This window comes from Colius striatus, chromosome 9 (assembly GCF_028858725.1).
Source record: "Colius striatus isolate bColStr4 chromosome 9, bColStr4.1.hap1, whole genome shotgun sequence".
Classification (NCBI taxonomy): Eukaryota; Metazoa; Chordata; class Aves; order Coliiformes; family Coliidae; genus Colius; species Colius striatus.
The window spans coordinates 27259833-27404011 of NC_084767.1; the positions used below are offsets into that span (position 1 = coordinate 27259833).

Genomic DNA, 144179 nt, shown 5'->3' on the forward strand with positions numbered 1-144179 from the left:
GCATGTTTTGCCACTTTAAGTACCTATTTTCAACATTCACAGTCACGCACTATCTTCCACAGAAGTTAAAGAGCCACAAAAATTAAGGAACAGCTGGTGGTCCAGAAGAACAAATACCACAATGTTATTTAAGTGTGAAGCCATTACACAATAGTATCTACAGACAAGCCTCAACTGTGTACCCTCACCCTTTCCTTGGCTTACCTGATCTTTTAGCCCTCTACAGCACTCTACAGCATCTGGTACATCCAGTGATTTACAGTCACTTGCAAGTATGAACTGAGCCATGCTGAAGCTCTTCCCCTCCCCACCCCAAAAGTGATTTGGGGGATATTTTGGGAACTTTTGGACTTTCAGATCATAGTTCCTTATCACAGACACACTTTAGTTGTGGCAGAATAAAAATCATGCCCAGGAAATTAAGATAATTATCTTCCTCCAGTTCCCTGATGATCTTAGGAATGTTTAACTAAAGGACTTTTTTACAAGTTAAATAATGTGGTGACAATATTGACAACTAAATGTTTCAAGGTTGCTTTACTGCTCTACTCAACAGGCTTCCATAACTCAACTAACACCCAAGGAGAAACCTAGTGGCATTTTTGCAGAAAATATTTATAGCTTTTAAGCATGGCTATTTGGTTCTCCCTCCCCTAGCACTGGCTTTCATAAGATCCATAAAACTAATCTCCCAACAAGCTTTTCTCAGGCTAGGGTTTGGTTTTTTTCCCCACATTTACATACTGTCCATAAAACAGTGCTGCTTTTTTCCTCTCTCTAAAGCCACAGGCTTGCTTACTAAAATTGGAAATACAAATCCTTTTTAGCAGTATAGCTCACAAGCACCCACAAGTATTTGCCAGTTAAACTGGACAGGAATTAACTTGATCATTAACTTGCACAAGGAATTAACTTGCACATTTTACTTGCTCACTACGGACTAACTGAAGCCCATCCTCTGCTCCCAAGGCTGCCAGTCACCATGCAGGAATCATTAGAACAGAAGTTTAGGAAAAGGCATTTTTCGGTACCACAAGATATTTTATCAATACCTTTCCTTAGAGGGAAGGCAGCTTTGCATCTCAGATCCAATACTTTTTGCAAACTACTCACCCTCTCACAGCCCACAAAATTCAAACAGCATATATAGTGTTTTTTAAACGGCTTACAGTAGTTATCTCTGGAGAATTCCATTCTCCCACTTCACACTCTGGTCACTGAGAATTTAACAGCACATAGACCTAGAAGTTGAGGTCCAGGCACCCCAATGTTATGCCAGAGGCTGTTTCCTTACTTGCTGTCCTCTGTGCCCGTGATCTACCTACAAAATTACAATACTGATACACATCTCCTTTTTTGCTGCTTGGTTCTTCTGCCAGTAACTGGGATTTTGAGAAGCTCCAAGGTGATATTGGTTTGAAATGCTCAAGGATCCTTCTCAAGAGGCATCTGATACCTACTGCAACTGTGCTGTCAGCTCAGCCAACAAAATCCACAGGACAATGTTGCGTCTATTTCCATCAGCTGAACAGACATATGTAAAACCAAATGAGTGATTCCTCACTTCCCTTAGCAAATGATTGTGGCTACTTCCAACTGGTGCCTCTGCCACCATAGATCAGCCAGCAAATAGCATAACATAATAAAATTCAAATGACTATTAGTCCTGTCACTATAGCTTCCATCTGAACTTTTACTAGTGTAAGTTCACATATTTTCTTGGCATTCAAAGGAAAATCATGACAAAAATAATGGTGCAATTATTTCCCTAATAAAGTTACCTCTAAGGCAAGCGTCACGGGCTCAGTCCATTTTCTCAGCTGCTTTACAGACATGTGAAGTGCTTTGTTATCCAAAATAATAACCAGATTAATTGTTTCACTTACCTGACCTCCTTATAACACTAACCAGCACTGTTGACATCTTTCCCTTAGAAAAATGGAAATAAATTCATACAGGGCAGAGTATCTTCAGTGTTTAACAGGCATGAGAAGCATTTCCATCCAGTTCTCCAGACTGTTTTGGCAAACACACTCATACAAAGATGCTTTAAAGTTCCTCACTTTCAAGCGCTCTTTATAAATAAACGACCCTAAAATCAGAGAAGTTTGCATCACGTATCCAGTAGAAAATGGACAGCAGCTCAGTTGAAATTCTTAAATGCAATTCAGAAGTCTGTGAGAAACAACCTAGATTTAGTCCATCAAGTGCCAAATAACACTTCAGAGTTACAGATAATGCCTCTCCCAGCTTATCTGAGCACTCTTCGGTCACCCGTTTTAACTTCTGTCTTGTCTCACTTTTCACTCCTCTTCTGTATCACCACAATTAGCGCAAGACTAATTCACAGTGCACTCTCAGTTTTACTTCTTTCTTCTGTGTGCCTGTGCAAGGAATGGTTTCATTGCTGTTACTATCACTGCCTCACTATTATTAAAAATACTATAATTTAATTTGTATTTACAGATAACACTGCTCTTGTAAGTCTTCTGTTATATACACTGGCTACCCATTGAGCTTACCTCAAATGTAGACAAACTCAAAGGCAAATGACAAGGGCAGAGAGGGCAGAAGCAGAAGAGTTTGCAGGTAACCTACAATATCTTCCCCATCTTCCTGTTGCAGCCTGAAGTAGGCATTGACAAGATAATGAAATTACGCGGTTAGTCAACAATGAACTGGATTTACCAGCATCACATTCAGCTGCAATAGTTTTGCACTCACACAGGTGTTAATATTTTTTTTAATATTTACCTTCATTATTTGTGAGAAGGTTATTTCTTAAGTTTAGCATTATCAAGACAGTCTACACAAACTACCCAAAAGGCCTTGCTTTATGTTAAGCTCAAAGTACGCTTTTCATTCTGAGTTCAATACCAACATGTTCTACTACTGAGTTGTGTCAGACACACTGACACTATATCCAGTAAGCAGGTCATTTTGACCTCATAGTACTAGAAACAGCATGACTACTACCAAATTAGATATGGTTTTGGACACAGGTCAGTGGGGCATTTTGATTTCCTTATGTGTTAGTACAAATATTTAGACTTTATAACATGACAAATAGCACAAGCATGCGAGGAGTGGTCAATTCAAGTAAAGTAACTTTTCATTTCAGGGGATGATCAACTTTTATAACAAAAATGTTTCAAAAATTGTACTTAAAGAAGAAAACAGGCACAACTTTTGTATTTTTAACAACTGGTTATTTGACACAAAACTGTGGCCTTCATCTATAAAAACAAATCAAATGTGTGTAGCTGCAATTTAAATTACCTTGCTTTGCACGGCCAGACACATCAGTGCTTCAAGGCTAGTAAGCACAAGGACTGAAATTAAAGCAGTTTCCCTGTCTTGATTCAGTCCTTCATTTACCAGCAAAGTTTAGTAGTGAATACAACAGCAATAAATTACTTCTAGAGTATCCATAATGTATTTTGGAGTTAAAAGAAGCTTGATTTTGAATATAAAAATTATTTGATGACTATGTCTAAAAAAAAATCTTTTACTAATACAACAGAACTGTCTGGATCTATAAACCTAGCTTGGAGTTCAGTTCAGCTTGAGAGATTCACCTAAAGAATGTTACAGCATTAGTTCAGATATATGGGAACTTACAGAATTTATAATTGTTACTGGTAAGTAACTGACAATTAATTCTTGAATGAATCACAATGCTGAATCCCAGAACCAGGGAAACTTTTAACAAAAATAGAGTCTAAAGGCAAGGCCTATTTACTTATGGTTGAGAATTCTTGGATCTGGAATGAATAAGCTCTGAAGTAATACAAGCCCACGATGACCTGCTGAAGAAGGCTCATATCTTTCCTCAAATCACCGGTCTCATTTCAACATTTTCTGGGGAGAATGCCATTTTCCATTGCATCAAAACTAGTACACACTATGTGTCAGCTTGGTTACCAGTTCCTTGTCCTATCTAGAGAACAAATCGCTACAGCAAAAAAATCTGAACAGTACCCATTATTTTACAAAGTCATCTTGTGTCTTGTTGGATGTAATTTTTGAATTAAAAGAAAAACAGTTTTCTGGGCAACAACACAGGACATTCTTCTTCCATGCTCTCTCTCTGTCTCTCTCTCTCTTGCATGAGGCAGAGCCCTCCCACTGAGGGATCAAATTTGATCCAAACTGGCTCCATATGGGAGCATCTCAGCTGTTTGTACTTCATGCTCCAGGAATTACAAACACTTCTGGAAATGTACAAAAGGCCACCTGAGATGACTCAATAGACAATGTCAAAACTAGAACTTATAAAGTTGTGGACACGCTGTTGCCAGCTCCAGAAGAATTCCTTCTCTACCTTCTTCCCCAACGAACTCGGTGCTTATTAAGGTTTGTGTAGTGCATGGACGCAGGATGCTTTGCAGACTATGCTTGGTGTGCTCTGCCTTCCACAAGCAGGCTGAACCCTAAATAGCTTTGTGCTAGCTCAGCTGAAATCAGAAATAACAGAAATACAGCAAGGAAGAACAAAGCAAGGACATGCTTCCACCCCCACTAAAAACCCACTCCAAAACCTAAGCAACACGTGGACCAGTCCACATATTTCTTCCCCAATTTCCCCGTTCTTTGACTCGCTCTGAGTTCTGGCAGGAAGGTAGTTAAAAAGGCACCACCTCAGGCAGTTGTGTGCCAGAGAGCACAATCATGCAAGGGCTCACACAAAAAATACGGAGTCTAAAGGGCTCCTGATTAAATGTACCCTGACTGTGTCACAAATGGCTTCTTGCAGAGATGCCCCCACTCACTCATTACTCATTATCTCCTGTTGGAGATTACCATCTTCTAGGCATAGTGCTGTAATGCCTCAGGCAGTGGAAAGCTGACAGGGATCTGAAGTAAACAACCAAATACCCTTGCTTGGTACTTAAAAAGGATTAAAGACAAAATAAATTATTTCTTAAACTTGAGCTTTTCAAGAGCCAGTCGTGAAAATGGCATTATTTCACCACATTATTTTGCCACAAAAGGCTACATTACAATAAAAATCTTAATTAAAATCAGGACTTTTGAACATATCAGATTATAAATATTACAAAATAGAACTCTTCAGTCTCACATTTGACCTAAGTTCTTAATGAACAAACTAATGCATTATGGTACTAAATTATCAATTTAAAACCAGTTACATGGTTATAACATAAAATACGTAATTAGGAAAAATATAGACGTGATGTCTTACTTCCTTAGGACAATTTTCTTCCAGTACTTTTTTCCTCTGGACAGAGGACGCTATTGTAACTGAGGACACAACAGCTCTTTCATAATAGAAAAAGTTACCAGCCTGCACATAAGTTGCATCAAGAACAGGGGCTCTATACAATATCCAGAGCCTGTAGAGAAACACATAGCTTTTATATGCTGCGGATTAGAGAGCGCAACCATCTGGTCAGCTTTCAGGCTAAATAAGCCACTGCTATCCTGCATGCCAATTTGCACAACTGACAAAAAAAGGGCTATTATACATCTGTCTCAGTAATGTCTGATGTTACGGTTTTAGCAACACACTCTTGTTTTACTATTATTTCAAGCTTTATGCTTTAACAATACACTTATTTCTATGGGTACAACAGGCATTGCTACGTACTATATAAATGCTCTTCTAGCTTTATTATGTAAAATTAAGATTTATTTAAAGGATAATGGCACTAAACTGACATTTTATACATTGTTTTTAATTTCTTCTTCCAGCTTTTTACAAGATTTGGTATCGCACAAGCCAAAAGGTGAAGGATTAAAAGACATCTTCACGTAAAAGCTCTAAGGATTTATATTTAATGAACTGTGAGATGTAAATCAAAGCACAACAGCATAGTTTAAGCTTAAAATACTGGAATAACATTTATATTAAAAATAATTCACCTACAGATAATACAGTCTAGTGTTTATTTTATGTTATGGAAGGTACACTTGAATTTCAAAAATTTAAAACATATAAAAAGTGGTTAAGGGCTAACATTTTATCAACATGTGATAAATGTTTAAGAATGTTTATTATACAACAGGATACAATGGTAGTGTTAATGCCAACAGGGCACCACAGAAGTTAGTTTAAAAAAAATGTCCACTATGCTTTATACAAACAACACCACTTGCTGTTGTTTAAGAGTATCGGGAGAGGAGCGCTGTTGGAAGGATAAGCAGTCTTATAATATTTTTTTTATGTTAGATAGTGTCATAGTACATAGATTGGTGAATGTTTCAAAATAAAACTAAAAATGCTGTAATTACTTCACAGAAATGCACATCCAATATTTGTTTTCCATAAGAACAATAGGTACAAGATTATAACTCTCCCTATATGAAATAATTTACACACAGATGAAAGCTACACTATCTAAAATAATCACTAAATACATTTTTTTTCTTCTGGGAAATAAACAAGCAATTTTTGTTTGGCATGATCAATATCAAAAAACATATAGCAGAAGTAGTATTTTTTTTAAACATAACCAATGCTCTAAAGTAAAAAAAAAAAAAAAAAAGAAGAAATGAGGGAAAAAAAAAGACTTTCCATGAATGTGCAACCTAAAATTAACCAAGTTTATATTGTAGTACAACCATATTAAGAAACCACTGATCAGAAATACAACTTTATGGAAAAAGTTTATAATCCACAAAACTGTTCATCAGGCCATAAAGTAAAATAGCTCCACAGTTTACAGATAAAACTGAGGCCACATAGATGCGTGCTATGTCTTATCTCCATTAAGTAGATATTTAGGCAGAGGATGTGACACTTTGTTTGTAGACAGCATGGTATGCATTTCTCAGCAAGACATAAGGGAAACACGACTCCAAGAGATCCATTGTCAGGAATGGAGACTCCTGCACAATCTGAAAAACAGCAGAAACACAAGGTTTTGCAGGACACCATCTATTGCTTGCTGTTGCTGATCTATTTCATGGAGATACTTTCGGTCTGCATCACAGCAACACTCAAATTTTTAGAGCCAAAAGAAGTAATATGAAGTTTAAACATTGCTATAAATTTACCACTTGTCAAAGCTTTCACATACACACATATACAGAATCATATAGCATTTCTGCCACTTCCAAAAGATACAGAATACTGTATCCAAAAGATACAGTATTCCAAAAGATACAGAATACTGAAAGGAAAACCTCTTAGCAGAGACAATTTTCACACATGCACTTTGAACCTTCTTCAGTGTGAAATTTCCTTTTAATATTGTATATACTAAATGACTAATCAACATGATCTGAGCAATGTGATACAATGTTCTAGGCAGCAAAGGATGATGGTAATCAGGTTTCTGTGTGTTGGGAGAATTAAAAAAAATGAATTACTCTCTGACATTAGAATGCCAGGAAGAATGACCAAAAAAAAATTATTTTCATTCAATGAGCTGCATCAAACACGGTAACACCCAAAACTCTCATGTTGAATGATGCAACATGCAGCCTATTCTTTAAGTTAGTAACACATAAATCGGACAAAAGCTTACCATGTCTAGTAGTAGGTAAACAGATTCTCTGTTCCTTGTAGTTGTTTTGTCTGTCTCCTGGCCAATCTTCAGTAGACTAGATGATGCAAGCTACAAAAATGAGTATTTCAAAGCAATAAATAAAACAATGTAGGGATCAATGTGTGCTATTTCGCTATATACACACAAAACCTTTCTGAAGAAATCAATATCCTAGCCAACAGACATTGCAATGTACTAGTAATTACAAAGGTAAGTAAGGCCTGAACACACGAACCATAACAGGGCTTTAGCTTCAATAACTAACTTTTGTCTATTTCTAGGATTGTTTCATAAGCAATGTGTTTTTTTTAAACACAAAAAGGGATAGAACTGCAAAGAACTTTTGTCTGTACTAGTCAGTTGGCCACTTCAAAGTCTACTGGAATTAATGACATATCTTCCCATGCAATCAATATCTCAGGTCCTTTGTCCTTTCCAAAATGCATATAAACTTGCTGCATTTTGGTAAGATCTGAAGTGATTAAAGTTTTTACTGTTTGAAGTTAAATCCATTTTACAATGGAAAAATAAATCAAGTTTTACTTTCTTAACTGCATTTTTAATTGAAGAAATGTCATCCTAAACGTAAATGAGTAATATTTTATCAGACCACAAGAAGCCCTACAACACTAGTTTTAAAGGAGATTCTTGAAACTTGTAAGACATACTCAGGTATTTACCAGCTCTGGAGGGCAGAACATACTAGAGTACTTACTTTGCAGATGCATTTATAACCCATATTTCCATGCCATATAGAAATTAAAAAAGAAAAACATTCCGCTTTTCAAATTTTAGATATGCAATCTTAATTTCTGCCCTCACACCAAGCAATAGCTGTGTGCCTAAACCACATGTTTACTAGAAATGGATTTTAACTTAAAATATGAACTTTAAAATCTAAGTCAAGATTCCTCTTGAACAAAATCTGTCATTAATCAAGTTGTAATATAAAGTGAATTTGTACATTTCAAAATAATCTCAGCACATAGTCTTCAGTATTAAAGAACCTGCTATATTTTTCTGTATTTTATTAACTTTGACAGGAAAGGAGATCATCCCCAGCAGCACATTATCTTCTTAAGAGAAATGTTTTTCTTTCAGATCAACAGGAAATGATATACAAGAAGTGTTAGAAATGAAAGATTATCAAAATATCTGAACCACCAAGCCATGGTCTGTGCATTAAAAGCAGTGGTCTGAAATGAGCTCGTAAACAGTGAAAAAAAACGCAAACTTCATACCAGAAGTGTTTTTATCACAGGAAACTATACTGCTTTCCTTCACTTGTCAAATGTATGCAACTTGACACAACCATTTCTCTTTCGTCTTTTAGAGCCAGCAGTTGCATCACACAAGGTCAATGGCCAAAGGTTTCTCCTGTTCTACAAAATGGCCCAGGAACAGGCCATCCCCATGTGCCATAAAATGAGCCAGAGGCAAAGACCACCGGCCTGGCTGAGTAGGGAGATCTGGCTTAAAATCGGGGGAAAACAGAGAGTTCATGACCTCTGGAAGAAGAGGCAGACCACTCAAAATGAGTACAAGAATGTTGTAGGGAGATAACTAGAAAGTCAAAAGCCTAGCTAGAAGTCATCTTCTTTAACTGACCAAAATAAACTAAAGAGTCCAACACATCATTGGAAAAAGTCTGCTTGACAGAATCTTGATCTTATATAATTGCACATTTCTTTTTCCAGTCCTGGACCACATGATGCAAGAGATAGTATGTGCTAAAACACTAAAGATTATATGGCGGGGGAGGGAAGTTATGATTCTTGTACTGATTTGCTACTGTTACTTTCCAGCATGACTCACAACTGACTATTGCTAAAGAACTACTAGTAAATTTAATCTACATACAGATTTGTATTAACAATATGCCTTCCTCTCCTGTGCACCAAGGCCAGATTTATATGGAATCAGTTGCACTGCATTCCAAATTAATATTACATTTTCTATCTAAAAATACTTACTGAAGTCAATATATGTTAAGATACAAAGTTTAACCTGTTGCTAGACTTCAAAAAGGAGCTTACCCACACCTGATTTTCTCCTGATCAGAATCAACAATGTCTTATACAACAACTTACATTTCTCTGCAATCTGTAACTACAGGAAAATAAATAACAAGAACCACTGCATCAGAAGCAAGATTGCTACTGGAATGAATGCTGGGTTATCATTACTCATCCATACTAATCTGAATCTTTATAGCATGGCCACAGCAATATTGCTATTGAAATAAATGTTGGTTCATCAATACTCAGCCATAGCAATCTCAAGCTTTATAGTATACCCTTGTGGTGAAGATTATTCACGGTGACTGCTGCTGTAAAGGTAATACTTGCAATGACAAACACATTGATAATTTAGTGTCAGCACTGCACAAGCCAGGCTAAGTATAAGAAAGGATTGAGACGCATGAGGGGGTGAGAGTTCCCCTCTTCTTAGAGAAGCTGGCTCTAGAAAGGAAGTTATACATACGGCCAAAAATTCTTTAAGACGGTCTTCAATGCTTCCCTTGTGGATAGTAAACAAAGCTGCAGCAATCTGGTTGATAGCTTTAGCCAAGCAATGAATGTTGTTGCAATGCCCTAAACAAAAAACACATACAGATTACCTCAGCATCACATTTGAAGACCACAGTTTTCTTTGGAAAATACCAAAGAGTAAATGGACTTGTCACAATGAAAGACAAAACTTTTAGCATCTCACACAACAGGAGCAAAAGTACTCTTTCACACTGAACTTGGTATCAGGAAAGCCATCAGTACAGATCTCCCCTCTGAATACTGTAACAAATGCAATAACCTGACAAAGATCCCCATAGCATTTAGAAATATGGAAAAATAATTTACTGGAAGTTTATTTGGTTTCTGAAAAAATTGAGAATATTACCACTTGACTAGGCTAAAAAGACATGTGCAAGTAGGAGCTTTTTAAGCTAACTGGCTATTTTTCTGTTTAAAAGAACAAATCATCATGGCTAGACAACATTCTACCAAGAGATCTACAGGAACTCAAGAACAAAACTGTCAAATTGTGAACTACTGTACATACAACATCTTGATAGAATTCACTTGGGCTTCAGAGGCCTGAAAGATGATTAAATTACAACAGTTTTCAAAGAGAGCAGAAGAACTGCCCCTCAGTAAGCCTTGTATCTCTTCCAGGCAAATTAAGTCAAGCCCACCACTTGAAAACAAATTTAGTAAGACACACGAGCGAATATCTTGGGAAAGTGCCAGCATATAAAAAGGAAGAGGTCTTTGAAGGAGTAAGCAAGCATTCAAGCATGCAAACTGTTGATTCTTCACAATTTTGAGACCACTGCTGAACACTGAGCTCATTTTTTTATTCAGTCCTTTATTTTGACTTCAAGATCATGCTCAAATAGCGAGGTCAGCTAAACACCATCACTCCACATCAGAAAAAGTCTTTTTTTTAATAATGTATATTGTCACATAAAATTAGCCTGTCATTTTATTGCCAATGACAATATACATAAAATTAGCCTGTCATTTTATTGCCAGTTTTACTCCATATCATACTACCTATGTGTATCTCTTTACTTCTCTAGTCACCTCAATAACTTTACATGATATGAAAATTTTGTCACCTCACTCTTCAGTCCCCCTTGTGTGTGGTCTATGAATAAGCTGACGAGTAGGTCCCAGCAATGATCCCTGTGGATCTTCACCAGCAGGCCCCCCCAAACTCATACGCCTACTGTGTCTCCTATTTTTTAATTAAGTACTGCTGCATGAGTATGCTAGTCCAAAAAAAGAATATGATCATCACTTTCCTTGAACATCAATCAAGAACATCTGTTCTATTTAACTCTGCTGATGTAAATTTATATTTATTTTTAAGTGGCTTGATTTTTTTGAAGTGACTTTATTTTTATGTCTCAGAGACTGTAGAAAAAGCATCAGCAAGGGAATTCAGTTGATGAACTGTTGACTTCCAAGCTGCAGCAGGTTTCATATACTTAGAGAGGGCTTATATCTCTTGCAGACTAGTGATCTATTCTAGCCTTTAGATGACAAACTAGTCCCCTAGCCTGATATTTGACTAGCAGATCAGATTTCTTACTGGGAACACAAGTAAGGGTCTGCTAGATTATGAGCCTTTATCTGGAGCTGGTGGAAGAAACAGGCTTGATCTGAAAGTAGGGAGAGAGAATGCAGACATTGCTAAAGCCGTCCAAGGACTGTCTGTATTTGTGAGGTATGTCTTGCCAGAATAGAAAGCTGAAACTCCTTCAAATCTGTGACTTGTTGATAGATAAACTCGGGATTTGTCCTGGGAATTTACTTCATAAAAAGAAGCATTTATTAAGTTCTCATTCTGGAAACAGCATCTATATTAAGTGTCTGTAAATCCAGATGTTCTACAATAAGGGCAGAACACAAGAAAAAGTAGTGTTATGCAAGGAAAGCAGGACTGACAAGGTCTATTTTGGTTTTTTCAGTTATTTTTGTACAGTGAACACATTTTTCCTTTTGCCAGACTCCTTGCCTCTCAAGAAAAAAGTTCTCGCTTAGTGAAGAACTACATAATACAGAGGCCACATCTCACAAAAATCAATAGTAACTCCTAATACAGGTTTGAGTTCTAGATGTAACTTCTCTGCAGTCAGACTTTCATGAGATCTTATTAACTGTACTTTAAGAACCAACACACTTTAACCGGCTTTGAAACACACTTGGCTGACATCTTAAGCGTTACTGAATGTAAAGGAAATCACAGAAACTGGACTATTTAAGCTATGTGATATGAAACAGGCAGAAGACACAATTATCTGTTGTTTCAGACCTGCTAAGACACCAAGGACTAAGACAGTCCTCGAACTAGAAGAGAGTTTGAGGAAGGCAAATCTGCATAAGCTCTAGCCTGCTGAAGAATCTCTAGCTAGCCTGACTCATGTTCTTAGAAATAAATTTGCAGAGAGGTCAATGTGAAAATATAATTACTGTTAAAAACCTTTAGTACTGTCCCCTCAGCAAGTAGTTTTATTTTTTGAGTAGGTAAGATGTTTTCGAAGGAGAAACTGGTAGCAGAAAGTGCTTCCAGAGGGTTTCTTTTGCAAAACTATAAACAACTAATATTTATGAAATGTGGTCTTAAACACACATAAGCAAGTTCAGTTAGATTGAGTTAAGAGAACCAATCTGACTGGTTTTTAACAAGCAAGTTTCTATTTGTGCTCCTCACCAATCACATTTAATACTTCCCTGCTATTGCCTATATTCTGAGATTTTCATCCAGTCACTATGACTTTGAAAAAGCTCACAAAAAGCTGTAGAAATACTGTGAGAGTGCAGATAACGCGAACAACTCGGCAGGTTACAGATTGTTCTCCCCATCTCCCATTTTAAAATGAAACTAGGGTTAACAGATCCCAAAGAAAATGTTAATAAAGAGCATTTAAAACAAGTGTAGCTCTCTCAAAAAAAGGTGATTTGCATAATACACTAAGTAATGCAGAAGGCTTTTGGAATTTTTGGTCTTTTTCGGATAAGTTTTCAGATGTCAGTTTACAAACTCTTTGAGAGTTAAATTTTGAGTGTGTTAAAAATAATGCAACTGTAAAAAAAACAAACTAACCAAACAAAAAACTCCAACTATTTTGTCTCTAGTAAATGGATGCAGAATAAACATGGTCTTTTATGCGAGTCATGGGACACATCAGAAAGGAAATAGCTTCAACAGCTGAAAGGTGACTTTCGTGTACCTTGGAACGGTTTTGTTGGTCTATTTTTTCACTTAATCTTGTCAGAAAGAGAACTTTTTTTTTTTGGTAGATTACATGTACAGAATTTCCTTAAGGCAAACATTTACTTTTTTTAAGTAAGAAAGTCAAGCGATTGTAAAGAATGTAATTCGGTTCACAGCTTAACACCTTCCAGATTCTGTTTCTAAAATGTTATGCTTACTAATATGAACAGCAGATTAAATATAGAAAAGACTCTTTGTATGTGGGGCTCTAAGCCAATATAAAGATTACTAAAACAGCTATATACCTACATAAGTCTCACGCTAGTTCATGTCAAAAGTATGCTCTAGCAATTCAGTGTATCAGGATAAGATTGCTCCCTACAGAATCTAAGCTGTTTTTAACATTTCAAGTAGAAAACACATTTTTCATATAAAGTTAACTCAAACAGGAGTTACGTAAATGCTTGTTAATGTAACTTTTGGAAGATCTTCTGTGGATTAGAGTTAACTGATTTTAAAATTTTGTTCACTACAAAATGTAATTAAATATTTAAAGCAAACATATGCAAGAAACTACCAGGACTACGATGAAGAAAACATTCACAGACGATATTTAGTTGACATTACCTTCAATGGCGGGGCTATACTGAGACATCACATTACTAGCCAAAGTCGGCAAGGAGACTGCCACGAAGACCATGAGAAGGCAGGCAATTTTATACTCTTCTTCTGGACTAATATTTTCTAAAAACAAGACCAATGAAGTTCTTTAATTAAAGAAGTAATCTTAAAACATTTCCTTTCAACTGCAGGCAGTTTAGGATGTTTGGCCAAACTCAAATTTGAACTTAACAACAAATTCAATGTTTGTATTGTGAAAGCAGGAATATTACATCAGTCTTGCCAAAAGACACAGGAGGGAGCTTCAAAATGTCCATTTCTTTATCTACAAGAACAATATCAAGCTGCTGCCACCTCATCTTTTCTAACCATTTAGTTACTAAAACTTAAAATATGATGAGCAGACTACTATTTTTTTAATGCAGGTTTAAATCTCATCATTGCTCTGAGGTGAGCTGAGCTTCTCCTGCACTCTCCCTTTGGTAAAGAGCAGGTGGTGATGTGCACTCATCTCAAATCACAATAAAATCTTGTGGTTTCAGTAACAGCAGCATCACCATGCATTAGCATAAGATAATTTAAAAAAGTCGGTGAAATACAGTACTTGTATCTGTGAAAACTGAATTCCTAAAAGCAAAGTACTTCAAACTGCAGAGATTAGAATCAAAATACAAGATCATAACCAATCATGAAAATCTACAGAAATCCTGCCTTGTTCATCCAGCTTAAACATTTCACAGCTGCACCACAAGGAAAGGAATCCATTTTAAACACCATTTCAGACACTAGCTAAGATATACCTATGCATGTATACAGAAAATGTATATAAAACAAGTATATTAAAAAAAAAGTTAAGGTACACAAAGAAATTGGTTTTTATGCTTAAGTTCAAATATCAAAATATCCTTTGGAACTAGCTGTGTTTTCCTCTCCCAAAATAACTACTATTAAAACAAGAAAAGCTGACTTAAGTAACATTTAAAACATTCATGATCTTCTTACAACAGTACATACAGGGGAAAAAGAGCAAAAAAGTGCTCAGTAAGGAAGATGCGGAAAAGAGCTGAAGTCTGTTAAAAAGCACATTAGAGTCTCAACTCATCCCTTCAAACCTGCCAGAGTCAACAAAACTGAAAAGATAGTGATGCTTCAAAAGCAAGTAAGAGGAACATTCAGATATTTATTTTACCATGTTTCCCCTGTAAGCTCTGTGCTAACACACCAGTAACACAATGGTTAGAATTAAGTCCACTCAGCTGGCACTTGAGCTCCTAATACCTACTTACATGACACAGACGCATCACACAGCTGTACAGCAGAACTCATCACATTCATAGCTGTTTCGTAATAGTTCTGTATTCATAGTCTTTAAAATTATAGCAATTTTCAGCATTAGCTATTACACTCCTACAACATCTAATCTTTATTCTTTTCTAGGTCAACGAGTTAATTCATATGTGGTTGAAAAGATTCTCAAAGTAACACCTCTGTAGGCAGCAGGCACAAATAATTCATGTCCTTACGCCACTTATGGAGTTCAAAGGGATACAATGGACTCAATATACATAAGTCTCCTCCTAGCACTATGAACACTGCCACGAGTGTACTTATTTTTTTTCTCCCCTTATTTATTTTTACACTTCATTTTTAAGTTGGAATTTCTCACCTGATTTTTGGGAAGACAGTGCTACAACCAGGGCAGGATCAATCTCACAAGGCAATCCTGCAGCTGATGACAGTTCATATACATTCATTGCCACCTGAGAACCAGAAGATGTACGATTTTTTAAAAAGAAAACATTGAATGTTTTTGTGTAAATATGATAAAGCACAGTTTTGCTGTCATGTTTAAAATGTACAGATTAGAGTTTGGGGCAGTAAGGAATTTCAGAGACTAAAACAAGATAAATAGACTCTAGCTCTTTGTGTGTTTCTAACCTACATTGAACACCCAGGTCAGTACTTTGTGCACTAGATTATAATTTCTTTTTGTCAAGCCAAACAAAGCTTGTATACTTTTCTACATTACCTCCAAAGCAAACATCCTGTCTTCCGATTAGTTGTTTCTACATCTTTCTTTACTGTTTGAAAGAAACTAACATATCTCCTCTAAGAGATCTAAGTATCATCTAACATCTGCAAATATAGCATTTTTGCAGAAAAGTCACAATCTGGTGAAACATTACAGTAAGGTACAGAGTATACAACATGCAAGTTTCATACAGATACAGTGTCTGGTGGTTCCAAGTGTCAAGAGTTAGACTTCAAGTGCTCTTGGTGGAACTAAGAGCACCTTGAAATGTTTTCCATTTTCCAGTCTGTATCTTTTATTGCAATTAATATTCAAACACTTTTTCCCCAGTTAAAATTTTGATCAAAATGTCTGAATCTCAGTATCAGGTCAAAGTATCAACAAATCTCTGCAAAAGTAGGTTTATACTAAATACAAAGGATTGCAGGAAAAACTAGCAACGTGTCTTACTGACATTAATGTTTAAGAATTTTTATACTTTGTCCATTAATTCTCAGATACAGTCAGTCAGCAACAAAAAGGGGATATGGTGCAGAACTATCCTTATTCAAGTAGCCTGGCTACCCCAAGGCAAATTCTGACATGATAGGTTGTTTGCAAAGTGCTATGCTGCATTAAAAGAATTACACAGCACCTGGACAGAAGATGGCTTGCAACAAACTGATTAAGGAGCAACAGTGGAACAAATGCAAGCATGTTTCTAAAAGTCTGTATCAACACCATAACAATTTAATATAAAAATAACCAAATGAAAGGAGAATTGCCAGTCACTCCAAATCAAAAGTTTCAGAGATACTAAAATAGAAATAACACTACATAACAAGTACTTATTTCATCAACACCTTTAAAGCTATTTATGCTTTCCTTACTAAATTCAATACAAAGGAAATTACTCTGTTATTATGTCCTAAAATAGGCCAAATTCACTGTACAAAGCCTTATAAAGATCTATCTGTTGATTTGCCCTCATTTAATAAAAATTAAAATGCCTTATTATCCCAAAAGAAGCCTTTGTTGCCTACAACTGCACTGCTGTATGTGACAAGGGCAGGATAAAGCTCAAACAATGAGCTGCTGATTGTCCACAGTGCTTAATTGTTCACAGGCTCATAGCACAGTTCTGGCCCTTCCAACAAGATATTCTCAGGAAAAAGCTCTGGCAGCCTTGCAAAGCAGCACATGTCAAGGGTCCCAGTATTCCCAAATAGGCACTGTGGACAACGCTACACAGGTTTAGCTCCTTCTCTGTGCACAATCATCCCAACATTATCCAGGCAAACTGTGTTCTCTCAAACAAGCCTACATGGCATAACGCCCTACCACAAGACATGACATCTATGGATGGTATCATGCAAACATCAACATTGTGGACTCTACTGCAATGCTTAGAATTTATTTCAGACAACTCGAGCTAGAAAAAAACTCTATAGAAAACAGGTAAGTATAAAAATCATGTCAGAACTACAGCAGACCATGAGAAGGACAACAGCCAAGTGTTACATGAAGCAGAGGCAATTAGCGGTGCTACATGGCATGAGCCTGAGCACAGTACTCTGCATGGTTTTATTTAGCAGTAAGTACTTAACTGCAGTGACTGCAAATGACTTCAGTGATTTCTACAAGAAGCAAGTACCGTGCTTCCTCATATCTGCTAACAGAAATGAGTTCAGAGAAGATTCATGGAGATGTTTAAAATGATCTCTTATGATCAGCTTAAAAATATCAAGGGTAAAATACATTTTTCAATGGTTACTGTTGCAGCCTTTACCCTGCCCTAGTTTTCAGCACCCCTTTGATACCAGAGTAAGATGACTTCTGAAAAGATCAAGCAAAATAAACAATTCAGTTAGTTCCCTTCTCATCTCTTTCCTCAGGTTTAATAATGGCACATGAGGCTTTGGTGATCAATGACGTTCTCTGTAACTATATATAAGAATTTGAGAAAGGCTTGAGAAATTCAAAAGCAACTTGTGTAATTTTGATACAATCGTTATGATCAGCCAGTATCTTTGAGTTTAGTTTTCCCTAGCATTTCCACAGAACTCCTCTACTGTGGCATGAATTTCAGTGTTTTCTGGGATATCAAATTAGCACAGCTGGTTTATCAGCATTGCAAGTATCTAAGAACATGTGATGTTTTGAAGTGAAACAGCCTGCGTGTGAATTTCAGTAACTCATACTCTTCATGCAATCTCTGACTTACTTTCAGCAAGACTGCTGTGTCTTCTGAAATCATGAGGCCCATCATGATGGACTCTTAAAAGATTCATTGCAAGAACAGTTCAAAGGAGAGCAATTTTTTTTTTTTTTTAGTGAATATTCATACACAACAGAACTTAAGTTTTTTTTCCTCAAGAGTAAATGGTAAAACATGAACTTCCAGTTCAGGAATAACAACATATTCTGGCCACCAAACCCCATACACTTTTCTCGAGAGCAGAACTTCTACAACGGTTTCTGTAAAAGTGAATTAAGGGTTGCACTATGTACATCCCACTACACATTTTCTGCAAATCAAACTGCAACAATACCTTAAGAACCTTGCAAACCTTCATAGGCTACAAGCTGCAATAAGAGATTAAAAATCCAGCTAGGCTGCAACCACGATGCATACCTGTCCAGAAGCTGGGCGACATGTACCAAACAATGGGTTTGGGATGGAAGCATACTGTCACTCAGATGCAAGGCACCTTATTTAGGCTGCAATTTCTTTTTTTTTCAAGGATATCAGACAGTGGATTTACAAGAATTTTTAATCTAAGGTCAAAATCATACTTGTAACTATCACGTGCTCAGAGCTCCAACCACGTACAAGAATCCTTGAAACATTCAGTTTTACCAGTTATACTGATCACACTATGAAGCAGCTCAGTATTCCCCCCTTAATCACTTAGTCATGTTTTAACACTTGATAAAATTTTGTTCTTCTTTCTTTCCATGGAAGTTCTCAAATGTCATCACAGGCAGATAGAGACTTATGTTTAGGCTTATCCTATCCTTGTGATTACCCCGTGGTGCCTGAGGTCTTTTTTCACTCCCACAACCTTAGGAGGATGCATATGAACAACTACTTGGGTCTCTGCAGGGGGAAGAAAAGTCTGGTTTTAGTTTCTGGATTTTTCACACTAAGCCTGAAAGTCTCATCCCTTACATATTTTCAGTAAACTCCAAAAATTACTCAGTTACCCTTTGGGCCAAACATTACCTTCATGTCAGTCTCTCTTGGAATGTGATCTTTGAAGTCCTCAATAGAACTTACAAGGAAAGGAATGTGGTAGGATAAGACCTAGGAGACACAAGCACATACAAAATAAGAAAAAATACACCCCACGTTAATGATCAACTAGATACTGTGATTATTTTACTAGTCTCATTTTTTTACAGTTTTTATTTTGTGCATATGAATCTGTAGATTTAAGACATTAAAGCCTAGTAAACACAAAATCAAGCTGTTTGCAAAGTTAAATGAAAGATTTTAAAACATACTAAACACAGACAACATTGAAAGGCATGTTCAAACTAAAATCTCTATGTTTTAATGTAACATTTTTCTGAACAGTATTTAAAAAAAAGGTTTCTCTACCCCTAGTTTACAATTCCAAGTTCTTATAACTATTACCACTTCACCTACATGTCAGTCTTTTATGTTACCATTCCTAAATAGTGAAGCTTCAAATAATCTATCATTCCATTAAATACATTGAAAATTATTTATAACATATTCAGTTGTTTCTTACATCTCTAAGTGCTTCCTGTGCCAATGACCGAAAAGATAAGATAACACCAATAATTGTCATTCTCTTCAAAACACTGTCAACAGCTGAAAAGAAACAAGAACACTAGTGAGAAAGAAACTGTTGATGCTGAAAAGCCAAATTCTTAAAAAAAGACAAAAACACATTTATCAAGATACTGTAAAACAAGATACTGAAACAATGGCATTCCTTGAAAAGGTCAAAATAAACTGTGCTTAAGTAGGTTTTTATAGTTGAGTTGACAATGGAATGAACCCCATTAGACACAGCTGAAAACACTGTATGGATAACAGTAGTTTTGTCTTTTCTTGAGGCCAAAAAATGTCTCTTAAGCAATAATTTTTAACAATTATCATAAAGTTAATTGCATGTGAAAAAAAAAATCTTCCAAAGAATGCAATAATTTTCACTGTGATAGAATCAGATTAGAAATGTGTGTCAAAAAAGCCTGTTTTGTACTTTACAGATACAGCTAGGTGTTAAAATTCCTGAAAAGATGCTCAAAGCTCATCGCTACTATAGTGCCCATGCAGTAATTACTACTGAAATCAACTTTTGTCTGTAAAGACTGGAACATTTTGAAAAGATGCATCACTTTACTCAAGCTCACGTATGTTTTGTTACCTGTGTTTACTTAATGCAGAAAAAAAATATTTTTCTCATTTTCTTTATGAAGACAAAGATAAAAATACATTTTATAGTAGGACATTACTAGTTACTCACATGATAATCTTTTGAAAAGTGCTGCCATCTGGTCTGGCTTGTCAAAGCTGGTCCTCATTTGTGTTAGAACTTCAACATTCTCCACCACGAGTTTCTAGAAAGAAGAAGGGATTAAGGTCAGCTATGGAGTTCAGTATGCTAATAGGACAAACAAGTGGTTTAGGATATTTCAGTCTGGCAGAGAGGCAGCTAAACACATGGAATGCAGATTTATCCACTGCATTTTTAATGGAACTACAGTATCCGTATAGTCATCAGACGCTACTCTACACAACAGCCACCTCTGAATCACAAATCAGAGGATTAGATAAGCCTTGGAATATTATTTTTGAAATTCAGCAATGTGTCCCACTTCTTACAAGGGAATGGACCTCATTAAAACCAGAAAATAGTTCCTCATGCTATTCAGCTTTTTATAACAAAGGTATTCCTATCACTAGTTATGCTGTAAAGATTTAGAAATTTTGGAAAAAAAGAAAATGGAATGAAGAATGTAAGAGTCAGTGTTCAATCTTGGTGCAGTTTATTTGAAATAGTCTTCCATTATAACACAAAATAAACCCAAAGACTCAGCCTGAAACAGTTAAACTGAAGTGCAATGTTTTTCATGTCAGTTTGACCAAAAGAAAGACTGTGTCTGTTTCTAATTGGTAACAGTTCTCATAAATGCAACTTGTAGCATTAAGGTACATGTCATAACTTTCCTAAAATCACTCTCCAAACATATATCAGATCTAAATTTCAATTACAGAGACTGCATAATCACATCTATAAAATGTCAGATCCAAAAAAAGATTTCTTGCTAGATGAGGAACTTAGGTTGTTCCAAGTAGTATTTTAAGCTCTCTTCAAGCAAGAAACAGGCAGTTTGCTCTTACAAAAACTATTTTTGTAGTTGGAATGCAAAGTACTCTATTTTAGAAATGGAAAATATTAACAACTCTCTTTAGGTAGAGGACAACCAGCAGCTAAGAAAATTGAGGTATCTTGTCTGTTTCCAAACATTAGGTGAACAAAGTGTTTCCCTGATTTTGAAGAAGACTTAATTTAGTGCTCTGCATACTAAATTATATCAAGGTAGAAAAGTACTGAAAGATGGAAAATGAAAACAAGATGTTTTATTCTCAAGAGTAGTCTTCCAATGTGACTTTACTGTTTTTATTTTTCAAGTGGATGCAATCCAATCCATCTCTATTAACAGGCAGCGTAAACAAAAGGAGGGAGCAGGAAAAACTACTATTCATCTAACGTGTAGGCCACTATAAGCCTGGAATGTAGTTTAAGATATCATATAAAATCTAAGAACAGACGTACCAATAGGAACGTACTGCTAAGGATCTGAGCATATTTGACCTTTGATTGTCCTGCTAACTGCTTTAATGATTGTATTCCACTTCAGTCCACACTCAAAACTGAGCAAAACATAGCAACTAAAAGCATAGATATTAAATTTCAGAGTAAATATTCCTGTGACCACAGAGGAAGAAGAAACCAACACAACTTGCTCCTAGTCAAGTAGCCTGTGCAAGGCAGATCTGTCCCACAGTTTAGACCTCTCACATTCAACTACATTGTGTCATGGTCATGTTATTCAACAAGTTCAAGTCTGTCCATAATCCACCCAGACTTTGCCCTTTCATTCCTCCTCAGTAAGAAGGAAAGAAAAAAGCTAAACAAGATGTAGCCAACTATCATCTCCAAGAATGTGTGCACATATCCAGGCACACACATGCACAACATGTATTTCTATGCTAAAAGCCAAAGCAAGACTGATTTGCACCAAAATCAAGATGGGCAATTTTAAACCAACCAATGTATTGGAACTTGGCAGGTGTGTGGTATTTTAATTTAAATCCCTCAAAGCTCTCCAAAATGCAAGACTGAAGGCAAAAGCCCACGCACATTGTTACTGAGTCAAGCTTTTAACTTTACACAAAAATAACCAGCATATTAGTTTAAGATTTAAAAGGATCAGGCTGGAATACAGTTCAAATCATCATTTAAATGAGGCAAACTTCCTCTCCTCACTCATCTTAAAACTTGAGATATAAAACCAACACCTGGCCCCACTGTGGGAAGCAAAGCCAGCCTGTTGAACCCTATTCTTAAGAAATTCCTCATTTCATCCTCTCATTGCTTCCTTTCCCCAAACACAGATGTTCTCAGTGCTCACTTGCTAAGCCAACTGCATCTCAGCCAAAGAGAGGAACATTTTATTACTTTATTTTTTTCCTCCAAACATTTGGTCATGTGCATGTGGATCTACATTATGTCCTGCTTATCCTTTGCAGAATTAAAAAACAACAGATCTGAGATAACTTAAGGATGCTTGGAAAAAAACACAGAACTACCGTAGCAATCATGTTGATTTTGAGAAAGTGTGACATCTCCATGATGAGTGGACAAATACAGGAGCAACTAACAAACATTTGCCCAATGGCTTTGTGTTCTACTTGAAGTGTGATAGACATCACTTTGTGCATAGCCGGGATGGACAGAATTTAACCTTAAAAGCACAGCATTCTCACCTGGAAAGTCTCATCCTAAAACTCAAAAATTTGAATGGGCCTAAGGAATTGACTACCCTGTCTGGCCGGTCACTCAGGTCAGGGTTGCTGCACGCCTTTGTGGCAGCTGGGAAAGCATGAGCAGACCCTCTCCAAAGCTGTGATGTGGAATAAAAAGCTTTAAATCTCTTAAAACATCATAAATCCTACCAAGTCAACAGCACTGAAATTCATAATGTTTACAGAAAGAACCAGATCTTTGAAATTAACATGGCATATGTTAAAACTATACACTTTTAAATGCCTGGTATACTAACAATAATAAATTGTTGTTGAAGAAGAAAGTGAAAGTTCTTTAGATCTCTTAAGTACTCCTGTGCATTTTAAAAATCATAGCATGCATGAACAGTTACCAAAGGAAAAAAAAAATCCCTATTGTAACTAGTAGTTAAGTAAGTCGAAAGTGATGAGACGTAATAACAACTTGGAATTCATTTAGAAATGACAGTAAAAGAGTAAGTCATAGTAAAGGCAAATACATGCCAGTTACATTTTAATAGTATGACTATCCTGGGAAAGTAGTTCACATTATTAAACCTATTAAAACCTCTTTCCAGAAAGAATTAATTACATAGGTACCAAGTGCTTCCCCTGTAATTTTTTATTGTTCTGAATATACATGCAATTAGTTTCCCTGACATGCCCAGATTTCCAATTTGTTTTCAAGGCACCAACTTGGTCATTTGTGTTGCTGTAGTATTAGGCTTATTCATCAGAATATAGACATTTATAAACAAATGGATACTGTTCAGCCAGAGGGAAAAATGTATCTAAAACTGAGGAAAACTAACAAAAACCTGAAGTTTCCCATCCATGTGAACTCAACAACAGATGTGAATACACATGGTAAAGAAAGTAAGCCCTTACAGATGACTAAGATACATTCAAGATTTTCATGCTAGGTTTTGAGAATTAATAGACTTGTGTGCCTTGCAAGCACCTGGAGAGCATTTCTCTTCCCACTGAAGAACAAAGGAGACCTGACTTCTGTTAAGGTAGCTAACACAGAAATTAAAGAGAGTCTACATGAAGTCCTGCCCATTCAGCTGTTGAAGAATGTGGGATATACAAGTACTACACATGCAAATGTACTACAAAATGAGTAAAATTCACACCTTTAACAGTTTGTGTGACACAGTAATTTCAAAAAAAAGGCATGCAGAACCATAACTACTAAATATCCTGAAGGAATCTTAAACAAAACACTACCCGCCTTCCCACCCACCAGTTTCCCAAGGTTACCTTAAGCTCAGCAACCTGTGAAGAAATGTGCCACATCAGACTTTCACTTAGGAACTTCATGCCGTATGGTCCCAGAAGTTCAGAAAGGGCTCTCATTTCTGAGAAAGAAAACAAACTGTTCTACTTCAAAAATTCCTTCTCCAGTTACTTGATGTCCATTCTGTACCTAACAATGATGTTTTAACTGCAACAGTATTTTACAACAAAGTAGAATTTTTGATATGAGAACTTGTATCATAATTCAACTGAAACAGTAGTCACCAACACATCCTACACTCTGTAGCTTAAATGCAGCAACACTACTTTGAAGAAAAATAGGAAAAGCAAGCTCCCTCAAGACAGAGGCAACACAAATAAGAAGTAGTTTCAATACTACTGAAGGTTAGCAAATGCTGTTTATAACAAAACGCTTTGAGAGTTGCTACTATTTTAATTACTCAAGCATAGAAGAACTATATCTCACAAATATTCAGTAGAAACATCAAAGTTTACCTGATATATCAGAGTATTCCTCAGCATTAAATGTCAATTCATTTTCTGTAGGCAAATTCACAAATGCCTTCATAGCAGGAAAATAGGCTATGTGACCATTGCTGACTTGCCGCAGCAAAGTTTCTAAGTACCTTATCAAAAAGGGAAAAATTTTTAAATGAGAAGACACATGTTCATAGATGCTCTATACAGATGAAGTATATTTGTGCGACAAGAGACAGGAAAGCCTACAGACTAAAGTACTACTTTCATAGTTCTTCTGTGTATTGCTTTACATCTAACCCCTATAAAAGTAAATTTCACAACAGGCAAAGTCTTTTTCATAGGTATTGGGACAAGAAAACTTGTGAAGTCAAAAACTTAAGAACTCCACTTCTACTATTCCAGATTTTTCATTAAATATTAAAAACTCTTAACAAGTGTTCACATAATAACTTACCAATTTGTGTACAGACTGGTAATGGTTGGCTCCCCATGGCTGTCTAAATGCTGGGTTTGCTGAAGTAGAACATTGTTAAATACTCGTGTAATGTCGATCTGTACGTAATTTTCTATGGACTGCAGGACTGTCATATAGGCTCTTACACTGGTTAACAGCTCTGAGGGCTTTGCAATCTCTTGAGTTGCTTGATTATACATAGTCATTCCAACAATTGACCTTTTAGAAACAAAAAAGTTGGACACAAATAAATTGCATTAGTAAAACTAAAACCAGAGACAAATATGCAGCTATAAACATTATTTTATATTCAAAGCTCTTAATACTTCTCCAATCTGCAAGCATAAAACTCTAATCAATGCACATACTAAAGCAGCATTTTTAAAACAGTTCTAGATGCCAAAGACAATTGTATTTGTGGTTCCAGCAAAAGTTTCATGAGACTATAAAAATACTCACAGAGAATTTTTAAAAGAAAGCTTTTTCCTCCCATTTCTAAGGGCAATCTATAATGTGGAAGACTTATATTACAATTATTTTGGTAAATAAAGTCTTTCAAAATGTCAAACTTTTGGCAAATGCAAGACCACTGTTGTACTAAAGTGTCCAAAGCATATTAACTGAGGTAAAAATTCTTTATAATACTTTTAGTTTGAAGTATGTGTAAAAAAACCCATACAGCTATAATCAAGTACGAATTAAAAACATTCAAAGCAAAACTTCTGGCTTCTGTTGCTTTGTTCAAGTATTTAAAGGCATATCTGACTACCTTGTGACATTTGCTATGCCTACTGTATTTGCATAAATTTTTTAAGACAGAGACCATACATTTCATTTCTCTGCCTCAGCTCACATAGTATTAAAAAAAGTCTAAGTTGTCTTGAAAGATCTAATTTCTTACAATACAGACAGGTTTCCTAAAGCATGCAATTTTTTAAAAATTACATTTTAACCGATTTAAGTAACTTTTCAAGAAAATTATCAGAAGTTCTGCTTTAAACAGATACCTCTCAGCAATTAACTTCTAATTACATAAAAGCAAATATTCCTCTATCATTTGGTAAGTAAGCTTCAGTTACATTATTTTATTGTTCCCATAATTGTATATAATTTGATTATTATTTCATTATTATTATTTAATCCTATTTATTTACTTAAATATACACAAATGTATACAAATACATAACTTGTAAAAAAGTATTTACAAATGTATTAATGAAAACCAGATCTCTCTTTAGCTGACACAGTGACTTCTATATTTAATCAGTAAGTCAAGAAATTGCAGGATACACTTTTAATTAGTTCAAATTCTCACTATAAATAAAACCAAGCTTACAATAACAGATGTCTTATACATCAGCCTAGCTTTCAAGTTAGATCAGAACAGCACAACAGACTTGTAGATTTTCTTGTAACTTAAACAAACATGGACTTAGTATCTCACTGATACCAGGCCCTCAAGCAAACTGTTGTCAGGGTGTCCTTAAAGCAAACAAAGTCTTCGTAGTGAACAAGTAGTTGTAGTATTCATTTTAGGCTTATAACTGACTTGGAGATATGCTTTTGATTAGTATGTACTTTTCAAAGGCAGAACAAGAAGACCGGAAAAAGAAACTGGTGGACTACTACCTTTATCAGAGGTGAATGGAATCGAGTTTTTCTGGAGAATAATATCAGCTTAAGTAACATTTCTGTTGTGTAAATAAGGCTATTTCCTCAGCCTACTTCTAAGGCAGTCTCTCATATTAAAATCAATTAAAAATCATATTATTACAAGACCATGAGGCATAAGAAGCTCTAGTCCAATCATACATGGAACACAGCAAGTTAAACAGAAAACAAAAAACCTCCCAACAGTGAAACATTAACACTTATTTAAAAGGTAAACTGCAAGCCTCTGGAAGAAATGCTATTTAAGCATCTGAAAACTAATTATAAATTGAACATTTATTTTGTTTTGCTAACAAGTCTCATTTCTTTGATATGGCAAGAAAAAGGAATGCAGTCTCAAAGTCATTTGCATGTGCCTTTCCCAATCCACAAGCAAAATCATTTAAAAAATGACAAAAACAAACACAAGTTAAGACTAATGTTGGTCTAAGTTCATAAACCTCAAAATTACAGCTGACTTTTTATGAAGTCATTAAGTTATCCTCACTTTTACTTGCCACTTGTCTTACTTGAAAGAAGGAGCACTCTAGTGACCTACTACTATGTCCTGATGATTAAAACTTATTAAGTCTTTATTCTCTGCTTGAAATACATAATCAGCAATCCTTGGCATAAAATACAACTAAGATAGCTAGTTGTTTTAATATGAAGTCCTTTCCAGAAGCTGCCATTTGTTTATTTCTGCAAGTAACAATGGGATTTTCAAGGTAAGAACAGACATGGAGTATCAAATGGCAACATCTTTTATTTTAAAAAAAAAAAGAGAAAAGGTAATTCAAGTATATTCTCAGTTTGCTTTGTAAGCTCTTGAGTTTTAGATTTCCTTTCAGTAAGCTAGTTACAAACACATGAAACAGTCCAGCACTGTGCAAAAGAATGTGGGAAGACAGTCTTTATAAATGCCAAAGCAGGCTCACAGATTCCTATACAATACACAGGATTAAGAATGCAGGATCAGATTGTTAAATAGGTGACATGCATTTCAATAGATTGCTTTAAAATAGACACAATTTTTTGCACATGTAACTTCAGTGTTATTTTAGTCACAATTTGACTTGCAAGCTTCAATATACGCCTTTAAAAACCAGTTTTATGTAGTAAATATACAATATATTCAACATCAAATCCAAAAAAGTTGTTTATCAATACTTCTAACTTTACAGTATTTCTTACTTGGTAAAGCGAATTTCCAGGTGAGATGTTAAATATTCTCTTGGAGTAAATGTGTGTTCCCAAACCACCATGTTTGGTACATAATTGATTGAGAAGCAGAGCTCAGAAAGTGCAGTGTGCAGTTTGTCCAGGCTTTTAGAACAGACAACAAGAAATAGAGAAAAATATTCAGTGTAACATAACTATGTACTATCATGGAAAACATGCTGGATGGAGGATGCCTCGGGAAAAGGTACATCTCCAACTTTTCCTTTCATTAACTCATTCTGTTTTTAAGGCATTTAAAAAACAGTACTTAAGGTAAGAATACATCCTATAACTGCATACTGATTTGCATCACACACAATCATACAACAGGGGGAAAAAAAGAGTCTATTTTCCCCATCAAAAAGAACAGCCTGTAACAGTGTTTTTTACCCAAACTGAACTAAGCAATAAATGATTGCTACTAGTCAGTACTAGAAACTTAAGTATATTAGGAGAGAAAATCTTAAGCTACAAATAAGCTCTTCCACCTCAACGTTTCTAGTCTTCACAGTTCTGATGCTTCTTGTTGCAACTGAAGCAAATCCACTTCCCTTTTAGCAGTGTGCCTACTTTGGCACTCCCAGTCACAACACTAAACACTTATTGTTTCCTTTTCTTTGCTTCCTTCCTCTTTATATATTTACCACTCTACCATCTTGTATTCTGACCTTTCCTAACAATTACCTTCTCCTCCTCCTACCTCTTCCTCCCTTATCATCTCTTACACCACAAACTGCATGTGTTCATCTTTCCTGTGGGGTTTTTGGTTGTGTTACTGGTCTTATCAATTCTTCTACAGCCACTAACAAGGAAACCTTCCCCAGCTGGTATAGACATTGGAACCTCAACTCCAGTTGAAAGGCAGCAAATAGCCTTTCAGCAGCAAAAACTTCCAGCCCAGCCTGTACTTTATCTAGTTAATAGTGTTAAAAATTAACGTAGAATTGAAGATGCCATCCATTCCTTGGACTCACATCACCACAACAATTAATATGACTACACAGGAAACCTAGCTACAGCACAGGAATCCTTTCTGCTCAGCAAACAGCCAAGGGGATGAAATCAAGAGATACACATTCCTATTGCTCTATATAACAGAATTCAGTCTCTATACAAGGTACACAAGCATCATATGGTCGGAAACCACAAAGCTGTCATATTTACAGTCAGTTAAACTTACTCAAATAAATTAAGCAAGAATTCAATATGTAAAACATCCATGTTTTGACTTGGGATTCAAGGTGAAAGGCACAGAAGAGGTGGCTTACTTTGTCACAACCAATCTGTTTTTCCTCATGCTTTCTACTCCTGGTTTCTCCCTCTCAGGTTCTCCTTTCTTTCCAGTCTGTTTTTTTGACTTTTTGTTCACTGCTTGACTGATGGTTTTGGCACAATGCTTTGGCAGCAACTAGTAAATTAAAAGAAACAGCCCCTCCAAATCAAAATCAATTTTTTTTTAAAGCAGACATAATGTACAAAACAACTTTATGGTCCAGGTGGAGACTTCATCACATAAGACATGTTTTGACAACTGACTAGACAATTTAAACATTAAAAAGTCTTCTCTCATATCACCTCCATTTTATAAACTGAAAAATTCCCCAAAATGGAGGGGGGAAAAAGTGAACAGGAATTAAAACCATAAAAATTCAGGAAGTTGAACAGAGAAAAATCTTAAAGGAGAATTAAAATAGACACAATCACACTTACCTGATCACTCAGTGTACATTGTTCTGTGCAAATGTCTGTGATAAGATTTCTAGCTTGCTTGGCCATTTCATCCAAGAACATGTTACACAAGGAAAGACTGCGATCGCCAATATGATGTCGCTGGTAAAGAAGAAAAAAAAAAAGAGAAAGTTTGATTTTCAGCTTCCTGTTAGGCCTACAATATTCACAGATGACATACTGTACTGCAAGTAACAGTTTACTACAATCATTTAACTAGGTATGAGAAATAATAATTACTCAGTAATCTCAGCTCCATGATTTTAATTTTCTAGTGGTTTGTAGTTTTCCTGGTTTTGGGTTTTTTTTACTATCAATTTCAACCATGGAATTTTCCATGTCAATGCCATGGCATATTATGATTTAAACTATTTTTGTTTACTACATTTTCCAAAACACTTTCTGTTAAAAGAGGCAAAACTGATTTTAAAAAGTAGGTTTTCATGTTTAATTTTGGACCAAATCTATTTTAATGTGTCCAATACTCAGTTTTTGTGAATCTTCTCTTCATTCATTTGTTCCAGTACTAAATCTTGGAGAAAAAGATAATGTAACTCCAGCTATGGAGAAAGCACTGTGTCCTTTATATCAATGAAAAAGTCAGTAATGAAGCTCTGCTGCATTACTTTCTAGATTCAGTTACTTTGTCCCTGCATCTGCACAAGTGTAGCCTCTGTTTTGCTGAAATCCTTCTTTCACCACTAATGTTTACTTTATAACAGCCACATTACCACACATTGTACACAGTAAAGTTTATTTTTTTCAAAATTATAATAGTTACCAAGTGACACAATTTAGATATTGAACTCAAAATTCTGTTGGCTGTGGCAAAATGTGCTTGCTGCAGCTGGATTCACAGTAACTAGAGGATAGTGGACTTTGGCTACTGATTCCTTACTGTTACTATAACTGTTCTGAAAGACATCTCTTGTCCAGAAGGGAAGCTTTCCTGGAAACTTTTTAGTGGTTGTCTAGTATAAACAGAGCTTGCAGCTGTTTAAAGCAAGTACACAGGGAAAATAATGATATAGCTATATAGTGAGACAAAGTTTAGCAGAAGGGGATTTAATGTTTAAATAACAAATCCCACATGTTGTGCATATGACAATAGTTCTTATTAATCCATTTGTTTCAGATGAGCACTGGTAAGAAGGAAAACACATCCTAAGAAGTATTATGCAAAATTGGCCAAGTTAATCCCCGGAGTAATTCCAAAGTCAGTGGACATACAGGAATGAACTAAAAGATCTATTTTGTTACAACAAAAATAGAAATAATTTCCTCAGAATCAAATTACTTCCTTTAACAAATAGTGTATTTCTTTAAGCAATACTACATTTTTAATTTTCTAATTCTAACTTAAGAGGGCTGTCATTACCTGGTTCTTAGCAAAACTAATGCTTGCATTACAATGTGTATCAAAACCTTACTGAAGATTATAATAAGCTATACACAACTCCAGCTTCCGATTCCTACCATTCTATGATTCCTATTTTCTTTTTTTAACTATGAGTTCGTAAACCAAAGGAAAAACTGTTGTTTCTAAGTTTTAGCAGACATACAGGACTTCTTAACATTCAAGCCTGAATGACCCCAGAAAAGTCATCTAATCTTTGTACCCTACTTTAACCTCTCTTCAAACCAAAGCTAGTAATGCTTTCTCACTTCAGAAAAGGATTTTCATGTGTGTTAAAAATCACATAAGTATCTACTTGTTTTACTTTTTGGCACTCTCCTCCCTTGAATCTTACATTGCCACAGCAAACACCTTCTTGCACTGCTGAGTTCTAGTCCTCTCTACTTTAAACAAGAGATGAAAATAACTAAGATAATATATTTTAAAATTACCTCTTCTGGGCATAGTTCATGGGTACAGCTCATAAAATGAGTACAAAGGAGTGGGAATGCAATTGAGTATCTTGATTGAGAGGGAAGCTCCAAACACTGCTGAAACATCTTCTCAAAAGCACGACTATAAAAACTGATCAGAAAAAAGACATTTAAACAAAATATATACATGACTGCAAATAAAATCTACTTCACGTGACTCAAACACAGTGTCACATCTGCAGTTGTAACTCATACCAAAAACTGCACCATACTTGCCAAGAACTTTGTTTGGCACTTTCATTTTTTATGCATTTTATTTATATCTGTTATTACTATCATCAAATTTTTATTCTGATGTTTGTCAAATCGGCACTGCAAAAACTTGCACCTTTTGCAAAACTTTATTAAGGACAAATCTGCCAATGACTCCAGTTCAATTATGTGACTGCCTGAAGAATCTCTCTGATAGATCTTCAGAAGTGTTTTTATCAAACTAATTCTGATGGAACTCAGAAACTCTGATTCTCCTGCTTGATGATCTTGCTACAAAGTTTGCTACATAAAAATTACACCTGCAAGTTGACAAACCAAACAGTAAATAATAAAAATCTTCTAGGGTCAGGTTAATAACATACCAAAATATAGACAGGTCTGATGTTTCAACCAACATCTCCACCAAAGAATCTACCATTTTTGTATGGAAAATGATTGTGTTCATCATTTTGCCAAGTTCTCTATGGTCAGCAAGACCAAGTGAAGCTTTAGAAACACTGGTGTAGGCCTGGAAAGAAACACGAAAAATTGTAGGTTTTATCTTTATCTGCTTTTTTGCCAATTGTAGTGCTATTGCCCAATACAAGTGTTAAATATTGATTATACTATGCATAGGACACATGCATACTTAAAGATCATGGACAGACTATTTTATCCTTCCAATATAGCACAAGAAAAGCAAACTGTCTTTTAATGAAGTCTCCAAATGTCATTTTAATATGATGTCAATTCACAGTCAAACTGTAGAACAAACACATTGACAAAACACATATGTGGACTTGTGAGCCCTCATTTCAACAATTAGGTTTTGAAAAACAACAAAAAGAACATGTCTTTTGAAAACATAAAAATAACATGTCTGTCTTCTCTTGATGCAATCAATTGACAATTTAAAAGTACTCCTTTCTTTATTAAGTGAATTAAAGATACTGTTATTGCAATGCACAAAAGTGATTTCACTGGACACTTTTCTCATTGAAATAGTCTCTACATTCCCTTAGCTGGGCAGGCTGAATCACACTCTGTACAGTGTAGAGCTGCCAACAAACTGCTCATCCTCGACACATTTTACTTCTGAACTGTTATAAACACCCGAAAGAATGACTCATAAAAAGTATGCAATGCAAAGTTGTACCAGAATGTAAGAAATTATCTGTTTAAGTATTTGATTTCAAAAGAATAAGTTATTCTTAGATAGTCTGTCACCCACTTGCAGTGTGAGAACAATCTGCAAAATCAGCAAACATTTCAGCTTTAAGTTAGTAAAGTGTTACACATTTACGAAGTCTTACCTGCAACCTAAACCAATCTAATCTCATTCCTCTGAAGTCAAATACCTCTCCATCTTCAACTGCATCAGGGAAAAATACAGAAAAAACATTTAGGAAAATGACTACAGAATTCTGTTATACTGCACCAGACCTTCAAAAAAAACCCCAACGTTTTCAAGAATTATTTAGGTACTGAACCTTACACTTTTGCCTATGAATATTGGTGCACAACCACACCAATAGGAGGTAAAATATCTGGATGAAAATATGTGTAACATACTTTCTGAATTAAAAGGTAAGATTACTTCCTAACAGCATACTTCAGAAGCTCAATCTGCATAGAGTTGCCCCAGGAAAAGGACATGCAACAGGAAGCAGATATTGTAATGAAAGAGAAACAAAGGCATAAATTCAGTTTATACAAATTAACTGCTTCTACTGATTGCATGAAACAAAGTGATGAAGCTTTCCACAGGAATTAGTCTTCTGTTACCCTTTTCCCAAGTTCAGTGAAGCTTACCTTGTTTCACACTTAGTGAAGTCATTGTGTTTACAAAAGAGGACATGATGATTGATTCATCCTCTGGGCACACTGAAAGATTCTAAAATAAATGTTGTTGCTGTTACTATTTCAAACTTTGTTTATGAAACAATGTCAATACCTGTGTCCAATTTTCAGCTATACACTCTAATATACTAAATTTACACAAGGTAACTTAAATAGTACTATTTGAAACATTCATTAACAGTTTTCACTTTTTAATTCATTAGTTGGTAACTAATACTTAGAAATTCTTGCTTCCAAATCAATATCTACTCAAAACAGAAAAAAATCTGTCAGTAAATGTGCCCACATGTTTTCAGGCTGTAGTCATTTACAAAATGGACACCAAACATTTTCCTGTTTTACATCACACATCAAATATTTTTCTGAGCTCTTCAGGCATCTGATCTGTCTGCAAAGAAACTTTGGCCAAGGCAGGATATAATGAAGCCCACATCAGCATCACTTTGCTTCCCACAAAATCTCCTCTCAATAGCTTTTTTACTAACACCAACTTCAATGTTTGGTACCAGCTCAAACGTAGGCTATGAAGTTTTCAAATTTTACAAAACACAACAGCTCATGAAAAAGTCATTTCAGTAACTGGTAAGATCATATTTGTCACATACTACAATACAAAAGTTTCTCATAATTTCAGCTATGACTGACATTTTAACCTAAAGACCGAAAAAATCCAAATCATCGCTCCATCATTTGTCTAATGTTGTTATATCTGTAATAATTTCCCAGGAATCAGTGGCAACTATCAAAATGACTTAATTCTGTCACTCAAAAAAACCCCACATATGTTAACATGCAAGTATATGGAGCTATAAGCAAAAAAGTCCCAGTTATTTTGGTATTGAAAGTAAACCCAAAGACTCAGTTGTATTTAATAATTTGAACAGTGATATAAACTGGTATTTAAACTGTTTAAACAGTTTATGTAATAAACAGTGCAGTACTTAAGTCCTGCCTTCTGGTAACTGATATAATACTTGCAGTGTGACATTAATTTTTGAACACAACAAAGTATCTTGCAGAACAGACTTGGAAAGTTTGAGGAGTTGAGCTACACACAAAATTTGTGCTCCATCTAGTGGTTACTGGGGAAGAAAACCCACACAGTTCAGAAGTCTATCATTTACGTGACAGGCTAAATAAGAAAGTTTATACAATACTCCTTCAGTGGCAGTACCTATTTCATTGTCTCTAAACATACTATTGCTTAAGAATATTTAAAAATTCATATAGCAACTACAAGTACAGCTTTAAATCCCTGAATTCAACAATCAGTTGGTTTGCTTTATTCCATAACATTCATCAAAAGTCACCCACCAGGACGTGTTTCATAGAGTCATTTTTGACAAAAAGTTCTTTTTACAGTTTACATTTGAGAACTCCAAACCACAGTTTTGCCATACCTGAACAAGCTCATTTAAGACCACTGCATCAAAGCCTGAGAGATACTGTACATAGTATCTCTGCATCACTGGTCCATATTTTCGCACATGTGCTCGGAGCTCCTCCATGTAGAATATTAGCTCAGCTATATGTCTAGGCAAGAAGACAAGCAAAAGCTTACAAATACAAAACACAAACTATTAAAAACAGTTTGTATCAGAGGAATGCTTCTCAAGGGGATTTCCTCCTACACTTTGATTTTAGAACTGCTATTAAGAGGCAATTTCTAAATGAAAAAATATCTGCTTACTTACGTAATTTTATCTGTAAGGTAAAATCCACTCAACAGCAGGTAGGTTAGCAGGATATCATCATGGTAACACTCAAAGGATGTACAACTGTTCACTTATTTTTTAGTAAGCTGCCCTTCAATAATGGTCAACTAGAAAAAATGTTTTTCTTGCAAAATGGTTCAATCTAAAAAAATACAACTGCAGTAACTGCTTTTCTAGGTTTTTTTTTTTTGTGGGTTTTTTTAACCATGAGGATGGATAAATACTTGCACAGCTTGTTTCCAAGTGAATCTAGGACCTCCATCCCTCCCTAGCACCTAAACCCAATTCAGAAACCCCAAGGTTTTCCTACTCCAGCTCTAGAAATGCCTTTGTGGTTGTCACTTGTTTAAACTTCTGTAGTCAATACACAGACTTGCAGTTCAACCTTGTGTTCAATAATCTTCAGAAATCAAAGACTAGCGCCCTTCTATATAGGCACATTCCTAAGATCTCCTGATGCCCTTTCCCGCTTTTATCTTCTGTTTATGATGACACTAATGCTGCGTAACAGAAATAAATCTTATCTGATTTAAAAGACAGTTTTGCAACAATACAGGAGACATTCTACAACAAATCAAGCTCTTGGACAGTTTCCTTCCGCCCACCATTGATTTTTAACACTGAAGGTTTTGCTTACTTAAAGAAACAAAGCACATAAAATGCTTTAGTTTTATAAAAGTTTTATAAATAAATTTTTATGTGCTCCAGTTTCTAATAAAATACTTGTAATTTTCTAGTTTGATGTGAAGGATAATATTCACAGGCCAAGATTTCTGACTAGTCCAATTTTTCACTATAGCCACCTGTTTCTGAAGACTTCTGAAAGTTTCTCTTGACTTCAAAGGATTTTTTTCTGTGAAATTCTGATAAATACTGAAGATACCACATCAAAAGTTAACATACTTATCTATGAAATCATCTGCACTCTTCTTTGGCATATTATCCGCATGACGAAGAAGCCAAATAATTTCATCACGAGCAAAAGATAATGCCATAAATACAAAAAGTGCCTGAAAAAGAAAAGTTGTTTACAAGCTTAATAGATACACCCAACAGTTGCAGAGCTCGTGCATGCTAAGAGGTTACTAGTCTCTAAATCCAAGGAATCTGAAAACTTGATTAGGCTTTCTGTTACAGTATACAGTTTTTTCCCCCCTGCAAACTAAACATCATAGGATCACTGAGACACCCGCTGAAGATTGCATAAATCTGAAATGTAAGAACTGTAATTACCTTGGGACCCAAGAGGCCTGGCTGATCAGACAGGACAGTAGCAAGTTCTTTGAGAGCAGAACGTAAAAACTTGCGCCTCTCTCTATGCATTGAACCACTGCATTAAAGGAACAAACCAACACATCAACAAATGTACATAACATTTGATTTTGCCAAACACTTCAGCCTGTATCATACTGATTTCAAAAGTTTCATGTTTCAAACAATGTGGTTCAATTAAAATTCACATCCCCACCACCAATACTGTCTATTCCTGAATCATGCTTCAAATAAAAACCCAAGTTCTCTGTCCCTGCTCTGTAATTCACATTTGACTCTACTAAAACATTTCTATTTAATTTGCATTCATATTAAATAACTGGACAAAATGAAACTGGAGAATAAACTAAATGCTTCCATCCTGACAGTCTGAAAAATAACTGAAAACTTGGGAAATTAAATCAATAATGACATTAAGCAAATCCAGAGTTAAAAGAATAGTTAGTACACTATCTCATTTGAAAATGCACAACTAATTCTGCATTAAATAAGTTCTGTTGGTGAAGTATTTATAATTTTGATAAGAAAATCAACACTAAAATCTGTAAGGAAAAATGTTAAGACACTTACGCATGTGAAACAGCAGCTTCTTTGCACTCTCTGATGTCATTAATGCGCTTGTTGTAGCTGCAAGTGAAGAGCAATTCAATACAATAAGTATTAGTAGCACAATTTATCAGGAGCTGAGTGGGACTTGAGAAGAGCTCCAATGCACAACAAGCAAGATAACACAAAAAGCTCAAACAAGACATATTTTGCCAATCAGAGCTAAATGCCAAAACTGGCTACTGAAAAGAAAAATCTAGTGTTGGCTGGTGGAGGTCTCAACTTATGTTTCTGCCTCAGTTTTCGTTTGATATACTGTAGAAACAGCAGCAGAGAGAAGCAATTTTTCAAGCAAACTCTACATTCATGACATCATTCCTCTTCACTAGATTAAGATTTGTAAGCAAGATCATTAATTTTAAGTTTTGCCATTTTAGAGACTGATTTACAAGACTTCTTCCAGAACTGAGATTAAAAAAGGCATGATGGTTATGAAATCAGGCTCCTGAAAGCTATGCATTAAAGAAACCATGAAGACGTTGAGCAAAATGTATAATCCTTAAGCAGAACTTACATGAATAAGTAGCAACATTTTCAAAACAGTTCTTCGAGAAGTTACATTATTTTAACAGAGGTACTGAAACGAGAAAAAGAGAATGAAAACTTACCCTCGAATGTTTACAAACAAGTCTTCTGCAGCTTTGTGAATATGGAATACTTCATCTCGAAATAAAGCCAAGCAAGAGCTGCTCTGAAGTGCAAGCTTCCAAAGGTTCAAAGCTGTAGCATCACTATTCAGGATTCCATGGCACAAAATAAATCCAACTTCAAAAGTTTACATTGATGTATATCACAAAACAGATGCACAAAGACAGTAAGACAACAGTGAGATTATTATGCATGTTCTCTTAAACAGTTCATTAATAAACTGTTTAATAGCTAACATCACTTTTTATGTATATAGAAATTATTCCACACTGTTCTAGAAGAGGCATTCATGCAACATCAATTACTTAATGCTGATACTACTCAGTCATAGTAGAAACAGAATTACTGGAGACCTCACTTTTTGTCAAAGTCTGAAATAAATTGATGACAAAATCCATTTCAGCAGCGTATGCTGAATTCTTGACTGTCTGCATGTAAAAATGTGATCCATAGAAATGAGATTTGATCCAGTTCTCTATAATCTGACTACAACAACTGTTTCAGAATATTTTACTCACAAATGATCCATTTTTCCATTGCATCCAGAGAGAGGTATTCACATGGCATCTGTTGGAAAAAAAAACCCAAACAACAGTAATTTGTAGCAAATTAATTACATAAAAGACAGCACATTTCAGAAGCAGTATTTTTTAGAAAAAAGGGACAAAAAGTCTTAAATGTTGATGAATCACAGAAGACTGTTGCTAGTTACTAACACCGTACTGTTTCATCCCTTTAAAACTCAAGGGTCTGAACATTAAATAAGCTTCTACACCCTACAATACCTTGAACAAAAGAAGTGAACAATTTTTGGCACATTTAGCTTCAACAAATACTGTGCGTAAGAACACTTAAAAACAGAAGACTTTCGAAGTATACTATCACTACTTGTCAGTTTCTAATGCTTTAATTTTTTTCTGAAAGATGACCAACTGAGGCAGCAAATGCCAACAGTAAAAGGGAAGTAGCCCTGGTACTTTCCAGTCTCTTGGCCCACAAAATCTGAGACAGTACATAGGATTTTTTTCTTCTGCTTCACCTTTTGGCTATGAAATACTGGAAATTAAGGCAAGAGCTAATGAAAAAGAAACTTTAATGCTGGAAAACCTCTCCTCTGTAGTCAAGTAGTAAGCTGCATCAGTCTATTCACTAATCAAAAGCCACAAAAAAGTTATTACACAGAAAATGAAACACTCCCACACTATTTTTTTTTTATATGAAAGACTTGCTTATCATATAACACAAAGTAATAGGCCATACTGTATCAGATTGTGCAGGATTAAGCATTGTACTGGGAGCACTGATGAGGCTCAGTAGTTGTGCATTTCTCCACTGGTCAGCTGAGAGATTTCTTCGAGGGTAGACCATCTGGAGTGAAATCAGAGCATCTGAAAGGGACTGTAAAGGAGATCAATGATTAGTTTTAAGACATCCCTCAAGGTTCAGTCTTAGATAAATATTCAAGTTCTCCACCTCACTTTGTGAACTGCCACACGTCAAGCACAAGAGACACTAAGTACTACTTTCAGCAGTAGTTAGATTCTGTAATTCTGTTTCCTCAGCATAATTACTAACAACAGTCAAGACAAAGCTCTGAAACTAAACTTGAGGTTAAAGCCCACTACATCTGTTTATTTCACATAGGAAAGACTTATTACAGGCTATAGGAAGGATGAAGAGAAGCATGAGGGTTTTATTTTAGTCTTTTAACTATTAGAATTACAAATTTCTGAGTTAATAATTAGAAGATATTTTTTAAAAAAATCAACATGGGACATCAAATCTGTCATGTGTAACTCAAGTTGTTCTTTGGTAGAGGAGTTGAGCCCTTCCAATCCTTAAGATTCTGTAATTATTTATCCAAACATCATTATTATTGTGTTACTTCACTCTCTGCCACTTGATTTATTACGTCCTTCCCTCTTTGCTGTCAAATAACTATTACTTTGAGCAGACACTGTCTACAGGAGCATCTTCACATCAGATTAAGCTTATCTGAGGAAGTGTGGTCCTACATCTTTCCCTTTTTTGCATCAATACTGGTGTTTGTATGAGTCTTTGGGGAGCCAGGTTTAAATGTGATGCCAGCAGAGAAGGTCACCCACATAAGAAAAAGAATTCATCTGCTGAAGCTGATTTAAAGGACTAACAGCGAGGTTTGCTGCAAAGTAGTGAAACGATGAAAAGCCAACTTAAGTGTGCAGTTCAATAAGAGTGCAATCTAAGTATGTGTTTCTGTAGCATAGTGCCTGAAGGCAGCCCTGACCCCAATTTATACCTCTCGCACAGATGAGAGCAAAAAAACCCTGCACTTGAAATTGCTTTATACTATTAAATACAGCGGCATAAACACAGATAATACTGAAAAGTGAAGCATCTTCGCTAAATCATGCAGTGATTAATTGCAAATATGATCCTCAGCTATATAAGTCTTAACAAGACAGGAATATTGTAAAGGAAAGTATAACAAAAATAATACTACAGATTATTTAGACAAACAGGAAGTGTTCAAAATTTACTTCTCTTCAGAGCACTTGTGGAAAGGCTGAAAAACTCTCAGATTTCTAGTGACTATCTTAAAAAGTTTAAGGAAATTAAAAAAAAAAAAAAAGAATCTCAAGAGGACTAAAGAAGGAGACCACAACCAGTATCTAGACTTCAAATGAGGAAAAAAAAACCCCGAACCTTAAAAACTTTAGGCAGTAACTTATTATTAAACTTAAACTCCTGGTAAAGATTTTAAAGTAAGTTGTTAGGCAATCAATTTGCAAGCACCTTGAATATAACACATTTGGAAATAACAGTGAGTCGGGACTGACTGATCAAACAAATCTGATTTCCTTTGACAGAGTAGCAAGCCTGGTGGAGAAACGGAAAGCGACTAACAAGACATACATGGACTTTGGCAAGCTTTCTGTCACTTTTACAAGATATTCTCATAAGAAAGGACAGCCTAGATAAATAATCACAGAACTGCAGCACAACTAGTTGTGTAAAAATGCAAGTTTAGATATATTTCTATAGAATTAAAAAAAGGCTGAAGGAATTGAGTTCATTTAGTTTACTGAAGTCACTTAGTGACTTCATATTTAACTCAGTGAAGGGTACACAATGTTAGCTTTTGACTACAGGAACTGTTCCTCAAGAAGCAATGGTGATCTTCAGGATCCTCAGTTTAAGGACAATCCAGAGCACAACTCCTCTGGTTACAAAACAGAAAAACACACTCATCTAGGATGGTAAATCAGAAAAAAAAACATGGTTTCACAGAAACACTATACATCATCTTATTTTGAAGCTAAAAATGAAACCACAGATGTATCTATTCTCAGATGATGCACAACTGATTTTTAATCAACTCCTAGTCCTTAGTGAATATAATGGAATCTTACCAAGGGGTCTTAGCATTCCTGTCTTCCCATAGGCTCTGTAATTCAATAGGATATCAATCTCCAGTACTAGATATCCATTATAAATAAAATCTCCTGTAAAATATATACCTAATGGCCTTTAACAAAACAAACTCTTGCATATTTACTTTTTTATCTCTGCTTCTCTCAATCAAGGTTACTGAGTGCCTGTGAAAAGTAGTTACATACTTTACTGTGGGGTACAAATTCCTCCATCATTTTCTTTAAAGGATTTTCATAATCCACAATCATCTGGCCGAGGCGTGGATATTCTCTGTCACTAAAAGCAACAACAAACAATTCACTTCGGTGTAGTTGCTACTACTATTATTATTATTGTAATTCACATTTCTTACACAAGATTTTTACCTTGCTCCATGTGTCATTTCATGGGCATAGTTATACAATCCAATGATAGCCTTCCTTTCTTCAATTCGAGACAACAGTATCATTAGAGTCGTGTAGGTTATAATCAAATCTAGATAGTTCTTTGTTAAATCAAAGTTTACAGTCTAGAGAGAAAAAACAGTAAATGATTATTCTAAATCTTTTAGAAACAAACATAAAACCTTTTCCTTACCTTTCTACCAATTCTAAGCATTTTTAAAATACAATGGATTGATTTGAACAAAATTTCTCTTTTGGTTGCATACAGACTTCATAGAATCTTAATTTATTCACTCAAATCCCAAGAATTGCATGCATTCATGAAACCAAGCATGAAAATAAAACTGTCCAGGCTTAATGGTCACAAGTTAGCTGACAGATTGGAAACCTTTTATTAGATGTTACTAAGTGTCTTGCCTATGAATGAGGTTTTAATAAGAATGAAATGTAAAAAGCTAGCACATATCCCACTGGCCTGGTAACATGTATACCTGCTTCTCTTTCATATTATGAACCTAAGGCAGCCAAATTCAGAATAATGACTAACAATAACAAGGTGGCACTCTCAGTGTTAAGGAAGTTGAAACCAAGAGGAAAAAGTTTTTGAGGTTTTGTTTTGGGTTTTTTGATGTTTAGTTGTGGCGTTCTATGGTTTAGGTTTTTGGAATTTTTTTAATATAACACTTCTAGCTGATCTTGTACTTGTTTAGCCAACACCAGAAGCAATTTCCCCACAGAGCTTAGGCTGACACCACTAATATTCCTGTCATGTAAGCCTCACATGGCTTAAGCATACAGATAACAGTAAACCCTAAGAATTAACCCGCAGACGCAACAAAACAAAAATTACAAAAAAAAAAATTAACAGACAATGTTACTATTGTCCATATGTCATTGAAAATGGTCTATCTTCTGATTTCAAAGTATTAAAATGTTAGAGATCTGAAGACTACAGTGTTTTATTTCTCTTGCATTTGTAACTAGAGATGACCTGTTTCTCAGGCTAACATAACCAAGTCCTAATTCTCCACATAGGACTCCAATTAGGAACATTTTTAAGTGTCATTTTAAAGTTTAAATCGAGAAACTTACAATATCAAAGAAGACTTGGCAAACATCAATAGTGTTCAGCAGCTCACAAACATGGTCCTTGAAAAACAAAGTTTTAAAAGATATAAAGTAAATCACTTCATTATGTCAAATGATAGAGACTGACTTCTTTTTAAAAAGCAGAGCTACAAGTTCAGTTATTTCATTACACACTGTTTTTTCATGATGTGACAGTACAACTGATATAATACCTTACCTTGAATTCCATAACATCAACAAACGTGAAGTAGTATAGTGCAAGGTTCTTCAGAATCTCTGATTTTTCTTTCTGGAGCTGAGCAAGCTGTTGCTAAAAGATAAACATAAATATGCACAGTCTTGAGAAATCTGCTGAAAAACAAGATCTGTGAAGTGCAGAGTAACCACCAGGCTATGCAAAGAAGCCTTAACATGGTTTTCTAAGATCGAGGTTCTGTGTGTCTCAAATACACACAGAGTTCTCAGAACAGGTCATTTTAACAGCTGGCAACTATATTTGACGATAAAAGTCAAATTAGTACACATTAGTATCAAAGTCATATTGTTTAGCTCAGCTACAGATGAAAATGGGTAGTTAAGAAAACAATGTTATCATATGAATAATTAGCAAAAGCAGAACAGTACATGAGCACAAATCAGTGTGACCAAAAAAATAAAACAACAACATTATTTAAGGTGGGAGGAAAGAAGGTGGCAGGTTACAAACTTTACTACAGAAAAAACATTATGCTTTTAAATTCTGAACTTACCAAAAAGAATATCCAGGCAAAGCCACGTTAAGCATGCAAAATAAAATGTAGATACAAACATAAAATACAGTAACGGTTCTTTGACTAGTTCCATATAAACACAATAATACATTCAAACAAAAGCAACAAAATAAAGAAACAAAAAAGAAGCAAAACACTAGCATTAGACACTGGTGGGTAAAATGGAAGAGGCAAATGTGAATACAAAGGCATAAAATCATTCACAGATTTTAATTTTTCTTTTTAAACAGACAATGAAATATCATTTAATTTCCACATTTAAAAAAAAATTCTGTAGGAACCAGGCAGATGATTTACTCAGAATTTAAGGAAAAAAAAAAAAGGGAGCTGTTACTGTACAGCTATTCTGTTTATCTGTGTAATACAGTCTTTCCTCGCTGCATGAATCTAATTATTTAACTTGCAATATTCAGCTACAAATTATGTCTCCTTCCTGATATACGAACTGAAATGAATTAAAGCAGTTGTAACACCCAATACAAAAAAATGCCCTCTAAATATCTGCAAGATTTTAAATTAAAGACTGATCAAGTTAAATGGGATTTTCTTCTCTGCAAGAGCAATCAATTATAACAAAGATTAAATAAAGTGTTTCAAATTGGTTAGCTTTTTCCTCATATAAAAGGTTAGAATGGAATACAATTCCACCTCTCCCCGTCTTTCTAAAGCTGTGTTCCATGTTCTTAGTTTTATGTAAAGCACTAAAATTCCTCTGAATTCAAAAACCAAACCACCTGGACCACTGCTGCATATCATATACAAGATAATTTTCCCTTCTTTTCTCTGAATTTTTAAAGGCAATTATGATTTTTTTAGAAGCCTTGTGCCATAAGAATTTCACTATAGCCAAGGAAGACAAGGCATTTATCAAATTTCGAGCAAACTGGAATAGCTACATTATGAAATAATTCTGCCTGCTCTTAGACCAGTGCAAAGGATTTAACTTGAAGGCCTCACTTGGAATTCCCACTCTAAACAGTATTTTGTTTCTTTCACATAGTTATCAGCTGGGACTTCAACAAAAAATTGTGTGCAAGTACATGCATTTATTTTGTAATTCTACTGATAATCTCATGCACTAGGAAATAGGCTATTTCCATATAAACTGCTGCTGTACAAAAATCTGTTTTCATATACAAGTCCTATGAACTGTATTTTCACCCTCAATATGAATCTGCTACTAACTTTCCCGGTTTATGCCTTAAACTTCAACTGCCTTGTGCTCAGTGAATGAAGCATCTAGCATCATCACATCTGGAGACAGGAGCTCCTGCAGATTTGCACGGCTCAAGCAGACTTTTAAGCCAACATGCACCCATATTGTGGACCTTTCCAGAGGAAAAAGTGCTTTCTACTTTCAAGACGGCTTCGTCAGTCAACAGTTCTTACATCATAAACATTCATAACCTAAAGATGCTTGGTTTTAGTCTTGATCCTGACCACACCTTTTAAACTACTTATTGCAAGTGAACTGTTTTTAAAACACAAATCCTATTTGAGCTTGGTTGTTCTGCAGCTAACAAAGGCATGAACTGGATGAATTTGAGCTGTTCCATGATTTTTAAACATCAGGCCACACGCTATTGTTCAGAAGTAAGACTAATTCTAGCGCAGAAAAACAATCAAACCTAAACTTGCATTAGAACTACTCATATTCTTTAACAACTCTTTTTTCCCCCTACTGCAGTCCCAACTCACACTAAATGAGGTGCAATGCAAAGGGAGAAGGGCATCTTTCTTGATGTGACTAATAGTAACTAAATGTCCACTTCCAGAGGACACAATTTCAAAGCCACAATACATTCGGACCACAATACATGAAGTGGGGAGAAAGGAAGACAGTGCTGGGAACTGTGCTTGCAAAAGAAATTATCTTTTTTCAGAAACTCTGTGAAGCTGTACATTAAATAAGAGAATGTAGTATTAACTACACTCAACCAAGAACAAAGGAATCAGTGCTGTGCACTGTTAATTAGCTACCTGTATTTCTAGGAATAGTAATACTTTAAATGATGCTAAAACTTTCATACAGAGTTAAAATGATCAGTCTTTGAACTCTCTTGAGTGTTGAAGCTATCAGCAAACCTTTATTTAAAATATTAAAGTAAAACATTATATGAATCATAATCCTTGTGAAATCAGTACAGTGCAAACAGCACAGCCTGATCAGTGATGTTTAAAGTACAGCTTACAGCCTTCAGGGTCTTGCATGTTTATTTGCATTTTTATCATCCAGGAATGTGGGTGTAGCTCTTTCCACACCCACAGCAACAAACTTTCCATTACTAATTTCCTAACAGCTGTTTAGAAATAGCTGGTTCTACATTGTTTTGTATTTTGTTTTTTCCTTGGCTTGCAATTCCATTTATTAGCAAATATTTGTTTCCAATAGTCAACAAAATATTTAAGTAGGCTAAACTGAAGAAATATCTCTTGAAACGTCACTAGTATCAAAAGATTATTTTCACTATAACTGAACCATGTCTTATTGATTAGACATATATGTTTTATTTATTCTTCAAGAATTTGCAGTAAAAATTTTACCATCAAGGACAACACTGTTTTTGTTGAAAGAGGTGAATTAGACTGAAGACATATTAAAGCTGTAGAGATTTCAGCATAACATAACAAATTTAAAAAATTGAAATAATGTATCTGAAATAATTCATTTTGGTGTATTAACAAAATACATCTTTAGTATTTCTTTGATTGTTGGCCCTAAATTGGGATTTTAAATACCAGAAAGTGAAGCTGACACTTTGTCAAGTACATTAGCTACAAGAGAAGGAACTGATCCTTAGCAAGTTGTCTTGTGCCTTTCCTTCTCCACATCAAATCCCAAAATGCTTTACGCAAGTCATAATGTACACAGACAATAAGATATTTTTCCTACAAGTATCATTATTAAACACTTGTACTTGTTTTCTGCAAACTGACACCATAGACACTACAATGTTTTCAGAGAAAAATGATCGATGTTATCTTACTAGCTGGACTATAAACTCAAAAAAAGCAGTATGACAAATTCTGTTCATTAAAATTCTGGTGATAGGAGTAAATAATCACGGACAGTATTATTACTGACATTTATTATACTCACTATAATTGCCACCTATATAGAGTCTTTAGATGAAGATTTAAAAAATGCAATTCATTTGAACAAAGTTCTGTATCTACAAAATCCATAGCAGAACAGTAGGAAGAAAGATCTAATAATCAGATTAAAAAAAGGATTTAAATTCAGCAAACTAACTGTAGAATGATAGCTGTGTCCTTGATTTTTTTATTTCCAATGAAAAGTAGCCTCTGAAGTGGTATGCTGCCTATATGAAAAGATTTAATGGAATATTTAACCTGTTTACTAACTACTGTATTTCTACTGCAAGATCTGATTTTTGTTTGTTTTCAAGCTTCTAGCATTAACTCTTTTGAGAAGAAAATAGCCACACACAACCTTCCAAACCCGTTACTGTCTCTGGGGTTGACCATATCATTAACAAAGGCAGAAAACTGAGCAGTAAGGCTCCTCTTTAAACACTGACGTACCTTTCAGTTTCCTCATTCTCTCATCATATGAATTTATGCAAAAGACAGCAATTCCTCCACCAGGAATTATTTACAGAACAGCACTCTTGTCTGTGCTATTCTATAGATTAAAATGTTGTGGACCTCTGCTCCAGGTGCCTGTATACTTACATTTATGTCCTGACATCATGAAAGAACTATTTATTTTAAATATCTGAAAACTAATTTTGGGATGCCATCTCTGTAACTCTGGTTAACTAAAATACTGTTTAGGTATTAATGAGTTTTTTTGAGTTTCTTTGTTGTTTTTTAATGGCCAAGCTCTTGTCAATCAATAAATCGAAAGAGTTTTAACAAATGAAACAAACAGGTTAAGTATTACACATTCACTCCTTTGCAGGTATTACAAACCCTACTAAGCAACAAAACAAATGACTAATTTGGTTTACCTTGCCAAATGACTCATAGGAACTGATGGGACTTACAGAAGTGTACTACAATGACTTATTATAAATACTGATAAAAATTAAATTGGATGCTACTCCATCTCAATTTCATGTACAATTAAGGGTTATGCCATCAACATAAACATCACTGCTGAAGACACTTAGGATTTTCAAAAAAATATAAGTAACAATCTGTTTAGTGAAACTTTTAAACAGATTACAGGATTTTATATTACCTTTTGGAATAGGTATGGAAAAATGCTGACTTCCAAACAACTTAAGCTAAAAAAAAAATGTTACATGCTATTCTCTGATTATATCATAAGTCATTTCAAGCTGCAAAGTTAATCTTAGCAGGTATCAAGTGAAGACATCAAACAGGCTACTGCATACAAAACTGTAACAATAGATTTTGTTGTATCAGAGCAAAGCATTAGCAGAGCAATTTGAATTCTGTAGTTTAATTAAAAAATAAACAACATTTTATTTACCGCAGATATTTTGCAGTTTCTTCTGAAATGAACTATCATTAATATATCCTCTTCTCAAGCATAAGCAATCTCCACTGCGCATAAAAAGCTGAACAGAGATTAGTTAACAGCTAGCTTTACTCATGCAGGGGGAACTCTCATAAACTAAAATACTGCCCCAACATGTTTTGGAAAATCAATCTCATCTAGAGTCTCTTCAGCACTCTAAGTGCCTTGGACTTTTAGAAGAGTTGAACAGGAACTGTGCAGGAAAAGTGTGGCATCCTCTTATCTGGAAAGGATTTTAGCCTTCACAGCCAGAAGGCCAGTTAGTTTTATGGAAGATATGGGAAGATGGGGTTTTATTGCTTAAGCAACAAGCAAGTTGTCTGAAAAATCAAGTCTCCTATACAAGACATCTAGCACTCCAGAAAGCTGGAGAAAAATACTGAAGTTTAGTGAATGCAGGTATGTTAGTTACTTTTACTGAAGAAACCAGCAGCCACAGGTGTCAATTACCATTTAGTTTCCTCAAAATTGATTGTTTCTTAGTGAAAAAGTTTTGAGACACTGAAGTTATTTTTCCTCAGAAGAGGATTTCCATTGTATTTTCACTGGCATGGAGCAAGCTACAATATTAACAGCTTCATTAGAAATATGCAAACAAGTTACATTTTCCTTGAGGCACTGTACCCCTTGTAGGGGTTGAAAGAAGTACTTCAAAATGCAAATAATTATTAATATTTAGGTGTTTTGAAAGAGACTGTTTTGAAGCAGCTATCACAAATTTAACATCAAGAATTTTACTATAGAACCAAGTGTTTAATGAAAACATGGATTTATGTCTTCTAATAACCTTTGACCAAGGAAGTCCAGCCACATTGCACTCACAGCACCTCTCTCACATCTAGCTTATTTGCTATGCTAACAGTTCCCTACAAGCGAAACTGTGAAAGACAGAGTAAGAAGACCAAACATACATACTGAGACCTGAAAGGACCAAGCCAGCACATCCATGAAGTAAATAAATGTCAGCTGAACTAATATGTATCTACAGATCCTAAGCCTGACAAGCGGGAAATGCTGGCACTTCTAATCTACTTTCTTATGATCTTATTTACCTGATTTATTTGTAATAATTTTCTGGAAATAGACCTTGAAAATACTAACTCCTGTGAAACTGAATGTTTAGTCAATATGAAACACAATAGAACTGATAAAAGTACACTGGAATGGTAACTACTAACATGGATATTTCTCCCCCTAACCATACCAACTTCATACTTCACGGATCTATTTACTGCTAAGCAATGAGTAAGCCTCAAGTTCTCCAGGAGACATTTGAAAATTTAGAAAATTTTTCTGCAGAGAAATTGCTAAGGAGCAAGCTGAGTAAATGAAAAACATATGTTCAAGAAAGGCAGCAAATATTCTGACAACTTCCCATATGTGGTGTGTTTGAAAGTAGAAAGGAAGCTGGCTCCAACACACCAAGACAAAAAGCTTTACCTGTGCAGGCTGCAGATTTTTTCAGACCCTAATCACAATCTGTGGTCTTTTCTCCCTGCATCTCCAGTTCCCCATCATAAAGTACTTTATTTTGCTTTTACAATTGCATTAAATGTTCACATTGACTAAGAGACTCATTTTTAGGTGCAGCTTAGGCAGCTGTTTTGAAATGAAACTTTACTCAATTTAAAATAAATACAAATAGTAAGCTTTCCCGAACACAGAAGATAGATAATTTTTATTATTATATATTCTGCTTTTCAAATGTTTGTTTCTCCCTTTGGCAATCCTTCAATTTTGTTTACATATGTTCCCTTCTTTGCAGGTATTTCACACACTGCTGAGCAATACTGTATGGCTGGTCAACAGCATTAACAGTTGATTTAGGAGGTCACCCTTCAAATCTCTCATTTTCAAGGTTATATGGTTCATGATGGCAGTTGGAGAAGAAAGGGCAAGGGTAAATGATCATATGGACTACTTTCAGACAGCAGGAGAGTGAGTTACAGACTGATGAGGTCCAGAGTTATCTATAAATCGATCCTTTGAAAGATGAACTACTCCATTTTGATTTCCAGCCCAGTCAGTGAGGATTCATCAGGCTCTTCATTGTTTGAACTGCTCATATGCTTTCACTGTTGGTACAATATTGGAAAATCAGCAATTGTCAGATATCACTCTAGTCTGACTCAGCGCATCAAACACCAAAGTAGGAACAAAATCAGGAGCCGTATTTTTGGTGAATAAGTATACAAAAGCTATAAAAAGCAAGCCTAATAGAATTACTTATTTCAAAGGAATAAAAATTCAGGCTTTTCAAGATCATCTGATTAGAGCACACACTGCTCACACTCTCTTCAATAAAATGTGCTGTTGACCTCCGAGACACAAAACATTGAGAATGATGACACCTTAGAAAAAATAAACATCTCAAAATAGGTCCAATAAGCTTCTTGCCCTTTTAAATCTCTGATCATCTGTTTCCTTACTAAAGGAAGTCAAAGGTGTACTCTCACATGATGAACTGGAAGTCGGCCAGCAGGAAGATGGAGACAAAGGAAGAGCAAGGAGGGGAATACCTTCTGACCAGAAGCTACATGCTGAAGCCTTTTTGAAGCTAAGGTTTACAACGGGAATCCCAGCTGCTTACTGCTAGAAATCAAAAATCCCTACACTAAACTGTGAATATAAATAAGGAGGGTAGGCTTTTGGTAACTGCTTAATAAACACAGGCCTGGCTGGCTCATGGTAAACAAACACAAGGCAATGATAAAACATTATGAGCATGTAATATTTTAGAAACTGTGTTTGTCAAAATACATCACATGAGCTTTGATCTCTTTCCATAAACTTCACAGTACCAAATCCTTAAATATGTACCATTAGTTAAGCTTCAAAGTCATAGTCAACAACCAGAAGACACAGAAAGCATACATGCAACTGCATTAAACAAATTCTATGTACATAATGTTTTACTGTTACTAGTATATCTGCCACTGAAGTCTAGAGAATACAGAACCACTTACCAAAACATGGTTTAAAGAGTTCGCTGTTTATACATAAATTTGGCAGATTTTTACGTATTTGTTACTAACACAATCACATTCAATAGAAAGATAAGCAACATTAAACAGTCCAAAAGAAGTGCAAATTTTAAAGTGAGAATGAAAAGTCCATTGGTAATGAAATTGTTTCCTTCAAAAGGGAAAGTTTTTTAGTTTTTTTTCTTCATTGATATTACTGCAGACACCAAACACAAATTCTAGATGGCCGTGTAAAAGAAACTAATTAGTCTCACTGCTATTACCACTACCGTTCTGCAGAAACTTGAACGCTTAAAGCAAGCCTAGACCTGCCAAGCACACAAGTAGTTGCATGCAGAGAACATGCGAACCCAACACCTACCTCCCCTTTTCACCTTTGGAAAAAAATATAAGAAGATTTTCCCCTTGACTTTCAAATTGAAACAGAGAAACGAGTGTACATAACCTGCCAAAATGCCAAACTGTGATATAAAAATCTTAATTATCTCTAAAAGGCAATAACGGATCGCTCAGAAGGGTGAAAAATAATTTCCTAAAACAAATGAAGAGTAAACAAATCGTATTTCTTTGTTTTCTGTACTTCACAAGGTTTCCCCCTACATACTACAGCATTCTTTATTCCCACAGGGACTTGCTCCATAAACAAGGGCACCTCTAAGGTAAAAGCATCTGTAAAGTACAAACACATCTTCCTACTTGGCAGTCAGGTGCCTTTTACTGATCTGCTCATCACAAATAAAGTTATACAACTTCCATCTTCTGTAACCAGTCTATTCACCAAGAATTTCTGCTAGCAAAGGCAGGCTCAATTTTTTTGAGGATCAGTTCCCATTGACAATTCTTTGAAATGGAACAGAAGACAGCAGGCAAAAAGAAAACCAGAAAGTGTTCTACCTTATCAAAACCAATTCAGAATTAAGAGTATAATATTCTCTCTTTCTAAAGTATCCTGTCAGACATTTTAATCAACAACTATATTCCAACTGCAACTGTCAGCATCAGATGCCTCATGAGAACACACAAAATCTCACAGATTTTAGCCACAAGTGTTGAGGGTATTGAGAAAAATAGTTATGTAGCCATTTGGTTACTTACATTGTTGTTGCGTGTTTCTACTGCTGGAAACTTCCTGACTATGAATTTGACAGCAGATTCCAGGTTTTTATCAATAAGATAGGATGGTTTGGCTTTGGGGTCACCGCATGCCTATAAAAAAATACAATAAAAAAATGAAGTAAAAACATAACGATCCATCTAAAGCTAACTGATAGTTGCAAATCTGAAGACAAACTAGAAAGACTCTTTTTTTGATTGTTTTTAGTGAGCAGGTGATAAAATGAAAGGCAAAGTGCAGGGACTGTCACAGCTGAAATATGCAATGGGAAACAGTACAGAGATGCTCTTCTACTGAAAAAGATGCATGGAATTATTAAAGCAGTTAGTGCAGAACAGCAGTGAGGGAAAAAACTCAATCCTAAAAAGAGGAGAAAAAAATATGTTTCCTTTTAATGCTATTCCTGGTTTGAGGTAGTGTTGTATTCATCTGGAGTTAAACTGTCAGAAAATTCAATCTTGTCATCATCTGTGAAGGACAGTACTGGGCACATTAAAATATTAAACTATCCTTTTGTGAAACCAAACTAAAAGTCCCACCACCAATCTGCATTTAATTTTTTCTTTACATTGTTACCTGCAACACAATTTTCCATCCCACAATAAAATCACGAGTACTTGCCTAAAGTATACTATTTCATTAGATTAAGAACTCAAGTTTCGCTCATTTTCTTTATTCTTACAGCAGCACAGGCTGTGCTTTAAAAGCAGCAATAAAGAAATTGCATTAAATTTTAATTTCAACAGAAGTCACAGCTAAGCATACAGTCTCTTAACTTACGTAGATGTATCAGAACAGTTTCTGTGGACAAACGACTGATGAAGCACCTGTCTTTTTTTGCCAGCTACAATGCATGCTGTCAGACACACTACTTAACTACTCTGACTAGTGAGCCATGCTACACCATTTAGTTTGGAGGAACACACTAAAAGCAAAGTTACTTACATGATGAAATTTGTGCTCAAATTGCATTTTCTCCCAAATAATTCATTTCGCTTTATAGTCCTCAGAGGCATTTGCAAAGGAGGTTTGTGTCTCATGCAAAACTAAATTACATGCTAGGCGTTTCTACACAACATAGTGAACTCAAATGACAGCTCATTTAAAAACTTTTCCACATTGATTTCTATGACCGAGTTGTGGACTGTAGAGACAGAAGTCATGAAGTATGAGACCGAGTCTGAAAGCGGGCAAGCGGGCAAAGGGAAGGTGAAAAGCTTTGCAAACCTTCCAAACTTGTCCTTGCTGGGAAAGCAGTGTAATAAAAAGAGAGAAAAATTACATATAAACAAATTAGTCTTAAATTCTAAAACATGTTACATTTAAAGTAAACTAATACACTATTACCTACATCCAAGAGAACATGACGACCATCTGTTAATCTAGGCAGCTACTTTCTACTGGATGGTGATTATTCTACTACTCAAACAACTTTGCACAACAGTAAAATTCTACTAAGTACATGTAAAGTGCTGCATATATACTCAGACATGTAACTTCTAATAGTATTTCCAAACTAAGTTGAGGTAGAGAGAGGGAAAAAAAAGGACTTATATATCACATGCAACTACAGGGGGAAAATGGAGAGAAACTCAGTGAAGTTTTACATACCTGAAAAAGAAACGGTAGCCAAGAAAAAAAACAAAAGAGTCATTATGTTAAGTTTCTAAAACTCCTATTGATAGTACATGACCATCATGATGTATGCTAACATACTGCTCTAATACCGAATCGCTCACAGTTGCTAATTTTTCCACAAAAATGCCGAATTTTATCATATCTATAATACTACATAATGAAAATAAATTCAGCAACATCCACAGTATTAGCTAGATGCTAAATAGTTGCTTCAATCTTCTTCCAGCAGCAAACATGTGCCACAACAGATCTATTCTGTACATATTTTTAAGTCCTTACACAAATTCAGGAGTAAAGATTATACTGTAAACAGGTGTCAAAAAATAAACAATGCAGACTTCAAATTTATGAAGTCTTAATTAACAAGATGTTATGGGTTTATAAGAATGTGTAAGATTATTTCAATTTGCTGTCCTTGCCACACATTACATAACTTTCTCTATTAAATGAAGGATTACAAATAAAAAAGCTTAATAGCCAACACGTATTTGTGGTCTGTTAAATTCCAATATAGTTGCTGTTTTATAGAAGACAAGAAACCTGTCACTGTTGACTTCCTAAGTCTTGCAATCAGAATTCCAATACTACTTCCACATACACACCTTGTTTTTCCTAGCAACTGATGTTTCTCCTCTTATAAATCAGCTCTCTAAAAAGTTTACTGAAAATTACATTCTACCCAAGCCCTTGCACATCGATCATTCACAGGGAAAGAGATGCCTGAAAACAGTAACATGCTTGTCCTTTCGTGGCTTCAGGAGCTTGGTTCCTAGAAATGATCAAAGTACTGGCAATCCTCTCAGTATATCTCCACATGCAAGAGAAAGCATTGCTCTTTCCCACTATTTATTTACTAACATCACATGTAAAACAATTCCTCTTACTAATAAACTACCCAAGATTGACTCAGAGAAAATTGCTGTAAGACCTAAAGGTTAAAATTACCCTTTACACATTTCAATATTCCAGCTTCTCAAAAGCTGTACAAGGCTACCTATGTGGACTAAGTAGAAAGAGGACAACAGGCATCACTGAATGAGTGGGTCAATGTCTTTTCCTTCCCCCTCCCATACTCTACAGCAGCTCAGTTCCTTCCTAAGAACTGACATTATTTGATTACTAGCTGCTATTATATCAATACAGTTTTCATCCATACTCTTACTCGCATTCAGCAAAACATGTAGAAGAGTGCACATAAGCTAAACCTCTTCTAAAATGGCAAATAGATTTGTGAAGCTCAACTCACTACAATTGACTCCAGAAAACAATAAAACAATGCTAATACAATCCCCAATCCTAGAACTTTCACACAACTGTTGAAGTGTGATGAGGCACATAACCACAATTTTGTACTGCAGAAAGAACAAGGGACAAGGGCAATGGTCTTAGAATACAGCTAAGAAAGTTAGCTTTGCTTTTAATAGTTGTATTAGTCAACACAAAATCCCCTGTCAGTACTGTAACAGGTAGGAATGTCACAGTACAATATACAAAGATATCTTTGCTATATACAGCTCTCCAGCATTCAAATAGAATTTGGAGAATTTATCAGATGCAGTAGAGCCCTTTCTGAAGTCAAACTCAGTTATCACTTTTTCCCCTTAAGTGGGCTGCAATAACATTTCTTCATTTCTTATCTTACACAAAAAAGCATACTACTTTTTTTAGCATTTAAAAGAAATTCAGGAAATAAAAATGTTCTTACTACTGTAGCATTCATGGAATACAGCTCTGAAGCTATGGGATTCCAGCTGCTTTAATCCCAAAATATTACACTGAAAGAATGTCCTAGTAGTCATCTCTGAATTCCTTTGTACATTACTAAACAGTTGTCCAGCAGTTATGCTGAAAAAGATGATGCAAAGCTATCATTAGAGATTAAGGCTAAGTAATATAAAAACTACAAAATAAGGAAGACTCAGGCACTGAATTTCTACCAAGTTACAGAGCACTTTTTTCCAAAGCCCTTCAGAATGGTACCCTGCTATGATGAGCTCTCACAGCTAAACAAATATATTTTCCTAATTTGATTCTGTGCATCCAGCTCTTAGTAAGAACAATGTGATTTCTGTAGTTAAGAGACTCATTATTCAGAATATTCATTTGTTTTCATATGCACAAATACACAAGCTTCTGAGACCAGACTACATGTACCATTCAGAGATCCTTCACTTTGCTGTATATTTTCAATTAAAACAAAGTTTTCCTACCTACCCTAATAGATGATGATTATTATTATTCTATAACATTCTGATTCTATTCCTCATTTGATGCTATTAGGTTCTTCTAGACTATTCTCACTTAGAAAATAAAGAACAGTTTCTAGAATGTAATAACTCAGGAGCAACCAACAAGAAAACATCCCACAATAAAAACCTGCTTAAGGTCTACATTTCAGATAAATAGCCTGTAAAGGAGAACACAAAATACTGTACAACTGCCTCTGTCTCAGAATACACTAACATTAAGAGATACAGCAAAGAGACCTTTTGCCCAAATACAGTTACAGCGATTACTGTAAAAATCAGAGTCTAACATTTTACTTACTACTTGAGGGCAGAGGATGTTTCAGCAGAACAGAAAAAGTCATCAACAAAATTACCACATATAATCAACTGATGTGACATGAATACAGGGAAGCTTATGTCTAGGTACAATCATTGCCAAAAGTCAGTGACACAGCACAGTATAGAAGGTGCAAATTTGCATTTAGAACACATAAGTATCACCCATGCCTTCTACATAAACCTGACATGTTTTTTACGTCCTAGAGTAAAAACATTGGGAAGTATTTATTACCTGAGTTATATGGTGCATGATTTTTAAAAGCCTAAACGTGTTACTGTATTATGGAAATATCTTTTATATTCATCTTCTCCTTGCTAAGTCTAACCTATTCCAAATGATTAGCAGGGCTAATCTAAACTAAAAGAGAAATAGGGCAATTTGATTCAATTTCCTATTTTCATCCCCCCAAAACTCCTATGTCAACAGACAATCATAAGCCTAATAATATTTTGGAGTAGTTTAACATGTTTTTATTATTTCAGATCTTGATTTATGTTACTGCAGACTTGAGATAAAACACTGCTGAGCACAGTACCACTGGACTGTGACAACATATACAGAAATTAGTCAACAAATCACCTCACCTTCTAGTTTTGCTTACAAAGGAAGCTGCATTAAAAAAACTGTGAATTTAACCAGCAAATTGATGGAATTTCAATGACAGCAGAAATGTCATGCCCTGAGCTAGTAATTTCCACTAGTAAATGGAAATACAGTAAGATTTTTCCTATTAAAAAGATAAGAAAAGCTCCAGTACATACCATTTACAGTTTACTACAGCAAATCTCAAGTCACAAGAAAAGTATGCATTGTAACACTGTTTTTCTTCCCTTGTAAGAGCTGATGGAGTTTAAGACTCCACTCTGAAATGTATCTATATATTTGAACCCCTACTTTGTGGCTATGCATCCTATAAATTATACTAAACAATATATGGCAAAGAAACCTTCAAAGAGTCAGGTTCATCATTAACTCTAGATTTCTGTAGGATAAAATGTATTATTTATTGTTTGTTTCTGTCATGCTTTTAAAATAATGAGATCACCAACTGACAATCTCCAATTTTGAAAACACTTGGCTAATACTGTATTAAGTAAATTACTGATGTTTGCAGTTACTTAAATGGTATTTGTACAAAAATATCAAACGTTTTCATAAATAAACTAATAGATTCTACCAGAACTGTATTGTTCCCATGATACATCCAGGATACAGAGTCAGAATAAAGCCTCTATGTTAACTACTTTTTTGACAGTCTTTGTAGACCTTGGACATATCCAAATTGTGCCTCAAAACTATTCCACTTTTCATGCATGAAGGCTGAAAAACTTGGAAGCCAATGCATTTTCATATTAATCCAACTACTAAAAGTCAGTCTGATGTTTCCTAGAGTTAAGCAAGACATCTTCCCTACCATTATTCATTAAATGATGTGTCTAGAACCCCAATGTATACAGTTTATTTTAAATTCTAGTGCATCTCTACTCAGACATACAAGCTACTAAAGTGTAAACTCATGTGAACTCAGAAGAAAACACTAGAAAGGACCTTGAGAAACTACCTACCCTACTTTCATATTCCAAAGCAGGATCAAATCAATTTTTCTCCTGAGAGATGTCTGCCAGATCTTTACTTACAGATCTCCAATTGGCTAAATTAAAAAACATTCTCACAATCTTTTCTACTGTTAATGATCTTCTTCATGGCAAAGTTCTAAGATCTAGACTGAGCTTTTCTCACTACAATTTAATCCATCTCTTCTTGACCTCTGTAGCGACACGGAATAGCACAAACTACTACGGTTCTCTCTACAGCAGTCCTAAATACTTGCAAACTTGTATCACTTAATTTACTTTTACAAAATCTTCCCATTTTCTTACCGGGTGAAATTTTCTGCATAATTTTCTTTTCTTATTATTCTGCTCTTGGCTTTCTCTATTTTGTCCCCTTCCTGAAAAGTGTGTTGAATCAGATAGATTTTGGATGTGTCTCAGTGCATGCCATGTAGAGCAAAGCAATTACTTGCTTTGTCTGCAGATTATCTTGCTCATGCAATTATTAAACCTCATGTCAGCCACAATATTTTGCAACCCAATATATTAGTTGGCTCATGTTTGCTCTAGCACGTCCCTAACCTTTCCTAGCTATTTCCTGAAGGTTTGCTATAATTTCTTTTATTTTTATATTTTTCATTTCACTAAGTATAAAATAGCTTACAATCATGCTTGCTCAGCCACCTTTAGTTTGTTAGACCATGCCTACAACTCGTTTATGCTCAAGCTGAATTTGAACTAGGTTCTTCATTATTTCTGCAGCTTCTCCCAGTTTCCTACCTACAAATTTAGTAACCATGCTGTTGTCATCATCTGGGTTATTAATGCAGAATGACAGGAACCAGAGGAAAGACACATCCCAAGAAGACCCTGCTGAACCATGGCCTGACAAGGAGATCTTCACAACCATTCCCTAATATGGTTGTCCATCTGCTTTCATCATTACAATTTCAGCCAGACCATACTGCCTTACACTGTTTGTGAGAAAAAATCAGATGAGGTCATGTTAGCAGCCTCTCTAAGGTCAATGTGTAAAATTTCCAAGTTGTTCATACTAGAGTGACCTGTTCCCCTAATGATGAAAGAAATATGCTTGGTTTGACACTATCTGTACAGTGACAAATTCACATGATCCTCCTGCATTTGTAGTACCTGTTCAAGTAAGCACTTGGTTCTATTAATCACACAGGTGAAACGCAAAGAAAAACATGAAGAGAAGTTTCACTGCCACAAATCTTTCCCTGAATGTAATTTATAAGGTAACCTCTTAATCAAAGAAAGCAAGGCAATGGAAATGCCCTGTGTCTGTTCTCAATCTAAAATGAGAATCATTAGGATTTTGTAGCTGTATCTCCACTGCATGTGATCTTAAAAATCCTGTGCAATTGAAACTAGATTTGGTTTTGTGTCCACATACAGCAGGGTAACTGAACAGTAACTGGCATGCAGGTAATTTGTAATGTAAACAAAGAAACAATGCAAGATAATTCCAGACACCTACACTTGATGCAAAAGGATAAATACACCTAGCTTCCTCTCTGAATATTTTAGAAGATATCATGGGATATTTTTATTATTAGAAAGTCTTACTGATTCTTAGTTGTTTTTCTGAGTTAAAAAAATTAATGTGACATGGTATCATTAGTTTGCTTCTTGATTTTTTTAAATTTATTTTTCCACTGCTAGCACTGACTGGGAGTTTGTTTGGGGCTTCCTCCTCCTCTTATCATGGAGGCAGTATTCTGAACCATTCCTCCAAGACGACAGAAACAGATGAACATACACTGTCACATGAACCTTTAAAAACTGCTGACATCCATCAAGACCTGGAAGCAATACTGCCCCATTCTAAGATGCTTCCTAATAACCTGAAGACACAATTTGTTCTTTCCAGTATCAGCTTCACTATTCAAGATGAGATTATTTGTGAACTTTTCCTTTCGGCTCAAAAGGAATAGAGCTCTATCAAAAGGGTGATGTAATCCCACACCCTTCCAAAATTCAGAGCTCTGCAGATTGGAAACTTCTTCGTGTTCTACCAGTCATCTAAAATCTCTTCTACTTTTCCCCAAAGAACTGCTGTAGCTAAAGAATACACTTTATTGACTGGTTCTAGGAAGAGGGGCTTTTACAACTGTCCCCTACAATGTTTAGACTTTGACAAAGTCCTCTCTGGACCAGTGTTGGAGCTTTTGTGATCTTTTTCCTCATCCCAATTTCACAGGCAGTGTAAAAGGCTGATGAAGCAAGATTTGACCTCTATATTCAGTTTTGGCTGATCTGGTCAACTTGTCACTGTTTTACCCCAGGAGACTTAATGCAGTCCTTCCCTCACAGCAGATGCCTTCTCTTGGTCTTTTCAAAAAAAGGAGTACATATCTAACTCCTGCAGATGAAAAAGTAAATAGGGAAAACAGTCTTTAAAATTGCTATCAAGTAACATCCTAAACAAAAGTAAAAATCCAATATTCTCACTACTGCATCTTTAAACAACTGGCAATTAGTCACCTGATAAATCAGTTTAATATTTAGCTTCATACTAAGTTCATAATCCTATTGTTATGCTCACAGTAGGACTGGAACCATGTTTTTAGTTGGATGGGTAAAGATAAAAGTCAACCCCTTTGAGTATTTATTCTGTTCCTTAGCTATTACTTCAGTTTGGTTATGCAGTTCATATCTAAGAATTGGCTTAAGATCCTCATTTTTTAGATACTATGTAATCAACAGAACTAAGAAGGTCAAAAGAATTTGTTAAAGATATCTAAGAAGAAAAACCTGCACACAAATGTAAAACCTGTGCCGTGAAGAATTGCAGAATATCACTAGCAAAGCAATAATGCTAAATAGCAGATTCATGTCTGAATAATATATACTCTAAATAACTGAAAACTTTAACTTTTATTCCTAGCAGTTCTGTAACAGTAACACCACTATGACATTTATCAAAATCACACTCTCTCGTTCACTCTAGCTAAATCTATACTGCAGGTGTTTTAAGATGAAACCTCTTACTGTGAACACATCCCAGTATCCAAGGGCTTTAAAAACTAACCAGACAGATCCATAGAAAATGAGATTACTTCTCTGCCATCACTCTTGAACAATACACTTATTTGACAGTATAGGCAGCATTACACAAAGTTTACCGAACACAATCTCAGTCTGCTCTGAAAGGTGAACACAAAACACAAGCTTCACTTGAGCCAGGACAGCATGAAAAGCTCCCTGCCTTCTTCAATTTATAGAGGCTTAGTTGCAGGCAAGTCATGACAAAAAAGTTACATAGAAAATAATACTACAACTGCTACCCTGGATAATTGAGGATAGTCTTAAAAAACAATGAAGGAACCAACCAGGAGAGAAACCACTATGGCAGTATTTTTAAGTTCAGGACTAATACTGGTCCCAGTAAAAGAAAAACCTCAAAGCATCAAGCAAAGGGTCATCCTTCAAAATGACAGCAAGACGACAAAAATCTACCTCCATATAGAACAAATCCAAGTTCTGTCTCATCATCCATCACTACCTTAATAATGCCGCTTAGCATACTTGCCACGCCACACTCAAAGGCAAAATCCCATACACTCAGTTACTCTATCTTAAAAACAACAAATTTCATTTCAGAAAACAGCACAGAAAACCAAAAACCAGGAAACTATGAACAGTTAACAGCTACCAGCACAATGACATCAAAACTGAAATTTATATACAAAGATAAAACATAAATATCAAGTTTCTAAGCACTTTTAATAATTTCTGTATTTTCTTGGAAAGTAAAATTTTCCTGCTTGGTTTCCAACAGTCACGAAAATTTTTAATCCTTTAATCCCTAGACAGCATCTACAGCGATCTGTAAGGCAGCTACAAATACTGTAGATCTTACTTCCTCTTATTAAAAATAGTCTTAACCATTTCCTTTAACCGCAATACCACATATTGTGTGATTATCTCTAGTAACTCTCTAGTTTCGATATTGTCTTCAAAGGAGGAAGCAATGACAATCTCAGACAGCAGTTTTGGAATCTGTTGTTTTCAGAGTGGAAAAAGTAAAAAAAACAAAACAAAAAGATGGGAAAACAGTGTTCCAAGCAGCCAGCTATGCTGCAGTTAGGCTGTCAGATCTACAATAAAATACAGTAATCAATTCTGAGACTTCTGGGGCTCACCGTCAGAGCTAGCCAGTCACCACTGTAAAGCAACACTGACTGCAGCTTAAGAGAACAACTATCTGAATCACAAATCTCTGTATGAATAGAGAGAGCTGTGTCTGAGATCTCCAGATTTGCAAAACTACTTGTCACAGAATAATCAAGCTGCTCAGTCATGCCTCCTCTCTCTGTATGCAAGACGTACATGATTTTGGACTCAGTTCATGGCATTTGCACAAAAAACTGGTGTCACCTCACGTGTTGATGCTCCCCTACCAAGAATCACTTGCATCATTTCACTGACATGAGTAAAAGCAGAAGCTACCACCATATGGGCAAATATGCTCAGGACTGTGCCATCTACACATGCCAGATGAAATACCTCTGTAGGCACTGAATCACTTGACATGAATAAATATCCCCAAAACGTAACACCACTAATGAAAGCAAGGTCCACACTCACAATGGTTAAGGCACAGTTGTAAGTCAAGATGAAGTTTCCTTTTTTTCTGTCCTGTTTCCTGCCTTCGTCCTGCAAGGCATAGCTATGCTCAGGCAAAACTCCTCTGCTCTGCTTTTCACCTGGTGTATTTTTCTCAAAGTACAAAGCATGAATACACAAATGACTTGGCTCTTTTGATGCTTTTCCCCATGAACGAGGAATTTCTGTTTTGGGTTAAAATTGTCATTATATTGTTACAATTATCAAGTTGAAGCAATTTTTCAACAAAACTGCAAACTAAAATGAACCTAACTTCCGTTTCATAAAAATAAGAATGTAGTCAGAATGCTTTTTTTATGTCATGAAGATTTGTGTAAACACTCAAGTGCACGTCAACTATTGGCATTAGCACTGATTTCTGAACACTTCAGTCATTTGAGACTTTTTCCTGGAAACAATAACTTAAATAAAATTAACATTGCACTTGATATAGCCAAGTAGCCCTTACTATTGCTGGAGTACATGTCTCCCATAAAAGCAAAACAATTTGAAAAAACACATTCTTTATCTTGGATCTGTTAGGCAGGATCATTCCTGACAAAAACCTGGATTCTGAAGTCAGAGTGATCAGGTAAGCACCTAAAAGTCCCAAACTCCCTCTGCTACTGCTGCACCACAGGCCAGCTGAACCCAGCATGCAAATGGCACAGAAACTGTAACATGCTAAAACTGCTAAGGTACACTCATTGTTTAAATGTAGGAACTAACCTTTCCATTAAGACTCTCAGAAATAATTGCGTTCAACATCAAGCAACAAAATCCTAAGTAATACTCATTACTGAATGCAGATTGAGCAGCCACACACATTCTGATCATGTGTCGCACGTTAAGAAAATTGAGCTGGTAAGGATCCATGAAGCAGCTGGTGCAGGGGACGGCCATGAACTATGTTCTTTCATATCGGAAACCAAAACGATTTCCTCCAGAAGAGGAATGAAGTAAGCCAGGAGGCGTAACCCACCCTTGCCTTCAACACTGAGACCTGCAGCTTCCTGCACCAGTGAACCACTTCACCTATGCAAACACCGATGCATTTAATTTCGGGAAGGCGGGGAGCAGTTCTACCACCCACGCCAGCTTCAAACATCTGCTCCATCTCACGCCGGGAGCTGCTAAGCAACGGCGCGCCTCGAACTTATTGAAATTAAACTTACTAATTTTACCCCAAACCCTTCCCTTCGGTAGCGACAGGTTTCGCAAGTCGGCGTGGGAAAGTCTGGGCTGAGCAGCCCACTCCCGGCTCCCGTGACTCACGCACGGCCGGGCGGGAGCGGCTCCGGGCGGTACCGGCTGCCGCGGGCGCGGGGGCCGCGCCGGGCCTAGGCCCCGCGGTGGAGGGCGCCTGGCCTGCAGGCGCCGCGCAGCACTGGGCCTCTCTCCGTCCCTCCCGCCAGGTAGCGAGGCGGCGACGCCCGGGAAGACCCGGGCTCCTCCGCCATCGCCCCTAGGCCCGCAAGCGGTGCGGCGGCGAGCCGGGCAGGAGTGCCTGACTGCGACAGCGGCGGCGCGGCTCCTGCCGCCTCCCCGCCCTGCCTCTCGGGCCCCGCAGTTAGGCCGCAACGCGGCCGGTTGAGCCACAAGCCGCAAGGCAGAGGCGGAGCGGCGGACCGTGCCGGGCCGGCCTGGCCTGGGCCCAGTCGGGCGACGGCAAGGATCGCGCCGGGGCGGTTCCTCCTCCCGCCTCCCCACGGGGGCCCCGCACCTTCTTGATGTTGTAGAGCCGGGTGAGCATGCCGACGCCCCGGTCGTTCAGGATGGTGAGCTTCTCCGCCAGCTTCTGCTGGCTCGGCTGCAGCACCGACCGCGACATCCTGCCGCGCTACGCCGCTCGCAGCCCCGCCGTGGCGCGGCCACCGGCCCGGCACTGCCTCCCCCCCGGCGCTACCTCCCCTCGCCGCCGCCGGCGTCGCTCGCTCGCTCGCTACTGCCTCCGCGGGGCGTGGCCACGGCGGCGCGGAAGGGCGCGCGTCACGTGGCGCGGCTCTCGGCCGCCCTCTGCCGGCGGGCGGACGGGCGCCGCCGCTTCGAGCCGAGCTGGGCTGCGCGTCCGGTTGGCGACCGCCAGGGAGGGGCTCGGGCTCGGCCTCGTGCAACACCTCAGGCACAGCCGCACGGCTGGAAACCACAGGGTCGAACGTTCACTTCGCTCACGTGTGCTGGGGAGACTTTCTGTCTGGCATCTTTTACTGCCGTCAATAGCAGGCACAGTACGCCATATTTATCATGAGGCGGTATTGAACCAAGGTGTGCTTCAAAACCGTCATTTTTCTGCAAGGGCTTTTTCACTTAATCGCCTGAAATGAAGAACTGGAGCTCAGAAAAGCATTGCACAATGTATATGGGCACAATTATCGCCACAGGTGACACTAATTCTCTGAGAGTATCTCTGTCAGCACCACACAACTGCCCAGAAACAAGCAGTAGGAGCCCAGGGACACCCATGGAGCAGCGGCTGTGAGGGACCCAGCAACCCCCGGCCGCTTAGGGGCTCTCACCTTTCTGCTGAGCCATTGCTCTAGACCCATGTACACAGAATTCAGAGAAAAAACCATTTTGCCAGTTAGATGAATCACATCACTGCTCCACTCTTGAAGCCATGAGGGTTAAATGCATATATTTGTATGAAACAACAGGATTTCCATGCTGTCAATGTCAATGAGAGGCTTCCACAAGAGCCATTCCTTACTGCAAACAGTGAGACAGTTGCCCTGCTGAGTGGCCAGCACAACCAGCTGGGATGGATCTGTGCCTTCTCTCTCTCTTTTTTTTTTTTTTTTTTTTGCATATTAATACTTTAATTTTAAGTTTGCATTTTTGCATTGGAAATCAGAATTAGACTATCTTGGTCTTTTAGTGGTTTTAACCTAATAGATTTTAGAAAGCACAGAAATGAATGTGAGAAACCTAAATGTAAATAAATTGTTTCTGACCTCCTTCACTTTAGCACTTACAAGATGATTTATGATTCAGAATGAAACAAGGAACTAAGAACTTAGAGTTCCAATTGTAAGTCTGCTGTTGACTCATTCTTTGGCCTTTATCAGATGATTTTCTGCCTTAGCTTTGCGTGCAAGAGTCAGGAATTCCCTAGCAACAGTGTTGCAACGATCAATTAGGTTAGACCTGGCCTTTCACTACTGGAGCCCATAGAAAACTTCAGAAACATTCAAATCATTATTTAAATCTGTAAAACACGAACTGCTATGTAATCTTACGGTATTTAATACCTATAGCAATATTTTTACATAAAGCATCTTCCGTTATTAATTTTTTTAAAAATATCAAACAAACTTTCTGGTTGCACTACAGATGTTTCCTGTGTACTTGCACTGCAAAATAAGAATAAATGTTATTACTGAGAGCAATTTTTTGTTTATCACATAGCTATAACGGCAGCGGCCAATGTTTAATTCCATATTCAATCATTGTTCATCCATATTGTGTCTTCTGGAAGTTTCAAGCATGAACAATCACAGAATTTTTAATTTACACATAGTCAAGCAAGTGGAATGATAACAACATAGTGACAGTTCATTGGGAGTTTTTTGTGTGTCATATTGAATTCATCTATGATGTAATATGCCATTATTTCCACCTCAGGAATAGTGGAAAAACTATTAATTACAATGGAGTCAAAGTCACTTGGTTTGGACAAAGTTTGTTTTTATAGAGCTCACTGGAGAACTTTCAAGCTCTCTGTAACTAGTAAAGCAGTTTTCAACATGAAAGCAATCACCATCGCTCTCCACACCACACAGATAAGAGACTGAAACACAGAAGGGAGAAATGACTGACTGTCTCCTTTGTAGTAACAGTAGAGCATTCTGTTTTTAAACTCCCACACTATTTGTGAGGCTGTTTACAAGATCTTGTGAGAAAGAGCACTTCTGATTGCTATATTTTTTTAATGCAAATCGTGCAGCGTTAGCCACATTTTTTGAAAACCTACTGAGTATCAGAATAGTGAAAGGATCAATATCAGGAAACAAGAATTTCTAATAAAGGGAATTTTTACTGCCATGAAGCCACACAGATCTAACACTAAATAATCTAAATTATCATTATAATCTGGTGAGTCACAGACCTTTAACAAAATTCTTCTATTGTGCAAGCAGATACATTAAAATGAAAAATAATCTCCTCTTCAGGTAGAGCCTAACAAAGTAGACCAGATGTTTCCAAGTAAAAAATGTCCCTTACCACTCTTCACAAAATTAGGGGTTTTCTGCAAAGGCATCAGCAAAGTGTCAAGACCTGGTTAGGAAAAAAAAGGTGTACCAGATCTCAGCTGAAAGAAAGACTTGAAAAGCAAGCTCAATACTCAGTGACAGAAGATGTTACTGCCCACACAGACACAAGATGCTGCTGATTACATAATTGGTACCTTCTTGCTAATCTGAGTGTCAGGACCACTGTCAAGTTTGGAGCTACAAAGCATGCATTTTTCCCTCTTGCTTTTAAACAGTTACTGCTGACTAGAATGAGAAATGGTCTAACAAAAAAGTTTGGTTTCATAGAAATCACATGAAAAAACACTTGGAAATCTTTGCTATATGTGAATGGAGAAATCAAAATAACAGAAAGCAGATGTACTTAAGCAGCCAACAGTTTTGTCATTGCAGTGCAGTTAAGCCCAAATAATGGTGGCAGGTTAAAGCCTACATCATCATGCTACTTAGACTACAACTTTATGTACAGACTGCAGGAATATATATTGGGTTTTGGCAGGAAGATTTATTGCATATTAGATTATAAAAATGTCTGCATTGTAGAATCTGGGCTCACCAGTCTAGCAGCAAGCACAACGATCAAGTGGAAATGCAAGCTTTGTCATTAACAGCATAGTTCTTAAAGGTGTGGTGCAATTAAATGAAGGGAAGAATTATGGCTAACAATTATTTTTAAAACATGCAACTACTATTTGCTTGATGATTTATTAATGATTAACATGTAAACAGCTTTCTCTATTAATTCCAAAAGTATAAGTTTAGGGAAAGTTTCAAACAGCACTTTAGATTTGGCTTCAGCTTAGTTCTGGTCCTTTTAAAGTCAGCTTTTGGTTCAGTTCAGGGTTTAATTGTGCTATTCACTATGGAGCTTTCAGATAGCAATGAAAACGTTCAAGAAGCTTCAAAAGAATAATTACCAAGTAGCTGCATATATACCAACTCCACCTCATGTTCAGCAAAGTGTGTCAATGTATATGTATGCAGGAGCACTTTTATAGCATTTCTACTTTGAAAACATGTAATGGACAATTTACTACCAAAGATTAGATTATTGCCACCTGAACCTGCTACTCTTCTAACTTACATTTCTGTAGAAGTATTTATTTTTTAATATACACACACATATTTCTTTTCCTGTCTGCACTTTTGTCCTTGGTTTAACTTCTATTGACTCAAGGACTATTCAAAACTCCATGAACAGGAGTTTCAGTGAAATGGCAGCTATCAAGAGCTGCAGTTTCCACGAGTGATCTAGCAGGGTCTACGGCATGACTTTTGCCCATTTGGCCAACAGAAGACAAGAAGCAATTTTTATAGACTCATTTCATTTAGTATTTCCATTTCACAAACAATTCAAAAAACAAAGCCAAACCATTATTTGAATAGACCAGAATTTTTAAATGGCCAACATAATCTTGATTATTTGGGCAATGCCATAGTATTTATTCTTTAATAATACAAAAGTATTATTACATTGTTAAAATGCATGTAAAGGCACATAAGCTGGAAACTTTATGATATAAAGGCTATACTATTTTTTAGATCACATTTAAAATAATAGATAGTGTTGAAGAAACACATTTGCTTTTATCAGACTTTTCATCTTATCTGAAAGAGCAACAAGTTCTGTTGCTCCTATCATCCTCACTAAACCAAGCTGACAGATTCATTGTATTTTAACCTATCATTTTCTTAATGAATCTAAACTTTTTCATTATTTAATCTGTCAAGAAGCCAACATGCCTGCAATTTCCCATTTTCTCTTATTTGTCTCTCTTGAAAGGTATTTGGGCATTATTTTAATCTCTTCTCTCATTAACATGCAAACTCATATGTGTGCCAGCTCCCCATTCAATTTTGTACTTGTCTAAGTCCCTCTAGCTGACGTTCTAGGTGGCATACAACAGTTGCTCAGAGATACTAGGCCTCTGGATTTAAAAGAACATTGGATAGGGAGGACATAAGAGGTGTGCAAAGCTTGTTTGAAACAGACGATAAACACTAGAGTAACTTTTTTCTCAGTTTGAGAATGCATGAGCACTTCTGCTCATTACTGGAGGGATGCATCAAAAACCGTGTAGCCAGCAGGTCAAGGGAGGTTCTGCTCCCCCTCTACTCTGTCCAGGTGAGGCCTCATCTGGAGTCCCGTGTCCAGTTCTGGGCTCCTCAGCTCACGAGGGACAGGGAACTTCTGGATAGAGTCCAGCAGAAGACCACCAAGATGATCAGGGGACAGCAGCATCTTCCTTATGAGGAAAGGCTGTAGCAACTTGGGCTGTTTAGTCTAGAGAAGAGGAGATTGAGGGGGGATCTCATTAATATTTACAAATATCTAAATGGTGGGTGTCAGGAGGTTGGGACATCCCTTTTTTCTATAGTAGCTAGCAACAGGACAAGGGGTGATGGGATGAAGCTGGAACACAAAAAGTTCCATTTAAATATAAGAAAAAACTATTTCATTGTGAGAGTGATGGAGCACTGGCACAGGCTGCCCAGAGGGGCTGTGGAGTCTCCGTCCTTGGAGGTCTTCAAGACCTGTCTGGACATGTTCCTATGTGACTTGATCTAGGTTGACCTGCTTCTGCAGGGGGGTTGGACTAGATGATCTCTAAAGGTCCCTTCCAACCCTACCATTCTATGATTCTATGATAAGTATGCTGAACCTGCTTCAGAACTTCTAGTCCAACAGTATGCAAATAAACCTTCATCAGAAGAGATGCAGGTTGTTTTCAACAGCTAGCTTTCTCAGCGTGTCCCAGGTTCATGACTAACCAGTAATCTTAAACCAGCAAATCAAATGTCAGCCTGGTGGCTCAGAAAGCATGTGACAGCAGGAAGAACATTGGTTTTGTGTGAGCTATCAGCATGGCTAAAGAAAAGGAGTTTAGAAAATATTGATAGGTTAAGATTTGGCTTGTTTCAGTCTGAAGCACTAATAACTTTTAGTATAGAGGTGGGATCGAGATGGTTAGTTAGATCAAATTGTATGATTTCAGAGTAACTCTTGCAGAAATCATTAAGCAAATGTATTAGAATGAGTCAACCAACCAACTTCAGGACTTGAACTGATATGGATGTACACCTTACATTAGGTTTCTAGACAGGCATTACATCACCAGCTTTAAAAGCATCCTGGTAAATACTGACATCAGAAAGGACACTGGATTAGGAGTCTACCTAGATTAGAAAGGGTATTTCATTTGCAGTTTCCTTACAAGCTCAAGAGTCAAACAGAACTAGCAGACAACTCCAAGGTGTCTGTGAGGCCACTAATAGAGATAAAAGGCCTAATGGGCAGCTTCTGTCTTAGATAAATAGGGCAATACCAAGCATTAATGTGTAAGTACAGTTATAAATGTACAAAATAACTTATTAGAGATTTCTCTGTCTCCTTTCTTTGTTTTATGAGAACACAAGGGAATAGTATGTTCCTTCTTAAATGCATTTTTTTTTACAGTCCATCCAGCAAAGACTAAGAAAGAAGCCCTCTGCCTTAAACATACCCTAGATTCATGGGAGGAAAATTTTAGCCAAGGAACACCCAAAGAATGAAGGGTTTTCTTCCAGTTTCTAGGAATTATATTTGCCAGTCAGTGGGCATCTCGAATACTGATTATAGTAAAAATCAAGCTAAAACATTCCCTTTAAAAGTTTGAGGTTTACATATGACAGAACAGTCCAACTGTAGATTTTCGTAGATAAAATGTGTGGAGAAAAAAGCAAGCTAGTGCAGAAGGATGATACAAGCATCACCCAAATTGTCATACCTGTGAGCTATGATTAATCTGGGGAAAAAAAAATTGAAAGACTACTACAGTTATCTTGCACATCTCCATCTGTAAAGTTTTCTCCATTTGACAAAGAAATATGAATCATATGAGTAACAACTGTTTCACACAGCATAGAAATATACAACTTAAAATAGAAATGGAAACAATACTATGATAGATAAAAGTCTGTCTTTGGTAAGCAGTGTGAATCCCTTTGTGTAGAGAAGGGCAGCGGGACAGGATAAGGCTATGAGCATTGAGGAGTGATCATACTTCAAATAATCATAGCTCAGAACTGAGGTTCAGTGGTTATTAAGACTGCTACAATAAAAATTACATGTGGTTATCATTTCAGATTTACATAACTTGAAAAAACAGACAGGATGACTCTGCATCTTAACATTTGCCATTCAAATAGCCTAGTTTGTTCATGTCTTCTTTGAAATAAGATGAAAATTTTGCTCATGGGTAACCATGTATGGTAATTTTACTATAGGATGCATAAGTACTTCGAAAGTACTTATTTCCTAATGATTTGTTCTCTAAGGAAACACAGCCTTCACTGAAGTAGAGGACTAGACATCAAAAATTTGCACATGTAGATTTGTTGAACAAATAAAGTCTTGTGTATTTAAAAATATTTTTAAGACTTCACTAATACTTTGAAGAGTTATAAAGCAGAATGTGAAATAATACAAAAACAATTTTAAAGATGTCTGTAAAATAATAATAGATCTATGACAATTATTCCTAGTGGAGCTCCTTAGATAGGTCTACTGCATTTAGGATTTTCCACATACATTTTTTCTTTGGTGCTAACATTTTCAGGTTGTTGTAGTGCCTGGGTATTTTAATATTTTCTTTTTTAAAGGATGTTCCCCTAAATAGCTTTAAATATCTTGTTCAACTCACTGAATTGTGTTCCAGTAACAAAGGATGCCATTAGCAAAGCAGCATCAGAGATTTCATCTGCTTGAATTAAGGAAATTCATTGTTTAGGCCTGGACAGAAAACAGCCATTGCATCTTATGAAAAAATGTGAAATCTTAAAATTAAGGTGGAGTCAAGAACTCACAATGCTGCTCACAAAAAAAATCATTGACTGGTATTCTAAACACTAACCGGCCTTTTTAGTTGTTTCAATCAAATTTGAATGGAAATATTTCACATTTAAGGACACTGTTACTCAGTAAGCTTTGGGTAATTTTCAAAGTGTGGTTGAAAGATTGGGAGGAAAAGGAAGAAAGGGAACTGCTGCTGATGGCATTTTATTGACAAGAAAGTCCCAAACATCTGAAATTTTCCTAATTAAGATGTTATCAAAGTCATTAATTGCATCAAATGTGTTCATACTGACATCCAAATTTTTAATTTTCTACCATTAGTCTAAGACTAAATGAGTTACATCTATTTTCCTAAAGTAAATCAGAAAACATCGCTACATCATCTTAAACTTCACGTATGGTCTATATCTAAAAATGAATTCTATGTAAAAATAATAAAATAATCAATTATTTTACTAAACAAGCAGAATGGAAGCTTTTGGCTACTCAAAAAGTAGTGATTAAATAAGATAAATAACTTTTGAGTTGAAGCAAAATGTTTCTGTACTTTCTCTTTAGTGGAATAGTTAAAGAGAAGATATAGTTAAAACTTCCTGACCTTTCAGACTGTCTGCTTATTGAAGAAAAAAGAAAAATATTAAACACTAAGAGACAGTTTAGGTCAATCAAGGTCATTCTTTGACTCCACAACATACCAAAAATGATTATTATTTTCTGAGTGTGTGTGTATGTGTATATTTGAGAATGTCACCTCTTTTTCTAGAAATGCCTTTCCTTTAAGTTCACAAGTCTCTTTTTGTTTTTGAAGCCCTGGTTTTCAAATGCTTACAGCTATCCCCCAAATGTTGATAGATGCATCTGTCTCAGTCCTCACTGGAAAAATAAATCCCAGCAGTATCACTTTCTCATCTGACACATGCAATGTCACAAACTTAATTATCACGGTAGTCGTTGTGGTTTTAACTCCACATAAGCCCAACACAGTAGTTTTTATTCCATCAACACTATTGACTAGTAAGGCTTTAATCTGTCACTTGCACTTTGTATTCTCTTAGAGTTCACAGATATAGCCTCTGGGGTCAGGGATTTTATGTAATTCAAATGTACTGTGATTTTATGGAATTTTTAAACTTTATAATGCTCTGCTTTCACTTTCATTCTGGCTGAGAACTTGGTAACACTAAAAGCCCATCCAGTTCAGTATGTAATCTGTGGCCAAAAATGAAGCAGTAAGGAAAAGTGTGAGAACAGACGAGCATGTACCACTGCTTCTGCAGAATGTACTCCAAGACTCCAACAGTTTGTGGCTCAAGGACTTGTGAGCCAGAGACACTGTCTCCTCTTTAATACTTGCTCTTCTATGAATGTGTCCATCACCTTCTGAACCCATCCAAACTTTTAGGATTCTGTAGCAAAGGATCACTTAGCTTGACTGCGTCTGGTATATTGGAATCTGAAGAAATAACACAGGTCAGCTTCTGCCTGAATATATATGCATTTTGAGAGGGAAATGAAATGAGATCTCTCCTTCTTGGTGGAATAGAAGTTATTAGGGAGCTCTGGGCTGGCTGGATCAAGCTATAGATGTATAATGAGATAGGACACAGACAGCTTAATTTTCCTTTCCTGCCTGCAGGAAACTTCTTCCCACACACAAGCATGCAAGCGCAATGCAGTATTAGCAATATGGTAAGCAAGGAAAGGGCATGCAGAGGAACCATATTCTCCAATATTGTTTTGGCAGGAAGAAAAGCTATGCTTATGCATGTACCACTTCACCTTAACCCCTACTTACAGAAAGCATTTCATTATGTTAAACAGTAATATGTCCATTTCTGACTAAGCTAATCTCCAAAATAATTCTCCTACTCCATTCAGTATATGATCCTGACTAGAAGCTGTAATGGTTTCCTTCTTGAACTCCGTGAAGCTAGAAAAACTTGCTATGCATCCTGGTACAAAGTGTAACATAAATATTTTATTATGCATATGGAGGCTACACATAAGTAAAAGCTACATCTAAGAAGCTACAAAAACTCAGAAATAAACTTTGATTTTACCTTATTTAACTTTAATACTCCAGGCTCTAGGCTTGGTTTTTGCTGCAAGAGAAATTTTGGGGACTTTTGTCCTAAAGTAACTCTCATCTCTTGGAATGACCATTGAATAAATCTGTAAAGAAGCAGTAAGGTTGTGTGACAGATTCATTGCATTCATGCAGAAGTAAGCTGGCAGAAGCTGAAGTGCAGAATGGAAATTGCTTTTCTGAGCGTTCTGATAAAATACAAATTGTGAGTAATCATAACATTCAGCCATTGAAAAATGATAGATTTACCTTTTAATTCACTCCTGCTCCCTATTGGAGACAATAAGTCAAAAACATTACAGAAGCTTACTTATGTTAACATAATTTCTGTTAAAAAATCTCAGATTTTTCTCATATTTTTTGGAAGGTCCTGAGTCTTAAAGGTTCTTTCCAAGCCTTACTGCAAAGCCAACTTCTGTTAAGTTTTGGGTTTTTTTTCTGAAATGAAGGTATTCTTAAAATGAAATAATGCAGAGATGGTGGAGAACAAGAGCATAGACAATCAGTCACCAAGGCAAATTGGTAATTAACCACCAGTCTTTGCAGAGCAGCTAGCCTTACTAGAAGTTGTTTCCTATGCATACATTTTTGTAGTCTAACAGACTGTCCCTGTCCTTGATGACTTTGACTGTGTCTCTACTGGAGAGATGACATAGCCAATTTTACATCAAAGTTCATGACCACATGAACATTATATGTTTACCTTAGCTCATACATGACTGCACTGAAGCAAGTCAAAGAGCCTGGAGAAGAGAAACCTGAGCACAAATGGGTTTGGAATTCAGATCCTACAGGTATGAGTTTTATGTCAGATGTTCTTGACACCAACAGGTCCCCAGTGATACTCCCTATGGCTATTAAACATTTCAGCTTTGCATTCTATCCTGTTCCTCAGTGCTCATTTATCAGCATAATCCATGCCTTACTATAAAAATATACAATTTTAAATGACTGAATCAGTCTGCTCGTTTGCACGGATTGTTCACAAAGTGTTGTGAGAGCAGAGAGGAATGCCCTGATAAGTGTTTGTAGAGCCATGCCTTTGGTTATGGCACAGCTTTGCTTCTGGGGAAATCTGTCTGCAGCAATATGAGGAGATATGCCACTGGAAACACTGCTCATTCAGGCTAGCTTTATAAGAAGCAGTAAGCAGTGTTGCATGAAATAAATACATAAATAAAGAGAAGCCTCCTACTCTTTGGGCCTGGGATAGAAGGTAATGTTTGGAGGAGGTCCACAGACTTCCCAGTATTATTAGGAGCAACCACTGGGTCTCTGAGTGTTCAGAGGCTTTTGCAGCGTGGACTGGGCTTTTGTATGTGCTTTGTAAGAACCAGATCACCAATTCAGTCTCCCAGGCTACAGACTCAAAGATCTGAGGAACTGGATCTGTTTTCTATCTTGATCAAGATACATCCTCTGCTCTCACCTGAATAAACACTACATAGGCAAAGCTGGTCAAGAATGCTGTAGCATATATTAGAAGCATAGCTTTAATGGATGTTTAATGTATGTTAAAGCAGTATAGGAAAATAGATGTAAACGTGTGTTTAGGATGTATGCTATCCCTGAGAGCGGGAAACCCTCTGCAGCAGTAAAGCACAACTGTGTAGAACTAAAGCATACAAAAAATTCAAGACAACTCCCAGCAGCTCTGGCCTCATCCCATTCCCACTCACAAGTAACTGCATACTGTTTCATCAAAAGGGTCTAGTGCTTCCAATGTATTACAAGCTGGCAGAGAAATCCACAAACAAACTGACACCTTGCACTGAAGCTTGGCTCACTAATCACCAGGTGACAGTATGTGTAAGTGCAGCAGTATGTGCAGGAATGCCCTGTCAATTTTGTTTGGTAACTTTCTCTACACTGCCTTCAGCATGGTCCTGCTTCCTGTAACTTTCCCAATTTGAACCAACTAGTAGAGCAACACTTTTAGAATCCCATATACTTAACAACCTGCCCCTTCCTTCACCTCTTCTTCCTGCCATCCTAGAAGGAAAATCAAAATCCACTACAATAACTGGAAAGCTTACAATTTCTTAGGCCTGCATGTCTCACCCCAGTAATGTAGTGATCTCAGCACACAAAGCTGAGAATCCTTTCAGACTTTTCCCTCTTCATTGTATTCAGTTCAAGAAGAAGCTTTGCTACAAAATCATTCTTCCCCTTTAAATGACATTTTAAGATTTTGTCTACACTTCAGTAGCTTTTTAAGGTTATATGTTTCACTTCCCAGTCAGGATCCCACTTAAGATAGATTTTCCAAGCATGTTACTGGATACCAGGACAAAAAAAGCAGTATCTGCATTGTCATTCAGAAGGTGTGATAAAAATACCCAAGAAAGCTGGAGAAGTGGACAAGTCATTCCCCATCAACCTCACTCTCACTTTGCTGGGAATCTAACTCTCTTCCAGAATGTTCTTTCCATGTCTCCCAGATGTAGACAAGTCTAAAGGATGGAAAACAAACGGATGAGAACAAATGAATGGTTGACTCTCAAAGCTGCTCTTCTTGAGGGAAATGGCATGGAACACAGACATATGCCAAAGCAAATGCTTCTGAAGGGAAACGTGATTTTTTTCCCCCCTCTAGCATAATATGCTATAGCCATCATTCCATGTACCATCTCCTCCTTGCCTAGAGTGTGACTGATCCTGAGCTTGTGCCTGCAAACCACTCACTTTAAAAATGACACTGTAGGAGTATGCATCATGTCTTGACAACTTTTTCAAAGCTGAAACTGAGACTCTGCATCAAGTAAGTGCCTCCACACTGTGTGAGGCACACCATTCTGCAGTCGATGAGGCAGACAAGTCACTCCTAGAAGTGCTTATATGTGCATTGGCACAAATGGTGGTGAAATATTTACTATAACAGGCAGCTCCTCACACTTGAGTCAGCATGGACAGGAGTGGCTAGTCCCAAAGGATCCAAGTACCATAGAGTGTTTTGATAAAAATCTAACATATACAGTACAATTTAAGTTTTAAGCTATTCTTTGCACTTGTTTTAAGTATGAGATCATTTTTCTTGAATACATACAGTCATCCCCAAAGAGCACAATGCACTTCAGAAAAGGCTTATTAGATCTTTATACAATGGGGTTATTATTTCTCTCTCCCTATTTCAAATACCTCCTGATACATTCTGTGGTCACGCCTTTCTCATCACCACACTACATTCACGATTCACAGTCATCTTGTGACCAACTGGTGCACACAGTTATTTTCAACTAATGAATGTACCATCTGCAACAGAGGCTTGCATTATTAGTTAGGTATTAGCTGGGTTATTTTGATTTTTGCCCCTTTTCTCTTACTCCTCCAACTCATCTGGCTATTTCAGTTTGAAATGTGATGTAATTAGTGTACTAAGTAAGGTTTGATGCTCTACTTCAGTTAAATTACTGACATAAGCAACCAACTCTTAATTTTTCGTGCATTCCACAATCAAGTTCAATCCCCCAATATATGCCTTCTTCAGAACGCAAGGTTGTTTTCTCAAAGTGAGCTATCTGGAACGTCTGGTCATCATTTCTCTAACAGAAGCTAGTTCTTTTGCATCGATAAATACAGGAAGTGCCTAAACCAGCAGATGTATAGTCATATGAGCTTTCTGAATATGTACAAGCTGCTTTCTGGAATTAATTAGAGTCTATGTTACACAATTCTTAATTTATACACTAGAACAGGTTCTGCTGAATTTCTTAACAGACAAAACAGGAGAACTATGAACTTAAAAATGACTTACAATTCTACTGCATTGGCATTGTTAGATAGCTTATTCAAAACTTGAAGATCCATAAGTACCATAAATGCATTCAACCTATGAAGTGAAGACAGCATTCAACTCCTGCCATCTCTTCAGAGAAGTGTACTACTCTCAACAAAGCATGAAAGAGTAAGTGAACAGAGATCCCAATTTTAAACTCTTAACTCACAATGATCGTCTCTATTTCATAATGAAAAGTATTAACAACTTGTGGCATGTAAATACCCACATCATAAAAAAGTAGTGCCTATGAATATTCAAGCTAGATCTAATGCTTATGATGTGGACACACTGATTAAAAAATATTGTGCTAATCTGCATTTAAACAGCTGCAGAGTATTTGGGTTTCATTGAATAGTACAGATTTTATGTCCAGTAGTGACCCCTGCTGTTTATGGCAGTTGTAACAATAATAAACATTCCTAGCAGAAACTGAATCGTTTGCTTTGGAATCAGCTGTCTTTCTGTGTCCACAGATATTGCAGACTCTTCCTCAGAAGTTAAGGAACAAGACGTCTTTGCATTAATTTTAAGTGTACATACCTTACAGACCTGTCACAGCTTTATCTTGCACAATGCTCACACAAAATGCCCCATATTTGTATGGGACAGCAGGTTACAAAGCACATCTTACAGCCTTGCTACTCTAGGGGTATGCTGGGTCCAGACTCCTAATAAGTTTTGCTCAGGCCTTGCCAATATCCTAATGCATGAATATTCTGTGAGATACCCGACTGTTCTTGCTCCTTCACAGGGGCAGCTGTAGCAAGACAAACATCTTGAAAAATAGCCATGAAAGACTAAGCAATTGCTGGCTTTAACCACGGTCCATTTCAGAGAGGCTACTAAATACACAGCTACCATGCAGAGGTTACAAAACCTCCTACTTTTATTTAAAATTTGGCTTTTGTTGCTGAGAATTATGTTTTGTCCTGAAGCCTTCTGATCTGTTCTTCTCCCCACCCTAAGCATCTTTCTTTATCTCTTAGTTTAGACTCTTGCTTTTCCAGACAGCGTATGGAATATTCTGCCATTTTCAGATGAACTTGATTTTATGTCTGCTTCTAAGAATGGCCTCTGGCATTCCTAGAAATAACTTACGCTCTTGCAGCTCCTAACATTGCCTTGAATTGTCAGGGCATTTGCAGACTGCTTTATGTACAAGTAAGTTGCCTTTACTCTGTACTGCATTCTAGGGAACTATCAGAAGGATTGTTTCAGAGTTGTCATGTCCTGCCAGCATAGGTGTGAGGAATGTTATAACACTGGAGAAGTACTGTAGCAATATATCCTTGTTGTACAAATCAGCATGGAGGACTGTTAAAAAACCTGACATATACTTCTGGCACAATTCAAGTTAGCAGTATTACCATTTAACTTCACAAATGAAAATTTCATATACCCACGTACTAGCAGTGCAACACTACAAATAGCACTCTACAGTACATGAAAACTGACATTAAATGGCTTGGGAATAAGGGAAAACCAGCCTCAACCCGACTCTAGCTCTTTTCTTCCCATTAGGCCTCTTGAGTAAACATAAGCAGCTAATTTTGTTTAGCTTTTGGACACTATCTCGGTAACTCTGGGAAAAAAACCCCACCAAAACCACAAAACCACTCTAGTATTTTCCATTTAACTGTTTACAGTATTTTCACATGCTCCCCATCAAGCAAATCTCAACAGCAGTCAGATAGCCACTGCTGCATGACCCTTTTTCAGCATCACTTATTTAAAAAAGTAATTTTCAATTCCAAGGCTGTTTCAGTCACACGGCTGCATTTTTCATCAGCAGGGCAAAACACCACAAACAGTAATTAAAACAAACAAAAAAAAAAGCCCCCAAAGTTTCAGGTGAATCCAAAACTTCCTCCTGGGCTTACAAGTACTAAAGAAAAATCATTGGCAAATCTGTGCCATCGAACAGGCCATTCAAATTTGCAGGGCAACCTGAACGCCTCGCAGGGTGTTATTTCCCATACCGCCCGTTCCCAGGGCTGGATGCAGCAGGTGAAGGGAGGCCGCAGCAGGCAGCCCCGGTAGCGGCCAGCTTGTATGTACCCTCCCGCCGCCAAGTCGAACGAAACACACCAAGCCCACCACGGCCGCCTCAAGGATGCGGAACGGGAACGGTCGGCGCCGAGGCACCGCCCCGGAGCGGCCGACAGCAAGGCGGGCCGCCTGCGCTCGGCCAATCGCCGGTTGCCCTGCGCAGCGGTCGGAGCCCGGGGAGGGGCGTTGGGGGAGCGGGCGGGCTGTCAGTCGCGGGCGAGCGGCTGTGCCCAGGCCATGCACTCCCTCACCCAGGAGATCCGCAGCTTCTCCAAGGCCAACCTGCGGAAGCAGCGCACCCGCGTAACGACGCTGACCGGCCGCAGGATCATCGAGACGTGGCGCGGTGCCTGCCTGCAGGTGGAGGAGGAGGCGGAGGCAGCGCCCGGCGGCGGCTACGTGCAGGACTTAAGTGCCGATCTCCAGGTCGGCGTCGTCAAGCCCTGGTTGCTGCTGGGTGAGTGGGGCCGGGAAGCGGCGGGAGCCAGCGGCAGGCCCGGCTCGGGCCGTGGCTGCGCGCCTCGTCGCGCCTCGCCGGTGGTCGGGGGGCGCCGGGCGCTCCGCCGCCGCCGCCGCCGCCGCAGCCTGAAAGGCAGCGCGGCTCATCCAACAAAGCAAGCGCTCGCGGGTAGCGGGACGGGGGGCCTCCCGAAGCAGCAGGGCTCTGAGGGCGCGGTGCGGCCTGCCGGGAAGAGGTTTAGCATGGCAACCGACTCCCTGTCTCTTCAGGGTCGCAGGATGCTGCTCATGACCTGGAGACCATGAAGAAGTACAAGGTAAGGTTACATGAAGATAAAAATGCATCTTGTGCGGTGCTTCCTCGTGGATTTCTTTTTGAACAGTCTATAAAGTATTCTTAAGTAACTAAGAAAAGTTATATTACATTTCCACTTGTAAAAGTCTGCTCTGTTTTCAGAGGGGTGGATGCCTGCGAGCTTCTCGGGAAGTTGCAGTACTTTGCTGCTAGACTAATGACAGTTGAGAGCCGTTTTCTAGAACGTATTTCCACATTGCCATACGTGTTTCAGTTTCACATGCTAAGCAGCATTAGGCCTCCTTGACTTATGGGGATGGATGAAACAAGAAAAACAAAGCAGCAGCTCTGAGTTTGTCCCGAACTTTGGTCTTTTTACTCTTCTCTGTTACAGTAATGGGGTGATAAGGCCTTCGGACAGTGGTGCTTCTGCAGAACAGGGAGTGCACCAGTCTGGCAGCTGGTGCTATCTAAATGTCACTTCACTGTAAGTTAAAACAACCCACAACCTGGCCATAGCTTGAACAGAGCAAAGATGGCAGGAGGCCAGAGGTGGTCTCGTCTGTCAGGCGCAGGTATAGTTTACTCAGAAATCCTTCTGTTCCAGTAAATGGTACTGGTAACTCAGCAGAAGGAACATTAAGATGAAGGATTAGGGCAGGCTTGAAATTTGGTGGATTGTAGGGTGGTCAGTGCTCTCATTCCTGTTACTTTCTCTTTTATTTTCTGTCTGTGGGCTGACAAGTCCCTTTTCTGTTGAAAATCCTTGTTTGGTTGAGCATAGATCTTTAACTTTACTCTCAAAAAGAAGACCGAAATTTAGCACAGTATGTTTTGATATGCGGTAAAACTGCTTGGAGAAAAGCACACCATAGACAGCATATACATGTAGAACTGAATAATGCCATTGTGTAAACTATAATCCATGTATACCTAAAGAATAATTCACCATTGCTACTGCTGGTTTTGATTGCTGTTTTCAGAAAAGGCCATTTTCTTTCTCCTTTTTTTTTCTCCTTTTTTTCCCCCCTCCCTTAGGTTACTCATGTTCTAAATGTGGCATATGGAGTCCAAAATGCCTTCCTCAATGACTTCATATACAAGACGATTTCTATTCTGGACCTCCCAGAAACTGATATTACCTCCTATTTCCCAGAATGTTTTGAGTTTATTGAGAAAGCCAAGATGCAGGTATAGTATATCAATAATTCATGCTACTAGTTACCCTGTTTAGATTATGTATTACTTTCTCTTTTAAAGAAATGCTTCTTTAATACAGTTGGACCACTGGCTGAATTTAGGTAAGTAATTCCATCCTAAGTCCAAGTCGCTACATCTGACAGAGGGAAACTATTTTACTTTCTACAGTTTATCCATCAGAGATGTTGGTTTGGATTAGGAAAAAAGCTAAGAGGACTTTTACAGACGTGTGTGCTTTGTCAGCAGCTGTGCGCCATCCTGGTGCTTTTTTTCCTTGATCGTCCATTAGAGATGCAGCATGCTGAGCTATGAATCCACATGCAGTTATGTACCAAGACTGCCAGACAAAGTGTTTACACACGGTGATGTAACTGCTAATAAAATCTTGAAGAAGACGTGACGTAGGAAATAGGGCTGAGAGACTCCTTCTGGGGTTGCTTGTCAGACTTGTCTGTAGTGAAGACAATCCTTGGCTTATATTTGTTAAATTTGTTCTGATTGTGTAATTTAGGACAACCTTGCTCTGGTATCAAAACTATGACTTGACAGCAAAACCTTATTGCATGTTACTCTACCATATCTACCATATTCATTATTTATATAGATTAGGATAAAAGAAGATAGTCTTGCCCCAGCTTTCTTTGTGTCACACAGTGTTCTTTCCTTCTCTCATTTATCATTTATGAGCTATGTGATACGCATTGTCACCTAATGACCCTTTCAAGGTTTCAAGTTACAGTTTCCAATTAATTTCTAAATGAGACTTGGCATTCTTGGCTCCCTCTGTCTCTTCTAAAGAAAAAGTCTTGGCACCACTGATGAGTAAAGTGGATCCCTAAGGAACTACATTAGTCTGTGGCTCTTCACCAAAAGCTTTATCTTATTTTTTCATTTCTTTCATTGATGAGGCTTTTTCCCCCCGTATGTAAGCACTGTATCATCACCTTTTCTCTTTAAATTTTGAAAAACATCCAACTTGGTCTTGAATCTGAAGAGGTTCTTGCAAGACCATGGACCATTTCTGGGTAGATGAAGGTTAGGTTATCAGCAAGGAGTTCTTGGTAAATAGAGATAATTTCATATGTGCAATCAGTTTCTCACTTTTTTTCTATATTCATATCTAATGCTAAATTAGTTAAGAATTACCTGCAAAATTCATATTTGTATAAAGAAATCACTGTACTTAACAAGGAAGGATAAATATTCTCGGTATTAAATTTGGTTTCATACTATTGCCCATATTTATTTGTACTCAGTAATTTTCAGGTCTGTTCTGTGGATATCTCTATATAATTTTGGACAATGTACAACAAAACAAATATTTCTTAAAAAGTCAACTTAAAGAGGAAACTAAAGCATGAACTGTACAAATTAAAAAAAAAATCACTTTTAATGCTTATTTTTTAACCTCAGTTCCACTGCTAGATATTGATCTTGATTGTGGCATGTTGTATCTGAAATAACCCCATTAAGTCAGTAAAAACTACTCCAGACCTACAATTGATAAGCTTCAGTAGTTGCTGAAGTGGCATAAATATATTTTTAATGTCATAATTTTGATGTCATTATTGTAAAGGAGATAGTGAACTGAAAAGTCACCACTGGCACTTCTTAGAGTAGGCAAAGATTTTTAACTAGTCTGTTTTCAACTCTGCTGCAGCCTGTGTGATAGGAAGCATGCCCCTATGAATGTGAGAAAGGGAATGAAGATGACAGTTTCCAGTGAGCAATGCAAAGGGGGTGTGATTTCCATTGCCAAAAAGAGTGGTATTATGATTTGTGGTGCTGCGGTGCTTAGTTCTAGTTCTGTCATTAATCTTGTTAACTTGAGCAAGTCATTCTTCTAGTCTCAGCTTGGCATTTCTTCAACAAGGATAATAACACTCTGTTTCGTGCTGCTTTGTCTTATTATTTAAACTGGAAGACTTTTGGAGCAGGAACAATTTTCTGCTCTTTCTATTAAGATATCAGGTAATAGCATCTCCCAGGTCTAACTTAAGCCATGAAATTCCTGGAAAGGAACCCTGGTGATTCTAAGGTATTTTTTTCCTCTGGGTAGAATGCTTATTTAATAATTTGTGATGGTTAAGAGCAGACAGAGCAGGCTGTTTATATCCAGAATGTGTGTTTAGCCTGAAGTACCTAAGCACACTGCATTAAATATCTTAATTCAGGACTGGGAGATGCTAGAGGTTGGTGTGGGTTTTTTTTGTGGAACTGGCATTTGGCAGACAGTTTGGACCAAGCCTTTTCCAGCTCATAGTCTGACATACAAACATGACGTTACGAAGCCCGGTCCTTGCAAACACTGCCTAAGCCACAGTAGATTGTCTAGTTGTCTTCGTGTTAACTCGCGCCTGTTATTTCTTAACAAAACTTTCAGTGTATTTTTAAAGAGTCATTCAGGTCTGTCCAAGATTGTGTGGGATAAGTAGGATAAAAACATGATTTTTATAGGTAATTCAGGATAACTCTGGATTTAAACCCAGTAGGAAACATTTGTGAATTTCTAGCAGGTTCAGTAGTTCAGGATTTTGCACCTTAGTCCCCAGTTAACAGACCTTGGTTGTACCAGCTGCTACAGTTGTACCAGCGGTGTGATGGGAAGGTAGAGATTTGCTGCAAATCATGTAGTATCTGTTGTGATTTTTCTGTTTCTATGCGGAATCTTCACTTACAAGATACGTGTGACTGAAATTACAAGATGTTCTAAAACTTGCCTCTTTGCCTAGCTGTTTGCTGCCTTGCTGTGTTTTTAACTTGATAACAAGATACAGTCAAGTTCCTTTCCATGTTACAAATAAAACCTGTTTTAAAATTGGCATTCAATTAGATCAGATATCTTGGTATCCCAGAGATCTGTGATTTGATTTTTATATGACGGGATTGCTGCAATGTCTTGGGCACAGGTACAGAGGAATGTTTTTTAGTTCTAAGTTATGAATTAGATTTGAAATATTTGGTAATTTTAAAAGGGCTTTAGTGAGAAAAATATCTAATTTGGGGCTTGTATCTGTGTTTGGAGTTACTTTTATGTGTAAATATTTGCTTTGAGCTCAACAAGGAGCTTTTAATACATCTTAATAGATTTTTATATTAAAAAAATTCTAATAGTTGTTACTGTGTTTCATTTGTTTCTTGAAGGATGGTGTGGTACTGGTGCACTGTAATGCAGGAGTCTCCCGTGCAGCAGCAATAGTCACTGGCTTTCTAATGAGTTCAGAGAGACTGAGTTTTGCTAGAGCCTTTTCCTTGGTGAAAAATGCAAGGCCTGCAGCTTGTCCAAATCCTGGCTTCATGGAGCAGCTTCACAAGTACCAAGAACAGAATATAAAGGCAAATGGAAGTATAAATGATCATGACTGATTAAAAGGGAGAAGTGACACAGCCTGTTTGACTACACAGTAACAAATGTTGGATGTACTTTAATCTGTCATTTTGCAGTCCCCTTTCACATGTGCATTTTGAAGTATACATATTTTTTTTTCCTACTCCCCGCTTTGACATCCTTTTTTTTCAGTGTATAGGCTAAAGGCCAAATGGTTTTCCACTAACTTTAGAGGTGATATTCCCCAAGGACAAGCTCTTCCTAAGGTGCTAATAAAAAGATAAAGTTAAATTTTCCTTGAAGTATTAGAAAAAAATGGTCTTTTCGAATTGAATCATCACAGAAAATGCAGGCAGTAGGGATAGGAGATAAAATAATTGAGATAAGTTGCCCTGTTTAGGCAACTCTTCCAGTTGTTTCAACCAAATTGATGCATCCTAGTTATTTTATTATTTAGATTTTACAACTGTTCATATAAAAAGTACCTAGATATTGGATTTAAAATTTATAATGCAACCAAAGAGGATTTAATGAAATTTTCTGGGCTAGTCAGCCATTAAATATTTTTGGAAATTAAAACGTATGGTCTTTTGAGGATGCTTAAAATGTGTAGGATGCTTTAATGCTTCGTGTCTTTCACTACTTAATGAGAAACGGTAGATTTGAAGTGCACTAATATGATGTTTTCTATGTGCTAGAACCAGCCTATCAGGGTTCAGGGTTCCTTTGAAGATCATTTTGGTGGAGATATGAAAAATATTTAGAACAACCTATCTCTGACTTGCTGCTACTGCTGCTTCTTTGCATTTGGTCCTCATCTGCTGTTCCCTCACTCCATTTGCACTCATGTATAAAGAACAGACATCATAGGATAGGTAACTTTGACTCTCCTGACAGATCTCAGGTTGGAATTACTGTCCTAAGATAGTGTGTTGAAAGGACAAAAAAAAAAAACCTGTGAAAGAATGTAATAGTATTTATTGTGGCCTTCATAACAGCTCTAAATGGTTTGATATATTAATATACAATAAAAGAACACAGTGTTTGGATAACTTTTGTGCTAAAGTTATTTCAAAGGTTTGGTTTCAAGAACTGATAGGGTATTCTGTTAGAATGGTTAGAACCATAGTGTATGAACTACACTTTATATTGTTCTCTACGTGAATGGCTCATGTGAAGTGTTAATGCAAGATTTTGCTTCTACCCTGGCATCTGTGGTCATCATTTCCCCATTTCCATAGGGGAACTGGTCGTTACATTTCCACTGCAGGTGTGGATGGCTGTGTATGCTGTTAACCCTGGAAAAGTCTTATGGTCATTTTCCTAGCAAGTAAGTTTTCCTGCTTCCCTTCTGTGGCAGGTTTATGAGTTCTTAGCTTGAAGAGATAATCCACTTGTAAGAACTACAGTTGTTTCAGCGATCTGTGTAGCAAGAGCAGTTCACCACATCTGATGCGTAGTATGAGGGCTGGGATGATGGGGGTGGCTGTGACATATGGGCTGAGCTGCAGCCCTGTAGCAGCAGTACCCATGCATCGGAAAAGCTAGTGGAGCCATGGCCCACTGCTGAGGAGCTCACTCCACTAGAAAGCACTCTCCAGACCAGGTTTTGTAGTTTAGAAGGCTGTTGTTAGTTTATTGCAGCACTGGGTGCACAGGGGATCGCTCCACCTAACATGCATAGCAAAAAATGAAAGAACACTCCTTATATACAATACAGAAAAATGAGCTACCCACCTGCTTGTCAGGCATGCAATATAAGGCGAGATTTAACCAGATTTGAGTGGACAATTGAGGAACATAGTCATGTATATCTAGCATGTACTCCTTTTAGCTCATTAGCATTTTTAGGCGTGTCAAAGGAGGGTTAACTAGTATTACTTTCACAGTTAAGCAGTTATCTCACTTTGGGCACTGTGGCTTTGCTGGAACTGTTTTGAAGTTGTCTGCTCCGTCCTCCAGACGGTAGCCAAAACGCAACCGTCTTGCTGCCTTAAGGCTCCCTCCCTCGGCCGCTTTTCAGGCTGATTTTAAAGACGTCCTGCTTAACGGAGTCTGCGCAACAGATAAATGGGCACTGGCACGTTTGAATACTTCTAACCCGTTGGTAGCAATTCTCTCAAAGTCCAAATCATGCTTGCACGAAACAGCAAATGAGAACGGAGATTTGGGGTCTCTACGCGAGGAGGCTCGGCAGGCCGGCAGTAGGCGGTTTGGAGGCAACACCCGCTGCGACGTGACGCTCTCCGTTACCCAGCTGCCGGGCGGGTCGCGCGGTGACGTTTCGCCCCTCGCGGCCGCGGGCCGCTCACAAGGCAGCGGGAGGATGGGTCGGAAATGACGCAGGAGGAAGTTCCGTCCCGTTTGAAAGCGCCTGGCCAAGTTGCCGGTGGCGTTTTCCCGCCGCCCAGGCCGACATGGCCACCTTCGCCATGGAGCCGCCGCCCACAGGTGAGCTGGACCGCGGGGCCGCCCTCGCCCGTTCCCCGCATCGTGCCCCTTTCGGCTTTGCGCCTCGCTGGGCGCGTGCAGGGCCGTTGGGAGGCGCCTCAGAGGGCGCCGCTGCCCGTCGGACGCGCTTCCCCCTCGGCGCAGCCCGCGCTCCTATGGGATGTCGAGGAGGTTGGGGCTGGGGCTGGCCCCCTGCTCCCGGCCGAGGGACGCGCTGAAGGAGTCCAGACGCTGGCGGGCGGAAGCAAGTGATGGGAAGCCTCGAAGGATGAGTATCTTTCTCAGAGGGAAAGCGAAAGGGATGTGAGTTTAAACCAGAAAGCCGCCGCGGCGGTGCTCCGTGATGCAAGTTCCGTACGTTAAGCACCTCGAAACCCCAGGACAGATATGACGGGCCCGGCTGTGACTGCAGGCCCGCAGGGAAGCCTCGATGAGGCTGCACAGAGGCCGCGGTGCCCTGGCCACGGTGTTCCGGGACGTGAAACCGGCTGGCGGGGGAGTGGAATCTAGCCCTGGTGTGATTATTTTGGTATAGGAAGCATCTGCCCAACATCCCCAAATCCGTAACTGCCTTCAAAACTAGAAATTTAGTTGCAGCCAAAGTGGTATATTTTAAGAAAAAAGTCTCAGTCTGGCAGTTCTTGTAGTGGAAAAAAATGCAAGTTTGTGACAAACTTTGCTTATTTGGAAGTTAAGCTATTAGAATAATCTCATTTGCTTAACGTGTATTGTTTTATGTTTCTTTACTATAACCACTATTTAAGCAATAGAAAAGACTAGATCAATTGGCTTTTTCCATGATTCTAAATTCTTCTTTCATTAATAAAGGAGCTGAGCCAATGACTCTTGGCTCCCCAACATCTCCGAAACCTGGAGCTAGTGCTCAGTTTCTTCCTGGATTCTTGATGGGTGATTTACCCGCGCCAATGACTCCACAACCACGTGCTCTAAGTGGCCCTTCAGTTGGTGTAATGGAAATGAGGTCTCCACTACTTGCAGGTGAGAATTCCTTAAATGCTGAAAAATTGTTCTGTAAAGAAAAATTCGGTTTGTTTTATTGCTCTACATGACTGTCGCAGACTTGAGTTTTTGTAGTTTTATAACTTAGTCAAAATTAATGCAATTAATTGAATAAATAGTGAGCTCATTTATATTTAATGGAGTTTGGCTAAGTTCTTCAAGGTAGAGTTAAGGGTAATAAATGTTTTAAGTGTGGCAGCTTTGGTACCAGAGAAGTTGCTTTTACAGGGAGGGTAATATGAACTTCTCCTAATATGGAATCAATTTTTACAACTCTTTACATGTCAATTGAATGTACAAACATCAATGTTTTCTCATTGTTTAAAACAAGAAGTGTTTGTTGACACTAAATGCAGCTCATGCATGCTGCTGATTTCTTTACAATGAATTTTAAGAAGTCACTTACAGATTGACAGACTTCTAAAAACTGAATGGAGAAAAACTAACTACTACTTCTTAATTAATATCTAGTGATCACATTTATGGTATTGATGTCTCCTGTAATTGGGCTGGAATATTGACTTTTGCTAGCTCATCTCTTCCTAGCCATCTAGTTGATCTGACTAGAAAGTCTTTATGTGTGTTTCAAAGATGGTGATGTAACATGCTGTTTTTCTTCTCTGAGAAGCACGAGTGAACAGCTAACACCTTCATTCATTAGTTATGTGTCGTGAGTGATCTTGGGTTTTGTGTTAAATCAGTTGGTATACTCCAAATCTTAGCTTTTGTGTTTGCCTGAGATTTATTTTGAAGGAAAAAATAAGAATTAAAATATTACAGAATAATTTTAGTTGTTATTTTATTTCAATTTCAGGCAGAATTGGACTTGGTGATTCTTATGGGTCCTTTCCAACTTGAGATGTTCTATGATAGGTGGTCTGTTGGTCCTCTTCTTGCTCTAGTCTGTTCCTCCTGAGCTCTTAGGAAAGTATTTATGAAATTGAAAATAGGTGAATTTCACCTAGTTCTTTGAAATGTTTATTTCAGCCTTATAGTGTCAATTCTAAAAAAAAAAAAAGTGGAGCCAGTTAGATAGTACTACAGGCCTCCCAAAATGAGTGATATATTTGGTCACTTACTCTCCCATCACGATTTTCAGTTTGCCGTATGTAATACCCTGTGACAGTTCTTGGATGTGTTAAACAGTTCAGAGGAATCTTGAAGCTCAGCATTTATGATTGAAAAATGCTTTGGAAAAGCCTTATTTCCAAATGTTCTGCAAGTGAGAAACTGTTAAGTTAAATTATCTCCAAGGAAGGAGACTCCACAACCTACCTGGGCAGCCTGTGCCAGGGCTTCATCACTCTCACAGTGAAATAGTTTTTTCCTTATGGAACTTTTTGTGTTCCAGCTTCATCCCATTACCCCTTGACCTGTTGCTAGATACCATCTTAAAAAGGGATGTCCCAACCTCCTGACATCCACCATTTATATACTTATAAATATTAATGAGATCCCCCCTCAGTCTCCTCTTCTCTATACTAAACAGCTCCAGTTCCTGCAGCCTTTCCTCATAAGGAAGCTGCTCCAGTCCCCTGATTGTCTTGATAGCCCTGCGCTGGACTCTCTCCAGACATTCCTTGTCCCTCTTGAGCTGGGGAGCCCAGAACTGAACACGGGACTCCAGATGAGGCCTCAGCATGGCAGAGTAGAGGGGGAGCAGAACCTCCCTCGACCTGCTGGCCACACTCTTCTTGATGCATCCCAGGATGCCATTGGCCTTCTTGGCTACGAGGGCACATTGCTGGCACATGGTTAATTCATTATCAACCAGGACTCCCAGGTCTCTCTCTGCAGAGCTGCTCTCCAGCAGGTCACCCTCAGCTTGTACTGGTACATGGGGTTGATCCTTCCCAGATGCAGGACTCTGCACTTGTCCTTGTTGAACCTCATGAGGTTCCTCTCTGTAACTTGAAATTACATAGCAACGAAAGTAATTTGGACTGTGGGAATGTGACAGCATACGCAATGTCTGTGTACATTTCTGTATGGTTCTTCAGCATGTAGCGTGTCTTAAGTCTTAAAAACTGCTTTTGCGTCTGTACTGTAGGAAAGTTTCTGAAACAATTAAAATACAATACTAACCTGCCTTAAAATAGGAAGATATAGCTATATTCAGAACTTCATAAAAAAGAACGATACATGTAAGTAGTGAATATACCAGGTTAATAAGAGTTTTAGATGATATTTGTGTAAGGAGGCAGTTTTGGACACATGATATTATTACATCAAATGTTCAAACCTGAATGGTTTGGTAGGACAGATGGTTTTGCAAGCCCTGCAGTGAAACAACAATCTTTCATGGCTGAATTTACTGTTTAAGTTTCAAGAATCAGTAGCAAAAATGCCAAGTTTTCTCACACTCTTTGTTTATTCTTTTTAACTGCAGGAGGATCTCCCCCACAACCAGTAGTCCCTACCCACAAAGATAAAAGCGGTGCTCCACCAGTTAGAAGCATATATGATGAATTATCTAGTCCTGGACTTGGATCAACACCTTTAACCTCAAGAAGACCTGTAAGTGGCTTAGGTAGTCACCTGTTCTTAGCAGAAGCTGTGAGGTAGCTTACTGCTTCAGAGGATTCTTCAAGTCACTTGTATAAACTGCCTTAGCAAAATGACTAGAGTGTTTTTAGATCATGCTGTTGCTTAGTCAGGGTATTCATTGTGCCTGTTCCTGTGTAGTCTAAATGAGCTCTGTAGTTGCAGAGCTATTTCCTGTTGTTACTGATTTTTCGATGCTTTGGAGAGAGAAAAGTGCAAATGGTGCCTCTGCTATGCTTTGTACATGACAAATGCAGACTTGTTGCAACTTTGTACCTTCTTGTTAATATATTTGGCTGCTGATTGACAAAGGGTCCAAATATGCATTATACTTTCTATCTTTTCTTTCAGAGGACAATAGAGGAGCTTAGTGAAACAGAAGGAATTTTATTCTGACTAAAATATCTAATAAAGATTTGAACAGAGAGGTGGGGTTAATTTTGAGAGAGTAACAGTAAAATTTTTAGGAGGTCATAATAATAACTTTGTTACTTAGCCCAGCTAAGCAGTCAAGCACTAGTAGGTTCTTTTTCAGTGAACATGATCCTTTTGGTTCAAGTAGAAGGTCTTTCACTGAAAGAGCAGTCTTTTTATAGAGCATTGCCTTCTGAAAGTTCAAGTTCTTTGTGAAGGACAGAATCCAATTCTGTCTTTTTAAGACTGCATATTAAGGAAAAAAAGGAGCTGTTGGAACACACGTTGCCACATCTACAGGTGTTCCAGTTTGTTTGCTCTTCTATCTAAGAAATACTACAATTAATGCTAAAATATGCTAAAATTGTTTTGAAAATTGGGATCCAGAGAAGGAGGTTTTCACAACCTCCCTGGGCAGCCTGTGCCGGGGCTTCCTTGCAGAAAAGAAGTTTCTCCTCATGTTCAAGTGAAGCTTCCTGCATTCCAGCTTGTGCCTGTTACTCTTTGTCCTGACAGTTAGTGATACAGAAAAAAGACTCGCCCCATCCTCTTGACTCTTATAGGTATTTATAAGTGTTTACTCTTACCCTTTTAGGTATTTATAAGTGTTGGTAAGATCCTCCCTCAGTCTTCTTTTCTCCAGTCTAAACAGTCCCAGGTTTTGCGGTCTTCCCTTGTCAGAGAGATACTCCAGTCCCCTCATCATCTTAGTAGCCTTTCACTGATCTCTCTGCAGAACTTCTCTATCTCTCTTGAACCAGGGAATCCAGAGGTGGACACAGTACTCCAGATGTAGCCTTACCAGGGCACAGTAGAGGGGGAGGAGAACCTCCCTTGACCTGCTGGCCACACTCCTTAGTTTGCTGCCCACCAGAACTCTCACATCCCTCTCTGCAGAGCTGCTCTCCAGCAGGTCACCTCCTCCTTCATCCAGAAATTCTTGCTATCCCCCAGGGACTGGGATTCCTGAGGTCTGGCCTTAGGAGTAAAGGCTGAAACAAAGAGGGCATTCAGTAGTTCCCTCTTCTCTGCATCCTGTGTCACCAGGGCGCACACTGTGTTCAGCAGCGGGTCCACATTCTCTCTCATCTTCCGTTTTCTGCAAAGGTACTTGAAGCAGCCCTTCTTGATCTCCTTTACATCCTTTGCCAGATTCAAATCCAAGAAGGCTTTAGCCTTCCTTATTTCCTCCTTGCATACTCTGACATTCCTATACTCTTCCCAAGTGACCAGGCCCTTTTTTAAACATTCCATAGACTTCTTTCTTCCATTTGAGTTGTTTCAGAAGCTCCCTGTTCGTCCATGCAGGCTTCTTACCTACTTTACTTGATTTTTCACTCATGAGAATATACTAATTTTGAGTTTGGAGGAAGTGGCACTTGAAGATTAACCAGCTTTCCTGGGCATCGCCACCATCTAGAATCCTAGCCTGTGAGATTCCTCTGGCTTTGAAGAGGCTAAAGTTGGCTCTCTTGAAGTCCAGAGTTGGTGTCCTGCTTCCTCCACATAGAATCTTGAACTCTACCATCTCATGGTCACTGCAGCCAAGACTGCCCCCAGCCTTCACATCCCTGACCATATCTTATTTATTTGTTAGTACAAGGTACAGCAGCACACTCCTTGTTGACTCCTCAGTTGCCTGTGTTAGGACGTTGTGCTCTCATGATTTCTAAGCCCTTGAGTGACATTCAGGTGCTGATAACATGATGCTGACATTCTTTCCATTAGAATATATGTGAATGTGTGAACTACTCTGTTACAACAATATCAAGATACCTATTTTGAGAAAATTAAAATTAAGATTTCCCAGTATTGATACCTAAAGCTCACTGATTTCACAAAGCATATGTGATTGGTGTTAGGTAATGGATTTTTCATTCCTGTTACCTAAAGCTCACCCTAAGCCTAAATAAGCTTGCTTATTGTGTAGAAGCTCTTGTTAGCTGACAAAGTAATGTAGACAGAGCCTAAATACTGTTTCTTGTGGTGCTCCCTTCTGTAGTTTGTGCTACACTCCCGTACTATCTCTGATACTTGTGTTTAATCCTCTAATCAGGAAAGTTAACTGCATTCTCTTCTAAGGCTTACTAAATCAGATGGAAATTCCAGGAGGTAATAGTGGAGTCCTACTGGGTATCCAAGCTATATGCTAGACTGTGTGCTCAAATGTAAAACATTATCAAATAACATTATTAATAAACGTTTAATTATCTTGTATTAAATATACATGTGAATGTCTGTTCTTACTCTTAAAGTTGGGAGTAACTTAAGGCAAGCAGTTAATATTAGGCTGCTTAGTCTAGAAAAGAGGAGACTCAGGGGGAATCTTATTAATATTTACAAACATCTAAATGGTGGATGTCAGGAGGCTGGGACATCCCTTTTTTCTATTGTATCTAGCAGCAGGACAAGGGGTAATGGGATGAAGCTGGAACACAAAAAGTTCCACTTAAACATAAGGAAAAAACTATTTCACTGTGAGGATGACAGAGCACTGGAACAGACTGCCCAGAGGGGTTGTGGAATCTCCTTCCTTGGAGGTCTTCAAGACCCACCTGGACATTTTCCTGTGTGACCTGATCTAGGTGAACCTGCAGGGGGGTTGGACCAGATGATCTCTAAAGGTCCCTTCCAACTCTACCATTCTATGATTCCATTCTTGTCTGAGGCTTAAGCTTCCTGAAAATTATCTGTTATGATCTGAGAACTGTACCTGTTAGGATTTGTTACTTTCTGTATTTTAATGCAGGCCAGCTTTTCTCTAACACAGAGTCCGTTGGTTGGAACTATACCATCAACTCCTGGAACAGGTAGATGTCTTGTCAAAATGTTTTTACTGCTTTCCTTAATACACAAAAATTATCACTCTTCAAGCTACAGCAATTCCGTGCTAATTTGAGAAGGAGTGCATGTTTATTAGCTTTTCAAAAGGTATATGAATGTGAATAGGAAAAATGTTTTCACTCTAGGACTAAGTGAATTTCAATCAACTTATTCAAAATTTGTTGTTGAACTGAGCACAGAGGTGGTTGTACTTAAGTGATGCAAATGCAATGACTGAGTCACCTTACATCTTTGTAAGATTTCCTAGGAACCTGTGGCTTCTTGCTAAGCTTTGTTCTCTTCCTATTTGGATTTTGTATTAAACTGCTGGTGTTTTAGATGTCTAGGAGAAAGCTAGATTGTTAGTAAAACTTACTAGCATGCTTGCAGACAGGAAGTTTGGATTGGCTTACTATTTATCTGTGTCTGCAAATAAACCTCCATCAAACTGTTTCATATACAAGTGAAATGCTCTTAAGCTTTTCTTTTGAAAGTAATTGATTTAACAATGCTATTTCAATTTAACAGTTTCAAGTATGTTCAGTCCTGCAAGTATTGGGCAGCCTAGGAAGACTACTCTGTCTCCTGCTCAGCTAGATCCTTTCTATACTCAGGGTGATTCCCTGACTTCAGAAGATCAACTTGATGACACATGGGTAACTGTATTTGGGTAAGTCAATTTTCAAAGTATTATCAAAACCATGAATGAACTCTTTGCAACATATGAAAAGAAGTACTTGGACATTGCTATTGTGTAGCATTCTTAGGTTCTACAGGAAATACAACTTTAGTTACAGCCAGCAAATACATACATTTTAGTGAAGTGCCTTAAGCTAGATGTTAACTTTTTCAGGCTGGAAACGTAGCATTCTAACATTGAGGTGTATGGTGAAGTAAAAGTGCCTAGAAGGTGATGTTCCTCAGGTCACTGCTTCTAAAATGGCATTAACGCACTGGTCTCTTTTGAATTTCTAAAAATCCATCCTAGGGTTGTATTTTAGCACTAAGTTATTATTACGAGTGTTAGTACTCATGACCACTCATTACAATTTTTTGATTACTTTTTCTCTTTCAGATTTCCTCAAGCGTCAGCTTCGTATATTCTTCTACAGTTTGCTCAGTATGGAAACATACTAAAACACGTGGTATGTCTTAGTTTGAGACTTGTTTTCCTTAAAACATTTTGTCTCGTTCTTTAGAAGGCCAAATTTCATAATTTTCACTTAATCTCATACAGATGTCCAACACAGGAAACTGGATGCATATTCGGTATCAGTCTAAGCTTCAAGCCCGGAAAGCCTTAAGCAAAGATGGAAGAATTTTTGGTGAATCTATCATGATTGGTGTCAAGCCATGTATAGATAAAGTAAGTTAACAGCTGCCTTTGTTTCCATATAAGACACTCTGCTTTTGGGCTTCCTCTTTTTTTTTTTCCTCTGGCTTCTATAATATTTTTGGTTTTGAATTGCAAAGCATAGGTAGTTCAGTTGTATAGGTATGGTCTTTACATGAGTTTTATTGTAAGTATTTGAGAAAGATCATTATAGGAAACCTCTGCTTCTTGGAGGTTAAAATGAACAGGATTATATTGCTGTAAAAAATATGAAGTGAAACCATAACATGAGATAGTTGACATAAAAAAGTTTCCTAGTCTAGAACTTGGTGGCATTTAAAGGCTGCAGTAGGTATGTAATGGCAAATTAAGGCTGTTGTTGCACTTAACTGTCCTCCTTCTTTATGAGACTCTTTATCTGATTATGGCTTTTCAGATTATCTTAGTACATAAGACTGAAAATATGTTAGCAGGACGGTCCTCATCCTTTTCTCCTACCTGCCCCCTGCAAAAGCATGTGATTTCTTGTAAGTAATGGTTAGAGTGGGCATGGCTGTGTTACAGCCTAGTTTTATCATGACCTATTAGTTTCTAGACATTGACAATTCCGTGACCGTTGATTCTTGCGGCACTTGGCTAATGTACGTTAGCTTAAGCAAATGCCAGTTTTTCTTCTGTAGTTCGCAGATGATTTTTTTAATCTCACCTAAGGTAGGGGATACTAAAGACTAAAGGAAGCTTTCAAATGTAAGCTTTCAAATGTAAGCCATTCTGAAAAGGCAATTCTAGACAGTGATCTTTCTGTTACTTCAGTTTTTATCAATTAGAAACATTTCTTATACTGAGTAAAATTCAGAAACAAATGTACGTCAGTGCATCTTTCTTCTGTGGGCTTCTGATGATAAGGCTTCCCATCTTTTCTTACCTTATTTAGTCTTTTGGTGTCCAGTTTGTGTCTGTGATTGAATTGCCTCTAATCTGAAGCTCTAGAAACAATGATCCGAGATATGTAACTGTCAGACATCCGATATTTGCTTTTGAGTACTCATGTTTTTTTGTGAATAGTATCCACCTTCATATATCAATAAATAAACTCATAGTCATCAACCTGTATATTTGGAGGCAGATTTCTGGAGACTAATCCACTGAGGGTTTGGCATTAGCCTTTAAAACTCGTCCTTGCAGTTGAAAACCAGATATGATGGATTTGCCGTCTGTGGTTAGGTTTCTAATTCTAAAGTAGCAAGTAGTTCCATGGGTTCCTTTTGTGCTGAGCAGAGACACAGCTGCCACCCACACTGCACAGCAATTCTATTTTGGATAGCAGTCTTCTGCAAGTTGTGCTTCTGAATTTCTGCTGTCTTTAGACTGCTTAAATGCTATGTTCCACTGAATTTAAATGCAGCAAATGGGGTCTTCCCATGCTGGTTGGCATTTCCCATCTTGTTTCCTCTGGGTCCTCATGAAACTTGGGGTTCTCATCAAATCATTTGCTGTCTCTTCCATTCTACCTGCATTCCTTTCTAAATATAAGCTTACAAAATGGAGCCACCTTACTCTGTATGGTATTTGCTAAGGAGACTAAATCAAAACTCATTGGTAACCTGAATCTGAGCAAAAACCTGCAAGTTGGTAAAGGCTTGGTGACTATCCTGTATGGATCAGGTTAAATATTTCAGTATTTGGAAAGAAAATGTTATGCTAGTTCGGCTGGGCCTGAAAATGTTACTACTTGAAGTCTGTTGTAAGTCTGACAATTTGATTTTGCTATATTGTTTCAAACTGGGGTGACCTTTAGTACATGCAGTGAACAGGTTACAAACTTTCTCTACTTAGCTATGGCATAATCTAACATAATTGCAATGAGGAAAATACTTGGTGGTGTGTACATCTGTGCCCTGTACTGACAGACAATGTATGCTCTTTGCTTTGAGATGTGAACATATTTTATCAAACAATTCTAGATAAAAGATAATTCTAGCTAATAAAGGCTTAAATATTACTGTTTGGTGTTTGTTCACATTACTTTAACCTTCTTTTTAAGAGTGTGATGGAAAACTTTGAAAGAAGCTCTACATCCTCGGTGTCTTCAGTTTTCAGTCCGCCTGCAAAATCTATCGGCACGCCAGTACAACATGCAAATAGTACTACAAGGATTGCTACAATGAGACCCCTTGCAACGGCATATAAAGCTTCTACTAGTGACTATCAGGTATTTTAAGGGAAACAGGAGCATGGGTTTCTTTGCGCTGTCTCACCTTAGTTGTGTGAGGTTGTAAACACATTAACTTCAGTATGACCTTTATCTTTTCCTGTCATTTTTTTAAAGATGTGACTCAAGTACATGTGTGGTTCAAGTCTGTTCAGTCTCTAAAATAATAATGATAAAAGGTAATAAATCAGTGGGTTCTCACTTTTTAAAAAAAGCCCTTAACCTTTGAAAATCATTCAAACATTTTTTCAAAATAGAGTAGCACTTTAAAAGGAAAGGAAAAAGAATCTGGTTATTTTAAAAAGAATTAACTATGTATTGACTGATTATCTTTATTTTCTCTCTTTCCTCTTGCCTTCTAGGTGGTTTCTGACAGGCAAACTCCTAGGAAAGATGAAAGTATTGTATCTAAAGCAATGGAGTATGTGTTTGGCTGGTAGTACACTAGAAGGAACACACTAAGTTGGTCAGCGTTTGAAATGTGCTACTGGCATCTGTGGTTAGTTCTATAACTACGGGTGACTAACTTACAACTCACCTGTTATGCCTTCAGTTAATTCAGCAGACGTGTAGCTTGCACTTTAAACGATGGCAGTGTACACACGGTTTCAAAAACTAAGTGTAAATATAAGTGCTTTGTCCCCATTTGTGTTCTGGTTGCATGATTGTAGAAAAAAATATCAGCACTGACTTTTCCTCTAATTAATTTCTGCGACTTAGTTCCCAGGAAGTTGGAAATGTTTAAAATGACAGCTTTATTACTGATGCCTTTTTTTTTTTTCTGGAAAGGTAATAGGTTACTTGCAGGAAGAACACTACGCACAGCTGGTTCCCAGGGACAAGGACTGTTCTTAGTTTATGTGACTTTCATTTTTTGATTTGCATTCATTGCTGTTCTATAATTATCATCTGTTCTAAGTGTCACAGCAACCTTTTAACTCTTTGTTTTAATAATAAAGCTAAATAAAGTTAAATTTTTCATAGATATTTTTTAAAACAAGTTCCTGTTAACTACTTGCAGTACTCATAACTGTTAGGTATGATGCTGCCTAATGTTTACTGAAGCTGAGCAGATGCTGCTGACTTTTACTGAAGTAGTGCCAATCAGTGTTTCAACTAGCTAACGTTTAACTGTCATCTCCATGGATATTCTACAGCAGTGTGCACTTAACAGGTAACAAATTGGAGTGTCCCAAGCTATAAAATTGAAATAGTTGAATAGAAAAACGCAATATGTCAGTGACCAGAGCTGCTTTCATTTCAAAACTCTTCTAAGAAATATTCTTCAAGGTATTGACTGAATTATGATTTCAAAGTAAAAAAAATGAACTTTTCTCCCTTGACATTTTCTTGTGAAGGTGAGCCTCTCAAGTAATCATGTATGTCATATAAGCTCATAGCCTTTAAGACAAAGGTCTCTTTTATGTGGTAAGACAGCCATTTTTTTCTCCAATGTTTGGAGAAACTGCATGCAACTACTATTTTTTAATTTTGTGGCTGTGTTAGTGTGGATCAACATCATTTCAGTTTGGATCAATAGCATGTGGGTCAGGTGAGTATCTAGTGATACCCATTTCCATGCTGTGCCTCACACTGCAATGTGGTTTTCAACTGCACCTCTGATGAAATTAGATTGAAAGATGAGCCCAGGAGCATGCCTAACTTCTCTCAGATGCTAATGGGCATCTAATTTACAGAATTAAGCTAGAGGCAGTCCTGAGTAAAATCCCAGAAGCACATAATGAAAAGTCAAGTTTCCAGCTCAGGGCACTTTGTGCTTCATTGTGTGCTTTAGAAGTTTGTGCATGCAGATTTAGAGATTTTTGAGATGAATTTTACTGTATTTGTGGGCTGATGCTTTGGGGATATTGGTTGCTACTGAGCCACTTGCCTTTGATCCAAGGGAGCTGCTCAAACTTACTTTTCACCATACATTCAGATATTAATTATCCGTCATGCAGATAACTTCAGAAAGGAAATAGGTATTTCAACTAAATTCTTGTTTTGCTAGTTGCTTTACAAAATACATTCTGGTGTGCTTCAGAGTTGTAGTGATGTGTGTAAGATTTACTTCACTGAAGTGATCAATTAGTTTGAACTCAGATCAAGTAAGTCCAAAGCTAAATACATAAGAGCTAAAATCAGTAGTTTGGCTGACCTATTTTTCCAATAAGTACTAGATATAATTTGTGGTAAGGGTTTTTTTTTTGTTTTGCTTTGCCTTGGTTTTTTCCCTGGTTGCTTACCTCTGTCTCTTGTTTCTCTTAGCTTAGGGGATAATTTTACTAATAAGTTGTTGCAGCTTCCTGTAGAGTAAAAGCTCTTGGGAGTAGCTGATGAATGCTTTGCTCTGAAGGTATTAAATAGGAGGAGAAGAAAGTTTAGAACATAAAAATCTCTATATTTCTGGACAGTATCCTTAAGAAATGATCTGCATATAGATTCTGCTGGTCAAGATTGCTGGTAAAGCTTAATATGTTTTTTTAGTAGTGAGCATAATTAAACCCTGGTATGGGTGATTTGGGCTTACACGACATGAGAGTCCCACACTGCACAAACTACTGCATGGCTTTGTTGCGATGTTAATTGGAGGAGTGTACAGGGGCTGTGTGTGAAAGGGTAGATGATGTTGAGAAGTACATGTGTGAAGAATCTATGAAACACTAGGAAAGTCTTACTGTTTCAAAGCTAGCTACAACTGTAAGGTAGCATTGCATTTAAAAATCCAACTCTTCCAGTTATATATCTGCTGCTTTGTAGTAAGGAAGGATTCTCTTTTAGCTGTAGCTAGGTGTGATTTACACTAGAACCAAAGCTATAGACTTCAACTAGTGATGTATAACATACTCTTGAAACTCAGATCTGGTTTCAGTTGTGTGAGGTTTCTTGTAAGATCGTACTAGGACTCATGAGAGTATGCCTTGAGTTTAAAATAACTCATGAGTACTTATTTTCTGTTGTCTGCCTCCATCACAAACATGTTACTCAGGAATCTAATTCACTTCTCTTAGTATGCAGAGCTGAGCAGTTTTATATTCCAGAAGGTTTTGTTGTATTGCTTCAGTGGTAATTTAACTACAGTTTTAGTAGATTTTTTAATTTTTTTTTTTTTATAAAAACTTAGTATAACTTGGAGATAGTGCTTATTTTTGTCCTTTTCTCTTCCACCTTATTAGGTTGCTAATAACTTCAAAAGTGAGTGACATTTATTTGGGTAATCCATGTACAGTAACATAAAGATCAAATGTTACAGTACATCACATCTGCCTTTTACTTCAAGTCATAGGCATCTACCTCCACCGTGTGGCCATTCTGAAGAACTTTAATGAGAGATTTAGCTGATATTGAATGGCATTATGGTGTCTTTTTTATACTTTAGTTAGCAAGTGGATAAACAGTACCGTTGGAAAGTACCAATGCTCAAATATCTCTTAGTAGAAGTGTTATAATAAAAAAAGAAAGAGCAAAGGTGAATATATTAAAGATACTAATTTGTGAGTAATTCAGACTTCTAAATCTTGTTTAAATGAAACAGTTAAACATTATTTAAAATTGATCAAATGATATTTTAGCAGAATATACTACAATACCCACCTTTTTACCTGATAGTCTGACTACATGTGTAAAAACAAAACCAAAAACATCCCAAAAAATCCAAACAAGTCTTGGATCAATTCTCTTTAATTTGATTGTAGATCACAAGACCACAGATTAGTCTGCAGAAACGTCCTGCTTATATACATGTAGCAATAGTAAGCTGTTCAGTTACGTGAGAGACAACAACTTGGAATCAGGAGTTGGTTTACTAAATTTCAGACTGCAGATGACAAGACTCTGGAATAAACATTCTAGATTTCTAGTGAAAACATCAGCCCTTCAGCAACTTTGTGGCTTTGTGATAATGCTTTTTTTTAATTGTTTGAACAAGAGTAAACGATGTTCTTTCAATGTGATGTGTGTCTCGGTATCAAAGTGCCAACAGTGTCAAACTTCTGTATATATAAATTGGAGTTCAGTTGGTGAAGTTACTTTTAAGAATGAATGTGTAATGATTTTGTAAAGTGTTTTTTGCCTTCTATTAAGGAATCCTTTTGACTCAAATATGTTTCCATGTAATGTGTATAAATTATGCTTCTATCAACAGAGTTGTATTTTCCACTTTTCTGCTAGTAAAACTCGTATTGAAATCAAGAGCATGTCTGAGAAGCTGTAAATTCATATGTCCTGTATAATGTCATCAGGTATCTTGATTCTTTAAGTGCTTCAGGTTTGTGACTGAATTTTTAGCCATAAATAAAGAGTTATTACTGATGTAAGCAGATGCAATTGAAGTGACCCCAACATTCTGTCTCTGTAGATGAAGTGTTGTTTTTAATTTGTTACGGTCCTTTTGTGCATGAAATTGGAAACTGTCTTCTGATTAGAAACAGCATAAAAGTAAGGAATTACTCTGAATAGTCATGGGTTTATTTTGCTCAATTGTTTGTAGGATCAGGTTTTGTTATTGTTTACTGCTGAAAGGAGTTTATGACCATATCTTTCACTGTAGGGGTGAATTGAATTTTTGATGTGAAAAATAGAGAACGTTTTAATGATTTTTTTTTTTTTTCCCCTTTTTCTATAGTGTATGTCAGCAACTTAATTAGCACTTTGTTTAGCTACCTTTGGACCATTGTGTTTTCTTTGAAAATGTATTCCTTGTGGCAGAACCAAGTTCCATAAAATGCTGGTGTCTTTTTCAAGGATCAATCCAAGCCCCTGGTCTTAAGGCAGTAACCTTGAATATGTGAAGCAAGGGTGACCTGACAAATCGATATCTGTGGAGACCTTGGAAATGGTAGCTCCATAGTGTGGATTATCCCGTTACTATAATAGACTATTTATTTTGAAACCTAAAGATAGTTCAAAACTGGATATCAGCTGAAGTGCTGCAACTGAATATTTCAGTTGGAACCTAGAGGGAGGGAGTTATTTTGAGAGCAAGTATGGTAACTGATTGTTAGTTTGCCAAAACTCCCATTTCCTCCTGGCAGCTAAGCATATACCTGGCTTGAAAAAAAATCATGGTTGCAACACTGACTGTCAGGACAAAACACTGTAACAAGAATTTATTCAGCTGTTTAGATCTTTTAATATGAATAACATACATTATTAATTCAACTAGTGTCAGTTTCCAGTCTCTTGCTCAAAGATGTTCAGCAGTCCAGGCTGAAACATTCAGACTTTGTTTCCATAATGTCATAAAACTGTAATGAAACTTTGTCTCTAATTAAAAAAAAGTCCTTGCTGCAAAGCAACCAAATTTTCTTGCACAACATGCTTTCTCAGCTGGTAAGTATTTTGACTTACTGGGCTTTCTCACTGGGTGCTCTTAGCTCTCTAGTTAACATTTGCACATTTGATTTGTTTACTGTGTAGGATTGCACTGGTGGATGAGATAATGCTGATTTTGGTGAAATTGAGTGACAGCCTGCAATATTTTCTAAGCTTGCAATATGATAGCTTGTAGTATCACAATTCAGTAGATGAAAAACAGTTAAAATTGTCCATCATGGGATGCTATAATGGGCTATTGATTTTTAGATGCCACAGTTTCTTTTTTTCTGTAATTGAATTGTGCTCGTGAACATATGAAAATGTTTGTTGGCAGCTTGAAGGTCATAAAGTTAAAATTGCAGAGGTCAGAGTTAGACATGGGCTACAGAACAGTGTCATATTAATGACATTATTTTTTCAAGATGATTGCATTAACAATGAAGCTTGCATATGCATAGATTAGTATAGATTTTATTCTTGGAAATGGTAAATTTTAAAAAAAAGACATTAATTGTTATTCCTATGCACTTGTTTAGACTTGCCAGCTTTCTGATTTCTAGCCAATGCATTGGCTCTTGACAATGAGAAGTACCAAACTGTTTTCACTCCAAATAAATTGTAGGAATGGGATAGGATGAATGTTCATCTTGATGGCTTAATGCACATTTCTCAAAATTAATGTAATGTTTGCAGACACTTGAATAATTAAGAACGTTAAAATGTACTTTTAATTATTTTGATAACTAAGCCTAATAGATAGACAGTGATTAACTGCAATATTAGTATTTTAATGGAATAGGTAATGGCAATGACTGTCTTCTCAGCTTTAACTATTTGGTCCTTGTGAGTGTCTTACTGATTGAGTCCTGAAATTGATTTGTTCTTTTTCTTTCCAGCTCTATGCAGTGTTGCTACTGGAAAAAGTCCTAAAAGATACCAAGTCATAGAATATCTTGAGTTGGAAGGGACCCATAAGGATCCAACTGATGGTACTGCAGCTATGGCACTACTACATTTTATTACTAGTCTCAGTGGGAGCTGGCATTCAGTGCCACAGGAGATGAAAACAAATTTATTTGGCTGAATTTAAGCTGTAATAGGATATAAAAATGTGATGCAGGAACAGCTGCATATCCTTTTCATTTCTAGAGGACTTGTGGCATCTAGAGTCAGATGTCACATAAAGGACCTTGAGAAATGTTACATGTGTATGCCAGATATGCAGGACAACATCAGTGGAATACATAATGTGATGAAGACTAAGTCAAGCCTAATTATTAAAAAAAGCCTAATTATTAAAGCCTAATTATTAAAAGAAAAGCCTAATTATTAAAAAAAATGAAGAAGAAAATTTGGATGGCATGAAGAATAGTCTGAGAAAGTTATTGGGAAACCTTTTTACTCTACAAATATTTATCACCAAAGTCTTGTAAAATGCAAGTATTGGAAGGTTATGCTCTGGCATCTTCTGCCAGTTCAGATGCATTTGAAAAGTTTAAAACTCTTGACTGAAATCTGACATACAACTGCACTTATCTCTGAACTGTAACACCTTGCATGAGAAAAAAAGTTACATAGGTCTGAAAACGAATGACAAGTTTATCACAGTATGAAGAGAATAAGAAATAGTTGAGTAGCATTTTCTCATTTTTCTTCCTCTGCCCTTTTTTTGTGCAACTGAAGTAGCGTGATAAAGATTGCCACCTCTGCTTCTGAAAACTGCCACCTCTGCACTGTGTTAAGTTGGAAGCCTATGAAATATGGTTGACATAACAATGCTGTAAATGCCATTAGTGAGAGAAGTGCGCAGTGTTTTCTCTACCTAGCATGTTTTTGATTTTGTATTCTCTGCCAGGTCTTTATTTGCTGGATGAGAATTTCTTTTTAACAACTAGAAGCGGGTTTTTGGGTATCATTGCCTGACCATCTGGAATCACTGACATTTGAGTCCCTGTAGGATGGACTAGGAACAGTGTAAACATGGTTTGTATGAACTCTTTAGGCTAGAAAAAAAACCCGAGCAGGCATTTGATTCCACAATCTCTGTTTTAGGTTCTCTGCAATATTTTTTTTCTGTCTCATTTCTCAAAAATTCTGCCTTTCGAATTGGGAAGGATTGGTTCCACTGAAAGATGTGCCAGCTTTGTTACAGAACTGAAAGAAATGAGATCATGCTAGCTGTTGTTCAGACATCAAAACACTATTTCTATCCTATAGAGTAAGATAAACCAAAGCTCTTCAAGCTTTTCCCTTGCAGCAGCATTGCTGCACTAGTATTTGAGCTTACTGAAATTTGAGCTACCAGTGTAAATAACATCTATCGGTCACTGTGCTATTTTCAGGTCAAGTGTTCTTTCTGAGCATGAATTCTCCCTGTAAGATTATGAGGTTTTCCTCTGATTATATATGTTAAAGTGTTTTATTCTGGTAAAATAGTATAATAATTTACAGGCATAATTTAAAAATCTGGGAGTCCTGATTGATAATAAGCTAAGTATGAGCCAGCAATGTGCCCTCGTAGCCAAGAAGGCCAATGGCATCCTGGGATGCATCAAGAAGAGTGTGGCCAGCAGGTCAAGGGAGGTTCTTCTCCCTCTCTACTCTGCCCTGGTGAGGCCTCATCTGGAGTCCTGTGTCCAGTTCTGGGCTCCTCAGCTCAAGAGGGACAGGGAAGTGCTGGAGAGAGTCCAGCACGAGGCCACCAAGATGATCAGGGGACAGCAGCATCTTTCATGTGAGGAAAGGCTGCAGGAACTGGGGCTGTTTAGTCTGGAGAAGAGGAAATTGAGGGGAGATCTTACTAACATTTACAAATATCTAAAGGGTGGGTGTCAGGAGGTTGGGACATCCTTTTTTTCTATAGTAGATAGTAACAGGACAAGGGGTAATGAGATGAAGCTGGAACACAAAAAGTTCCACTTAAATATAAGAAAAAACTATTTCATTGTGAGGGTGAGGGAGCAGTGGCACAGGCTGCCCAGAGGGATTGTGGAGTCTCTTTCCTTGGAGGTCTTCAAGACCCTCCTGGACATTTTCCTATGTGACCTGATCTAGGTGAACCTGCTTCTGCAGGGGTGTTGGATTAGATGATCTCTAAAGGTCCCTTCCAACCCCTACCATTCTATGATTTTTAGAAATTTTTTTTTTTTTTTAATAATGCATGCAAGGCAGAAAAAACCTGAAGGTGTGCTCTGGTGTAGGAAGGAGCTCTTGCAGATGTATTATTAAAAGCCTAAGGAACCTACCACAAAAGTCAATAGGAGTAGAAAACCATTATTCTTTAAAAAATTCAACAAAATCAAACCCCCAAACTTATAGCAAGTAACTATATAGACTTTTTGGGTAGGACTAAGTCATTAGCCAGATAATGTCTTGTTAATTACATTTGATATTCCAGTTACAGAGTGTATTGTATTTGTTTTCTGAAGTGTTTACATCAACTGTAAATCTATCTGGTCTTTTCTGAGGTCTTATAATATTAAATTTCATATTTTGTGATTTTAATCATAAGAATATTTTCTGAAACTTTTGTCTGTGAAGGTCAATGAGAATCTAAAAATTTGGGATCTCCAGCTGTGTTGTGATAGGGCTGAGTAGTTGGTGAGTTTGATAGTGTGTTAAATGAACTGTGGATATAATTTCTTATTAAAATAATTTCATACAAAAAAATGTACTAATGACATAAAAGAAAATTCAGTAAAACGAGAGTAAACTTTTATGCAGCTCACAAACTAATAGAAGCCTCAGGTTTACAGCACTACCTCTTGAGTTCTCTTAACATTGATGTGAAATGTGGGTTGTTTCGGATTTGTATGTGTGTGTGTTTGAGATATTTTGAGTGTTGTGTGGGTGTTTTGGGACTTCTTTTTTTGCAACAGCAGCCTAATGCTGTTAGAGCTAATGGTGTAGACTTGCTTTGTGTTGAATAATACAATGAGAATTGTATTATTATTATTATTAGCTCTTTTCGAAGGAGAATAAATTAATGTGACTTACTGCAGCAAACCAGCAAACTCAAGCAGCAACTCGATCTGGCACATTAAATGGTCAAAATGCTTGCCTACAGAAGATCTAGAGCTTCACATATATTGGGATTAAGTATGAACATATTCTACAACTACTTGCAAAATAGAAGGTGATCTGTTATGAACCTGCATTCTATTATTGTGAACAGTTCATCATGATTTAAATAAAAGAAAAAACTATTTCACTGTGAGGGTGAGGGAGTCCTGGCACAGGCTGCCCAGAGGGGTTGTGGAGGCTCCTTCCTTGGAGGTCTTCAAGACCTGCCTGGAACACGTCCCTATGTGACCTGATCTAGGTTGACCTACTTGTGCAGAGTGGTTGGACTAGATGATCTCTAAGGGTCCTTCCAACCCCTACCATTCTATGATTCCCTCTTGCAAACAATTTTCTGTCCTATCTATTTTTTTAGTTCAGTTTTCTTGCCAATAATTACATGCTCAAGTTAAATAGTTTTGCTTTCTATGGAGTACAAATAAATGTTCTACAGCGGAAAATGGAGCCCACTATTGCCTTACTTTTATTCTGTTCTTAATGGTTATTACAATGGGCAAATGAAGCCTTTGCCTTTTGTGTTGTATCAGTGTTCAAAGATTCACTGATGGCATCTGTTCTCCTTATGGCTCAGGTTGGCCTTGGCATGGCAGGAAGAGCCTTTTTAATGTCAGGAGACTCCGATACCTGGCAATTCATATGATAAACCAGTGAATTCCTTTTATGTGTTTTAACCTCCAAGATTCTAGGCAGGTAAAAAGTTGCATGACTTATACCATGCAGATAAAAATGTATGGGAATTGCAAATGATACAAAAGATGATGGCCTAGAAGGTTTAGGGTGCCATAAAAGCATGTTTACAGAATTTCACTGGTGTGTGGAAAGGATCTTGCTCTTGAATGATAGTCTCTGTCTAGAACTTAGAAATCTCCTCTTATATGCTGAAGATTGTCTTCAGCAGAAATATTCAGAATCTTCTGGTAACTTCAATGTCTCAAATCCTGCATGGATATTTGATACTGTCTGGAACACAGAAGTATTTGTTCTGGTGCATGTGCTCTCATAATGGTTTTAGACTCCCATTTTTGTCATGATACCTTTTGTAAGCACTGTGTAGACACTTCGGGAGTGGTATGTAGTGCCCTGCAGAAATTACAACCTGGAATTGATGGCACTTAGGGTCTTAATTTTATAGATAAGGAAACCGAGGAACTGAAAGATTAAATAATTGATTCCAGGGTTACATGGTAGATCAGGAGTGGCAGAACACGCATAGACCAGAATCTGGTTTAGCACTGTAATAGAAACAATTACCTACTTCCTGCTAATGTCACTGTGGGACTAGCAAATTCTTTCTTTTAACTTCTGCTAGAAAGATTAAGGCTGTGTTACTGCACCTTTTGCTGCATAGATTTGCAAACCTAGATGGAAATGCCTGCTTCCCTCTCCCTGCCCCCCTTCTTTTGTGCTTGCTGTGTAGTTGCAAACAGGAAGACAAGTTTGTTGAGATGGATAGAAATGTGCTACATTTTACCTTATCTTAAAATGCTATAGCATCTCTGATCAGCTAAAAATCGAGCTGTACACATATGGTGGTACTGCAATGCAGGTGTTTTTGTGGAATAACAGCAAAGAGGAGAATAGAAATAGCAAAGAGGGGGCTGATGTGTCACAGAGCAGTAGCAAATATTACTTACATGAAGGTTAAGTCCTACTCTCATGCAGAAACAATAGAAATCTCTCAGTAAAAGAAAACAAAGAAATCTTGTGTTACACAAAGTAGGGGTGGATGGGGGAAGCTCTTGTATCTGAAGTATTAAGTGCACAGTCAGCTTCTGTGAGAGGAAAGCTTACTTTTTTCCCTCCCAACAGAGGCCCTGCGAGATTGAGATGTAAATGCCCAAACTACCTTACAAAACTGATATATATCCCAATATTTGCGTAAAAGACTTATTAGATTTTTGAAAGCATAAATTTGGTAGGGATGTTTTGGTGGATTGAAATTTCAGTGGGAAATAAAAGCAATACATCACATTTTCCCTTGTTCCTTTTTTCCCCCCTGAGTTTTTAATAATGTGGATGATTTACTCTGTTTTCTTCCTAAGGATAAAGAGTATAATCTTAAAATTAGCATCTTGACAGTAGGGAAAGACTATATCTTCTGTATGGCCTGTACCAAGGCGAAGTGTCTGTATATCACAGGCTTCTCAGACCTTCGCCTCTGGAGGGGCTGTGTGGATTTTGAAATTGGCAGAGATGATTGCAAAAAGTAATGAGCTCATGACCCAGTGTTTTGAAATGGTACAAGAGACTGTCTGAGGTGTTGTTTCAAACATGTCTAATTATGATTTCAGAAGTCACTGCAGCTAAGATTTTTGCTACATTTCATGTGGTCTCTCTACTGGCTGTTTGGTTTTAAAAAAAGGTCTCTGCAAAAGATTCTGAGGATGAGAAAGTACTTCCTGAAATGTAAAAAGAACAAAAAGGGCTTGAGGCAGCAGTGCTGTTTGCAGTAATCTTGCCAGCTATCTACACTCGTGTCTTACCACGAAATGCCAAGTGGAAAAAGCACATTAATCATGCTTCTACCCACTAGAAGTATGGGGGAGAAAAGGATGTCACTTTGTGTCTGACAGTGCATGCTGGTTTCAGCTGGAATTAAGTTATTTTTTGTCCTAGTAGCGGGTACAGGACTGTGATCTGTATTTATGCTGGAAACTGTGTTGGTAACGGAGGGATGTTTTGGTTATTGCTGAGCAGTGCTTGCACAGCACCAGTGCTTTTTCTGCTCCTCACCCTCTTCACCAGTGAGGGCTGAGGGGGGCCACAAGGAGCTGGGGAGTGGATGTGTCTGTGGCAAGTTACCCCAACTGACCCAAGGGACATCATGCATAGCCTGTAAAGCTGGGAAGCAGAAGGAACAAGGGCACATTTGGGGTGATAGTGTTTGTCTTCCCAAGTAATTGTTATGGGTGCTGAAGCTCGGCTGTGCTGGGAATAGCTGACCTCCCCCTGCCCATGGGAAATGGATTCCTTGTTTTGCTTTACTTGTGTGCACAGTTCTTGCTTTACCTGTTAAACTGTCTTTATCTCAACCCACAAATTTTCTCTTTTATTCTTCTAATTCTCTTTCCCATCCCACTCAGGAGAAAGTGAGCAAGCAGCTGTGTTGTACTTAGTTGCCAGCTGGGACTGAGCCACATCATAGTGACTTCAAAAAAGTCTAATTTACTGTACTATAAAATTACTGTATTGACTTGAAGATTTAGGTCCTATTAATAGTGGTGATATTAGATTGATTTTTTTTGTACTGCAGGTCCTATGTCATTGAGAGGAGATAAAAGATTGAACCCAACTGAAACTTTCACATGATGTTCAGTAGTTTTCTTTTTTAAGTTGGAAATAAATTGGTGTGGAAGTAGCAATTAGGATATCTGCTCTTGTGTTGAAACTACCTTTTTACAAAGTGGAGGTGTGTGCATATACCCCTTGATAGTATGATCAGTTTAGTGATGTCATTTAGATGTATATTTTCTTTCATCACATGTCAATGTAAGCTTTTGCTTGTGCATCACCAGGAGAGTAGAGAAAACCTAGTTCTTCAGTGGACCGAGTGCTTTCACAGAACTGCATCTTGAGTACGGATGTTGTAGTACACAGAAATAAATGAAAAAAAAAATAACCCAACAAATGAAACTAAAGGAGAACAACAGGTTATTTGATGTTCATTTACAAATTCTTCATCAAACTGCCTTAAAAGAAGGGAACAATAATTTTGTTTTGGTGATCTTATTTTATGATAGCCTAACTCTGTTTTTATATTGGTAAAATCATGGAAACTTTCACAGTATTAATGGTGTTTGAATTACAAAATTTATTATGTTGTTTTAAAATGGGAAATCTACTTTTGGCCCAAACCAGAAATTGAGTATTTGATTAATTCGTGATTGATTGTAATTTCTTCTTGTAAATCCTTTACTAGACACAGTCTTACTAGGGAAGAGTAAAGTGATACCTAACTAGTCTGTCAGTTGGTCCTGCATCACTTCACACAGCTGAACAGCTCATGCCTTAATTAATTGTCCTTCAAGTGCTGAAAAGAGAATCCTTCCATCCATGGAAATACAAGGGCAGTTCATCAAAATAAAGTATGAATTTAATACATTTAAAAAAATATTTTTATGTTGTAGAAAATAGAAGCCTTCTAATTCAAAATGTCATTTATGTTCTGCTGTCCCACGTCTGACTTAACCAGTTTGCAAATTCTGTGAATACAAGGCTGGTTTGGAGGGGTATCTTTGTCATCAGGAACTGATAGTTTCAGCGTCACGTGGTGTTAATACAGTTCAGGAACGGATATAGCTTCACATATTCATACTGTGCTGAAACTAGTACATTGCCCTGACATTGGGCATGAAGGCCTATGTGGGCGGTGGATTTGATTTATCCCAATTGCCTACTATTCTATGTAATGGAAAACTAATTATATCACTAAGGTATGTAATATTTTATGTCTTTTATAGTATATCAAAGTCTGTTTATTCCATATCTATAGTATAAAATTGTAGTTCATCCGCACTTAGGTGTTTATGCCCTGCTTTATTGTCCTAAGAAAACTTAGAACAAAAGAACCAGAGCAAATGAAAGAGAAAAAAGTTATCAAAAAAGAGGAGGAATATGACACTAAGACCATTGTGATTCATAAGGAGAACTGTCATGGAGAGAGCAGATGGTCCACCTAGTATTGTTTCAGTTATCAAATGCAATACTCTCGTGTCTTGCTGTGTAAATTCATTGGGGTTTTTTTTCTAATCTAGTGTTAATAAAATCTTTGGAGTATTTCATGCCTTAATACTATTGAAACAAACTGTTGCATACTGCTCAACTACTTATTTCTTGTTTAAAAATATACTGTAGAACAGCCTGACAACAGTCCTGGGTAATACTCTTTCTTGGCAATGATGAAGTTCATGTTCATCCAGTCTGAGGATGAGGGTCCCTGTTCAAGGAAGGAATATGAAAGTTCTTATTATACTCCTATCTAGCAAATTATTCAGGGATATGTTCTATCTAGAAGGCATGTTTAAATAGTGTTGACTGAAGTGTAGGCTTCACAGGAAGCCTAGAGCTTACTTTATGCATCAGTACCTTGCTGAATAGAGACATCCCCTCCCCCAAATATGTTAAAGTGAAATAGACTTTTTTATAATGAAAATTATTTTTCTGTATTTTCTTGTTATTACTAACTGTACTAGTGCAAAACTTGTATATGCTTACATGCAGTCATATGCAAAGTTGACCTGTTATTTTGTAGGTAGTTTTCAGATGTGAAAATGTTTGTGAAATAATGTACAGAAAGCAGAGATTTTATTGCAGTCTTCAGTGAAAATTAGAAAAAAGGCAGTGGTTTAAGTTGAAATTCAACTGTGGTGTGGTGCTTTGTTTTTTTTCTTTTTTCCTTTTTGCAATCTGAATGCAAGGTGACAAAGACTGTTTAACAATTGTTAATGACAATGCCTAACCTGAGTGGAACAGGGCATGTTCTCAAGGTAATACTTTTAAAAATGCATCCAGCAACAATTTAAAAACTAAGCAAGGTTAGACTGTAGAAGCAAACTGTTCTATCAGTAGCTCTTGATGGTTCATTAGTTTTAACATTTGGAATTGGAATGCCACCTGGGTAAGAATGCATTGGATTATTTTCTGCAGGGCTGTCTATCTTGATGTAGTGCTGACTCTGTTATTCTTGAATCTAATGTATTCAAGTTGGCATGAACGTGAAAGACATAATTCTCATTACGTGTGCTAAGTTAGGCAGCAAGGGAAACAAGCTTGACTAAATGCTTGCATTTCAACCAATGGTGCAGTAAACTAATGTTGGTTCTGAAAATGAAAACTGTTACCGTGTATTCATCAACTGAAATCACCGTGAGCTTTAAGAATTGAAGTTTAAAAAAAGAAACCGAGGACACTGTTGGGCAAGTTAACCCTCTTCAGCTTAAAAGCATCAGAATGAAAATTCCTGTGAATAATCAAGGTGCTTGTTACTAATAACAGTTACCAGTTTTATACTGAAGGACACATTGTGTGACACTTTTATTTTGAGTTGATGCACTCCTTGGCAGAAGTAGACGATAAAAATTGATAGAAATTTTCAGTACAAATAGCTGCATCAAGAACTCTTGTAGGTCAGTTTTTCAGAATGTGCTTTAAAGCTAAGAAAGTTGCATCAGCAAAGTTCCAGTTGTCCTTGAACAGTTGTCCTTTGAACTCCTCGCTTTCACTGCAGTATGTAACTGTCCCACTGTGTTTGTGGGCTGGCAGTACTCTTATTTAGAGCACTGCCCTACTCTTGGAAACAAGCTGTTCCCATCTATGCAGCTCAGCTTCTTCTATAGCTTAAAAGCTTTTCACCTGTGTGGGTTTTTTTTTTTCCCCAAATGCCTGCAGAGTGCAAGGCTATTTATTAGCATATGTGAGAGCTTAAATGGCTCTTGTCAACACCTACCCATTTAGAAAAGTGTCAGTCTTCATTTGTGATGTTGTAACAAAAATGATCTTTAAACAAGTCTCACCTGTTTCTTAAAACATCAAGTGATATCTCTAAAATGTATTCTATGAGGTTGAAAACAAAGGAATAATTTGTGCTCTAGGACGGATCAATGTGGAATAAAAATGTTATGATCTTTTCAATTTATCTTTGGAAGACCAACGTTTCTTTTGTGCTTAACATCCAAGTTATGGCCCCACATAAATCCTAGTGCTTATAACAATGCTGCTTGACAAACGAGGTCTTGATATAGGGTGAAAGGATTAGCATTATAAAAATTGAAATGTGTCAAATGTAAAATGAAGAAGAAGAGATAAAAAGGAGTTTTCATTTCTGAGTTAGAGCAATATTTAGTTTGTGGAATATTTACTTTTGTCAAACTCTTGCAGTGTTTTCTAAATAGAGCAAGAAGTTCTGCCACCACTGGGACCATTGGTAAAATAGTGACTCCTGTGTGACCAGGGTTTGACCCCTAGAGTTCTAGTACATTGACTATGCTCTTTGAGAAAATCAGACCTGTGAGCTCTAAAAGTGAAAGTTTCCCATTGTTCTTGTTTAGAATGGTAGGGATTTGAAGGGACCTTTAGAGATCATCTAGTCCAACCCCCCTGCAGAAGCAGGCTCACCTAGATCAGGTCACATAGGCACATGTCCAGGACGGTCTTGAAGATCTCCAAGGAAGGAGACTCCACAACCCCTCTGGGCAGCCTGTGGCAGGGCTCCCTCACCCTCACAGTGAAATAGTTTTTTCTTATATTTAAGTGGAACTTTTTGTGTTCCAGCTTCATCCTATTACCCCTTGTCCTGTTACTATCTACTATAGAAAAAAAGGATGTCCCAACCTCCTGACACCCACCCTTTAGATATTTATAAATGTTAATAAGATCACCCCTCAATTTCCTCTTCAAGCTATCTTGTAAGATAGCTTTGTCGATAACTACCTAAATCCAGGATGGATTCAAGGTGACCAAGTGTTCAGTAAAATGGGTTAAGGGGGAAGTGAATGGATCTGTTTCCAGAGTATTTGATATGAAGCTTTAGATGGAAACATAGAGAAAATGATATTGTGTGACAGTGACACTTCCATAATCTGAGACTGTATGAAGGACCCAAAGGAGGTTAACAGGCATCTTTTCACAGAGAACATAGTCTGTGTGTATCTGGCTGGAAGAAGCCCAGTAGTATTGTCCAGGCATAGGTAACTATTTTGTAAAAGTTTAATTGCGAAAGGACTTTTACCCATCTACTTAAATGTGTATCTGCTTGCTGTGTGCAGGTGAAATCTGCCTCAAATTTATTTGATTTTTCTCATACTCTTACCATTCTCTCACTTGACAATACAACTTCAAGCTGTTTATAGCTCATTCCAGAGCAGAGAAATAGTTCGCTTATATGGAGGAACAGCATGCATACCTAATAGAGTATCTGTCTTTTAAAAGCAGATAATTAAAATTACTTAATCATTAGAATTTATGCGCATAATTGCATGCGTAATGTGTATAATTTATGTGTAGATGGGGGAACCCCTTTACTAGGGAAGCAGAACTTAGAAAATTGGCAGGTGAGCTGTCAAGATGTCAACTGCAAATTTTAATTTAATACTTTTTATTTTTTTATTAATTGTTACTATTTTGTGAACCTGTTTCTTGTGGAAGGGTTAGTCATAGAATCATAGAATGGTAGGGGGTGGAAGGGACCTTTAGAGATCATCCAATCCAACCCTCCTGCCAAAGCAAGTTCCACCTAGATCAGGTCACACAGGAATGTGTACATGTGGGTTTTGAAAACCTCCAGAGAAGGCGACTCCACACCCTCCCTGGGCAGCCTGTGCCAGGGCTCCCTCACCTGAATGGTAAAATAGTTTTTCCTTATGTTTAGATGGAACTTTTTGTGTTCCAGCTTCATCCCATTACTCCTTGTCCTGTTGCTAGATACAATAGAAACAAGTGATGTCCCAACCTCCTGACATCCACCATGTATATAATTATAAATATTAATGAGATCCCCCCTCAGTCTCCTCTTTTCTGCACTAAACAGCCCCAGTTCCTGCAGCCTTTTCTCATAAAGAAAATGCTCCAGTCCCCTGATCATCTTGGTGGCCCTGTGATGGATTGTCTCCAGGAGTTCCCTGTCCCTCTTGAGCTGGGGAGCCAAGAACTGGACACAGGACTCCAGATGAGGCCTCACCAGGGCTGAGGAGAGGGGAAGGAGAACTTTCCTCAACCTGCTGGCCACACTCTTCTTGATGCATCCCAGGATGCCATTGGCCTTCTTGGTCATGAGGGCACATTGCTGGCTCATGTTTAGTTTATTATCAATCAGGATTCTCAGGTCTCTCTGCAGAGCTGCTCTTAAGCAGTTCGTCCCCCAGCCTGTACTGGTGCATGGGGTTGTTCCTTCCCAGATGCAGGACTCTGCACTTGTCCTTGTTGAACCTCATGAGGTTCCTCTCTGCCCAATTCTCAAGCCATTGGAGATGCTGGTGAATGGCAGCACAGCCTTCTGGGGAATCAGCCAGTCCTCCCAGTTTGGTGCCATCAGCTAACTTGCTGAGGGTACACTCTGTCCCCTCGTGCAGGTTGTTGATAAAGATGTTGAACAAGACTGGCTCCAGAACCGATCCCTGTGGAACTCCACTGGCCACAGGCCTTCAGCTTGATTCCGTACCATTGATCACCAGAAGTGTATTTTGACAAGAAAGCAGAAAACTATAGTGGAAGTGCAACGGACTATGTGAGGAGTGAATTTCAGATGTTCAGTGTATATGGTACAACTTACTGTATAAGATATCTTCCTAGTATAATAAAGTTTGTTTGTATTTGTTTTTTTCTGGTTTATTCTTCAAAACTCCATGGTATCATTGCTGATTGCTATAATACTATCTTACTGTTAACTGTTTACCAACCCAATATGTAAATCCATGCACTCAAAAGGTCTTATCATGGCTCTGTAAGGCTGTTCTTATCCTGGATATCTAGATACAACTAGAAACATTATAAAGCTTTCATGGAAGTCTATAGATTGTCCTGGAAGTCTTTATTAAACGGCAGGGAAAGGTGACCTACTTCATAAATAATGGACTGTGGTGAGCAGCCTGATAACAGGCCATAGAAAACCTTAGCTGTTGTTTTCAATCATATTAAAATACAGCTCTTCAGCACTTACTTATGCTAGCCTGGAGCCTGGAATTACAGCAGTGTAACACGATCTTTTATCCTATCCTATGCCTGTTTTCTTTCTTAGATATGTTTTCTTTTTCTGAAAGAACTATTCTGTTTTCTAGGGTCTTTCAAACAATGCAAAAACTTATTGTAGAGAAACTGAGAATCCATACTTAATGAACAATGTCCTTGATTTAGGAAAATATTCAAGAAGTGAATTTCTTTAATTCCCGAAATTACTTGCCTTTAGATTGAGATTATAGGCTATGAACAATGAGATTTATTATATGTCTTGATTTTCAAATAACTTTGTTTTGAAATAGGGTAATTGCTTTTGTTGTAGTTGTTTTCTGAAGGACAATGACATCCCAAAGTAGCAGCCTTAGGTTTGATAAATCTACATACAGAAAACCAAACTGGGGGCATGTTTTAGCCTTTATCTATGGTAAGAGTAAACAGTGGTATGTACAAAAATATAACAAATGTGTAAATGAAAAGAAAATCATGTTAAAGAACATGGAGATTATAGCAACGTTAATACAGCTGAATGAGCAGAGACTGCTGTCAGAACTATAAGAACAGCTGTATTTAGATGTTTGTAGTTGTGGTACTTTATCTTGGAAAACAGTGAATTCTGAGATGAATCAATACATTATTCTGTCTCGTAGTTAGAATACACTCTGTCCTATTTGGAGCTGTATTTCATGGGGATGACCTTGTAGAACTATTCACTCTCAGGTTGGAGTTTGCATCACTATTCTGTATGAAACTAATAGTAGTAAACTGGCCATGTAGTTCCTAAGTTGCTTGCTGTGACAGGCGAAAAAATGAACTTGTGTGCAGTGAAGGGTTGAAAAAGAGCAATATATTTTCTTAGAGGAGTTAATTTTATGCTTTAGTAGAAAAGGATCAAAGAAAATGTATAAAAAACATCTATATGCTTTTACATGTGGTATGCTAAAGATAATTGTATGCTATTGTAGTATAAATACAGTCTAGCACAAAGTGTTATAGGAAAGCAGACCAGATGCAACTGGAATATTTTCATCTGTGCCACTCAAGTTGGCTGTATTGCATTGGAGAGAATTATGATAACTTAAAATAAATGCGACTTACCTTTGAGAGGCTTTTTGGAAAGTGACAAGATTGTCAGAAAAGCTGTAGGAAGAACCGTGAAAACTAGAAGTAGGAACTAAACATGGTTGGTTACAGCTTCTCTGCAGAGGCTCAGGGAAACAATACCAACCTATTTACCATGGAGGAAAGTCGTACCTTAGCTTTTGCCCAAGGACTTGACTTTAGGATCATTCTGCAAAATTCAGAGTAATTTCTAGAAGTCCTAACAAAACTTATCTTGTGCATGAAGTCTGTCTGAATCACTTTTTGAGCATTTCCAGAAACAGTTCAGCAAATTTTGCTATGAATATTTTTGCTAAAATAATCAGCCTCCTTTCTCCTTTTGTTTGAGAAGGAATTAAAGGTTTAGTTGAGTTCCTATGGATATCATTGCATTATGATTATTAGTTAGCTGCTGTGTTTGCCAATGATGGGATACTTGAACTTCAGAAATGTAGTGCTGATGACCTTCAGGATGCTTTTTCTTGACCCTGTAGTGAAATAATTGCTTTTTGTGTAGTGGAGCACAGATCTTAGTGCTAACCAAAGATTAGGCTGTGTGCTGCAGAACCCATGTTCTCTATGTATGATGTATTTGCCTGTTTCTATGAACATGGTGCTCTTAAGAGCTGTGAACACAAAAGAATCAAATTACAATGGAATATCTGAGCTCAACTACTGTAACCACTCCCATGTTTTGAAGACCCAAAACCTTGTTGTGATGGATGCTGAGAATTAGGACATATTAAACTGAGAAAGGTAAACAGTCATATTTGTGTGACTACTGCATATAAGAGTAAAGTTCTTGTTTTGTTGCAATATAAACAGCAAAACTGAGCTTCTCAGCATATCTAGGATGAAGTTCCTTTAGTCTTCTCTTCAAAAACTGGTGAAGAGCAGAGGACATGGTACATTTAGCAATTCAGTCAGTGTTGGGTCAGAGAATATCAAAGGTTAACAAAAATCGCAAAGCTGTATAGATGTTTTTTACGATAAAGATTCAACTTGTGCTGTGTAGATTCTGTCCAGCTCATCTGGAGGATAAAAAATTCCAGCTGCTGCCAACTTGGAATTTATTTGGGGTGGTGGTAGATGCAATCCCATGGCCATTCTTTTCAAAGCTTTTTACCCATCTTGTGTGTGTGAGTGGACATCCAAGTGCTTGTTCCACAGAAGCGTGGGTGCAGAAAACAAGCAGACAGATTTTAATTAAAAACTTTATTAATTTTTTAAATAGATGTTTTAAAACTTTTATGTGAAATATCTCACCATTTTTTCAGGTTACAAGTAACTAATTTATAATAGGGCCAGGAAAAAAATTCACTTTAAAATTGAGGTTATCTGCCCTTTTTTAGGCTATACTACGTACTGTTTGGTGAAGATTAATCAATCTGTCCCATGTTCTGTGCTGCAAATATAAAGGCTATGAAGGTCTCTTAATTTAAGTCTAAAATACTCTTGCTATTACTGAAATTAAATCTGCTGTGACCTGTCACCAGGTAGATGCACTAGACATTCTTTTGCACTTATAATATCTATAGCTTTCCCATGACCTAAATTTGCCAAATGTTTTGTGGTGTTAATTTGCTTAGTAAGGACTCTGTGTAGTGTGCAAAGGTTGAACGAACTTCTTCCCATGCATGCTCTCCCACCAGTCTATACAGATACTGGAAGTGGTGGTAGGGCATTGGGAATGTGTAGGGAAAGCAGGCTTAGTTGTGTGTAAGGACTGTGGTTTGTGAAAGGGACAGAGGCCCTGCACATCTTTCCTTCAGAACTTTTCACTGCAATAACCACAGCAAAACTCAGCATTCTTATTTTAAGACTTAAAATATTTTGCTGTAAACTCACCCTTAAGAAGGTGGAACCTTCCTCAGTTTTAAGCTTTGAGATGACTGAGTTTCTTCTTCACAGTATAATTTAATCCTTAAGAAGCATAATTCAAAATCCAACAGTTATAGCTTTGATTTTTTTTTTTCAGGCAAAGTAGATTAAAAAAAATTGGGTGTTGCTCATTTCTTGGGCAGACTGAAAGTCTTTCAGTCTGTGTTTTTGTTGTGCTTTTTTTTTTGCTTTGTTTTTTCCATATTTATAGATAGATCGGGGATCTATACCAGTTTCATCTAAGAAAATTGTTTTTCTTCTTGACATGATGTGTTTCATACTTACTGTTCTATGAAAATGGTATTCATTGTTGGATCTATAGGCTGCTGCTGTTCTGGGCATCCTTTGAATTAAGAGACAGCAGATAAGATCTCACTGTTGAGACCCTTGTTTTCCACACAGCACTCAAGAGGAGTACGGCACTGCATGCATCTGTTGTCACACTGTAAAACCTGTAGCCTGTTGGAAGTCCTGAAGTGAGCAAACCCTCAGTCCATAGCCTCAGGCCTCTGTCAAACAGGTGAGGGAAGCCCTGAAACAGCACAGCAATCTGGCAAGAGTAGTTCTTCCAACAATGTGATGGAGTCTTAAGAAAAAGCTTGAAAAATCGGCTTTGAAAACCATTTTGCTAGCTGGTTAAAATTAGCACAAAAAGTACTGAGAGACAGGCATATAGTGGCTGAGGCAAAAAGGCATTTAGCTATTGAGTTTCTTTGCGGTCAGAAGTATTTATCTGTGCAGGAGAGACTTGCCACCAGGCTTTTGTGTTTATCAGCCTTTTTGAGGTAAGCTACAGAAAGGCCTCAGGAGAAGGCTGTTGATATGAAACAGTATTCCCCTTTCCTTTTTGGTATTTATCAGAGGTTTCAGGTCCATCACTCCCCAGCTGAAGAGCTCATGCTTCACTCATTTCAAGGAGACTGTAATCAGTAGTAGCCCATTGAGCTAATTGCTTATTTGAGTGTTTTGAAACAACAAAATGAAGAGAGAAATGGAAAGAGGCAGGCTCCCTTAACGAAATCCCAGAAGTAAGAGAGTCATTTTCTCTGTGGCGAAAAAGCCTGCAGTCCAGGTCTCTTTTGTTGGAAAGTGACATATTAGTCTCCAAGTTGCTTAGAAAAGAGGAAAATTACTGGCCAGCGGGGCCATTTATTTTTGTTTGTGTATTTAAGGAACAAGAAACCCAGTAGCTATTGTCTGGATCAAAATGAGTAGTTTGCTATAGATATTTTTTTTCTTCCCACTCCTGATTCAGGGAGCAAGTACCTATGGTGATATTTTAAGGATGCTGTTCTGAATTTTGTTGCCTTTCCAGTTAAAATAAAATACCAACTTTTGTAACTGCTAAGGAATTGGGTGTATATACAACTCCATGAAATAACAGATTCATGGTTGAATTCCTCTCTTAGCTATTTCTTTATTGCACTAAGGCACTCAGCTGCATACTGAAGAACAGAAATTCATATGTAGGCTTTTTTTTGACCAAGTTTTCTCCCTTCTGCAAAGAAACTTGCTAGTAAAAGAAATGGATGTAATTCATGTTGGGTAATAGAGCAATGACTAAGAAGACTTTAAACTCTAAAGCTTTAGTAACTCTTGCAACAGTGGAAAAAACAAAAGCTGAGAAGCCTGTTCCTGCACAATCTTGTGCAGAGTGACTGATGCCAGGAGGTGACCTAAACAGAGGATCAGTGAAGAGAACTTGGTAGCTATGGACTCTTACATCAATCCTGGCAGCTAGATTGCAAACATGTACACATTCTGAGTTTGGCTTGTTACAATTGGAGCTTCTAAACAGTTCTTTTCTACTTAAAAGCAACGAACAAAAAACCCCCACTTTGAGCTAATCACTGATTTTACTGCCTGTGTATTTTATTTTTGTGATGACAATCATTAAGACTTTGTTGTTATTGTAGGGGCTACAGGCTAAAACAGACTGAGGCATCCACCATCCCTCCACCAATGGAAAAAAGCAAAGTGCATGAGAGGAAAAAGGGATGGGGGAAAATAAAAGTAAGGAGGAGAATTAACCTGTGTCAGACAATGTAGTGGTGAAGCTGGACTAATCCTTGAGATAGTGTAAAGATTTAGGGCTCATGCTCACCAAATGAACAGTCATAGCAGTTAGACATTACTATTATTTGGCAGTCTTTCTATCCCCACAGCAGCCATGATCTAGCTCATAGTCTTACATTTTGATATGAACTGCCTCATCAGAGATGAGCAAAAGCTCTGCCCTGTGGAAAGGACTGCCCCAGCGACACCACTGCCTGCAGTGCAGGTAACCAGAGCTGAACTAACCTCACCAACAACAGAGGTGTTTGCCACAAAGCAAAGGTGTTTTGCTTTGCCAAAGTCTGTCATTTGACCACATTTTTCTCCCTCCTGAGTATATACTCAATTTTCTATTTGAGGATGTGGTGATGATACATGATCTGTTTTTTTTTTTTTTTATGGTCAAGTGAAGCAGTACCATCGTGAAAGAAAAAGTGAAAGGTTCTTAAATTTCTTTCAACTGTAGTATGTAGAAGTCGATCTGTTATATTCAAATTAGAATTTTAAATGGTCATTTTTGTCAGGCTTCATCAACAGCAGTTGTTCTTAAAGAAGTAGTCATGTGGAAGGGTTCCATTTTGTGCCCTGCTTGTTTTTCTTCTAATGTTGGTGATTTAAACAAGTACAGAAAAACCACAACAGGAGGGAAGTGTCAGTGTGTGTGCTAGCTGTGAACACACCTTTGAGGCTCGTCCTTCCTGCTCTTGATGTATCTGTATGAACATCTCTGATCTGGATAGCTGTGAAATTTCACAAACAAATAAAAAGCTTTATGCAAATATAATTTCCTTAGTAGCACAACTTTCATCTGCTTTGACAGAAGCTTTCTTGTAATTAGTGGAGAAATCCTTCACTTGGTCTTGACATGAGGGCAGTGTACAGGATTCATATGCATCTGTTTGAAAACCTCTTCTGAAGTCTCTGAACTTGTTTCACAATTCAGAGGAGCAAAGTGGCTTTTATGGAATTATTACTGCAAAAAAAGATGAGAATCAAAACTACTATCTGGAGAATTATATCTCAGATTAGGTTTTACTTGGAACTTGTGGTCTATTTTGCAAAATCTGGTCTAAACATGGTTAAAACTCTTCACTAAGGGCCATTGTCCACCTAGATATTTATGAAAAACAGAGTAAACTATACATATATAAAGGCTGATTTAATCCTTAGGGAAGTTATGTCTGGTTCTGGATTTTGGGATGTTTTCAAAGTATTGTTTTCTGTTTTGTAAAAACACTCTAGAAGAAGAGAGCCAAGAGTTTTCTACTATTTCCTTCCAAGCTTCTCCTTGAGTGATTATGCTGGCTAACGAGTTCTACAGTATGCCTATAAAGGCATATAACACACAAAACAGTGCAACCCTATTCAGGTAAGTACATATGTATTTCTGTGTTTTGTTGGTGTGGCTATGACATGTATTTTTTCATTAAGTTCAAGTGATGAGAAACTTTCCATCTGTCAATACCTTTTCTGCACTGTTGACCTGGTCACCAGCAATGATACACTGTTAGGATGTGAGACAGAACAGGGTGCTTGGTGAGGTATTTGGAGTGTGATCAGCACAGATTTGTTTTGCAGGAAAGACAGTTTCTCAAGGTCTCACTATGTAGTCAGGAGTCTCATAGTGTTCAAAGCTGAAGTTCAAAGCCCAGCTACTTTAAGTAGGGCTTTATTTCTCTGTCTCTATTGGACTTTCCCTGGGGGATTTACCTAGGGCCACCTCCAAGGTTCAGAATCCTCTACATGTGCACTGAATGTACTACAGACATCATCAAATTCTGCTGTGCTCATTGTATAATTGAAGGTGGCTGCTGGGAGCAATACCTTACAACACGTACTCTCTTTCACTGCTGGAGATCAAGAGCACCATATGCCTTTCCTGAAGCTCATTGTGCACAGGAGGGTGAGGCAAGCTCCTACTTGTGAAAAATGAGAGTGAAACTCACATTTTGCCAATTTGCCTTTGTTCTCTGACCTACCTTTTTGGCTGTGGGACAGCAAAAAAAATTATTTGATTGCTATACACCTTACATTGGAGAAGCACAAAAAGTCTGTTACAACTACTGTTTGTTTTCAGCTTCCTATTCTGTTTCTAGCTCTTGGATACTAGAGGAAGAGCAGTTCTTCTAGAAATAAAAAACCCTCGGATATTAAACTGTTGACCAAGTCAGAGTCATTGTCTCTTCTTGATATCAGTGGTTCTGGTAGAAAAGAAACTTTCAGCAAGTGATAGCTACTATGGGTGTTGTGTTGCTTACGATGATAAAAAATGCTCAGGGGATGGAAAGCTGTCACTAATGTACATTTAAAATGTGCTGTGCGCAAACTGTATGCTGGGTATTCTAAATGAAACAAATGGTAAGCTTCATTAGAAAAGGTTTCTGGGGAAGGGATTACTTCTGGGCATTTTTAGTATGTTTGTTTCCGGATCTAAATATAAAAAATTCAGCCCATGCTGATAATTTTCTGAAATGATTCATAATGCCTTCCCATGCTTCAGCAATATTATAGAAAAATGTCACTTTATGAAATCTGTAGGTTAATTTAAAATTCTGCTAGAGTTTCTGTTAAAGAAAGTAAAGCCTATCTGGTCAGAAGACCTATCTTTTTGGGAGGATGGGAGCTTGTACTTTGGAGTGTGGAGGGGGGAGGTGTGTGGATTCTGCTACTCTTTTCCTTCTTTTATCTTTTTTTTGCCTGAACTGACAGAAAGATTCTGTCCTTGTCCTTTGTGTTCGTGAGTCTCAGGAGAACGACACATACCATTTCTGTGCTATTTTTATTCCTTCCTCCTGGTAATCTATTGGTACTTTCAGCCTAAAGGGGGTCACCTTGAGGATTAAATAATGGCAGTATGGAAAGCCATTTCTGGAAAAAAGTCAATTGATGTTTTTTTGTTTTGTTTTGTTTTTTGTGGAAGGAAAAAGAGAAGTTTTTCTCCTTTGGAGAGGATTTTTGTGTAGCTTTCAAGCTTGATGTTGGTAAACTATACCATAAATATCTGGGACACTGTTTTTCACATTAACAGAATAATTAATATTAATTGCATGGATTGTTTTATCATATTTTAGTGGGTGATTAGAAATGGCTTTATATTGAAAGACTATTTTATCCAAATGTCTGTGAGTTGACAAAAAAAATTAGCTACCCTTTGGTGGGTGAAAAAAAGGCACTGCATCAGCTGCATTGCTCTGGTGATACAACCTTCTGTCTGCATTGTTCTTCAGCCTGTCTGTGCAGAGAGATTCCCTCATGAAAACAGTAAATGATTTATCATAACAGCATGTTTGTTGTGCTGCCCCTAGGTTAGAGATAACCTAAGCATGATTAAAAGGGTTAAAATGGTGCCTCTAGGGGTTGACCATCTGTCAAGAGTTCAACAGTGTGCAACAGCCTTGTTGATGAAACAAGGTCCAAACCTACCCTTCCTTCCCAGGGACCGAGCACTTAGTACATCTCCTTCTGGAGCCTGTTGGAATTTTGTCATTGTTTCAATGGTCTTTGGATTCTTTCAGTATGGTTTTCTTTTTCTTTGATAGAATTCAACTGATGAGCAGCTTTTCTTCTGCTGCTGACAATACCAGCTCTGTGTTTAAAAACACATATATTAAAAACCATAGGAAAACTGGAAAGTCTGCCACTCCATGTGAAAATTGCATGCAAACCCTTGGCAAGCAGCCAGAACAAATGTGAGGGAAAAATAATATATTTTTCCAGCTAACTGGGCAGTGTTTGGTTCTCAAGTCTCTCCTGGGCAGTTAGGGATGCACTTACATGTGGTGGAGCTGTAATTCTCTGTATTTCCTTATTATCCTTAGTCGTAAGTTTGTCTTGAGGCAACAATGTTGCATACTGAGAGCAAGCAGTGCTTCTTACACTGATAGCCACAATGATGTCTATTTTAATGAAATATGTTGTCTACTTCATACTTTTGTTTTAGAGCATGAAGTCAGTGGCAGGAATGGAGGGCCCAGCCTCTCAGCTGAATACTTAATAAGTCCAAACTGATGCTTTGTCAGCTCAGAGCAGCCAATGAGCATTCATATTTTATTCTGTCTATGATTTCTACCTGGATCATATTAGTGTCTAAGCTGTACCCATATATTCTGATATACACATAAGGGATACCTGGATAAAAGATTCTGGAAATGATAATCACTCGTATTTCTAGCCATTTTATTTCCTAGAGGTCTTGCACTTACCAACTGCTGATTCATTGCTGTACAATTTTGGTTGGATGTCTAAATCCCTTCGGTGTGCTCTCAGTCTTGTAAATCCTCGAAGCTGTTTGGTGCTTGCAACAACAGGAGAGTCTTTCAGCCTCCAGAGACCTCTCCATATACACAGCTGGTGTCAGGACTAAATTATGGAGAAGCCAATTAGGACCCATACTCAACAAATTCTCCACTGAGATAAAGCAGTCAGCAGAGAGGTCTTGCTGTTCTGCTTACAGAGGTGTTTCTTAATATGCTTCAGCAAATCTAGGAACAATTTCATTACTAGGGTGATTTTCAAGGGAGCAATTGAAAAATTATGGAATCTTGAATTTTCGGGATGATTTTCATGCCTGCCTTGTCTGCACAAGGCAGAGTGAGCTAGGATTTCAGTTTTTCCTGGGCACTTATTGCTTTAACTTCTCTTTCTCTGCCTGCGAACTTGATGCAACTGAAGGAGTAGAAGAGAGGGCAAAGACTCTCTGCAGAAGTGTCGACCACATTAAAAATATGGAAATGTTTTAAAGCTGGTTTTACTGCTGTGACTGGAGGGAGGAAAAATTTTAAAGTGTCAGTAGGGCATGAGTTATTGCAGAGTTCAGTTGTCCCTGGGTTTTGAATTCCCAAACAGTTTTTTGACATAGTGTAGTTTTTCATGTTTGACTTCAACCATTTTCATGTCTAACAAGGAGGAGGAATCCAGGGCAACAGTGTCAGCTGAATTATAGGTGAATAAAATTACAGGTTGAGGCTGCAAGATATTATTTTCAGTGTCATCTTCTAGAGTACCCTAGGATTGCCAGGCAGAATGCTCTTGTCTGTGCTTAGAGCTCCTCTCACTAGGAAATATAGTTTTTGAGTACTACTGTCACTGAAAAATGATCTAAGATATTGCTTAGCGCCTTCAACTGTTTATTTGGGCAGTAGTATGCAGAGCTATTGAGTTTTGTATCTCTGGGTTTGAAGAAAATGTGACTTCCTTATAGTCTAAGAGAATAACAAAGTGCTTCAGCAGAAACTCACTCAGTCCCTGACCACAGGGTTAAGGACAAGAAAGACAAAATACAATGAAGTAATGCTGCATGAAATTCCAAACGTGCCAACCATCACTGCTTTATTTGCGACATCAGTTGCTGTGATGGCTAAATTATTTGACAGGGAAATTCAGTCTTTATGGTCTTTGAGAGTTCTTAAGCATTTTTTTTCCCTGCTCCCCATTAATTGTTACATAGTAATTGTTAACTTTTAATACTTGCTTCTGAAAACTCTAAATGTAAAACCTGTGAATATAGAAATTACCTTCTTCACATCTTTTCAGACTTGCTGAGAAAGCATTCAGAGACAGAAAAAAATGAGCGATAGGCATGTTTTTACCAAATTCAAAGTGTGAGTATTGCTTCTGTCAGCTGAAGAGTTGTGTCTGAAATGTACTACTAACCAAAATGTAACAGTCGGATATATTTAAATGCAAAAGTGTAACACTCCTCTGTTTCCGTTCTGTCCTTCTATTCCCTTCTTTTAAAATAAGATATTTGGGAAATTTGGATGGATCAATGTGTTGCATCACTGAGTCGGGATTTGGAGTTTTGAGCCATGTATGATTTTGTGGTTAAAATCAACATCAAAATATGGACTAGCAAAAAAAGAATCAGCTGAAATTTTATCTGACAAAGCCAAAATGAACTCCATGACAGTAGTGGTTTTACCCCTGGAGTGAGGCTGTATAGCCATACAGGTTATTTAAGATTCACATTGAGGGTCCTGTGAGGAATCAAGTTATCTGCAGGTTTGAAGATGAATATCTTTTTTAGGACACAGATTTTTTTTTTTTTTTTTTGACATTATCATATTCAAAGTTTATATAAATTCCCCTAGATCTTACAGTGAACTTGTAAAACTGATTTCCTAGACCTCAAGGTTTGAACAGTTTCACATTTTAAAAACTATGCAAAAATTGTTTTTAGCTCTAGTAGATTGCCTGCTGGTAAGAACTGCTTGTACAAACCTCTGAGAGACCAGGAAATATTTGCAGCAGTGGGAAACATGGCAACTGCTTTAAAAAACACAAACACAAGAAGAAAGCAAAGCAACAAAACGACCCCTGTGAAAACAAAACCCTTGCTGCAAGCCAGTTGTCTTTGCAGATGCATGGTTGAATGTGGTTTGGAAAGCTTGCACATAAATCCTTCTTTTCACTGTGTTGTCATGGTAAAACGGGAAGCACTCAGTTACTGTTCGACTACAGCTTCACTTGTACCTTTTAGCAGAAATCTGAAGCTCAAAATGGTTTTACAGGCTTGTAATTACAGCATTTTGACACAGCACCTCACCCTGAGATCAGGGTATAAATAAGGAGCCTGTGGACGGTGTTGTCTGTCCTAGAATTTGGTCTAACAAGTGCCAGCAGATGGTGCAATGGGCTCTCTGTAGCCACTGAAACGCCGAGAGCTGGAGGCTGCCTTTGTGCTGAACTTAAACGAAGTGATTTTATATGCTCTAATCTGAAGCTAACTTTTAAAAATCGAATTCTAGAAAGAAGAATATAGAAATTATGTATTTTTTTTAATTGAGAAATCAGTTGAATTGGATATGTACTTCTCTAATAGCTTCCATGCCCTCATATGCTTCTGAAAACAGAACCAAATTTTTAGGAAAGCCATGACTTTGCACTTCTGTGTTTACATGGATTACGCAGTTTTTGTCACCCATGATTACTGCAGCGTCTGACAAAATGGGGTTTAGTGTCTTTACCTCCTGTAAGAAATGAATTTCTTCAAACTGTGTCTATAGGAGCTAAGCCAGTTACTATTATAGTAAGTGATTTAAAACCAGCTAGTAGTTTTAAACCAGTTGCTTTCTACAACCAAGTAATTTCCTAATGTTAATAATTGGTGCCAGACAAGACATCTCTTTATTTCAACTTAATAATAATTTATTAAAAGGTTGCTTTTTACACAGAGAAAAGATCTACCTATTTGTTCTTGATGCTGCCCTTATACAAAATCAAAGAGTTAATTTGGTGGTGGAAACTGCAGGCCAAAATACTGGTGGCCAACATTCTACAGAATAGCCTGAGATACCACTTCTGAGTTGGTTACATTCTCTTTACAACTCTTACTCAAAAAACCCTAAACAAACAAAAATCCCTGCAGATTGTGTGTGTATATATATATATATATATATATATATAGGGGCAAAATTAGCAGCAATCACAGTATCAGAAAATCTTAGTAACAGAACAGTGAAGAGATAATAGGAGTTAGATTTCCTTCTCTGATTCTCTTAAAATGTGCCTACTAATTTTTCAAAGCTTCAGGGAGGCTGTGATGTTGAAAAATGCATGCTGAGGAAATGGAGAAGTTGTGAAATTCTATAGAGTTGTTCTATAGAGACTTGCATCACTTGCAGAAGCCTCTTCTGTGTTCTCTCTTACTCCATTTCTGAGTAAGCTACACAAACTTAGCTTTAAAGCCTTAGCTTTAAAGTAAGGAGAAAATCCTGCCGTCTTTGGAGATAAGAGTCAAACTGTATCCAGAAGAGCATGTGCAAATCCTTTCAGGGTTTGTTGTGGGTTTATGTGGAGCCACTTTTTCCTTGGTAACAGAGGGAGGGAGCTGCAGTGCTGTCCCAGTAAGCAGTTCTTGAAACTTCCCCTGGCTCTGAGGTGGACCCACCTCCAGCCCAGCCAGGCCCATCTAATGTCTCTGCCATCACTGTTTAAGAAAGGAAATCTGAGCCAGAAGGGGAGATGTAGGAGTGGTACAAGATAAAGTTGACCATGTGAACCCCACAGTCAGAGAAGGAAGGAAAGAGCAGCACCAGACTGGAGAACCCTCTGCAGCCTGTGGCGAGAACACAGACTGTGCCCCTGCAACCCCTGGAAGGCAATGCCAGGACTGAGAGCCACCAGCAGCTCCGTGTGAGTGTGCCTGGAAGGGCAGGAGACTGTGTGAGGAGGTGGCCATGGTGCAGGCCGTGCTGGAGAGCCTGCAGGCTGCAGAACAGACCCACACAGGAGATGGAAAGGGGCTGCAGCATTTAGGATGAACGTACGTGCAGGGCTGCCAGGTGTGTGAGGGACCCTGTGCTGGAGCAGAGAGGACCAGAGAGGCGCCTTCCTGCCCTGAGCTGAGACAAATGGTAGGAGCTATTGCGAAGAGACTGACTGAAACCCCCACTCACTGCCTCCCTGAGTAGTTTAAGGTGGGAGGAGGTAAAGACACTGGGATGGGGCTCTGAGCCCTGGAAGAGGGGAGGGGTTGGGAGAAAGTGGTCTTAAAGGGATGGCTGTGCTCTTCCTCATCACACCACTCTGTCATTTTTGAATTGTTATGTTGTTGATTGTTGGTGGATTAAATTAATTTCTCTTTTCTTCCCCAAGTTGAATAGTCTTGTCTGTTTTGCCCAGGACCATAAATAGCAACTGAGCCCTCCTTGTCCTTAGAGGTCCTTGGTACTTATGGCTGATCTTGAGCCTTTTTTCCTAGATAGGCCTAAACCATGAGAGAGTTATATGAGCTCACTTCAACTATTTGCTCCTAGTATTTAAAAGACCCGTTAAATTACTTGCCAACCTCCTGTTAATAATGGAAAAGTCCTCACAGAGCTGAAGACCTGAGCAAGGGAGATGCCTCAAAAGTGCAATAGGTTTTATTCTAATCATGAAACCACAGTCTATAAATGTTTTAAATATTTTCAAAATTGTATTCCTAACACTCCTTTTTGTAGGCTCCTGAGTGCAGTGTTAATGTGAGCAAAATGCTTCTGGGAAACCCAGGGAAATGCAATCAGATTCAATTTAATACCTACCTACCTACTTTCCTGTGCCTGCTGGAATTTGGTGGTAAATCAGCTGTAAACCACTTAGTGTTTATTTTTAACAAATGTGAGTATTAGGGTCCAAGTTCACTTCCAGAGTTAAAATACTAACTTTTTAGGCTGGAAGCATGGAAGAAGCAGTGAGCTTAGTTCTTGTATTTAGCTAAGACTATAGAATATTAGTTAGCTTTGATCTTTAGGCCTTGTTGTGCTAGCATGGAAAAATGCTGAGGGTAGTGAAAAGCATAGTATGTAGAAGTACGTGGGAAAGAACAGGAATTTGGCGGGGAGACAGAAAACTTGAGATAGGGACATGGTGTTTAGTAACAGACTGCTATGAGACTGCTAAGAAAACCTTGAAACTTATCTAATCTTGGGAGACAATAAGCCTTCTGAAGAAATCGTGTGCCTTTTTGTCAGCCTATTAGGAGCTTAGCTTTTGCAGTATGTATGAGCTAATTAAGTGAATGGTTCAATCAGCATGTAACGCGTTGACTTCAAAAAGATATAAAAATGTTGCTTGTATTCAATAAAGTGGGACACTTTGCTTGTATCAAGTTGCGTCTCCGTCTCTCCATCGCGGCAAATGGTGACCCCGACGTGATCTTTTGTGAAGAGTCCGTCGGAGACAGATAATCACCTATCTGGTGGCGTGCTGCGAGTCCCGCAGAACTGAAGGAAGCTGCTGAAACGAAGCAGGAAAAGTGAAGGAGCTGCTGAAACGAAGCAGGAAAAGGCCGGCCCATCACCCCCGTCTGGAACGAGAGGTGAGCTGCGGGAAACTGAAAAATGGGGAATCAGACAAGTTCTCCTGAAAGAGACGTTTATGAACTAATGGAAGCTTTGCTTGAAAAGCATGGAAAAAAGTCCATTTCGGGTCAGGATCTTAAGTTGATCCTTAAATGGGTCCAGGTTAAAATCCCCACGGTCACTGCCTCTTCAATTTTCACTCGCGAAGTTTGGGATGATGTGGGGGGAAAATTATGGGATGCAGCTACTTCTGGAAATAAGGAGGCTCAACGAATGCTCCCACGGTGGAGATTGATTTATGAAACGATAAAAGCGCAGGAGCAAAACCAGGGAGACTCAGAGGGGGAAGTGCAGCCCTCAGCACCACCATTTCCCGCTGTTTCGTCACCCCCCCCGTTAGCCTGTGCTGCAGGTTACCCACCGGAGGATGATCCTTTTGATCCGGGACCCATTGATCCTGAAAAGGAGCCTGATCTTTTCCCTCCTGACCCTCATGATGTTTGGGGAGAGATTAAGCGCCAAGCGCTGAAGGAAGGGGAATTAGAAATAGCAAAAACCATAGTGGCTCCTGTGATCTATAAAGGGAAGCGGGGAACGGCTCAATGGGAATCGCTATCTTTCTCAGTGATTAAGGAATTGCGTCGTACGGTTACTGAGCACGGACTGTCCTCTCCTTATTTTGCGAGTCTTTTGTCTTCTGTATTCGATACATATGTTATGACGCCGCATGATTTAAAATCTCTTGTGCGATTGTTGTTAACCCCGACTCAGTATACAATGTGGGAATCTCAATGGAGGTCGGGATTACAGAAAGTTTTATTGGGGTATGCGGGGCACGCTAATGCCGCTTTAGCAGCTTTAACTATGGAACATCTTTCTGGGACAGGGCAATACGCAGACCCAGCCGCTCAAGCTAGAGATATCCCCCGAGACACTTTAGAAGCGGTCCGGGAGGAAGCGAGAAGAGCCTTAATGAAAGTCCCTGATTCTCAAAAGCCTCAAAAGGTGTTCACTAATATCACTCAAGAGCCTCGGGAACCATATATGCAATTTATAGATAGGCTGAAACAGGCTCTAGATCGGCAAATAGATAATGCCGAAGCTCGGGAGATCTTATTGCTGAAATTAGCAGTAGAAAACGCCAATGCCGATTGCAAAAAACTTTTAAAATCGCTCCCGAATCAAAACCCTACGATAATTGAGATGATTGAGGCTTGTAACAGGATTGGCACGATGGATCATAAATATGAAATAATGGCCGCCGCTTTTGCAGCTATGCAGGGGCCCGTGGGAGGTGATGAAAGGCAGAATTGTTATGGTTGCGGAAAACCAGGGCATTTCAAAAGAGATTGTCGTAACACTGGATCTGGAAAAAGACCCCCGGTTTGCCCTAAATGTCAGAAGGGACGGCATTTTGCGAACCAATGCAAATCTAGATTTGATGTGAATGGGCGTCCCATACCGGGAAACCGGCAGCTGAACGCGAATCCGCGGCGCGTGCAGACACAAATTCCGCGACCGGCCCCGGTGCCTCTCCGTGCGCAGGAGGGAGTGCAGGAAGCCGGAGGGTTTCTGACCTCTGCCCAGCAACCACAGGGAGTGCAGGCTTGGACCTGGCAACCTCCCACACAGTAACTTTACTTGATTCCTCTGTTCACCTGTTGTCTACTGAAGTTACTGGTCCTTTACCACCACAGACTCAAGCATTATTGATAGGGAGGTCGTCTGCTACCCTGTCGGGTCTTTTTGTATTGCCAGGAGTAATTGATTCTGATAGTGAACTGGAAATTAAAATCATGGCTTGGACTCCGTTTCCGCCTTGTACCGTACCAAGGGATAGTAAAATAGCGCAATTGATTTTAATCCCTAAGGCAACTAGCCTCCAGTCTGGTGACCAGCCGAAACAAAGACAGGGAGCTTTTGGCTCTACAGGAGTGCCTGAGATCTTATGGGTTCAATCTATCACCCAAAAGCGCCCTGTGTGCCGCTGTACTTTAGTTCGCGGGGATCAATGAGTGGTTTTGAGTGGGATCATTGATACAGGGGCAGATGTTACAGTTATGGTTAAAAGACTTGTTTAAGCAAGGAGTTTTGATCCTTTTAGTAGTTTGTATATTGTTAGTAATAGTTTCATGTATTTTGTAGTGCTTGCAAAAAATCTATATCAGCTTCTATTAATAAGATTCTTGTTGTGCAACAACCGGACCTACTGAAAATTCCCAGTACTGAAGAGCTAGTAAAGCGAAATGTCCTTGAGTTAGTTGGACGCAAACCTTGGGAAGCGGATGTTGCTTAAAAACAAAAAGGGGGAAATGTGGTTCATATAGAAATATAATTTAGCTAAGACTATAGAATATTAGTTAGCTTTGATCTTTAGGCCTTGTTGTGCTAGCATGGAAAAATGCTGAGGGTAGTGAAAAGCATAGTATGTAGAAGTACGTGGGAAAGAACAGGAATTTGGCGGGGAGACAGAAAACTTGAGATAGGGACATGGTGTTTAGTAACAGACTGCTATGAGACTGCTAAGAAAACCTTGAAACTTATCTAATCTTGGGAGACAATAAGCCTTCTGAAGAAATCGTGTGCCTTTTTGTCAGCCTATTAGGAGCTTAGCTTTTGCAATATGTATGAGCTAATTAAGTGAATGGTTCAATCAGCATGTAACGCGTTGACTTCAAAAAGATATAAAAATGTTGCTTGTATTCAATAAAGTGGGACACTTTGCTTGTATCAAGTTGCGTCTCCGTCTCTCCATCGCGGCACTTGTAGGAGGTAATGTTAGCAGGAGGAAGTGTAACTCCTGCTGTCAAGATATCTTTTGGTTTAGCAGGCACTGATGCAACTCCTCTGAGTGACAAATCGTGGAGTATGATATGTCTTATCTGGAAAGTCTCACTGTGGCACAGAAAACATGAAGAAGCAGAGTAGTACATCTCACACATCTTGTGGGCTGCTACAGAATATATGATGTTACTAAGTTTGAATGATTCTTCCAGCCTTAATTCTGTGACGTTCGGTGTTAGGGAGTCTTGTTGGCCCTGCTGGAGGTTAATTTGCAGCGTAACATCAACTAGCCTTCCACTGAGAGACAGTGCCAGGTTTGCCAACTGATGTGCTTTCTGAAAGTGGTTCCCTGCTAAACTGGTTCTAATTAATAAAGTACATGAAGGCAAAAGAAAAATGAGTCCGCCCTAGCATTTTTGGTTCCTAAGACTAACTTACATACTTACATGTGCAGCACCTTTAAGACCTCTATGGTCGTTTTTTTTTTCTTTTTTCTTTTTCCCAGCTACACTTTTATTGTTCTGCTTGCATTTTAAACCATTCTGATGCAGACCTGGTCTATAAACTGGAAAGTCTACAGTTGCATTAGCATAAGTCTTTGTCTAAGATGATAATCCTTGGTGAGAAGCAAAGTGCTACAGCAGAGCAGTCAAAAGATTTCTTGGTTAGAGATGTTGAGAGTCTGATTGATTTGGAGGATAAAGTCTTCCTCAGATGATGACAAAGTACAGTACTCCTTACTGCTGGAATTCTTACAAAAAATATGAAATACTTAAAAAACCCACTCAATACACATCTTAGTGCGTAATTATACTCAGTGAAATCTTGAAACCCATTGGCTCTGTCTTATCTGCATAACAGGAGAATAAACACCCGATGCCCCTGGTAAACAAAATCTGAGAAGTCCTCAGTTCTTATTTAATAAAAGACAGCTCACTATATTCTGTTTTATCATGTAGGTTAGAAGCAACACTAGAATTTATGTGAAAGGAAATGACGTGTAGCTGAGTGGGTAGAGTGATCTCACAGACCGGGCTTTTCTTGAGACTGTCCACTTGTACATGTCCTGATACCATTACAGAACCTGACAGGAATAAAGCAGGAGAAATTTGTTGAAGAGGCTTACAGTTAAGGCCACACAGACTATAGCTATCATCGTAATGAATTTGGTATAATATGGAATTGAGAGATAAAGGCAAGTATCTAATCAAAATAGCATTGAGTCCCAAAGAAAAGATAAAATTGATGAGACATGAGGTCCAACTTGATTTTTAAAGATTTATCACCCAATTTATTTCCTTAAATTCAGATAGATTAAAATGTAAACCCCAGCTACCACTATGCAAATATTAATAGGATTAAATAATATAATCTCTGGAGACAAGTATTTGGTTAAATTACTTGACTTAATCAGTTAAACTTTTCCTTCCCAAACATGTCTCTCACCTCCCTTATCTGCAATGCAAATCACTTGCATTCAGTTTGGTCTCTGTGAATAATTTCCAGAAGGAATTCAAGATGGGAAACAAGAAGAGAATCCCTGTAGAGCTGTATAGTGGGTTGAGGAAATCCTACATCTTTATTTTGGAAAAGGACACTTCAGTACCTGCAGTGAACCTATATGCATATTTATATGTAGAAGTTAAACACCTGTATTTGTGTCTGCTCCACTGAGTAGTTGATTTTGCCTGTTGCTGACATTTGTTGGACTGGAGGTCCATCAGCCACTTCCCTGGTTCAGACCTCTGGCTATTTCAGCCTGAAGAGATGACCAACAGAAACATCCTGCCCTATCGATATTTTCTTAAAACCTTAATCAAACTCAGAAAGGAAAATGTAAATGTAGCTGCAATAAAAAACAGGGTACAAGTGAAGCATTTGTTACCTTCTGAGACACATTCAGTTGCTGCCCCCTCATGATTATTTTTCTTAAGGATTAAGTGATTCCATCTACTGAGCAAACTGGTCAAGCTATTTTACTTTGTTTATTGTTTTCCAACAGGTACCTTTGGCAACCTGGCTGCCAGTGAGACAGCCCCAGAGGCTAGGCAAAAGTGGTGTTCTCTGTACCTGGCACCTTTACCACAGCTGGGTGACATGCTGTGACTGTGAAGCTGTGGGACTCATATATGCACCTGTTTGGCCTTGAACGCAAATGTGTTTTGGTGTTTGGTTTCAAACAAGTCAAACCAACCATTTTTTGTGAGCCTAGAACTGATGTGGGGAGACAGCTCTCCTGGCTCCAGCCTTTCTACTTCCTTCTCTCTATTTTCATCACTGAATAACCAACTTCCACTTCTCTGTAGAAACCAGCTCCTTTTAATTGTCTTCTGAGTATTAAGGTGTTTTTTTTTTTCCCTTGTTTTTATTCGTATTGCTGCTACTCTGGGTGGCAATGTTATTACAGCTGTTAATATTGCATGATGAAATGAATTGTTAATTGCTGAAACTCTGAAGAGCAGACAGCAGGCTGCTTACTGCCTACAGTAGACGTGGGAGGCTGTCAAGGACTGTTGAGACCTAGTATGAGATCAGTCATGCACTAGAGGTTTGCATCAGAAGGTAGCTTTGAAAGTGAGGAAGCAGACACAATGTTAAGACTATTCCTCAAACTGATCAGTTCCTCCCTGTTGCTGAAAGGTGCTCCTTGAAGTGTCAGTCCGTCTTAGCTAAAAATTACTTGCCGGATATAAGTGGTAGTAGCTCAGCTTAGTACTGCCAGAAGCTACTACAAATTGTATTTCTCTCAATGTCTCATATTGTAGGAGCTATTTAGAGACATTTACAGTTTACAACATGAACCATATCAGTGCTCAAGGATGCTGAGCTCTGTTTTCTTGTCTTTCTCCTCCTATTTCAATAAGGACCAGCTGTCTTTGGGTATTGCTGCCTGCCATTGTGTGACTGTTGTTATTTAAGGAAAGTTGATGCAGATTTGTTGTTCTGACTTATTTTTATTAACATGTTGAGGATATTTTGCATCCTAGGCAGCACACTTTCCCCATCCCACTTTAAGCTTGTTTTTAGCTCTCCCAACAGTATTAGAGAATACTATTTAGGAACCCAGAAAGGAAAAACTGGAGAGCAGCTTGCTGAGTCCTTTAGCTTGCTGGGTCCTTTAGTTTGAGACTAGACAAATGATTCCATATGAATTTAAGGTACAACATGACAGCAAAAAAAAGCAAATATAATTTCATATTGCATTATTAATTATTGGATTTATAACAAAACTGCAATTACAGGGGAGCCTTGTTCATTCAAATATGCTGAGATATAATCAGCATGTACACTAGTGGAAGTTTGTACTATTGCAATGTAGCTGCTGCTACCATAAAAATGAATTCTTTCAATACAGTGGTGAGATTTTATTTAGAAATAATCAACCCATGACTTAAAAAGGCATGGATTAAGTTCCAAAACCAGTGTTTCCAGAACAGCAAAGGTGGCAACTGACCTTCAGCACAGTGAATTTCCTCTAAATCTCTTCAAGTCACTTCTGTGAATTAAGGAAAAACTGTTTACAGATGAATGTCCCATATGCTGTTTTGACTTCTGCTTATAAGTAGAACTGGTGACATTAGGGACCATTTTCTACGTCTGCCAAAAAGGAAAAAACCCAACTCCACCATATATACATATACATATACATATACATATATACACACACATATATATATACATATACATACATATATATATATATATATAGACTGGCATCATAGTTATCACAAAGGTAAAATATTACTAACAGGCCAGTACAAAGACAATATGAATTAGTTTTTCTTCTCCAATTATCTTGAAACATGTCCTTCAGTTATTAAATAATTGAGGTTCCCCAATGTTGGAATATGCACAGACAAACAGAATAAGTTATGTAAATACAAATCTCTGCTGCCTTCCATTTTCACCTTGAGTCTTACATCTTTGTAGCTAACAACAGAGGAAGGATAGAGGACACTATGGAGAAAGATCCTGGAGAAGATCAGTCCAGCAGCTTGCCTGCCTTTTAATCTGCATTGGTTCTATTTCAATTACAGTTACTTAAACTGCAGAAATTAAAATTGCACTGACCAAATACAACTCTCTCTCAACTGCTATTTGAGAAGACAGTTACATGCACAATAGTTGCATGACTGTAAAGAAAGAAAAGACCTTGTTAGTCTACTTATTTTACTTGGAAAGGGCTGTAAGAGAAAGTGATGATACACTCTGGTGTTTGGCACTTGTTGGTTGGTTTGTTTGGCCGAGTTTTTTGAGAAACAGAACCTGAAGAATATTTTCCCTTAGAAATTAAGATGGAAACTGTAAGGTGCTCACAAAAGGGTAACAAAAGGCTTTCAACACTAATGTTACCCAATTTTCCCTTTTCTCATACTATACAGTGCTATTGGATAGCTAGAACATGGACAAACGCAGCAGATAGCAGAGGTATAGGATCATTCCAATGTTCAGCTGACAGCTCACTGCCAGAAATGCAGTGCTACTGGGTGGACCTTGGCAGACCACTGCAGACATGGACACATTTGATGAAGATGAGACCGTTGTCATGTGCTGAAAGGCACAGCTTCTAGGCTGGAGTGGATTCACATTCAGACTGCTTGGAGCAAGGCTTGTGTCTGCCACTAGACCACATAGTAAGTACTCTCTGGACTTTCATTCTCTGTGGTTTTTTCTTGGTAAAGAATCAGCCCAAGATATGTAATGGAAGAGAAGAATATCAGTATGAAGGAAGAGTGAGTAGGCTCTGCTGGAACTAGTCCATATTTTGTAAGTATGAGTTAATGATCAAATGTGATTATAAGGAAACTCATTTTCCTGAAAGCATACATTTAAAAAGAGATATTAACACTGTAGTGTGCAATATCCACAGTGAAATGCGAAGGTTTCAGAGATCTGACAAACCCAGCACTTGTCATTTACCTACCCAAAATACTTGGCTTTGAAATAGCTATGCTGAATGCCAACAGAAGGATGTTCATTACAAATGCAACATAACATGCAGTCAGCTTCAGCACTGAGCTAACTGTAGGGGGCTTCTTTGGCTCGACTTAGAAGGTAGGAAGTATATTAATTGACCCATAATTCAAGCTGAAATAAGGGAAGAGGAAAGATAAGATGAGCTGTCATGAGAAGAAGCTAGATGTGATGGTGATTTTTGGTTAGCAAGTGTAGGGAAGGGAGCACTTACCCTTGAGAAATGCACAAAATGATTTGTAAAGTCATTAGTCTTATGAATTATTTTGTCTGTTATTGTTATTAATTATTTGTGCTGAAGTAGTACTCTGACAAGAGAGATATGCTAAAAATCCTATTCTACTGACTTCTGCAAAAGCACACAATAAAAAAGCAATCTTTTCCCTGAAGAGCTTTTAATCTTAATGCCTCTCTTTATTCACAGTGTTATTTCTTCTCATTTTCATAATTTTGTTTGGTATTTCTATCCTCTCTTTTATTCTGGTACATGGCACCTGAAACTCTTCCTCAGATCTGTGCTGGTGTTTGGCAAGTATGAAATTCATGCATCTGCAGTCTTTTATGTCTCTGACTAGCCTCTGTTTTTTCTCTTCTCGGCATGCAGTTCCTTCTCTCATAGTTATTTTTTCCCTTCTTTTATTTTCTTCCAGTTTTCTGCTATTGCTTTCATTGTTTCCATCTTCCCCCGCCCCCTTTTTTAACCCTTCTCATATATCTCACATCTTTTCCATGCAACTTTTTTGTCTGATATTTCCCCCTCATTGTTTTCTTTGCAATTTTAGGGAAGATGTGGGAAGATATAACTTCTGTGTTGGTTTGTCCTAGCTACACTTTTTCTGGTGAGCCGTTTTAACCTTCTTCACTTTCCATATCCAGCAAGAATCTGCCAACAAGAAAGGTTGTTTGGGGAAAACATATCTTTTAATGGACAAAATGATGCTGTATCATGACTTGGGGCTTTGCCGGGTGTCACTAGTTGCTGGAAGGTCCAGTTGGAAGGGTTCTGGTTTTGGAGGGTCTTCAGTACAAGACAACTACACTAAATTTACTTGGGCTATAACCCGGATATCGAAGAGTTTTAGAAGTACTAATCTTTCTCTATGAGCTCTCTGGCAAATTTCCAACACTATCTATTGGATCATGGCGAAGAAACATTAACTAGGCAAAAACGCCAAAGTCAACTGTCAGTCACTTGTCCTTCTGCTCTGCTGTTAATTATGGTGGCTTGCTACAGTTTGTGTTTTCCGTAATTACAGCTTTATTAGCAAAGTAGCCTTTAAACAGAACTGTTGTCATAACTGTTATTGTTCAAGAACTGCATTTTTCAATTAGGGGAAATACATGGATACATTATCTATAACAGTCTCTTTTAATGATAACAACGGATATGGAAATTACTCCAGAGTATAAAATTAAAGATATTTGAATAATTATAGTCTAATCAAGTCAAAATTACTGATGCCTTTATTTGAGGCTAGATTATGTGGAAAACAGCACAAGAAAATACGTGCTTTGAAATATGAAAGGCACCAGTATTTGATAGCACATTTCAATGTTATGCACCAGATAAGTTTGGTTTGTCTATCAAAGATTCAAATAACAGTCACTGCAGTAGTTTCCAGAGGCTTGGATATGTTGACAGAAACTCATTTGTGGCTCAGTTTGCTGGCATACCTCAGATGTTCTGGTATGGTGGATTTGCAGCATAAAGGTGAATTTAATGGTGTTCATCAAGGTGGCTGAGAAATGTCTGCATTATAAGTGCCGGTTGATCAGATTTTCTTGGAAAAGTTTCAATTTCTGTCAATTCCCTTCTCCTATTTGTTATCTGATGCTACACGTACTCTGTTTAAAAAGGCTAGAGAGCTCAAGGGAGGACAGAAACATCAATTCAAAGGACAAATATTCATTTTCTTCTTGTCTTTAAAAAGAAACAAAACTCCCAAACGAACAAAAGAGAAATGAAAACCAACAGCAGCTCCCCGCCCCCTCCCCCCTCTCTCTTCAGGCTTTGAAGAAAAGAACCTTTTCTAGAATTCTTTGCCTTTAATAGCAAGTGCTGACTCACCAAACCAGAAGAAGAAACAGTTAAAAGCTCTGGCAGACTTCCAGCTAGTAAGTCTCAGGCACAGCCTGTGTCAAAGTAGAACTCGAAACAACTGTACAAACTCCAGTCTATTTATTTATTTGTGCAAAAGGAGAGTAAGAGAAGTGTTTGTAACATTTGCCTTTAGTGCAAAAGGTGATAAAGGCTTTTTTTTTTTTTGAGGGATTTAATTCTCAAACGTAATGTGAAAAATGATATCTAAGCCTTTGTAAGAATTTTAAATCCTTAAACCAACTGACAGATAATATGGGTTTTATATTAGTGTAGAGAAGGATATTAGAGTTCAATTTCTTGTTAAGATTTAAAATAATAGCAATAAGAAAGTTGCTGCTAAACTCAGTGAGCCCTGAGATTTTTCAAGAAACAGGCAAAGTTGTCTCAGACAATGGGATGGCAAATAATTTAAATGAGACCTGGTGAGCTGGAAAACATTTTCAATAGTGTTTATCCTTGTCTTCTTACGATTCCACTCCATCCCCAACACCCCTCCATTTTCCCATTTTTTTCAGAACAAATATGTTAGGTGTCACAAGAGAAAAACCTCAGTAAACACTCTCTCTAATCAATAAGAGTATGAAGTATATAGAAAAGAACTGTCTTCAGTGAGGTTTTTGAGGAAAAGGAAACAGATTTATTCACTTAAATGTAGATGGGTAATACAGGATCATCCTGTTTATGTCCTTTTTCCATGGTAGAGGGAAATTAGCAAAAACACCAGCTAAGATCTTGGTCTCACCTATTAAAATACTGCTCGCAATAACAGTGTAATTGTCTCTGATACCAGACTTATGAAATTTGACCCAATTAGACTGCAGGAGATAGGAAGGAATGTGGAAGCTACCGGTCAAGAGGCATTTTATTGCCTCATGCCTATCTCTTGCTGCCTTTGAAAAAATTTTTGAAACAAGGAAGCATTTGGACTGGAATACCGAGTAAAACCAAGATTGATGGTTTTTATCTTTATTTAGAAAGGAAATATAGAGAATAAGAAAGACTTTAGTCTTCAATTCTTGATCCTTGGCTCTGGCCCAGAAAATGTAAGAAGAATTTCTTTGGGGATGGCCAGGCAGAAACTCGTGTCAGTCTTGGGTAGTACTGGGAAGAGTTTTTAACTGGCAGTTAGTTACTCTGAACTACAGTTAGACTTCCTATAGTGCTGTCTAATTAAATTTGCACGAGCCCTGTACAGCTAGCTCCATGCACGGTCTCAAGTTGCATGGAGGATTCTGCCATGGAAATACTTCATGACTTGTAACGTAGGCTCCTCACCTGTGAATCCCAAGAGTACTGAATTGAAGATGTTCAGGAAATACTATATATTTACAAATTGCATGACCTGCTTTTACAGAAATCATAGAACGGTAGGGATTGAAAGGGACTTTTGGAAATCATCTTGTCCAATCCCCCTGCAGAAGGAGGTTCACCTAGATCAGGTCACATAGGAACATGTCCAGGCCGGTTTTCAAGACCCCCAGAGAAGAAGACTCCACACCCTCCCTGGGCAGCCTGTGCAGGGCTCCCTCACCTTCACAGTGAAATCATTTTTTCTTATTTTTAAGTGGAACTTTTTGTATTCCAGCTTCTTTCCATTATCCCTTGTCCTGTTACTGGATGCAATAAAAAGGGTTACCCCAACCTCCTGACAATCAAACAGTTGTCAAAAGACTAAGCAGCAAGTTCTGTGAAGTGGATAAGGAACTTAATAAAGGTGAGTGGTTCATGGATCTGACTGAGACAGCTGATATTGCGGATACATTATACAGCTGAAGTTGATCCAAATGAGGCAGTTGGCATGCGCAGCTAAAAGGGGTGAAGTGGCACTTCCAAGTTTAAGATCTTGAAGTTCTTATGATATTGTATATATTTTTATCTGCTTGCTATTAATTTTAGAAATTACTTATTAAAAGTTCTGTTCATTGCCAGTTAAAATAATTCACTAATTAACTTGGCAGTAAATCTAAACGGGACTATATAGTCTTAAATCATGTTACTATTTTAGAGTGTATGAGCTAGTGGATGTTTAGATAACACCTGTGAAAAGCAAGAAGAAAATAAAATGGGAAAAAATATTTTATATTTTTATTGAGCTTTTAGTCATTTGCATAACAAGAGTTTGAAATCTCCATTCAGCTCAAGTATATCAGATATTACCACAGAGAAGAAAAAGGCCTTTTCTGGAGATACAAGGGATGTAATCTTAGTGAGTAACAGAAGATCAGAGTGGAGCCAGTGCAAGCCACAAGATCTTGTAACAAACTTTGAGTTCAGTTAGGGTTACTGTAATGAGAGTTTCTCAAGCTGGAAATCAGTCACTGGAATGCTGGGGCTGTACCATTGGAAACTGAATGCACAAATTACATTTGCTGAAGTACGGGATCATTTTCTGAAACTATCTGAACAAAGTTAAGAAGGCTTATTTCTATTTAAGCAGTTTCCTGTCCCTCTTGTTCAGTCCCTTTTGCCCTGAAGCACAGCCTCCCACAAAACATTACACCAAAGGTATATGTGTTTAACTCAATGGCAAAAATTAATGTGAATGAATGTGAGAAAAGATAAGCAGACTTATGCATCTAAATTCAGGCAAAGCTTTTCAGTGCCATGGTAGGCTTGATATTAGAAAAGAATTCATCCCCTAGTCTACTCAAATGGATTCAAGTCCATGGTATAACTTCTACTATATTTGTGTTAGTTGGTATTCACTCTCTTGACAATATTATGGCCAAGGGTTGGAATATTGCTGCTTATAAGGATATTTCATTCTAATAGGGAAGGGAAGTATTTCTAGGGTCAAAAGTCAAGGAAGAATGCAAACTC

The 144179-nt window shown here is 37.7% G+C and overlaps 3 protein-coding genes across 5 annotated transcripts; 2 read left to right on the top strand and 1 right to left on the bottom strand.

Annotated features, from left to right (window-relative positions):
* Nucleotides 1-5283: 5283 nt before the first annotated feature.
* Nucleotides 5284-64486, bottom strand: NCKAP1 (NCK associated protein 1). 2 transcript variants are annotated; one of them, XM_062002156.1, is made up of 31 exons: nucleotides 64267-64486; nucleotides 52134-52244; nucleotides 42992-43078; nucleotides 42778-42834; nucleotides 41668-41810; nucleotides 41488-41578; nucleotides 39149-39286; nucleotides 38407-38455; nucleotides 37849-38005; nucleotides 37205-37261; nucleotides 36596-36692; nucleotides 36266-36372; nucleotides 35048-35180; nucleotides 33600-33681; nucleotides 33101-33159; nucleotides 32171-32316; nucleotides 31554-31686; nucleotides 29688-29807; nucleotides 29246-29385; nucleotides 27951-28082; nucleotides 25107-25325; nucleotides 24668-24798; nucleotides 24176-24273; nucleotides 20367-20460; nucleotides 19626-19708; nucleotides 19094-19174; nucleotides 15523-15616; nucleotides 13863-13979; nucleotides 9999-10108; nucleotides 7494-7583; nucleotides 5284-6861 (listed from the first exon to the last, which is right to left on the bottom strand). In XM_062002156.1, exons 1-31 carry the CDS (start codon nucleotides 64372-64374, stop codon nucleotides 6745-6747), a joined length of 3381 nt encoding a protein of 1126 aa, XP_061858140.1. In that variant the 5' UTR covers nucleotides 64375-64486; the 3' UTR covers nucleotides 5284-6744. The 2 variants fall into 2 exon arrangements, with proteins under 2 accessions (XP_061858140.1, XP_061858139.1); XM_062002155.1 differs by having other exon boundaries at nucleotides 42992-43084.
* Nucleotides 64487-79745: 15259 nt separating this feature from the next.
* Nucleotides 79746-85874, top strand: DUSP19 (dual specificity phosphatase 19). 2 transcript variants are annotated; one of them, XM_062002517.1, is made up of 4 exons: nucleotides 79746-79997; nucleotides 80270-80316; nucleotides 81333-81485; nucleotides 84609-85874. In XM_062002517.1, exons 1-4 carry the CDS (start codon nucleotides 79778-79780, stop codon nucleotides 84858-84860), a joined length of 672 nt encoding a protein of 223 aa, XP_061858501.1. In that variant the 5' UTR covers nucleotides 79746-79777; the 3' UTR covers nucleotides 84861-85874. The 2 variants fall into 2 exon arrangements, with proteins under 2 accessions (XP_061858501.1, XP_061858502.1); XM_062002518.1 differs by having other exon boundaries at nucleotides 84639-85874.
* A 1249-nt stretch (nucleotides 85875-87123) lies between these two features.
* On the top strand, nucleotides 87124-102220 carry NUP35 (nucleoporin 35). The gene is made up of 9 exons (XM_062002516.1): nucleotides 87124-87273; nucleotides 88102-88272; nucleotides 90683-90810; nucleotides 94001-94061; nucleotides 94603-94744; nucleotides 95150-95219; nucleotides 95312-95440; nucleotides 97452-97619; nucleotides 97982-102220. Exons 1-9 carry the CDS (start codon nucleotides 87240-87242, stop codon nucleotides 98057-98059), a joined length of 981 nt encoding a protein of 326 aa, XP_061858500.1. The 5' UTR covers nucleotides 87124-87239; the 3' UTR covers nucleotides 98060-102220.
* Nucleotides 102221-144179: the final 41959 nt, after the last annotated feature.

Coding starts and splice junctions, on each gene's coding strand:
- NCKAP1 (XM_062002155.1), bottom strand. CDS start 64,374: ATGTCGCGGTCGGTGCTGCAGCCGAGCCAGCAGAAGCTGGCGGAGAAG. Junction 31,687..32,170: donor TCAGACCTGTCTATATTTTG/GTATGTTATTAA, acceptor TTTTCTGATCAG/TTTTTATAGTCGTGCTTTTG. Junction 15,617..19,093: donor CAAGAGAGACTGACATGAAG/GTAATGTTTGGC, acceptor TCTGGTTCTCAG/GTGGCAATGAATGTATATGA.
- DUSP19 (XM_062002517.1), top strand. CDS start 79,778: ATGCACTCCCTCACCCAGGAGATCCGCAGCTTCTCCAAGGCCAACCTG. Junction 79,998..80,269: donor CAAGCCCTGGTTGCTGCTGG/GTGAGTGGGGCC, acceptor CTGTCTCTTCAG/GGTCGCAGGATGCTGCTCAT. Junction 80,317..81,332: donor AGACCATGAAGAAGTACAAG/GTAAGGTTACAT, acceptor CCCCTCCCTTAG/GTTACTCATGTTCTAAATGT.
- NUP35 (XM_062002516.1), top strand. CDS start 87,240: ATGGCCACCTTCGCCATGGAGCCGCCGCCCACAG. Junction 94,062..94,602: donor ACCATCAACTCCTGGAACAG/GTAGATGTCTTG, acceptor TCAATTTAACAG/TTTCAAGTATGTTCAGTCCT. Junction 95,441..97,451: donor TCAAGCCATGTATAGATAAA/GTAAGTTAACAG, acceptor CTTCTTTTTAAG/AGTGTGATGGAAAACTTTGA.